Consider the following 128,013-nt stretch of genomic DNA (forward strand, 5'->3'; position numbering starts at 1 on the left):
TCTCTAACCCGACTCAGACGGCGGACTAATCGAGTACACCCGATCTTTCATTTGTATGACTACAAATGCTGCTTCCACTGGGAGCAATGAACGGTCAAAGGAATCAGGTATATATTTCAGAACATGACGGGAAAGACACGTTTAAATAAAATTGAAATTCAATATCATTATGAGAGAGAGAGAGAAGAGAAATGTATACTTCCTAGCTACACCTTCAATATAAAGAGAAATGTCTACGTTCTAGCTACACCTTCAAGATTAAGAGAAATGTCTACTTCCTAGTTACACCTTCAAGATCAAGAGAAATGTCTACTTCCTAGTTACACCTTCAATATAAAGAGAAATGTCTACGTTCTAGCTACACCTTCAAGATTAAGAGAAATGTCTACTTCCTAGTTACACCTTCAAGATCAAGAGAAATGTATACTTCCTAGCTACACCTTCAATATAAAGAGAAATGTCTACGTTCTAGCTACACCTTCAAGATTAAGAGAAATGTCTACTTCCTAGTTACACCTTCAAGATCAAGAGAAATGTCTACTTCCTAGCTACACCTTCAAGATCAAGAGAAGTGTATACTTCCTAGCTACACCTTCAATATAAAGAGAAATGTCTACTTCCTAGCTACACCTTCAAGATCAAGAGAAATGTCTACTTCCTAGTTACACCTTCAATATAAAGAGAAATGTCTACGTCCTAGTTACACCTTCAAGATCAAGAGAAGTGTATACTTCCTAGCTACACCTTCAAGATCAAGAGAAGTGTATACTTCCTAGCTACACCTTCAAGATAAAGAGAAATGTCTACTTCCTAGCTACACCTTCAATATAAAGAGAAATGTCTACTTCCTAGCTACACCTTCAAGATCAAGAGAAGTGTATACTTCCTAGCTACACCTTCAAGATAAAGAGAAATGTCTACTTCCTAGCTACACCTTCAAGATCAAGAGAAGTGTATACTTCCTAGCTACACCTACAAGATAAAGAGAAATGTCTACTTCCTAGCTACACCTTCAAGATAAAGAGAAGTGTATACTTCCTAGCTACACCTTCAAGATAAAGAGAAATGTATACTTCCTCGCTACACCTTCAATATAAAGAGAAATGTCTACGTCCTAGCTACACCTTCAAGATAAAGAGAAATGTCTACGTCCTAGCTACACCTTCAAGATAAAGAGAAATGTCTACGTCCTAGCTACACCTTCAAGATAAAGAGAAATGTCTACGTCCTAGCTACACCTTCAAGATAAAGAGAAATGTCTACGTCCTAGCTACACCTTCAAGATAAAGAGAAATGTCTACGTCCTAGCTACACCTTCAAGATAAAGAGAAATGTCTACGTCCTAGCTACACCTTCAAGATAAAGAGAAATGTCTACGTCCTAGCTACACCTTCAAGATAAAGAAAAATGTCTACGTCCTAGCTACACCTTCAAGACAAAGAGAAATGTATACGTCCTAGCTACACCTTCAAGATAAAGAGAAATGTCTACGTCCTAGCTACACCTTCAAGATAAAGAGAAATGTCTACGTCCTAGCTACACCTTCAAGATAAAGAGAAATGTCTACGTCCTAGCTACACCTTCAAGATAAAGAGAAATGTCTACGTCCTAGCTACACCTTCAAGATAAAGAGAAATGTCTACGTCCTAGCTACACCTTCAAGATAAAGAGAAATGTCTACGTCCTAGTTACACCTTCAAGATCAAGAGAAATGTCTACGTCCTAGTTACACCTTCAAGATAAAGAGAAATGTATACTTCCTTACTACACCTTCAAGATAAAGAGAAATGTCTACGTCCTAGCTACACCTTCAAGATAAAGAGAAATGTATACTTCCTTACTACACCTTCAAGATAAAGAGAAGTGTATACGTCCTAGCTACACCTTCAAGATAAAGAGAAGTGTATACTTCCTAGCTACACCTTCAAGATCAAGAGAAATCATTAATTATCGTTTGTAGATACAACGTATTACAGCAAGAGCCTTCATTCATCTCCTCTCTGGATGATGAAGTTTGTAAGGCCTGAACAGGTTGGACAAGAACATCGTTTCTAGAAAATCGTTCACATTGTTGGTCCTTTATGAACACTGATATTTACACCCCAGACCACGAGGAATCATCGACTCATTTTAACATGTCAGTTCATCGAAAACATTGTATTTCATAGTAAAAGCATTATAGACATGGTTGTTCCATTGTTCCTTGAACGTGAACATCTCACAAGAGAAAGCAGTCTGGAGTACAACACAGTGTTCTCCGAAGCATATTTTCTTTTATTTTTGGCAAGCGGGCGACTATCATACTTGAGGGTAAACATATCTTTATTCCTAAGAGTTCAGATCACAAGCTCTAGAACATTCTGTGGACAGAAGAAGAGGAAGTATTTAAACTTGATGGTTACATTTTTGACACAGCAGGACCTTTTCTGAAAGTGATAATGTTGCGGCATTATGAATTGTCTCTCCTGGTGGGAGAAAGATGTCGTTGTTTGGGGATGTTTCGCCAGATTTTGAATAAGATGGTTTGACAACAAAGATGCCGTCTTATATAAAACCTGGACAGACTCAACATGGCAACCTACAATGTAACCTTGATCCAAAACTAAATACAGATGGGTAGTGGAGTTATTTCATGGACGATTCAAGCAATGGCTGTTTTTCAAATCACAGCTTGTGTCCAACTATTTCATTGATGTCATCGAGACACTCGTTAGAATAGTGACATCCTGTCTGTATGGACTCAAATATGTTTGAACACCAGAGCTAGACAAAAATGATAGGACACTGGCTGGCAAAATCAAACGCACCTTAGTGTTCACAACACCTCAGCCCAGAGTGTGAAAGATGAGCCAGATCTTACCAGAAAGGCCGAGTAACTATTTGTTAAACTCGATGCAACTGCGGATAATTGTGACTTTCTGAAGTTAGACATAGAATATCTTTTGACAATCTCCTGTGGCACATACCAAATATCTATGGTAGCTGGCTACATCCGTGAACACCTCAGTGATGATAGTGACTACGAGATCTGGATCTATCGGCACTCACGGGACATTGTACGATGTCAGATCGACTCGAGCAAACGTGCAGTACAATGTTTGGATCCAGCATGTCAGTTCCGACACTATTAATCCCATAAAGGATTAGTATTACCAGTGTCCTATTGGACAGATAAGCATGGGGTATGTGCCCACGTATTCAGTATCCTATACTATTTAGGATGCTTCATGCATTTGGAAAATTTAGTGGGGGTGATGTCCCACATTGAAATCAGATTTTGACATAGAGTGCATCGGAAGACCAACTTTTACAATGCCTTATTTTATTATATGTACCCAAAAAACAATGCCCTGGTATCAAAAAAACTGGACAGATATTTTTTCGTTTTTCTCTGATCTTATTTGAAAAATACTTTCAACATTAAATACATATTTTAAGTATTCAGAATAAAGGTAAAAATTATGAGATAGAAAATTTTCACTTGGACGAAACCAAGTAAACCAAGTAAAATGTAAACAAATTTCCATGTTGACAAGATACATACATGAATCGGTAGCAATATGTCAATTCTACTTTATTTCATGTGGTGTTCGTTTTGGCTACATAAACCGTTCACAACGCACAGCGCGCCAGTGACCATGGCGACCTATTTGGTACTGTGGGAATCACCGGGATTACCTGATATTTACCTTTATTTTAGCCCAGACTATTGCTTAAGGTCAGAGTAGCGGAAAACGACAATATTTCTTAATCAGGTAGCGTTCTTGTCAGAAAAAATGATACAGCAGTTGTAAGAACATTTATTATTTGTGGTTATCAGGGAACATGACGGCCATTTTGAAAGTGTAAATTTCACTTCAGTTGGTTGTTGGTGTCAGTCCCTATGTACTTATAAAACCAAGTGTAATCATTTTATTTCAGTTCACTTTGCAATATTTCAATGCAAAGCAGATTGTTTACGCTCGTTTCTCTTTCAAAAATTACATAGCAATATCGTCAATCAATTTTAATCATTTTGTTTTAATTACGAATGGACTGCAATAGTTCGACGAATTTTTGACCTTCAGAAACAAATTTCGCTCTATGTAAAAAGAACATGTTACTAAAGCATTTTCCCCAATAACCGTACATTTGTTTTCCATTTTTAACTCCAAAAGGACGCCATATTCTTGCGTATGTGCATGCTGGGACTTAAATGCCTATCTGTAAACATAGGGCTACAGAGGCTACCAATGCACATACAAGCTATCGTATTTGCTTCTTAGGCCATATCCAAACCTGACCTTTATGATTACTTGTTCTAAATACAAAATTCTGAGAATTCCTAAAATATCGTATGTCACCCAGACTTGTAAGAATTAAAAACTTCTCCACCTTTGAATGTACTGGTCGTGTAAAATCGTTTTGACCGTTAACTTAAACATTATGTGTTCTTGTAACTTAAACCACATTCATGTAGGACGTCGATGACCTATACTCTAGATATTGCGGCTGGTGACTATGCTTTTTTGTAAACTTTTATCAATATAATGTTTAGAAGAGATATGCATGTGCACGTGTGTACCCCACTACCGAATCATTGTCTATTTTCCCTTGTCTGCACACTCCCAAGACAAAGTAAATTTGTCCCAGACCAATCACACAATACATGTGACCATTAACTTACTGGTGGTTTGTTCCAAAATAGTATGTTATGTTTGTCACAAATAAAAAAAAAGACGTTGTATCGCAGATCGGACCTGCGTACACATGAACATTATAAGACTTTCTGTCATTTTGTTCTGGACCAAAATGTTTCTGAATATCTTGAAAATCAGAATTATTTGTTGGGATAATAAGCGCATTTTACGAGCCATGTCAATACATCTACCACATGTACACCGAAACACAAATGTAGTTTCTCTTCTGTAGGAACGTATCGATGACTAGCTATCAAGGAGACACCGACTGTTGTCAGGGGAAACACCTGTAGTAATTAGTGTTCATTTACATGTTATTTAATCAAAACATTGGTAGAATCTTCACATACAATACATTTAGCAGATTCCAGGTAAACTAGCATGGTTTGAAGGATGCCTGACTAAACAAGGACACCATTTCTGAAGAGCACTTGTGCGGATGATAGGGGATGGCTAAACGTCAAATTCACGATAACGTTATAGATAGGTTATCGATTTTGTTCGGTTCACTGATACATTTGATAAATTCTAACGGAAAATACGTCCCCGTTTTCCAAACTTCTCCCACGGGAACTGGAAATCAACCTGGCTCCCTGCCATACACCGGTGGGACTGTCTATGTGTTTGTAGTGCTTAGCAGGACGAGGTTGACCCGGTGCTCACACGCGTTCATTCCGACACCATGACTATAAGCCTACACTCGGGGTGTTAGTTTTGTGCTAATTACATTAAACATTCATCCATGTCCATAACGAGCGAGCTTCTTCATTAAACCTGCGTGGGTGAGTCTTTGACAATGATCCTGTCTCAGTCTGACTTAGCCTAGATCTTTCACTCGTATGTCAGTTAATATGGTACTTAATTAACGCGTGTTGATAGGTATCGGCTGTAAGGTACGAGTTATTTCCCTTACTATACTGTATTCTGGTATATCACGGAAAGTTATAATAATTTTGATTTTTCAACTATTTATGGGTTTGAGATTGGATTTTATAGTGACCTTCATTCTACGAAAGGGATTGATACAAATCAAAATGTACATAACGATCTCAAATAAATGGATACCGTGACAACTTATTTTGATTTTATTAAACAATAGGAATGTTCTTTTTATTGCTTTAAAACAACACTTCCGGTTTCAACGGGTCGATCACTTTTACTACGTCTTTGATTACGTAATAATAAGTATCCGATACGGGGTAAAATACTGAAAAGCCTGTTCAAGTGTTTTTTCTCTGTCGCGGCCGATCTGATAGTGATAATGAAATATGTAATTAAACAAATGAAATATGCCCTAGGTGGTTTTTGTGATATTAATTCATGTATACTATTGTATTCATCGAAAATTAGTGGATAATTTTCTTCCCGATGAAATTCAATAACCGTTGGTAACAAACAAATAAAGAAGGCGTTGGTGTTAAATAAAGTTTTCACTGAGCTAGCTGTGGTACATTGCGTTGTTTTTTTTAGTTATGGTGTATTCTAAAAAAAAATATTTTCAATTTATCTTGAGCAAATTAGTTCTAAACTTTTTTTCTTTCTTTCTAATTTTACTTCAGTGTTTTCAGATTTTTTTTCTCTAAAATTTGTCCCAATTGTTTGGCAACACATAATGAAAGTCCCGAGACACAGCTTTGAATAATTGAGACATATTTAGTTCCGGTAAAGTAGTTATTCCGTTCTCGGATAGACTTTGCATACAGTGTCATTATACTGGGTTATTTGCAGTGTCGCCAAGCTTAAAATATCGGACAGTATGTATTATTCAGCTCCGCTGTAGTCCCACGTAAGGCCATCTGCGGAGGCTTCTGTTGAAACTCAGCCTTCAATGATTAACTTTCAATATATTGGGGTTTTGTATTGTAAACAATCTACTGTAATCTACTTTCTAAACCACGAGAAGTAACTACAGACATTCCATGGCGTGTAATATAGAAATGTCCCTATAGCCTTGTACGTCCTACAATCTTGGGTTAAGGTCCTGTCAACTTTAATATTTCATTGGACTCTTATTGTGTCCCGAATCTTCGGTAAACATGTAAGATCAGTATTGTATCCCGGATGTTTGATCATTATTGTATCCCGAATGTATGATCACTATTGTATCACGGATGTATGATCACTATTGTATCCCGGATGTATGATCACTTTTGTATCCCGGATGTTTGATCAGTATTGTATCCCGGATGTATGATCAGTATTGTATCCCGGATGTATGATCATTATTGTATCCAGGATGTATGATCACTTTTGTATCCCGGATGTTTGTTCAGTATTGTATCCCGGATGTATGATCATTATTGTATCCCGGATGTATGATCATTATTGTATCCCGGATGTATGATCATTATTGTATCCCGGATGTATGATCAGTATTGTATCCCGGATGTATGATCATTATTGTATCCCGGATGTATGATCATTATTGTATCCCGGATGTATGATCAGTATTGTATCCCGGATGTATGATCATTATTGTATCCCGGATGTATGATCATTATTGTATCCCGGATGTATGATCATTATTGTATCCCGGATGTATGATCATTATTGTATCCCGGATGTATGATAACTATTGTATCCCGGATGTATGATCACTATTGTATCCCGGATGTGTGATCACTATAGTATCCCGGATGTGTGATCACTATAGTATCCCGGATGTATGTTTACCAGTGTTCCCCGGATGTATGCTTGGTATAATTTCACGTGCGAACACTCCTACTGAACACAAATATAATCTAAAGATAAGTAAATCATCAAACCTTTTCAGAGAGACATAAACCAATGATCTCGTAATCCTGTTTTCTAGCCTGGTCGTGAAACTAGGTCCTGGACTTGTGCACTTGCAATGTTTAACCTTGAATAAATATCTAATGTAAACGTCAGCTATTTAAAATGAACTATTAATCAAATGTTAGAAAATTTCAGTGATTGTTACTTGTTCATTGAACATTGCTGACATTTAATGAACACAAGTACAGTTGAATTCCACATCGAATGTCGAATTTATATTAAAAAGTGACGTGATCTGATATGTGTTCATTTGCTTTGTTCCGTGTCTATTGTATTCCATGTAATAATTCAGCACCCCACGATATATTGCGTATTGATCAATACTTTTCCTCTGAGCTTTCCAAGGTGTGAACTGAATTTTTCATTAATTGTAAATATACACGATGCCATAGTCTCACAAGAACGCTTAAGCAATTCTTATGATATAAATAAATATTCAACACATTTCCTCAAGGACTACACACCAAGTGCATGATGATAATAATGATATGTGCTTGTTAGATCAATATAAACAGATAAAGCTGCTATGTAGGAGCTAGTTTTGTCTGCCCCGACAACACATATTTATAAACAAGTGCTTATATGTCTTAGTAACAAATGAATTGTGCCCACCCTTTCGTTTACAGGTCTCAGTAACAAATGAATTGTGCCCACCCTTTCGTTTACAGGTCTCAGTAACAAACGAATTGTGCCTGCCCTTTCGTTTACAGGTCTCAGTAACAAACGAATTGTACCGACCCTTTCGTTTACAGGTCTCAGTAACAAACGAATTGTGCCCATCCTTTCCTCAAATAACATTTTATTACCTATCGCTTCAAGATCATTATTGAAACACATTTTTTGTCAGATCCAATAAAAGCTAAAGGAACATTATGAACAACGATGGCTACAAGCGAATCGTGATTTTACAGGAATTTAAAGATCGTCGTAAACAAAGATTGTTACAAACATGCCTCGGCTTCCTCAACAAGAATGTAAACATCATTATGAAACAACGTTGGGTACAAATGAAACATACCTGCTTCAATAGAAATTGGAAGACAGTTGTGAACAACGATGGCTACAAACGAGCCTGCTTCAACAACAATGTGAATATTGTATCTTCACTCACTCACCGATTAACACAGATTTATATTGAGCATTATCTTCGCCTTCAGAAGTCAACGCCCTATACACGTAGATCCTTCACCCTCCCTTTGAGAGTTAGAATTATTGCTCCGAATGTCGACGTCATCGGGCGTTTTTTGAAACGCAGATGGTTTATCCGTCTGTGCTGCAGATATACAAAGCCGCATAAATGAAACCGACTGACTCTTTGATACAAGGACAAATAGAACCAAAACACACAGATCCACGAGGGGATGAAGGAAGACAAATGTTCTGGACAGACAAGGAAGGGTAAACGTCTTCTGCTTCACCGACACTGTAGCAGATTCATTGACAGCTTCAATTTTCGAGTCATTCGTCTCTCGGAACTGATTTCAAGGGTTATATATGATAATTCTACTAGAAAACATTTTACCAAATGACACATCAGCTTTGAATATATTTAAACGTTTAAAATATTGAAAGCGAGGAAAATCACTGGTATACCACTTGTATTTATGTCAAATCCTGGTTATATTGCATCTTCTGAAAGAAAAAAGTGGTTGGTGACAACGGAACAAAGTGGCGAACAGACACACTTACTAAAATATAGAGTCAGCCATAAAAACAGAGGTTATTTATTCTTTATCCTAGCATGAGATTCCTATGTCACAAAGGAATTGATCAAACCATATTTAGAAAGGTCCTGTTAACGCAGAAGCTCCAATTCTGGACAATCAACGTTATACTACCTTTAAAAAAAAGTTTAAGGGAAGCTACAAACAGTAATGTCATTCACTACGGTGAAAAGTACAAACTCTGTCCGCACAAAAACACCTCCTACATAATGATAGACTATAAAACTTCATATGAGTATCAGAACCATCGGGTTTGCATTAAGAACCATTCGGACATAAACGTTGCGGAAATTTCAGCATTTTTTTTCTTCTATAGAATACAAAAAACTTTTCACATTCTCAGAACTAGACGCGACCTCCAGAAAGTATGATACTGGATCAAAGCAGTTCCATACAACTATAATGATATGCATTTACTCTAAAACAACAGAGAATATCAACACACAATGTAATACCAAAGCCGTAACTCTAACGATCACACGTCGTAGACAACGTCTCCGAACATGGATCACATTATGTCAAATAACCTAATTTGTTCGGCCCGAGTAAAAATAGAAATAAATTTCTTTAAATTAAAAATCCAGAACACTTTTCCTGTCAGGGGTGTGGCATTTACGCAAAGTTGACAACTTTCGCTGTATAAGAAAAAAGATATCAGTAGTAGTATCCTACTGATAGGAGAGATAGCTAGCGGCACGGTTAACTTTTAACTTAATACAATCCTTCGATACGAAGACGCTTCTTCACTTGGAACATCTGGTCTTAATCTCCTTGTATTAAATATTTGCCCTCCTTTTGATCCATATTGAGTTACATGTTTGTTTATAGGTTGATATTATCTTGTTTTAAATGACCCAGTCATCTTGATACCTTGTCTTTATGTGACCTCATCCAAACAGGTTAAAGGAACTGGTTCCCTTATCAGGTTTACACGGATTGTTTGCCTTATTCCGAGAACAACTTGTGTTGACCAGTTTAGAGTTTTGTGGATACATTCATATATTAATACCAATGGATTATATAAAATACACAAGGTATCAGCACTTTTCAAAACAAATTAAGAGCTAGAATGTAGTAGAGAGTTGGGTACAGTTGACAGTAGAAACAGTTGAAAGTTAGATACAGATGAAACATAGATACAATAGAGATACAGTTCTGAGGAAGATATAGTTGAGAGTTATATATAGTTGAGAGTTAGATACAGTAGAGAGTTAGATGCAGTTCAGAGTAAGATATAGTTGAGAGTTATGTATAGTTGAGAGTTAGATACGGTTCAAATAAGATACAGTAGATACTTAGATACACAGAGTTAGATAAAGTTGAGATTTAGATACAGTTGAGAGTTATAGTTGAGAGTTAGATACAGTTGAGAGTAAGATACAGTTGAGAGTTAGATACAGTAAAGAGTTAGATACAGTTGAGAGTAAGATACAGTAGAGAGTTAGATACAGTCGAGAGTAGAAACAGTAGAAAGTACGGAAAATGTACTATAGAGAGTTAGATACAATTGAGAATTAGATAACAATACACCGGCTTGACGGCAATTCTACATCACAAAATAATACCTAAGCCTGACGGCAATTCTACATTACAAAACAATACACCGGCTTGACGGCAATTCTACATCACAAAATAATACCTAAGCCTGACGGCAATTCTACATTACAAAACAATGCCAAGCTTGACGGCAATTCTACATAACAAAACAATACCCGGGCTTGACAGCAATTTTACATAACAAAACAATACCCAAGCTTGACAGCAATTCTTCATGACAAAACAATACCAAAGCTTGACGGCAATTCTACATAAAAAAACAATACACCGGCTTGAAGGCAATTCTACATAACAAAACAATACCTCAGCTTGACGGCAATTCTATATAACAAAACAATACCCGGGCTTGACGGCAATTCTACATAACAAAACAATCCTCAAATTTGACGGCAATTCTACATGACAAAACAATACCTAAGCTTGACGGCAATTCTACATAACAAAACAATGCCAAGCTTGACGGCAATTCTACATAACAAAACAATACCCAGGCTTGACGGCAATTTTACATTACAAAACAATACCTAAGCTTGACGGCAATTCTACATAACAAAACAATACCTTAGCCTGACGGCAATTCTACATAACAAAACAATACCCAAGCTTGACGGCAATTCAACATAGCAAAACAATGCCAAGCTTGACGGCAATTCTACATAATAAAACAATGCCAAGCTTGACGGCAATTCTACATAACAAAACAATATCCGGGGTTGACGGCAATTCTTTATGACAAAACAATACCCAAGCTTGACGACAATTCTACATAACAAAACAATACCCAAGCTTGACGGCAATTCTACATTACAAAACAATACCCAAGCTTGACGGCAATTCTACATAATAAAACAATGCCAAGCTTGACGGCAATTCTACATAACAAAACAATATCCGGGGTTGACGGCAATTCTTTATGACAAAACAATACCCAAGCTTGACGGCAATTCTACATGACAAAACAATACCAAAGCTTGACGGCAATTCTACATAACAAAACAATATCAAAGCTTGACAGCAATTCTACATAACAAAACTATACCCAAGCTTGACGTCAATTCAACATAACAAAACAATACCTAAGCTTGACGGCAATTCTACATAACAAAACAAAACCAATCTTGACAGCAATTCTTCATAACAAAACAAAACCAAGCTTGACGGCAATTCTACATAACAAAACAAAACCAATCTTGACAGCAATTCTTCATAACAAAACAAAACCAATCTTGACAGAAATTCTTCATAACAAAACAATACCTAAGCTTGACAGCAATTCTACATAACAAAACAATACCCAAGCTTGACAGAAATTCTACATAACAAAACAATACCCAAACTTCACGGCAATTCTACATAACAAAACAATACCTAAGCTTGACGGCAATTCTACATTACAAAACAATACCCAAGCTTGACAGAAATTCTACATAACAAAACAATACCCAAACTTCACGGCAATTCTACATAAACTAAAACAATAAAAGATTGACAGCAATACGACTTAACAAAACAATATCAAAGCTTGACGTCAATTCAACATAGCGAAATAATGCCAAGCTTGACGGCAATTCTACATAACAAAACAATACCTAAGCTTGACGGCAATTCTACATAACAAAACAATACCTAAGCTTGACGGCAATTCTACATAACAAAACAATACCTAAGTTTGACGGCAATTCTACATTACAAAACAATACCAAGCTTGACGGCAATTCTACATAACAAAACAATACCTAAGCATGACGGCAATTCTACATAACAAAATAATACCCAAACTTCACGGCAATTTTACATAAACTAAAACAATAAAAGATTGACAGCAATACGACTTAACAAAACAATATCAAAGCTTGACGTCAATTCAACATAGCAAAACAATACCCAAGCTTGACGGTTATTTTACATGACAAAACAATACCCAAACTTGACGGTTATTCTACATAACAAAACAATACTCATGTTTGACGGCAATTCTACATTCTTGTTTGACTTTCTCGCAGACTGATTTTTACTTTTCCTACATACACCACCAAGGGATGTAGTTTTAAAATCAAAGCTAAAAGTTAATATACATATTTTGCCCTTTGACTTTTATCTTGTTTCACTTAAAAAGGAACGATTGCTTCAGAGAGTTTATATTTGATTGTTGTCAGTGTCATTGTTACTGGTATTTTAGTATCTAATATCTTATCCAGACCCGGACACTGACCTGTCTCTTAGTACAGCAAATCAGATCAGGACTCGAATATGTTCTTTCGCAGGGAATACAAGACCATGACAAATGTTTTATATCTAGCTTGGAGTATTGTCGATGAACGACAAGTGTTTCCAATGAAGGGTTTTTAATATACGATTTACTGCGCTGTAAAACGTTCATTAGACGTCGCGAATTTCAGGTTTCAGAGGGTTGGACATTGTGACGTCCCTGAAATAACATACCCCGGTGACTACATTAAAAAACAAGGCGTGAACTGCCTTCAACTGTACCACACGTTATTGCGCAACTGATTGACTGATATGAATATGCAGATGACAATAGCCTTTATCTAAAATATAATCTGAATATAATTCTGGGTTAAATGTAGTTCCAATATTTATTCCATTTTTACCCATTTGACATGAAATTTGATTTTACTGTCCCAGCTTTACTCTATATGATGTACTTCTGAATCTTGTACTATTCTTTATTGTATCAGTGAGGGCCCTGCTGGATAAGGAGACTTGTATATGGCTTTATATATGTACATGTACCATTTTATTAAGATATGAATTTCAAACTCTTCTCCACTGTGTACCTCTCTACAATTGAAATACGAAAATGACTGTTTCTTTAATGAAACGGAATGGTATAAACAAAGCATCACTCAAAAATCAAAAAACTTTTTTGCATCCAATAGTATGTGTTCAAATTGTTTCACTTTCACGTTCACATAAAGAGCAGAATAGATTTACAAATCAGTTGTAACAAGTGTTGATTTACCCTGTGCAGAAACGATTGTAATTTTGTATTTAGTGTTAATTTACCCTGTGCAGAAACGATTGTAATTTTGAATTTAGTGTTAATTTACCCTGTGCTGAAACGATTGTAATTTTGTATTTAGTGTTGATTTACCCTGTGCTGAAACGATTGTAATTTTGTATTTAGTGTTGATTTACCCTGTGCTGAAACGATTGTAATTTTGTATTTAGTGTTAATTTACCCTGTGCTGAAACGATTGTAATTTTGTATTTAGTGTTAATTTACCCTGTGCTGAAACGATTGTAATTTTGTATTTAGTGTTAATTTACCCTGTGCTGAAACGATTGTAATTTTGTATTTAGTGTTGATTTACCCTGTGCTGAAACGATTGTAATTTTGTATTTAGTGTTGATTTACCCTGTGCTGAAACGATTGTAATTTTGTATTTAGTGTTGATTTACCCTGTGCTAAAACGATTATAATTTTGAATTCAGTGTTGATTTACCCTGTGCTGAAACGATTGTAATTTTGTATGTAGTGTTGCATTTTTGTTTACAATGTAATAAATTTGATTTCACTTATCACTACTAAAATCAAGCGTTTGTTTCCTTTTATCTCCCAGTCGCAATACATGTAGTTTCATTTTTACACGATACAATATTAAAAAAAAACTTAGTGCCTCTTTTAAACTGAAAGAATATACGTATAAAGATATTGTATTACTACACTGGACAAGTCATATTGAGAAATATATCTCCCTTTAATAAAAGACTGCAGTATAAATTTCTTGACTTGAATACTATCTAACTCTTGTATATACTTTGTTGTATTTCTAACTAAATCTAACCTAAAACTAACCTACTTTAACAATTGACTTTTTGTACCACTCTTGATAGATAACAGACTTTATTTCAATCTTAAATATTGTGTTATACCAGATGGGCGTATTTTAAAAAAGTATTCTTTTACCATACTTTAAAAAAACGTCCCTCCAAAATTCATTTTTACATTTTGTTTTACATGTTGTAATATAAAATCACTAATAAAATTGACAAGCTTATAAAGATCAGCAAAGGTTTTATGCCGTTCAGTATTAAATAAAAACAATCTTCTTAACCATGTTAATTTCAGGGAATAAAAACAGATAAGATGTGAACCATATTAAGTCCCCCTTCAGAATGTTAATTAGTTACAATATCTCTTTATTTTATCTACAATAGCTACCAGCTGAGAAAACTTCAGTGTTCACTTTTTTTAATGAAAATTTCATTCGGTAAGGTAATGATGTAAAAATTTGATTAAATTTTGAAAATAAAACAGACATTATGACATTATTAAAACAGATTATATAACATGTATTAAAACAGATTATATAACATGTATTAAAACAGATTATATAACATGTATTAAAACAGATTATATAACATGTATTAAAACAGATTACATAACATGTATTAAAACAGATTATATAACATGTATTAAAACAGATTATATAACATGTATTAAAACAGATTATATAACATGTATTAAAACAGATTATATAACATGTATTAAAACAGATTATATAACATGTATTAACAGACTATATATCATGTATTAAAACAGATTATATAACATGTATTAACAGACTATATATCATGTATTAAAACAGATTATATAACATGTATTAAAACAGATTACATAACATGTATTAAAACAGATTATATAACATGTATTAAAACAGATTATATAACATGTATTAAAACAGATTATATAACATGTATTAACAGACTATATATCATGTATTAAAACAGATTATATAACATGTATTAACAGACTATATATCATGTATTAAAACAGATTATATAACATGTATTAAAACAGATTACATAACATGTATTAACAGACTATATATCATGTATTAAAACAGATTATATAACATGTATTAACAGACTATATATCATGTATTAAAACAGATTATATAACATGTATTAACAGACTATATATCATGTATTAAAACAGATTATATAACATGTATTAACAGACTATATATCATGTATTAAAACAGATTATATAACATGTATTAACAGACTATATATCATGTATTAAAACAGATTATATAACATGTATTAACAGACTATATAACATGTATTAAAACAGATTACATAACATGTATTAAAACAGATTATATAACATGTATTAAAACAGATTATATAACATGTATTAAAACAGATTATATAACATGTATTAACAGACTATATAACATGTATTAAAACAGATTATATAACATGTATTAAAACAGATTATATAACATGTATTAACAGACTATATATCATGTATTAAAACAGATTATATAACATGTATTAAAACAGATTATATAACATGTATTAAAACAGATTATATAACATGTATTAAAACAGATTATATAACATGTATTAAAACAGATTATATAACATGTATTAAAACAGATTCTACCACAATACCCTGTGTTATTCAACTCTCAGACCATCAGTTAATCATTACAACCGTTGATTAACAATCTGTTTATACCACACGTGGTATAAACTCTGTACGCATTTCGATTGGCTAACACGGTGAACTTTGACCCAAGCTGCAATTGTTATTGACGTCATCAATAATCTAATGACGTCACATCACCGGGTCCCGGACGTCACCGGTACACTTTATTTGCATACGCGAAATTATACTTGGCCACGTTTCCCTTTGATTCAAGCCGATATTATTGTGGTAGAAACAGGTCACACGACTCGAAATTGTTGGATATGGAATTTATTTCACACTCGTAAGTTATTTTTTAAAAGTTGCAAAAAATACTCGCTAAAGCTCGTGTCTTTTGTAACTTTTAAAAAATAACTTACTCGTGTGAAATAAATTCCATATCCAACAACCACTCGTTGTGTAACCTCTATTTATATAACATGTATTAACAGACTATATATCATGTATTCTTCCTATGGGATTAAGGGTCCTTATTTTCCGAGATTACAAGATATATTTTAGCTGACCTGGTTTTTTCATCAAAGTTTAATCTTGGAATAAGATGCAAGTCGACTTTGTGAACGATACCAACTTAAGAGAATTGTCTCATTTTAAATCCCATTCAGTTTTTTTTCCTGAAATCTACGTTCCATAAGCTCCATCGTTGCTTCTTTCAAAGATATTTTAGAACCACATAGACTAGAGAGGGGTCGTGAGCCAAATATGATAATCATCAATATGGATGCATTGAATTCAATATAATTACGGTTTCTAATTCTTATTGCTAGAACTGTAAATATATGGAAAATAGGGTCACCTTGACGACAACCTCATACGAATTTGAAGGAAGAAGAGAGCTAACTTCCTTGATTAACAGCAGAATTTGCATTTTGATTTTGCTTCTACCACAATACCCTGCGTTATTCCACTCTCAAGCCTTGTATAAATGTGCCGACTGCTGGATAAATATATGTTATATACCACTAGTGGTATATGACCTTCCGGTCTTTTGATTGGTCAAGAATTCGAACTTTGACCCAAGCTGCAATTGTTAATGTCGTCATTAATAATCGAATGACGTCACATCACCGGCTCCCGGGCGTCACCGGTACACTTTATTTGCATACGTGAAATTATACTTGGCCACGTTTCCCTTGATTCAAGCCGATATTATATATATATGGTAGAAGCAGGTCACACGACTCGTGATATTTGGATATGGAATTTATTTCACACTCGTAAGTTATTTTTTATAACTGTTAAAATATAACTTACTCGTGCGAAATAAATTCCATATCCAACAATCACTCGTTGTGTAACCTCTATTCGTTTTTGCCAGTGAAATATAGAAATTTATCAAACTAATAAAACTTATATTTTCACTGCAGCGATGAGCAGTGAAAATATAAGATTTTGCAGTGAAAATATAAGTTTTCCGTTTATGACCAATCAGAGCGGACCTTTGTATTCACCTCGTTGAAACTTGCCGATTTTCCAATCGAAGCGGAAATAGATAAATTGGTTATTTTGCTGTATTTCTGAAATTTTCAGACTAGTTTTTGACAAAATACTCACTTGACGTTAGCTATTCATGCACAGATTCTCCTATAACAGCAGAAAACGCGGCGTTGATCAGTCCTTTCAAAATGGCGCTGTCAAGTTGACGTGGAGTAACGTCACAAAGAGATGACGTCATTACTGATTCCCGCACTTTTTGACACTATTAATTTTCGATGCTATTAATTTTGTTTTTAAGTTTATGAAATGCAATAAAAAGAAAATTGAATGGTTTCCCGTTAAATATAACACATCTTTCACTCGTATGACAGAATATTTCGATATTTTTCACTCGTGTTTCGCACTCGTGAAAATATCGATATTCTGTCATACTCGTGAAATATATGTTTTATCCTGCAACTGCCACCGCATTGTCGGAATACACCCACCGTATATATTTTTGCTGTATACGGCAGTGACGGAAAACAGCTGTATTTTGGAATCCTAGCACGTGCGTCAGTTCGACTGACCTACTTCAAAGTGAAACTACGTTTAAAAGGCGAACATATTTCTGTCATTTTTGACACCGTTTCACTTAAAAATGATTATTTTTGATGATTATTTTTATGACTGTTGCAGGATAAATAGAATACATGGTCAGTGTCTTAAAATATAAGCTGTATTTTTGGCTCGGGACAGAAAGACAAAAGTGGCTCGCCAAGGCTCGCCACTTTTGTCTTTCTTTACCCTCGCCAAAATACAGCTTATATTTTAAGACACTGACCATGTATTCTCTATATATTAAACGGGAAACCATTCAATATCCTCTATATATGACACTTTTGTTAGGATATCCTGGATCGTTTTTCATCGATTGTGACGTCATAATATGACAATGACGTGACGCCATGAAGTGTAAATGGCGAAAAAAATGTCTGTCTCCGTTTAATAAAGTCCTCTACGTTTTGACTTTAAATCCGACCAAGCGTAGGTTTTCAAGTTATGTTATAAAACATACATGTATCTTTATGTTGTTTTTCTTATGAGCTTATATAAAACTCGTCTCGTTTTTTTTAATTTAACTCCCCAAGGCTCGCCAAAAAAATAAAATTCTTTGACTTGTCAAGTGTGAAATGTAAACTCATTCAAGATCCTTCAATTCTGAAGATTCTCCTTCAGTACAACATAAAGATTTCTCCTTCAGTACAACATAAAGATTTCCTCATCGCTTCCATTCCGGTTAGCAAGATTTGTCAACGCAGAGCATCTTTGTTACTGGTGCATATTTTTGCGCGGAGACCAGACATTTAGTCCTTTCGTGAGGCGTTTTAACTGTACTCTGTAACGGACATCAATAAACAAACGTCAACCGTCATAGGAATGACAATCTGTTGCTAACCCATAAAACAAAGACTGATAGATGTTACAACACAAAAACTTTACTTTGATTTTTAAAGTTTTTTATTTGTATTTTTCATAGTTTTAAAGATTCAAATATAATTTACATCAAAGTTAGACAAAGTTAAATTGATACAATAATATTCATTATCTTTGAACATGCAAAAGAATTAAAATGAGTTGACAGATACAGCAGACCTGAGTGTTGTGTAATATGAAAAACAACCCCGAATAAAGCCTTGGGACATTTCTATTATAGAAATTCTGCGATACAAATCTCGTTTGTTAAAGATAGGCTTTATCGATTTGTTTTCTATAACGAAATTAATGTATTTCAGTAAACTTACGATATAATCGAAATATTGATGTTTTAAATTTTTGACAAATTTAAATCACTATTTCTATTTTGTTTGTAGTAACTTCACATCAGAAGCATTGTTTTTTACCTACTGCTATCTTAAGTTGTTTGTAAGAAACGTAAAAGTGTTGAGTCAAATTGCTGAGAAATAAATAATGGAAATCCATATTGTCAAGAAATTTCCAGTGATCTTTTGAAAGTCTGGGGAAATATCAATTGTCTTATATACAATTCATGCATTCATATTTACCGAGGGGCAAAAGTCGTTCATTGACGTTATCAATGACATCAAATCTTACTTTCCAATTCACGTATGTTTGATATCATTATGATTATATTAATATGTGGAATGACAATATTTTAGTTCTGTATAAAATGTGACAGGGTTTCTTTTACTTATGAAAAGACGTGTATAAAAATATTACTCCATAATTTAGGTATAATAATTTAGGCAAAACAGCAATAGTTAAATAGTCTAGGTGAGTTACACATGAACTAGAGATGCTGATACATTGTCAATCAAACAAGATCATCTGAGCGAATTAAAGATTGTGAGAGTTGTTTCCCTTTTGAGAAAGAAATATAAATAAACACTTATCGTGAAGTTATCTTTGAAAAAGACACACTGTACGGTAACCATTTATTTTCAACTTTAAGCAGATATTTATTCCATTCGGACGGAAAGACAGATACACACTGTAACTTGCAACACTATTCTGTCTCCACTAGAGAGTTCAGAGATCACCATGTCGAATGACTAGATACGTAAATTTTGTAAAAATAAATTTGTGGCAATATTTCAACCTAACATGCAATCAATTATTTTCTTAAGAAATAATTTAAATGTGCAAACTACTTAAATTAAACTACAAACTCTTATTTCGGTGTTTTGTTTTATAATTAGATATACGTTATCATTTAACCAAGTGAAGTTCTGTTATACTCCCAGCGATGGAATGACTCTTTTACCACCGCCCACAAGGACATATATTTACGTGTAAGATTTATAACACTGCAGGTAGGATTTACTATAACACACGTACAGACTAGCATCAATTTTGTTACAACAATTTAACAAAATTTGTAAAAAGCAGAAACATTCGAAAGAATAAAACTTTTAAGAAGAAAGACATATTCTCGAAAAAGTACATTTAAAAGTCTTATCGATAAAATTAATTGAAGATATAAATAAACATAGGTAATAACAATTATCGACGTTAATAATATTTGCGATAAAGCAGAACCTCGTTAGTCCGTCTATTTCCGAATTAATCAATTATGCGGAACAACTTTCTGAACTTCGAAACAAAAATGAAGGAATTTACAACGTATAACGTTCAGTCAAAGGAATTACCGAATAGTCAAAAACCGAATTAAAAGGATTAACGAGGTTCCAATGATCAAATCTGTTTTTAACATCTTAAACTATGGATTTGGCACACAAATAAATGAGTCAATCACTGTTTGTGCGAGTATTGAGCAGGATAGGCTAAAGACAATGTTGTTGTTTTGACTAGATTATATAACAAGTATAGTATAATGAAACGTTGCGCATGCGCCCGATACTGATTTCCCGTTCCGAAAACCAGGCCGAAAACCAGACGAAAACCAGACCATGAAGGGAAAAGATATGGATGTCACCTTATGTCTGTACTCAAGTTCCTTCATTATCTTACAGGATAATAATTCAATTCACGATCTTATTGATGGTTTTGACTTAAATAATCGTTTTCTTGCTCTAAGTCTATAAGTGTATAACAAGAATGAAGAAATATAAGAAAATAAGTGTCAAATTACATTAAGTAAAAACAAAATCCTACTGAAATCCTATCCATAATGACTAGAAATAGACAGAACAATATAGACTAGATAAAGATAAACTTATAAATAAATATAGAAGTCGGTTTAACATGTAAGTATTAATATAATGATAAAACACAATACCTCTGTATCAATAGTAAGTAAATAATTATAAAAAAAACAGAAACTGGAAGTACACTATCTGTATTTCCATATTATCACATTTAAATAAAGTCCATGAAACATATTCACAGCACTGTAGGGTAACATCATTTCTCAATCAACCTTTTAGTCAATGAAGATTTGTGAGCTATTGTGATGCTTATTTGAGACGTTGGCCGCCATGTTTAAACAATGTCTCGATGCAGTCTCGTGACTTAAGACGAGAACTGTAGCACTGTGGTCAGTGGAGATGATGGTTGGAGGCCCAAGTAACTTTAAAATAAAATAAGAAACCTATGTCACCGTAAAAGACTGACAATGGCTACACATTGGTCACTGATGACGAATCCCTGTTAATTAAAATGAGCAATTCATAGTAAGGCATTTGTTTGTAACAATCTTTCCTTTCTCACGTGATTGACCATGTGGTATGATGGAAATGCTCACACTTATTCACCGTCCTCGTCTGCAAATCAACAATCTATATATAGGCTAGCCCGTGCATTAGTGTATGACACCCCCACATTCAAGTCTGAAAATGTTCTGTGTATATTACAACATCCTTTTGTCTAAAGTAGAATCACTTTCTGTAGAATACAGATCACGGCATCATTTTCTCCATTCAGCAAATGTTCTGTAAGGATAAAATGTCGCAATTTGGATGTCGTCTCGCACATTCTGGTCCACTTTGGGGTATATCGTTATAGTCGGTTGCTAAGTAGCAACGGGCTAGGATGATCATTTAGCCGATGATATTAGTGAGCTGCCGTACGTTTGACCATTACACGTCGGTAGAGCAAAGGGATTAACAGCGGAGAATGGCGACGCGACGATACTGCTCATTCCTGAAAATACACAAAAAACATAGTCCACTATACGTAATGCCTTTAAAGGACGTAAACATGATTAGGTCTTCCACAAACAACAAAAGGTATACGGCAAACACGTGACATACAAATCGACCTACAAATAATCACAGGATCAGCCAATATGTTCTTGCAGTAACATTAAGCGTCTTTTGGCAATTAATGTTGGAAACTATAATGGAATATATCTACTGTAGATTGGGGTTCCGCGCTCCGAGTATTTTCTTAATATTTTCTCTATCTCTTCGAAGAGAATGTTCATTCGTTTTTTTGTTTGTTCAAAAATACAAAATTCCCAATCTGCAGTTAAATATTTACTTTTCGTGTTTTTGTGGTATATTTAAGGAAATTATTTTTTTTGTTCTATGAATTACAAAGATACTAACACTGAGAATGGGGTGCGCCCACCCACTAGCTAGTCCTGATGGAATGGATCCCGCAGCGGGTGGACTTTCGCCCGTACCCGGAGGCCGCACAACAGGGTTGAAGGCGCTTTTCTGTTTCACTGCAGAGATCATATTGGCTGGTGAAAAAGAGAATATCCCTGGCGCACTTCCACCTTGATAACCGGAAGAGGGCACAGGAGGGGGCAGGGAGGGTGAATGTGAGGGGCCCACTGCAGAAAACAAAATGATACAGAGTAAAATTAGGAGGATGCCAACCAAGACCAAAAAAGTTTCTTAATAGAATATGATCCATCAACTCCTAGATCAGGCCAAATCTTAATGACGGATTTAGGGGCAATATCTAAAGGAAAACTCCGCATCAGAACAAACCAAAGGCACGAAGTAGGCTATTATACAAAGACATCATATGTTTAAAGTATATAGAGCCGTGAAAAATACTAAGGTTTAACTCCTAAATAGATATAGGTCTCTAGGAATGAATTCACTAAAGTTAATTACGAGACAGATATTTCTATTTACTTAGATTAATTCGCAGATAAATGTAGGTTTCTAAAACATATTTGCTTCGGAGTAAGTTTTAGGCGATCCTGTGCAGCATTCTAAGCTTTATATGAACTACATTGCATGGACACTAGCCAAAACGATCAAAGTTCAGTTTGAACTAAGGCATTTATTTCAGTTAAAATCACTGGTCACAAAGTAATAGAGATCCCTTAAAGTTGCATAGCGATATTCATGATTAGATATTCATTTTAATATCACACCAATCAGTCTTTTTTCATGCGTTTTGCTGGCTTACTTCAACGTGTATAATTATCTGTTTATTTTTCTATTAGAATTAACGAGGCGGTGAATATTAGATATTATACTCTAACTAAAAGAATATTAATTGATATGTTGATAACTGAGAAATAATCTGGTAATAATGATTAGAAACAAATATAGAAATACAATCAATAATTATATCTATTATAACAAGACTTATTCTTGGCAACGGTTTCAGGCTTAAGGAAGAACGGACAACTACGTTAGATAGAACATGTTTTAAACAGTAAAGGCATGATTAAAGATATGGCTAATTGAATAACACATCGAGATTTTCTATCCTGTTTACAGACCGGATGGGTACAATCAAACAGGATAATAGATTGTATTTAATCCGACACCAATTATATTATACACCAGCGTGCATAGCTACATTTGTGTGAGGGTTTAGTCCGTGTTGACATGTCTGGAATACATCACGTTCCTCCCTTAAGACTGGACTCCACAAGACATTTGTTTGTAGGCTAATAAAATATCTAGTCCACTGGGGACTCTGGGTAATGTGTCTCGATCTCTTCACAAAAGACAACAAATTTGTATGCGGAAGACACCGATAGAGCCTCAACCTAATAATACAACGTTATTTTGTTTGAACAGATCATGTTGTTTATAAATTGAAAGAGGAAATTACAAGTAAAACTGTTTTTGGTTAGTTAGTTAGACAATTGGGTTCAGATGAGGCGCGTTTCTTTGCACAACAATTTCTTTCAGAAGAGAGACGGACATGGGGAGGAAAATCCTGTTGTTAACAGCTATAGCATCTGGCTTGCATTCCCTAGTATTTGAATATGGAAATCCAGCTCATTCACAGGAACAAAACCAAATGTAATATCCATAATATTCTGTGGTGATTAATCTTTTCACAAAAAATAATCTTTCTAGCAGATAATTGTTCAGGATTTGAAATCATTAATATCCGAGGGCACAAAAATGTCCACCAACAACCACACATTTACAGGAATAGCTCTCCTTAACTCTTTCTCTTACAAGAAACATTGTTTCAAGTTGTTATTGACACTTTCCTACTGTGTATTCTTTCTTCAAAAACATATATTTGAAAAACAAGTGTGTGGAAATTATGTTGATATCTTTTTCAGATGTAAAAATGTTTTCTCACGCATTGTTTTAATGAAACAAACATGCGTCCTACAACTATGTTCATTTCTTTGTAATTATGTTTAGGACCTCAATTTAGAATGTTAGACTGAAAGCTAAACGCGACACAACACAACTTCGGTTAAAATATGAAACTTGTACATCAGAGATCAGTAGAGACACTGCTTCCTTAAAAAATCAGTGAATGTTTCTGCAGGGTGAGGTAAAATCTATAAAAAGGTAACGGTTAACGGTCAAAGACAGAAAATGCTTACCCATATTTCCCAGACTTCCGCCATGGTAGCCATTCATGGCCGTTGAGCTATAACTGCTTCCGTTGCTATGGGGCGTGGAGCCATTTGAACCATATCCCCTGGGGGAAACGCTTGAAGCTTGGCCTCTTGTGTAACCTGGAGATATCGGAATACACATGAGTTCTGCATAATTTGAAATATCAAAATTGTGAGCCATGGAATATGATTTATTAGGAAAAGTGTGTCTCGTTTAATTTTTGAACAAAATGTATCTGTATTATTATAGGGCTGCATTCCAGTTATTGTTATCAGCTATTTTTGAATTTGTTTCCTGTTGAGTTGAGTTTGACCTTCTACTTCAACTTAACGTTAAATATAAGTATTGTGAGAAACCATGTTTGAAGTAATTTTGAATAAGGCGCAATGTACTTGTGAAGCTGTGGTTAGTGGATGTATCAGTTAAATATATTAAACTGAATGCTTACCTTCTTCCCATTGGCCATTGGTATCTTGTACACTGACCGCTAGCTGACCGGCGTATGAATTAAAACTGGACATAGGTGAGCCATTGTTCATGGCAGGGGATCGGGGAGGTGGAAGAGAAAGTTGATTATGATTTCTTGGCATACTGTACAATGCCTCGGCTAAATCTGCTGCTCGCTTCAGAATTATTTCCTGTGAAACAAAATAATAATTTAAGTTTGAATTAAATGTGGCTTTCAGTGAAGTTAATGATTTGATTACCATGATACGAAGACTTGTAAATAATCTATTTAGACGTTCTTTAACTTCCAATCGAGAAATATGAACAAATACAATGTTCACAAACTACCGCTAACGTTCATATAGACGTACACCAAAACTTTTTAATGTTTTCCGTAAGACTGAGTTTAAACAGATCAGCACAATGAGGAATCATTAGCGCATCCACAATAACTACCGTAAACATTCGACATTAACCTGTAATTAATGTAATTTAGCGGAATGCTTACTACCCACTCCCCCCAAAAACAAACAAACAAACAAAAACAAAACAAAATAAAAACCAAACCGAACAAAAAACAAACAAAAGGTGTTTTCTGAGGTTACATTTTCCTTCAAGCCGATGTTGAAAGTCATTTCACGCAATGATTTCCCGTTTTTAATGTCTATGTAATAAACTATTTTAAAACAATAGCAAATTCCTTTCTAATATAACATCATCATCGGTATGTTTTTTTTAATTATTAATTCATGTTTAAAACAATGTTTATCCTAATTTGTGTTACAGTCTATCCTCAAGAAAAACGCATGGTGTGTTTACCCTCATAAACATATTTAGTTGTTTTTTTGAAGTGTTAACCAAATTCCCTTAGTCTACATATTTACTATAATTAATATAATGCCTGCTTTCAACATATGTCGTGAACATTTCAAGACGCGAGAGAGGTGAGCATTCGCTATGTCAGCGACTGCGCGCTTTGTATATATATACAAGTAATTTGTTGCTCAGTAGAGAGTTCTGATGTCTTAATTATGCGTAATCTCTATTTACTATCGGTTTCTTCAGGACGGAAAACTGTTATAATAGGCATTGCTTTTATGACATGTCATTTGTAACAACGTCAAAAATGAGGAAATTAGCTGATCCAATAGTCCTTCAGGACATTAACTGATTCAATAACCCTCCTATTACTAGAGCTTTACTCTGTAATCTATTGCTCCTTTAAATTTAAAATTTAAAAACAAATTATTGTGATGACATTATTGTTTTTTTTTACAAATAAATTACTTTAAATTCAGACTAAATAATTACTTATACATTATAAATTCTTACCGGCAATTTTCTGTTTTAATCTGTAAGAGTGTCGGCTATTTCTAACTTTTTCTTATAACGACGCCTTGAAGTTGTATTATTCTCCGTGAAAATGGAAGCTCTGTGTTTTAGCCAAGAAGAATTTGCTCATTTTTTGTCTGCTATATAGTGATGTGGCGTATGCATTGTGTTTAAACATAAAACCACTGTAACAATTAAACACAATATAAAGGTAAAGCACATTTATTTTATTAACATTACAATTTCCCCTCCAAACCCGGCATCCATGATCATCATATGTCTTGTAATATATAACAGAAAACCAAATATGAAAAGAATAATTACAATAAAACGAAAACTGACACCCACAACCTAATAAAAATGGAATGTGATTGTCACACAAAAGGATGTAAAGGTAATAAGATAATAAATAAGAAACAACAATACCTTAGGAAGTCTCTCAGGATCACCAGGATGTCGCGGGACCAGCTTCATCAATCTTTGAAAGCCATAATCTATGGTAGGATCAGCTAATGCTAGAACAAACGAAAGTGTGCGTTAATTTAAAAATGACGTCCAACGTCCATTCATTTTAATAGTTTCAAAAGAAAATTACAGTTTATAATAACTTTTTGAAGTAAGAGTTCTAACATGGCAAATTCAAAAAGGAAATCAAGTTATTTCAGTTTCTTTTTTAAAAACAAATTGGTTGTCTAAAATAGAGTTCGCAACCATATGATTTACAAACACAGATTTGAAGATTGTTTCAAGCACCAATTTTGCATATCAGAATTTTTCAGATTTGAAATGATGTTATTTAGACAAGATCTATTTCATTTATCGGTGAGTAAAATTGGAATGAGTTACGATTTAGATACATTAGTCAAGTCAGAGCATTCGACGTATGAAGTTATCTTAAATACATTGCGTTTTCAACACTTGCCCATCAAATATTTCTATACATAAATGATGTGTTTCCCTCAGTTAGATGACATTTGGGGCCTCTTTACCATGCGGTACCTAATTTTCAGAAAGGTTCCTCTTCTTACAGGTTACGCATAAGAAGAACAAACTTGAACCAACCCCCTTCCACCAATCCCAATCTAAAACCGCGCACGACATCCAATCACATGGGATCAATTGGTAGTGATTTGAGACACAAACATACATGTTAACAAAATAATCTTATCTAGAGATTTGTTTCATCTTTAAAAAATATGCTCTGAATTTGACTGCTGCATGTAAATGTATTTTAGCAAAGACTTTAAATACCACGAAAAATGTTTCTTCACATGAATGTGTCACATGTCCACTGATGGAAAACATTTAAAACACGTGTTTTGTCAGTCTGTCAATCCTGGTATGCCCCCCCCCCCCCCCCCCCCCCCCCCACACACACACACACACATACACACACGCACACACACAACACACACACAAAATCAACTAAAACTAGCCATAGTTTATTTGATGAAGAGGAACAGAGGACATTGAGAGTATGTATTGGGCCATCTCTAAAATAAATCTATAGTTATGGTCCGTATCAGATTGTCGACCGACAAGAGAGTAACTCTTCAATGTCTGTAGACCACTGTTGGAGTAACGTGTCGGGATGTGTCACATAACCCATATAACAAAAGTGTTGACAGTAGATGCCTCCGTTTGATAACTAAAATAAATAGTTCTTGATAATAACTCCATATCGAACAGGGAGGATAATCAATAACAAGTTTACAGCACCTTAATCGCCTCATAAACATACGTCATCATTTAAATAGTTCATCCTTTTCATTCTCTAAGATTCCTTCCATAACCGGATAGATCGATATTATAAATAGACAAGATTCTAATCTCATTTTTCATCTCATCTGTCATAAACCTTGGGAACAAATGATGCTTCAATCATGCAATAAAAATCATACTCGATCACAAATATGTTTCATTTTCGCCTGAAAGATAATTACGGCTTTTAGCACCTTGCGTTGGTCCGAGATGAATGTTATATTGATATTCATCAACACAGTAACACGACAATATATTATCAGGATTCACGCGCATATCAGTCCGCCGTATAATTAAAGAGAGGGAAGTAATTTGCCCCATAGTCGGTGGTGTCTCGTTGCGAGATGCAGAGTTTTATTGAAGTAATGAAAGCTCCTGGAACCTTTGAGCTTGTTCGTCAGGCGTTAATACTGCAAGTTCTGCCATTACCGCTGTAGGAATTAGAAAATCATCGTTCGCCACTGACATTCGTGCTAATATCATGTCGCGATGTAGCCATTCATTGAACGTTTGGACGAGCCAGTTCTCTCATTGCCCACGTCAGTGTGATGGATAGAGCTTTGCAGCATCGAAAGATACAGATGTCATAGAAATATAGTCGATTGTTCTCTATTTGACAGCGAATTAATAAGCCCATATGTCACATAGAAACATGTAAAATGCGATAGCCAATCAAATCATGGGATTGAATTCAGCCCTGAATGTGTCACTGACATTTTGACCTATTCTTTTCAGCAATTAGAAATTGCATAACATGGTAGTATTAAAACAGGAAGACAGTGGTGTTACGTTTCTAGCGCCGCATCAAATTTATGTTATCATTTCTGGGAAATGTATTCTTCTGTGGTTTTTAATCACTAATGTTAATTGCATAATGTGAAATAAACTTTTTGGGGATAGTATCGTGACGCATACTGAAAAAACAGTCTGAATTATAACCGTGAAATTGGATGATTTATAACGTAACATATCCGTTATGTCTTCAACGACTCGTTCTATGCCGAGCAAAACAGCCAAATAGTTATTGAAGTGTAGTTCTTTACATTTTAAAAGCCCATTCCATGAATCTGATTTATTGCTTAGGACAGAACATTTTAATGTTTATATGTGTTGTGCCCTAGTTTGTTGAAGTCGTGTTAATGGTGACACACAATAGGAAAGGATGCCGTGTCAGTCTAATTATGGTAAAATTGACAAATAAAACAAAATGATTGATTAAATACATTGATTGATTGGTTAGTTGATTATGTGTGCGAGTAGTTCACTTTTAACAGCTCGTCGTAAAAGAGAATACTAGCGTTTAAAAAACCCAGATAAACTAATTAGTACCGTTGAAGAGAATAGAAATTGGATTGTCTAAGACAAATACAGAAACTATTACTCTGTTCCAAGTCCTTTATACTTAACCTCCGGCACCGTAGTAAAAAAGCCTGATTACTAAATAGACTTGCCATTTTGTAGGTACATTTTAGGTGCGGTAGATATATTGTGCACCTGATGGGTAGGTAATAAAGAGTAGACATTTTACTTACTTGTGTAGACAAAACGGCCCGGCGCACCTTTGCAGAACTGTTTAGATTTGTAGGACAGAGTGACCTCCACGACCCCGGGGATGTGTCTAGGGGGTGTCTGTACTCGGATGGCGTGTGACGTTATCAGCTGCAACAGAAAACATTATGTTACGTTCATAACGTCAGGAAATGTCATAAAGGGTCTGAAACAAAACATTGAAATATTAAACCCTGTGCTGGTTTGTAACACATAAATAGAGTGACCTGTGGCGATTACAAATCAATGGTATCAGCGATAAGTTTAGTATTGAAAATACTCAAGCTTATCGATTTATACGAATTAAAGATTACAAGGATATGATTTAATTACTAGCCGCACTATACTGCTCGGCTAGAGAGAAGTATTTAGCTTGGCTGATTTAAGGTAAGACTAGTAGTCAGAAGTCCCAAGTTCGATCCCCAGCGGAGGTATTGAAATAAATCAAATTTATCGTGCTCCCTGCTACATGATAAAGTTTCGGTTCCTGATAATAAACATAACCTTTGGAAATTTTCTGATAGCTATTAGTAAATAGAATCTAACGTGAGTTTATTTATATGGATATAAATAAAAGTATACGTGAAAAAAAACCGGTATATTTGAAAATAAGTCACATCTCGGATATGTTGGTTGCAATAAAAGTACAAAAAAATTGTACAAAAGACATTTTTAAACATGATTAAGATATATGCATTCTGCAGTATATACTGAATAATGAATACAACTGTACAATACAGAGGGAAATAGGCACACACTAAAGTGTATTCGAGGAGGTTCACTAAACCTATCACATAATTTAGTCAACTTTGGAGAATAGTTTGATCAGAACCAGAGTCACTATGGATATTAAATATACATTCCAATCCCGTCATACAATGTGGGATGATCTACATAGAACACACATCTAACAGAGATATTCATATGGGGATAATTCTGACATATAACAGTACTGATGAATCCCTTGCAACTATTAAATACACGTAATGCACGTGCTTTATTGAACGTAGACTTACTCTATACCACACAGTCATAATCGGTAAGAGAAGATTAAGTCTGAACACGGATTCCCGGTGGACAGAGATATGGGAGTATAAGCATGTTTGTCACACGTTTCCACTGTTAAACCTATAAATATTCCGACGTGTAGATTAAAATACTTTTGGAAGCGTGATGCACTGACAACGTCGATACATATCTCCCAGTTAACAGGAATACATACCAAACCCAGTCAGGCAATTGAAATAGTAATTAGAATGTATTTCGGTAGTAGACCGCCACGCTTTCTCTAAATGTTTTGCAATTAGATGTGTTATTTATGAGTCCGACCTTCACTCCAGGGTACGAGGAGGATGTTTTTATATAATTGGAAGACAACCAAATGTCAGAAGCCATTTATAGATGAAGCATATTAAGACAGTTTTGCAAGATATGTTATCATTAGAATCCACTGAAATGATACTACTGTGGGTTTGGCCCTCTTTAACCGATATGTGCTTTGATGACATCATCCGGAGATTAACTATACGATCTGGGGTGACAATGTCAATCTTGGTTACGGAATATATCAAACAATCACCAATGAAAAAGTACTTAAATCGCTTGTTGTTGTAAATCACGATATTCTTTCGAGTATTTTAATTTATTCTTTAATTGAGATTTTAATTAATACCTTATATTTAAAATAAATTTTTTTTATTGTAGATTTGATCATGTTACATATGCACGATTCAATATCAAACAAAATTATATCTTGATAATACACAATAATTAGCTCGTTTAGAGACGAAGTTGTGATTTGTCAGGAAATTAAGCGTTTCGTTCTTGCTCACAAGTGGTATATTAGAGTATGTTTCTGACCTTCTTATTAAGTGATTCCCATCTTATTGATAAATGTATAACTCAATGTATACCAATGCTTCACTATAATGTGAAATAGACATGCAGAAAATGGCACCAGAAAATTATAAACTTAGTTCTAAATTAAGGGGAAATGGTATTGTTGAGTTGTGACACATCCCTGGCCTTCATTCTCACTTAATTATCAGCACCGGTTGTGTGGACAGGCTAGGTACGGCGTTTTATAAATCATTCATAGAATATGTCGATCACTTGTACGCCCTATACCGCCCCACACAGACGCAGCATAGTAAACAATAGCACGTGCGCGTGTTCCATTTCAGTAAATTCATCGACTGTATTTGCATACGAAATGACATCCTTTTAAATAGTCTGTCTCTTATTAAAAGGTATGGAAAATACTTCTGAACCGGACTTGGAAACGCAAGCTTACAAATTATTTTCGGAAATAAGGATCACAATTAGTTTCCTCTATTAATGTTTGCACTTGTTTCTGTAGCTGTACTGAAAATAGTGAATTATTAACGGATCGTAGGACAGGCAAAGAAACTCCACTTTATAGTAGGATCGCCCTTGCTTTTCAATACCAGGTCCTGCTATTGAAATGAAAGGGGCGTAAAAAGCCGATATCTACAAAGAGTGGATGGTAAATATAACAATTCAAAGGACAGGCCACGTGTACTATATTTTCGTTTCCGGTTCATTTCAATATACTCGGAAGGAGGTTATGAATTCCATCAATATTGAAAACAGAAATCTATTCAGGAGACGACGCAACAGGTGAAAATGTAGGTATTTGTATTAAAATCATGGCCATATAAATAGCTAAATGAAAAGTGACATCGATCATATTTGATTTAACTCAGTAAAAAGAAATACAAGCTAAATGCGTGGAAGAAACAAGTCTTGGTTTTCTGACAGTACGTGGTAAACAACCCTTCAGAAAAGAAAAACATAAAAGATATTGGCTTGGCCTCAGCAACACCGTCACCACTCACGACCGTTGTGAGTCTATTATACCAGTTTGCATGCCGGATTATGCCTTTGATAGCGTTCGATCCTAGGCTAAGCTAGTCTCCTTTTGTTGCGCATCAAAAATTAATTTTCTCTTCCATTACTGGATTTGAATGTTTGAGTTACCAGTAATAGATTTGCCGGCTTTCGTCTAATGGGTGAATTTCATTGTTTATCGCCAATCCTTCTGTATAAAAGGACTGCTTAGATCCGAGACTAAATAGGCTGGAAAATCAGAAATTAGATCTCTATGCGGTGGTATGGTTTGTATTTCCATTACAATTAAATCTAGCCAACATTTCAAAGGCCCCTTAATCATCGACCCAAACACAGGTAAATTAGAATGTTACGTTATATGAATTTTCTAATTAATAATGTTTAATACGGAATCATGTAAAACTGTATTGACACTTTATATCTTTTATTCATTGGAGTTTGACTTTAAATTTAAATTGTATTTAAAACTGATATTGAGTATCATTTCATCTTAAATATATAGGGGGAAATATTAGAAAGAAATTGGCCATCAGCTTATTTAAGACAAGAAAACAGCTCACCTCACTCCAAACAAGCATGGTTCCAAAAACCACCTGAAGGCCGTCGAAAAAGTTGTCTCCTATGATGATGACGGTTGTCCCCCCTGTTGTCCAGCCTTCACTGGGACATATAGCTTTGATACAGGGTGTCGCTGTAAGCAGAATACAAATATTGATAACTGTTTGCTTAAGAGGACATAGTAGTGAGTCAGACATTTCAATTGGTTACTCAGTCTAAACGTGAGATCTGTTAAAATTAAGAAAGTGAGTGTAAGAAAGCTACAAAGTTAAAGATAATAATGCAAAGAAAACGTAACTTAAAAAATGAAAAAAATAAATAAAGAATAAATAAAGGAAGCAATCAATGTAAAAAAAGAGACAATCATTTAGAAAATTCTATTCTATTAAATTTAAAATAAGCTGCATAATACAGTTTATATATTGATCATGACATGTTCGGTATTCACCATATAGCATATGTATTTAATTCTGTTTGGTAAGGATGATTTATAATCAACCAATCAAAATATGTAAAACATTACTTACTAAGAATGGCTGTGTCCCGGGGATACTTAGAGAATCTGCCATATGAGTCTGCCAGAAACCAAGCATCTATGAAGAATGGGGGAATTCTTTGTTAAGTTAAGATGAAAGTAGGTAGTTTTTAACGAACCATTTAGTATTCTGAACTCCATAACGATGCATTTCATAGAAAACTTATCACATTATCACTAAATTGTTAGCGTACATTAACGTATTACATATCTATAAACAGCGCTTTTCCCCAAACCCAATTCAAGAAAAAACAATCTTCTATGTAATTATCACAAATTCTTTGTTGAACCTAACTAAATAATATAGTTATGGAGTAACATCAATAAGAAAATCAAATTGAACCAAAAACCACAGAAAAGCTTAAAAAGCAAGATGAACAAGCACAAAGAAATGGTATCTTTTATGTATCATTAGCCCATGGCCACTATTTAATCACGATCGTTATGTCCATTTCAAACAACTTTATCGAACTGTCATGTTTGAAAACTTACAAATTAGTGACAAATTAGTGTTTGGGCTCGGACAAAAATAACGGAGACGCCGAATAATCTGGCATGCGGATAACATTGTTCAAAGGACCGACCTCGGAATTAGAGATGTTGTCAGATGTAGACTTCCTTCGTCCGCATTGATCGTAGTCTTTATATCTGATTAATATTTTTGTGTAGAATCTCGATACTTTAAAATTCGTCTCCTTACATTTTGCAACAATTTATCATGTTTTGATTGCATTCGGCATGTTGATGTTAAGAAAATGAAGTATGGATAAAGAATATTGCTTAGATAATTTTAGACTACTTGGGTCAATTATTGCTTAGATAATTTTAGACTTCTTAGGTCAATTATCAGTATCTCAATCACGTGATCATATGAATATATAATTTCAATCACATAATTATCAACAAACGTTCAATTTTCTGAATAGTTACTGATATATGACAATACTTCTAGGTCACAAACACAATGATTTATTGATTATTGATAATACTAGTCCTTATATACGGGGATTATTATAAAAACAACGCCGAACATCACCTTTAAATACTTATTTAGGTACAGATAATTATATGTGGAATAATGTATATAATTGATTTATGCAGTTATTACGTCCTTCTTGGAACAGGAAGCTAGGAAGGTAACATATCTTATATCTTAAATAAGATATTTTTATACTTATCATTTTAAAAAGGTTCGGGTACTCGCTTGTCTACTACCCACAGGAAATGCCTTTCGCGCCACAGATGTTTGGGTCGGGCAAAGCCAGATGGGCTGGTACAATCAAATACCAGACAGCTGGCCAACAACAGTCACTCAAACGCTTTCCTTTGTCATTCTAATTAAAGTTATAATCTTCCATCAGTGAATGATTGTCTTTAGGTAATCTGACCCCTGTGAGAGGTGACAATCGACAGTGGATGAAAATGAAATCGGCTCTCATCAAACGTTCAATAGATTTCTTGCATAAAGATTCCAACAAGAGCGGCGGTTAGAGAGGACGAGGGCTTTAATTAATTCAAATCAAGAGGAACACTAACAGCGGGATGGACACCCTAAAATAGTACTTCTATATGGGCTACACTATATAGAAAGTATGCCGACTTTGTCAAAGAAAAACGTTTGTTGTGAACATGACACTAAATGGATATGCACGCTTCCAAATTTAAAATTAAATAATGGCAATGGGCTTATAAATAAAGGTATACCTTTTATGAGTTTGTATGGTTTATTCAAACGTTTACCACAACAAATTACTGAAAATAATGAAAGCAACGTAGAAATAAGAAATGAAAAAAAATTTATAAATATAACATAACTAACTAGTTACTAAACGAGAAAACAAAAGACAATAGCTAGGGACATAAGTCAGTGACCAAGTTCGACAGAGTACCTCGTGTTGTTCTCCCCTCCAACAGTTTATTAAATAAGAGAATTTATAATTCGAATTCATAGTCCTGCTAGTTATTTTTGTTCTTATATTTGCAAGAACAATTGGACGATAAAACGTATTTTATCTCGAATACTTGGAAGACAACATTCTTGAGACTGTCGAATTGAGAAACACTGACTTATATTAGGGTATACATCTAGTATCGTACCTCCTTCTGTTGGATCTAACCGCCTAGCTCGACGGCCGTGTTTAGAGTTGTTGTGTACGAACATATTATCCGAAATAGCCAGAAGTGGACCCTCAACTGACATCGTGGAGCAAACGGCCACCTGAAATAAAGTACAGCGTATTTGATAATGACAAACGGTCTCCTCCCATAAACGGCAACATATAGGCTAAATTTACGTATCACAGTTGACCTGTTATCATTTACGTATCATAGTTGACCTGCTATCATTTACGTATCACAGTTGAATTGTTATCATTTACGTATCATAGTTGACCTGTTATCATTTACGTATCACAGTTGAATTGTTATCATTTATGTATAACTTTGGACTTGTTATCATTTATGTATAACTTTGGACTTGTTATCATTTATGTATAACTTTGGACTTGTTATCATTTGATTTGTGTCACAATTGATGCTATCATTTAAATGTCACAGTTGAGTGGTTATCATTTAGAAATCGCATCGATTAAGAATAATTAGTCCATCTTGGAAAAACATTGTACGATATATCTCATGATTGCAATAATATTCATTAACTTTTCTTTACTTATTAGCAATATGTATGCCTATAGTAACTACTTAGTCCGGGTATATGGATCAACTCAATCTAATTCATGGCTGTGATCGTCAGTTGATTTAATATGATGTTTTAGTTTCTTTCTTGGTGAATGATGTTTTATCTTTATCATAAGTAATTAGAAACTAACCTTATGTTTTGTATGTCTGTATGTGACAGCAATTGAAACTTTCTACATTTTCCCTAACTAGCTAGTTCTGATTTATGAACGATAGACCTCTATTTTTTATTATTACTATTTTTCATTTTTTCCCCTTAACAAACAGCAAGTACTACATTTTCCTTATCGGTGAACTAAATGACGTCCATCCTATGATCAAATAATGACGTTTATCGTAATGTAAACTTCATTCTTTATGTAATACATTTGATGACGTTATTCTTTGGTTAACAATATAACCTGTTTTTTTTCTTTAGCTAGGTTTTTTCATTAGATGATGGTGTCTTTCGTTTTTTAATCGAAATTTAAAACATCCAATCCTGCAAAATTGTAACACTCTCATAATGAGAATAGCATCTTTAAGCAGTTAATCATTCTGGTAGTTAAAAGTCTTTTAAAATAGTTAATGTGTTTCTGTACACGGCTACGATAGCTGTTTCCGTGTCGTGTACACAAATAGTGCCGGAGATCGTCCTGTATCAGAGCTTTGTGTTCCCTTTGGGACTTTAATAAACTTGCCGTTGTTTGTTGGGTAAACCTCGACCATCTCATTAACGCTAAACGCTATTGTGCTAATGCCCCGATGAAGCTGTTTATTTGTTTGCTTGCTACCATTTAGATCGTTCCCCGTACCCTAGACATTTAAATACAAACGATGCAATTATTCCCGACAAACTACGAAAGAGTCCCCAAGCGTCACCTCTAATGAAAAGCCGTTAGCATCCATCTTTACCAAGCTGGGATGGTATCTGATATGGCCCGCACAGGTCTACAGTCAAGCTGTATGGTTTAACAGTCTACAGTCAAGCTGTATGGTTTAACAGTCTACAGTCAAGCTGTATGGTTTAACAGAATCATAATATCTATAAATAAGACTGAACGTTTAGGTATGACGTAAAACTTGACTATTTTTTTAATAATTATGATTACTGCTTAGTGTATATCTATTCTAAATATAAATCAGATTCATATCCGTATTAATATGATAATTGTGTTGTGTTTGTCTAATGTAAAACTATTATCAACCAAATTACCAAGATGTAAACAAGACGTTATCATTTTAGACAAAACTACGGTAAAATATGAAGAAATATTAAAACATGCAAGGATAAGACGATAATGATCGGTAAGGTAAAGCGTCATCTCATTTAACGTAACGAAAACACTCGTCATGTAAATTAGCTGCATGAGAGTGGAGGTAGTAACAACAACAGCCATACAAATTAGGTCATATCTCTCAAAGAGATATACATGCCTTAGTTACCTTGATTATATCTAATACCAAAACAGTCATCAAGTAATTCACTTCATGAAATTTGTAGAAATCTGAACCATCTCATTTCAAATGTTAATACATTTTTAAGACCCTTTCTACAATAGGAGTTATTTTTAGCCATTCAGGTTGAAACATACACTCTCTTTTAATGATTTTCTAAAAGGTTTAATACCATCTCGACTCCAGTTTGGTTATCTTTTTCGTAACGTTAGAATTTATAACCAGGAAGTATATTTCCAGAAAAGATATAGAAGTAACTTGTTGTAAATTTTAGAAGATTAACTACCTGAAAATTTAATTTGATTTATAACGTAATTGTTATGATAACTTTGGTGTGTGAAACAGCATGTTTTCTGCTTTCGGTTATGCTGCCATATTTATAACATTCGGTGTAATTTCTGTCGTGATACATAGAGCATAATCGATATATTTAGATTACTAAAAAAAATTAAGTTCCATTGGCATTTTGTGGCTGTCCAATTGAAATTTTCATCTTTTTATTTAATTATTTCAATTAAATTACAGACAAGTCTATAACTCTATAAGTTTATGTTATGTATATGATATACCGGGCGAATATAGTCTAGTTTTTTTTTATAATTTCATTATGTCATAACAGAGTTTACTGATATGACATCACACAGGTTATCCACATTATTGGTTTATTGTATCACATTTCAAAATTTAAATATGATCTTTTTAATACATTCCAAAATGGAAGGAATGTATGTACCTCATGTTTTCTACCAACATGTTCACAAATAAATGTTCTTTCCACTCTCCCGCCAAAAAAACACTCAAATTACCGGTTTCGTAAGAAATACGAGAGAACATATCAATATATTTATCCCTAAAAACTATTTATCCTCGGATCACTCCAGTCTACATTAATGATATATTCTAGAATACCCGTATATAGCCTTTACTCCAGTCTACATTAATGATAGACTCTAGAATACCCGTATATAGCCTTTACTCCAGTCTACATTAATGATATATTCTGTAATACCCGTATATAGCCTTTACTCCAGTCTACATTAATGATATATTCTAGAATACCCGTATATAGCCTTTACTCCAGTCTACATTAATGATAGACTCTAGAATACCCGTATATAGCCTTTACTCCAGTCTACATTAATGATAGACTCTAGAATACCCGTATATAGCCTTTACTCCAGTCTACATTAATGATAGACTCTAGAATACCCGTATATAGCCTTTACTCCAGTCTACATTAATGATAGACTCTAGAATACCCGTATATAGCCTTTACTCCAGTCTACATTAATGATAGACTCTAGAATACCCGGTATATAGCCTTTACTCCAGTCTACATTAATGATAGACTCTAGAATACCCGTATATGGCCTTTACTCCAGTCTACATTAATGATAGACTCTAGAATACCCGTATATGGCCTTTACTCCAGTCTACATTAATGATAGACTCTAGAATACCCGTATATAGCCTTTACTCCAGTCTACATTAATGATAGACTCTAGAATACCCGTATATGGCCTTTACTCCAGTCTACATTAATGATATATTCTAGAATACCCGTATATAGCCTTTACCCCAGTCTACATTAATGATAGACTCTAGAATACCCGTATATAGCCTTTACTCCAGTCTACATTAATGATAGACTCTAGAATACCCGTATATGGCCTTTACTCCAGTCTACATTAATGATAGACTCTAGAATACCCGTATATAGCCTTTACTCCAGTCTACATTAATGATAGACTCTAGAATACCCGTATATGGCCTTTACTCCAGTCTACATTAATGATAGACTCTAGAACACCCGTATATGGCCTTTACTCCAGTCTACATTAATGATAGACTCTAGAATACCCGTATATGGCCTTTACTCCAGTCTACATTAATGATAGACTCTAGAATACCCGTATATAGCCTTTACTCCAGTCTACATTAATGATAGACTCTAGAATACCCGTATATAGCCTTTACTCCAGTCTACATTAATGATAGACTATAGCCTTTACTCCAGTCTACATTAATGATAGACTCTAGAATACCCGTATATAGCCTTTACTCTAGTCTACATTAATGATAGACTATAGCCTTTACTCCAGTCTACATTAATGATAGACTCTAGAATACCCGTATATAGCCTTTACTCAAGTCTACATTAATGATAGACTCTAGAATACCCGTATATAGCCTTTACTCCAGTCTACATTAATGATAGACTCTAGAATACCCGTATATAGCCTTTACTCCAGTCTACATTAATGATAGACTCTAGAATACCCGTATATAGCCTTTACTCCAGTCTACATTAATGATATATTCTAGAATACCCGTATATAGCCTTTACTCCAGTCTACATTAATGATAGACTCTAGAATACCCGTATATGGCCTTTACTCCAGTCTACATTAATGATAGACTATAGCCTTTACTCAAGTCTACATTAATGATAGACTCTAGAATACCCGTATATGGCCTTTACTCCAGTCTACATTAATGATAGACTCTAGAATACCCGTATATAGCCTTTACTCCAGTCTACATTAATGATAGACTCTAGAATACCCGTATATAGCCTTTACTCCAGTCTACATTAATGATATACTCTAGAATACCCGTATATAGCCTTTACTCCAGTCTACATTAATGATAGACTCTAGAATACCCGTATATGGCCTTTACTCCAGTCTACATTAATGATAGACTCTAGAATACCCGTATATGGCCTTTACTCCAGTCTACATTAATGATAGACTCTAGAATACCCGTATATAGCCTTTACTCCAGTCTACATTAATGATAGACTCTAGAATACCCGTATATAGCCTTTACTCCAGTCTACATTAATGATAGACTCTAGAATACCCGTATATAGCCTTTACTCCAGTCTACATTAATGATAGACTCTATAATACCCGTATATAGCCTTTACTCCAGTCTACATTAATGATATATTCTATAATACCCGTATATAGCCTTTACTCCAGTCTACATTAATGATAGACTCTAGAATACCCGTATATAGCCTTTACTCCAGTCTACATTAATGATAGACTCTAGAATACCCGTATATAGCCTTTACTCCAGTCTACATTAATGATAGACTCTAGAATACCCGTATATAGCCTTTACTCCAGTCTACATTAATGATATATTCTAGAATACCCGTATATAGCCTTTACCCCAGTCTACATTAATGATAGACTCTAGAATACCCGTATATAGCCTTTACTCCAGTCTACATTAATGATAGACTCTAGAATACCCGTATATGGCCTTTACTCCAGTCTACATTAATGATAGACTCTAGAATACCCGTATATAGCCTTTACTCCAGTCTACGTTAATGATAGACTCTAGAATACCCGTATATAGCCTTTACTCCCACCGTCAGATTAGTAATGATTAGCTTTTGTAATCCAAGCATAAACATAATTAATATAAACAAAAATGTGATGACTGTTATTTTCTAGATCCATATATACTTAAAAGTCATTATATTGGAAGATGACTTTTAGTTAATTACTATCAGAGATCATTTACATATCACCATAGCAACACAGCATCGGATTATACGGATATTGACGATATTTGCATGACTTTTTGTTTCTTTACATCAGTGAGTGTGCATATATGTCAAGATATTTTTAATATACATTTGGTTTGCTGACTATTTCGGTTGGGAATACGCCACGAGGGAATAGGTCGGCCATCACAGGACATTATAATCGTCTGCCTTCGCTTCACATCGCGCGCGTGCGGTATTAATAACATTCTACTCAACGTAATCCCCAAAATCTTGTCATTTCTCCCTAATGGAACAACCATGGACATTAATCCGAATCTCTACTGCCTCGTCGTATCAACGTCCTACAGTCAGGCAGAAACTATCGCACGCACATAATCATGTCAGAAGTATGTTTGTTTATAGTAAGCCATTTTCATTTTACAAAATGCAGCGGAAGTGAAAGGGTTACTGATCAAAGGCCAGTGAGGCTCTGACCCCAACAGGTCAGCGTTTATTGGGGGTATCTCCGCCATTGATGGCCCTTTATCCCTACGCCGTACGTCAAAATCAATGAGAAAATGGGGACAATAAGGGGAATTTCAACAGAACTAAACCTCTTGAAATATTAGTTATTCTGCTCTGACCTAATAATTTTTTTTCATCATTTTATTTTTTAGATAAATAAACATCCAAAACTATTGTAAACAATATACAGATATGTTTACACTAATAGGATTAGGGGAAAGCACAATGTAAATATCAACTCACCTGGAATCGTCGCATGTCCCGAGGATTACCAGCATTTTTTAGACAATTTTGATTGCACTTCATAAAAAACTTTAGGAAAAATCTGAAAAATAAAAACATCATCACAGAATAAAATATTGTACAATGTGTATACATGATAATTAAACTGTCACGAATTATCAGTATATAGTTATAAGGAACTGCAGGGCTGGTATGTACGTACAACTAAGTATTATTTTGATATGAAAGTTTATTCTCCTATAAGTATTGTAGGGAACGTTTCATTATTCTTGATAAAGAAATTGATCGTTTTGTAAGGTTGTATTCTCAATAGAACTCATTCCCTATGCTATGTCGGAATATGTAGCTTTTATTTCATTTTATTAGTTGTGAGTAATAGCCACAATACAGAGTTTATTTCAATTTTGATTTATTTCGTTTTGGCACATACATTATATATGACCCATCACATCTATTATTTCCTAAATATACACGGACTAAATCCACGCCAAGTCGTAATAAAGGTCTATGTGTGAATAATCATCATAAAAATGGAATAATTACCCCGTAGTACAACTGATTTTTACATACGGTATGGTCTAATATTTAAGCATAAATTAATCAAAATCAATTATATTCTGAGGTAATTTTTTGCAGTTTAATGAGAGTCGGTAACGATATAGAACCAATATAAAACCCATTGATACATTAAGTCAGGTTTTTATATTGAGATATCAATTTTTAATTCCTGTCGTTTGAGCACGCGGGTTAGTAGATATGATATCGACCTACCAATGTCATTTCTCTTCCAATTCGATTGCCAGTAATTCTACGATTTTATTGTAGCGATACCCATCCGCTGTCCCGACCGTCGGCTGGGTGTGAAATGTGTGAGATTTTATCTAAATTAATGAATATTACATAGGTCTTTCTCCATATTGGAATTTGACATCTGCGCTTGGCAATCTATGGAATTTTATATTTGAGCTATGCATGACACTTTCATGCCAGATACTGCAGACTATCATTAATACATCACGTGGCTTGTTATGACGCCGTCATAGTACTCAAGTACTCACCACCGTCAGCACACAACAACAACAGACATTACTAAACATCCGACTGTTTTAATAAGACACTCAACAACAACATACATTCAAAACACCCGACTGTTTTAATAAAACACTCAACAACAACAGACATTACTAAACACCCGACTGTTTTAATAAGACACTCAACAACAGATATTCTAAACACTCGACTGTTTTAATAAAACACACAACAACAACAGACATTACTAAACACCCGACTGTTTTAACATAACACACAACAACAGACATTACTAAACACCCGACTGTTTTAACATAACACACAACAACAACAGACATTACTAAACACCCGACTGTTTTAATAAGACACACAACAACAACAGATATTACTAAACACCCGACTGTTTTAATAAGACACACAACAACATATATTACTAAACACTCGACTGTTTTAATAAGACACTCAACAACAACAGACATTACTAAACACCCGACTGTTTTAATAAAACACACAACAACAACAGATATTACTAAACACCCGACTGTTTTAATAAAACACACAACAACAACAGATATTACTAAACACCCGACTATTTTAATAAAACACACAACAACAACAGATATTACTAAACACCCGACTGTTTTAATAAGACCCACAACAACAGATATTACTAAACACCCAACTGTTTTAATAAGACACACAACAACAGATATTGCTAAACACCCAACTGTTTTAATAAAACACACAACAACAACAGACATTACTAAACACCCGACTGTTTTAATAAAACACACAATAACAGACATTCTAAACACCCGCATTCTAAACACCCGACTGTTTTAATAAAACACACAACACACAACCCATAAGACGGCTCCACCTTTATATATCTATAGTATGCCTGGTCTAATAACAACTAGGGAACTAGACATGATCGGTTATTACGAAAACAGAGTAACATTATTTATAATTATGTTACGTTATTCCATTGTTTATCGACCGAGTCAACAGATTCCCATACAAGAAGAGGAAACTGGTGAGATAATTTGTGTATTGTCGATATTCAAAATATAAGTTTGTATAACTAATAATGTTGATAAAATTTGACTTTATGTTAAATGATGTGCAACATATAAATCAATATTGATTCATTTTAACTGATAGCAAAGAAGAAACCTATTACAAAGTTTTGATCACTACTTAGTTTACAAGTTCTTTTTCATTCCTGTGAAATACTTAGTAAACGTACGAGGAATTCATTACCTTCGAAATTAACATTTATAATTACTTATATCAAGATAGCTTTACTAGTTTAACATATTATCGGAATATCTCTCAGCATACATATGTTTCGGTGAAAAGAGTATGTTGGGCTTGAAGAATTAAAAAAAAATATATATCAGAAGACTACACATGAAATTGTAAAATGCAAACTTGGTATGAAAACTGGTTTCCAATAGTTATATTTTGGTGACTAATAGATCGTATTTAATTTATAATCGCTACGCACGTGTGTCCTAATGTTGAATAGTATCTGACGTTTATTTAGATGTATCGCTATATAAAGGAGGAGAGGAAATAAGCTACTGAAACGTTTAATTTGTGGATTACGTACACGTGATTTGTGGATTACATATACGTGATTTGTGGATTACATATACGTGATTTGTGGATTACATATACGTGATTTGTGGATTACATATACACGTGATTTGTGGATTACATATACACGTGATTTGTGGATTACATATACACGTGATTTGTGGATTACATATACGCGATTTGTGGTTACATACATGTTATTTGTGGATTACATACTTGTGATTTATGAATAACATACATGTAATTTGTGGATTACAAACCCGTGATTTGTGGATTACAAACCCGTGATTTGTGGATTATATACTTGTAAATAAAAATGCGAGAGAACCTAAAGTCTTGGTTGCCAACAAAGGTTATGAATTGATAATACCCCTGCTGATATGAAAACTGAGCAACCTGGAGATGTTGTCCTATCCTGAATCGTATACGAGGTAATAAATTTGGGAATCAATTGATTTTTATTTCATTGTTGTTAATGGAACAAGTGTCATGTTGCGTATAGCAAAATAACATAGGAATATTTTTTTTTCAAAATCAAAAAGCCATCTGCTATAACATAATCTGTTTTCGACCATTCTTTCTTATTCATATTGTGGTTAAACCATTGATGTTGAATTCGATTATTTTGCATATTTCCATTTGCCGTTTCCTACTAAAACTAACTTATAAGTAAGGATTTGTCATGGTTATGACTTGATCGGAATGTAAATCCCCGTCGATCCTAATGCAAGATTTCAGTTAAATCACTTTCAATATCAAATTAACCCATAAAAGATCAGAGCCAGATACGTACCCTATATAATATAAATATAACATCGTTAGAAGGCAAAATTTTAATAACACAAATGACAAAGATGTTTGTATTTTGACAGTAAATGCCCCCGTGCTCTATCCGACAGTAACCTTAGACAAATGGTAGTGTTTATGGCCATCCAATATGGCCGACGATCCATTAGCAGGACGACTGATAAAATCCAAACAATATGAAACAGACGATTTATTTTCCAAAGGCAAAGAATGTCAACGTCTGCCTGCACTGAAAATGTGATTCTCTTCTGGAAGGGACTCTTAACAAATGAATTAAAATCTAACACATGAATGTCCTGCAACTAGAAACCACTCGCTCATATCTAGATAAAATAATGATACAGATTCAGGCTAGCTCTTTCAACAAATGAATTAAAACCTAACTACAAAAGTCCCGTATTCATTGGAGGTCCCGTCAACCATTCTGATAGACAGATACAATTATACGGCGTTATTGGGCTATAATAGAAGCCATGCGCTAACGGAAATATTTGATTATGGGTAAATTTACCTGTAGTTTGTCTGCATTGATTTTCTATACTGTAATAACCTTCTCCATCAACACAGTGAAAGGAGAGGTGAATATAAAAACAGGATCAGAATCCGGTCGGTGAGAAAACGGAAACATCGAACATTAACAATCAACTAATGATATTTTGTTGAAGTAATTCCGGAAATAGATCGGATGGCATCGTTCGTTTATTAAATTAGTTGTGGAATCGATTGTCGGCAATAAGAGGAAGTGTATTGGCGGGTACGTCGCTCAATGAGTGTCTGAGGGATGTATCGCTTATAAATACAAAACGTGACTCAAAATTAGACAACCAGCAATTAGTAGCATACTTTTAAGAAATTGAGAAGTCGTGTCAATTTTACGCGAGATGAAACAGTAAATGGTGAAATATTTTATATAAGTTTTTATGAATAGGTTCTCAAATGAGTATATTTTTATCATGAAAACGCTAACTACGCCATCCATGTAAAATATTACATTATGATACAAAACATTGCGCTCCCCATTGAAAATTAATATATAACACATAAAAATCTATATGTATGCAAATAAGTTCCAATTTTAATCCTTTCCATTTGATTATTAACAAGCCTCGAGCTTAGAAAGTCCTCATTCATATTTACTTATGTTGTAATAAATGTTTCTTATGTTGATACAAAATGAACAATAATATTAATCACATTTACAAATAACCCTAGCATAGTGAAGGATACCAATTCTACATACACAGGTTTAGCATATATTAAATGGATACATAACAAGGTGTATGCAATAACACTTCAATATTTAGATGTTTATTTCAGATATATTAATATATGTATGTGGAATAAACCTGTATTATGTATTATGATGAAATGCTACGAAATGCTAAATAAATTTTCTTATTTAGAAACAACAAAAGATAAGGAAGAGAAAACGAATATCGGATAAAAATGTGTTGAGCTCTAAGGCTCAATTGGCGATATGATCAAAGATGTACGGACTACATTTGTCATCATGAAAATAAGATACAGCGAGCAGAAGTCAAGTATTTGACTAAACCGAAGCAGGTCTTCATTATCCGGAACGTCACGTATCGATTTCACGCTAGGCAATCAGCTTCGTTTGATATGCTACACTCCGGCATCGGTTGATTGGCTCAATGATGTAAATTCCTTAAATGAATAATTTCACCCTAGGGGATTGATTACATCACCCAGTAGTGGATAGAGGGGTCAAGTCTATTAACTCCAGTCTTCAATAGATTCTAATGTAGTCAAATGGCAGAAAATTTCACACCTAAACAATTAGCCCCCAAATTGAGTTTGTGCTTGGGCCATTGATCTAAGAACGCCAACTGGCTGACCAGCCAAATGATCTATTGCGAATTATGATGATTCTTCTGAATATCAGCGTACACTGGTCAAAGGGTGTAATTGTCACAGAGTCACATTTCATTGGATCAATACCAAACTGAATATATTTGGAAAAAAACAATAGCATAATAGTATGATCGATTTATATTGTCACGAGTCATCATGTTCAAATTTAATAGCACATAGGAAACAAAAAAGTGCATTTGAAACATATAAATTATGTTAGAGTGTTGAGTTTTATATAAAGTATGTTAACGTGTTGTGTTATTTATAAATTATGTTAGAGTGTTGAGTTTTATATAAAGTATGTTAATGTGTTGTGTTATATATAAATCATGTTAAAGTGTTGAGTTTTATATAAATCATGTTAACGTGTTGTGTTATATATAAATCATGTTAAAGTGTTGAGTTTTATATAAAGTATTTTAATGTGTTGCGTTATAAATAAATTATGTTAAAGTGTTGTGTTATATATAAAGTATTTTAATGTGTTGCGTTATAAATAAATTATGTTAAAGTGTTGAGTTTTATATAAATCATGTTAACGTGTTGTGTTATATATAAATCATGTTAAAGTGTTGAGTTATATATAAATCATGTTAACGTGTTGTGTAATATATGAATTACTTAAAAGTGTTGTACTATATAAAACATATGTTGAAGTGTTATTAACACTATAGCGTGACAAAACGGGCGATACAGACTGTTGGATATCACCCACTTATTAATGTTTCAGTAACACTACTCCAAACATTTTTGAAAAATAACAGAAATTAAGTGTTTGACACACAAACACAAACAACTACTATCGTGTCGATTTCGGTCATAAATGCCAAAATCACGAATAATCTCGAAATCAGCGAGAATCTGATGACACGCGTTACGTAGCTAATGTCGGGGAAACAAGGGCTACTTGTAGACACTAACTCTGGCCTCCCGAGTAGGTTATCATTGACGCTAGGAAAATAAGTAAATTAAGTAACTAACTGCTAATGATGGCGTTCGCAGCTGGTGTAACAAGTGTGTAGAGCTGAGAGTTTGTTTGGACTATTTCCACCATCACAACAATTGGTCGAGTGTTTATATCCTCTGAGAGCTATCCGTCATGGTTACCGCCAACGAAAGGTGTTAGGGTGAATCGCGGAACAAATGTTTTCATTTACCATTAGGCCTATTGAATGGAGGAACTCCCTGAAGGGAACAACGCTATGGGTTGTGTATGATGGAATACCTAAACAAACATATCATTTTCGCTAATCTGCAACTCCTCTTTGTGCAAGCGTCAGGGTGATACAGATCCGTTTATGTAACAATGCATTATCCCACATGTCATGGTCTCCTGGGACGTTTGTAATAGCAGATTTGTCGAGTTTTAAATAAAAATTAATGCATTGATCAGTTAGGTAGTACACGGTTGACAAGATGAAAATACCAATACCAAGGATGTAGCTACATAGTAAGCTAATCAGGGGATACGTATTGGAATGGATGTCTACTTCATTATTTACTTTGTTTTATTGTGAAAATATACTTTTATTTTAAGAATAATCTAATCAGAATTACAAAAATCTTATATACCATTTTATTTTGCCAAGCTGAACTTTTGATAATATTCATTTACTTTGTTTTGCAAATCCAGTCAGATTCCCCAGATGAATTTCTTATACAATTTTAAACGTATACGTTTATACCAGTCTATATCCTCATTTCCGTTTTAATCGAAAGTTTTAACCCAGCATACCTGACGAATAAACATTAATAAAGCAGAAACGCCATCATTTAACTGTGAAGAGTATTTAATTACCTGACTGACGTATGGTTTTTGTTAGGTGCAGACTCCTATCAACCAGAGTTGTCACACGAAGCTACTAAAAAATAGTGAAGCTATCATGAACCTAGCCACTAGCTTTTATTTGAATTATTTCATATAAAATAGAGTCTGTTATTTTCCTGAAGTAGGTATGTGTTTTTATGTATATTTTTCTCGCATTGTGATAAAATAGTTACGCTAACTCGAACAAATATCTCAGTAAAGCAATATTCACTTCTTTTGTTCCATAATAAATATTCTCTAGTTTTTGTTTTTCTATTTATCTGATTCATCAATTTTAACATACTATACTCATATGTTATTCGTTCTCCCTATATTAAATATATCCCAGTAAAGAGGGCTTATTCATTTACTCTTTAAATCAGATAAAATTGTGTTCATACCTTATTTTTCTAATAACCGTGATGATTTTAAATCTAAGATCCTATCTACATGAGACAAATCAGTTTTCATTTGTATGGCCTACGCACCAGTAAAACTATTTTCTGTATGACCTACACATCAGTCTAGCTTTTTCTGTGTGACCTACACAACAGTATAACTTCTAATGCAAAACCTACACAACAGTATAACTTCTTATGTACAACCTACACAACAGTATAACTTCTTATGTAAAACCTACACACCAGTCTATCTTCAAACATAAAACCTACACATCAGTAAAACTTCTAATGTATAACCTACACACCGGCCTATCTTCATATGTCCTATGCACAACCTATATATCAGTTTATCTTCAAACATAAAACCTACACATTAGTCTAGTATCTTATGTATAACCTACACATCAGTCTAGCTTCCTAGTTCGGTGCGAACATTTCACATTATTAGCCAACTTTACACCGATAACATAGTCCAGCTTCCTATATGTATAACGTAGGTCCAGAACAGCACATCAGTCTAAATTCCTATGTATAACCTCGGTACGATCTGTTCACATTGTTAGTCAACCCCAAGATCAGTTGCGACACAACGTTTTCTCCCATTACATATTACTTCTTTCAAACCTGGTTCTAAATATTGTCGTTTATCAGAAGCTGACGAAAAGCAAAATTGGCAGCTAGTTTAGGAATGATTTTCTGCCCCTTGCGAGCGTACATCATGGCTTGGACTCCCCTGGGAGGCTAGCAATGTCACGCACAGAGTTGGATGAGAATACTGAATGTCTCGGGTAATTGTCCTCTTCGCGTTTCGATGCCTTTGGGAATTTTGTTCCTAATTAGTCATACGCTTCATTCAGGAGATGCAAGTTGCTCATTCTTACGAGTGTGAGCGCTTCTTCAGGTTGTTCTTTCAACTAGAATTAGCCGTGCTATGAAAACAAGCCTCCGAACGGTAGTGTGATAAAGTATTATTCCAACAGTGGTGAGCAGAAGCTTGTCAATACCCTTCTCGTTTAAGTAGTGCAGAAGTTACTGGCTGGTACGACCTTCTAGTGGACAAGTCAATTGATACAATTATACATTACAAAAACGTTATTCTGACTTACACAAAATGAACATCCTTTTGCTAATTTACTTCCGCTGGAAGGCTGTATAAAGGCAGGATTTTGAAATATAGATTTAATTAATAAAACATAAGGAAACTCCAAGAATTATGTTTGTTTGTTGATTGACAGATAATTGATATACTGTACATTATTAACAGTGTATCCTTGTATTGTTATCATACTGAAAACATCTATCAATAGATCACTTATTTACGTATGCCATGATATCCAATTTAAAATGAAAATCCCGGGAAATTCCGGATTCCTGTAATACTCTTTGTCATTTTCTACAAACATGACAGGATACGTTTTGGTTAAAACATCATTGTTTCTTCATATCATTGAATTAAGAATACATTAACAAAATACATGTGGTATAGCGAGGTATATACTTCATTTCAAAAGAAAGATTATCAAACTAATACAAGTAATGTCACAATACCATAAACCGAGGTACGATATGAGTAATAATTATATCTAAAATCAAACCACCTGTTCATTGATGCTTTTGTTTTTATTGACATGACACGCTGTCTAACCTGAATATTAACTCACTTGAAAATACTCATATTTATTTAGTTGTCTTACCCAACAACATATATTTTCAGTAAACTATGAAAAAAAACCTGTTTATTAACGGTCTTTCTGACGCTGGTCTGAAGCTTATAGAGCATTAGTTGGATGCTCAAACAACACAATTGTAAACACAATGTTAGTCCGGGCAGACGATGAGTACATCTAGCACAGAACTGAATGTTGCTCCTCCCATTCCGTAATCGAGTTACGGCCCCACTATGCATTTGCCTTTGTCCTCCACTCTCGTATCGTCGATGATCAAGAGACAAGTACACTTAATTCAAATTCACTCAACTTAATCACTATTCCTGCTCGGAGTGTATAAGAGGAATACGGAGGAGCGAGAGAGCCAATGAGATGTTCGTTTACAATAATTCGTGTTTAAATTCTGATGATAGGTTTTATCACATAGCAACCTTTGTTATCATTGTCATAACAAAAACAATATACAAATATTGTTTAGGACACACATTTCAGAGAACATTAAGGATCAGCGAGTCACTGTAGGGTCCAATCATTGAACTATTGCACGATACCTTCATGACGTCATCAACTTCAAATTCGTTGTGACGTCAAGAATAAGAACGGGTTGGAGCCGAAATGTATGTATTTAATCTCATGTCAGAATGACAAAGTATCTCGCGGAATTCATAGTGATAAACATGTGTTGTCGTACATAGCAGCTTGCTAAAATAAGTGGAAGTTAGGGAATTATTCTTCAAATTTTAATGATTGGGGGGAATTTATCTAATATAGGTCAATTGGGATAAAAAAAAAAGGAACATTCTGAGGTCATTCGTCAGAAAAAATAATTTTGTGATTTCTAAACACTACTGGCAAGGATTGCAGTGAGAGCATATTACGATATGCTCGCGGAGGTCGCTCGTCAGAAAAATAATTTTGTGATTTCAAAACACTACTAGCAAGGATTGCAGTGAGAGCATACTACGAGATGCTCGCGGAGGTCATTCGTCAGAAAACATAACTTTGTGATTTCTAAACACTACTGGCAAGAATTGCAGTGAGAGCGTTCTCCGAGATGCTCGCGGATCTGTCTGGTGTTCCGTAGTAGTGTATGAACCAGGAGAGGAGAGACGACCACGGGATCGGAGGCCAGGCAAACGACGACTTAATGCTTTGATAGCATGTAATTTATTGGTACAATGCGCTAAAGTCGCGTGCAGATATTATCATCTATATCCGGCAAGAATAGCTTATCGGTATCCCGAATAGCAACCGATCCTTACTTCAGGCTTTCTCCAGTTTTCCCACACGATCTGTCCAGGCAGACGACTACGACGTATCGTTCAGGTTATGCTTATATCTAATGTTTTGGCCGACTAGATTATCCCCTTGGAAACGTTGTAATAATTCCTCCATAACGCGTGCTCAGACCACGTCCAACTTCCGGAGTTATTTTCAAGTTCTCTATCGTCTGATTTATCGTCTCCTCATAAGAAAATTAACAAAACCCAACTGCTCTGTAATACTGTTTAATCAAAATAGTTAAATTCATTCATCATTGTAACAACTCACTCATATCGGATATTAAAGCCGTTTTCGTTTCCTTATAAACGTCGTTAGCTCAGTTATGTAGATCAGTTAAGCTGTTCTTAAATTAATATAAAGACAACGCTGATAATTAATTGTTCATATATTACTTTAAAACAATGCTGGCCATTTTTTATATCGATATTAAGATAAAGCTGATAATAACTGTTCTATAAATAACCACAGATTATTTTATGTTAAATCTGCCCATTGATTACAACGCTACAGATCAGGAATAATAAGTAACTGTTTGCTCAATAAATGCTCCATCTTTCTAATCAGATAATCTTAAAAGACCACGTTTATTTTTTTTAATAATGATTCATGTAATGAATCCTTTAGTATACTACAAAGAAATTTAACTACAGGAGTGTGGAGAAACTTTTCTGTAAACGTCAGTTTAAATAACCATATGTTATGGTTGTCATATGATAAATCACACGATCGCTATACGTACTAATACAGTTCTATTGTAATGCATTGACTACTGGGGACCCCAGAGACGTAAAATTCACCCTCATCTATGACCCCTGGGTCTATTTTTTTTGTCGCTGACAGACCTCTATTGTCTTGTCACAGAAAAGAAAGCTGATTCAATTTGTCCCTGATCGGTAAACGCGTAACCCCTGTAACAGAGTAAGTTTCGTATTATCCACAGTGGCTCTTTCTGTCTTCCTCCAGATACACACGTCGTTCCCAATTCTGAAGTGATATGTCTTTTAACAGCACAAGCATAAAATTTAATACCTGCAGAACTGAATTCCTTTATACCAAATAAATTGCCGGTCTCGTGGGGGCTATCTTCTCCTATTTTCACTATCTACAACCTTATTGTTTTTCCTCTACAAATAGAAGCGACGAAAACTTTTCGAGTGAAAAATGGCTGTCATTATGATTTCAATCATGTGCTTCATCAGATCGTATGTTCTTGGGCGCCCATCTGCAGACGGGGAAACTGCACTATAAAATGCGATCTCGTGGTGGAAAAAACTCCAATTGGCACCAGAACCGGCATGACATCAGCACCCTAATCGTAGCTTTAATCGCATTAGTAGGCTGAATGATAGGAGTGATGAATGAGGGTGACCAGTGGAGAATGATCGCCATCAGGATCTCCGCGCCGTGGTCCTTGGCCGAGTGTTGGGAGGTGTAAACACCTTTGACACTTCGCCTTCACTAGGTTATACCCCGACTTTCCATCGCCCAGCTCGCAAACACACACTTAGCCGTGATCCGCTCACAGTACTTTGAAATGTAATTTGGATTCCAAATCGATGAAAAATGTATAGAAACATTCATTTATCTTTTTATATCCATTTTCACCTTTTCTATTGTCAAATAAAAATCATATAATTAGCTTTGTTTCTGTCTCCCACCTTCTGTTACTTTTAGCGTTTATCATATCGAAAAAAAGTGATCTAGATACGAGTTAAGTGTAGACACAAACCATTAACTCATTGTTTTTTAACGAGTTTATTCAAAGCAATTGTATGAATTGTGGCATCCAGTCATTCGCGAACTAGCTCTTTACGTGTTATGCTCTGAACAAACTTTAGATAACACAAATACTAAACCGAAAATTTGTTACTAAATCATACCAAATTGATTGATACATGCGCTCAAAAGATAAAAACCTAAAGACTTCCACCATTCCGATAAATACGTATATATAACTAAAAGCCAATTCCAAGATGGGGATACCAATGATTTATCATGTTGATTTAAAAGAAAAAAAATCTGCCGAAGTAGAATGTTAGGAAGAAATAAGACACGTATGGGCGACAAAGAACGCAATAACTTTAGACAGTGTTCCTATATCGTGACGCATGCGGTCTAATGGATTTTATTGGATTATGAACCATCAAGAACCATCATGTTGTATACTTCAATTTTATACCAATTTAATAGCCTCAACTCAACACATTCTAATAGGCTACACCATTGTATCTAATCTCCTTTTATACTGATTTTTTTTAATTGCAATGTTTAGTAATGTCAATTCCACTCCAATACCATCCCCTGATTTTGTGAGAGTATAAATATCTGAGATAATATAGTATGAATACTTAGTTCCCGAGATTAAGTATGGATACTTAGTTCCCGAGATAAAGTATGGACACTTAGTTCCCGAGATAAAGTATGGATACTTAGTTCCCGAGATTAAGTATGGATACTTAGTTCCCGAGATAAAGTATGGACACTTAGTTCCCGAGATAAAGTATGGATACTTAGTTCCCGACATAAAGTATGGACACTTAGTTCCCGAGATAAAGTATGCATACTTAGTTCCCGAGATAAAGTATGCATACTTGGTTCCCGAGATAAAGTATGCATACTTAGTTCTCGAGATAAAGTATGCATACTTAGTTCCCGAGATAAAGTATGCATACTTAGTTCCGGAGATAAAGTATGGATACTTAGTTCCCGAGATAAAGTATGCATACTTAGTTCCCGAGATAAAGTATGCATACTTAGTTCCCGAGATAAAGTATGCATACTTAGTTCCCGAGATAAAGTATGCATACTTAGTTCCCGAGATAAAGTATGGATACTTAGTTCCCGAGATAAAGTATGCATACTTAGTTCCCGAGATAAAGTATGGATACTTAGTTCCCGAGATAAAGTATGCATACTTAGTTCCCGAGATTAAGTATGCATACTTAGTTCCCGAGATTAAGTATGCATACTTAGTTCCCGACATAAAGTATGGATACTTAGTTCCCGAGATAAAGTATGCATTCTTAGTTCCCGAGATAAAGTATGCATACTTAGTTCCCGAGATAAAGTATGCATACTTAGTTCCCGAGATAAAGTATGCATACTTAGTTCCCGAGATAAAGTATGGATACTTAGTTCCCGAGATAAAGTATGCATACTTAGTTCCCGAGATAAAGTATGCATACTTAGTTCCCGAGATTAAGTATGGATACTTAGTTCCCGAGATAAAGTATGCATTCTTAGTTCCCGAGATAAAGTATGCATACTTAGTTCCCGAGATAAAGTATGCATACTTAGTTCCCGAGATAAAGTATGCATACTTAGTTCCCGAGATAAAGTATGCATACTTAGTTCCCGAGATAAAGTATGCATACTTAGTTCCCGAGATAAAGTATGGATACTTAGTTCCCGAGTAAAGTATGGATATTTAGTTCCCAACATAAAGTATGGATACTTAGTTCCCGAGATAAAGTATGAATACTTAGTTTCCGAGATAAAGTATGGGTACTTAGTTCCCGAGATAAAGTATGGGTACTTAGTTCCCGAGATAAAGTATGGACACTTAGTTCCCGAGATAAAGTATGGATACTTAGTTCCCGACATAAAGTATGGACACTTAGTTCCCGAGATAAAGTATGCATACTTAGTTCCCGAGATAAAGTATGCATACTTAGTTCCCGAGATAAAGTATGCATACTTAGTTCTCGAGATAAAGTATGGATACTTAGTTCCCGAGATAAAGTATGCATACTTAGTTCCCGAGATAAAGTATGGATACTTAGTTCCCGAGATAAAGTATGCATACTTAGTTCCCGAGATTAAGTATGGATACTTAGTTCCCGACATAAAGTATGGATACTTAGTTCCCGAGATAAAGTATGCATTCTTAGTTCCCGAGATAAAGTATGCATACTTAGTTCCCGAGATAAAGTATGCATACTTAGTTCCCAAGATAAAGTATGCATACTTAGTTCCCGAGATAAAGTATGGATACTTAGTTCCCGAGATAAAGTATGGATACTTAGTTCCCGAGATAAAGTATGGATACTTAGTTCCCGAGTAAAGTATGGATATTTAGTTCCCAACATAAAGTATGGATACTTAGTTCCCGAGATAAAGTATGAATACTTAGTTCCCGAGATAAAGTATGGGTACTTAGTTCCCGAGATAAAGTATGGACACTTAGTTCCCGAGATAAAGTATGGATACTTAGTTCCCGAGATAAAGTATGGATACTTAGTTCCCGAGATAAAGTATGGATACTTAGTTCCCGAGATAACCTATGGACACTTAGTTCCCGAGATAAAGTATGGATACTTAGTTCCCGAGATAAAGTATGGATACTTAGTTCCCGAGATAAAGTATGGACACTTAGTTCCCGAGATAAAGTATGGATACTTAGTTCCCGAGATAAAGTATGGATACTTAGTTCCCGAGATAAAGTATGCATACTTAGTTCCCGAGATAAAGCATGCATACTTAGTTCCCGAGATAAAGTATGGATACTTAGTTCCCGAGATAAAGTATGGATACTTAGTTCCCGAGATAAAGTATGGATACTTAGTTCCCGAGATAAAGTATGGATACTTAGTTCCCGAGATAAAGTATGGACACTTAGTTCCCGAGATAAAGTATGCATACTTAGTTCCCGAGATAAAGGATGCATACTTAGTTCCCGAGATAAAGTATGGATACTTAGTTCCCGAGATAAAGTATGCATACTTAGTTCCCGAGATTAAGTATGGATACTTAGTTCCCGACATAAAGTATGGATACTTAGTTCCCGAGATAAAGTATGCATTCTTAGTTCCCGAGATAAAGTATGCATACTTAGTTCCCGAGATAAAGTATGCATACTTAGTTCCCAAGATAAAGTATGCATACTTAGTTCCCGAGATAAAGTATGGATACTTAGTTCCCGAGATAAAGTATGGATACTTAGTTCCCGAGATCAAGTATGGATACTTAGTTCCCGAGTAAAGTATGGATATTTAGTTCCCAACATAAAGTATGGATACTTAGTTCCCGAGATAAAGTATGAATACTTAGTTCCCGAGATAAAGTATGGGTACTTAGTTCCCGAGATAAAGTATGGACACTTAGTTCCCGAGATAAAGTATGGATACTTAGTTCCCGAGATAAAGTATGGATACTTAGTTCCCGAGATAAAGTATGGATACTTAGTTCCCGAGATAAAGTATGGATACTTAGTTCCCGAGATAACCTATGGACACTTAGTTCCCGAGATAAAGTATGGATACTTAGTTCCCGAGATAAAGTATGGATACTTAGTTCCCGAGATAAAGTATGGACACTTAGTTCCCGAGATAAAGTATGGATACTTAGTTCCCGAGATAAAGTATGGATACTTAGTTCCCGAGATAAAGTATGCATACTTAGTTCCCGAGATAAAGCACGCATACTTAGTTCCCGAGATAAAGTATGGATACTTAGTTCCCGAGATAAAGTATGGATACTTAGTTCCCGAGATAAAGTATGGATACTTAGTTCCCGAGATAAAGTATGGATACTTAGTTCCCGAGATAAAGTATGGATACTTAGTTCCCGAGATAAAGTATGGATATTTAGTTCCCGACATAAAGTATGGATACTTAGTTCCCGAGATAAAGTATGCATACTTAGTTCCCGAGATAAAGTATGGACACTTAGTTCCCGAGATAAAGTATGCATACTTAGTTCCCGAGATAAAGTATGCATACTTAGTTCCCGAGATAAAGTATGGATACTTAGTTCCCGAGATAAAGTATGGATACTTAGTTCCCGAGATAAAGTATGGATATTTAGTTCCCGACATAAAGTATGGATACTTAGTTCCCGAGATAAAGTATGCATACTTAGTTCCCGAGATAAAGTATGGACACTTAGTTCCCGAGATAAAGTATGCATACTTAGTTCCCGAGAAAAAGTATGGATACTTAGTTCCCGAGATAAAGTATGAATACTTAGTTCCCGAGATAAAGTATGGATACTTAGTTCCCGAGATAAAGTATGAATACTTAGTTCCCGAGATAAAGTACGGATACTTAGTTCCCGAGATAAAGTATGTATACTTAGCTCCCGAGATAAAGTATGCTTAGTTGGTTTCCAAGATAAAGTCTACATGGACACTAAGACAAAGTCTACATATGTATATGCACACAGTTCCAGAGATAAAGTCTACATTTAAGCATTGAATGGCCTCTGTCCAGTTGGCATTCATATTGACTATGAATGCCAACTGAAAGCCGTTCAATTCTTATATTTACCATCTGCGATTTTTTATTTTTTCATGCGATTTTTGTTTTGAAATTTTCAAATTCAAATTTCCCGCGCTTACCAGTAGCAGGGATCACTTCCTGTTGGCAGTTCATAGGCTGGTGAACTCGCAACTGAATTGGTAGGGTTATATAGTGGCAGTGCCATACAATGGTAAATATATGTATATGCATAGTTTCCGAGATACTAGATTTCTCTTATATTTTAGTGATAGATCTTTAATCTTTTACACCATACTGTAAGTGTATCACGACTTTTCCTGCTTCCCCTGTATAGCACCTTCCCTGTATATCCTTGGAGATCTCCAATCGGTCTCTACTGCACACCATCAGACTGAATTATCCGCCAGATAGGTCCCCGTGGAACGCCTGATCCATTGTGGACTGTTCTCTAGTAAACCCCTGAGGACCCACCACTATATGCTATCAGCCCTCAGATCCCACTATCGATGGCCACATGGGTCTCCGTGGTAACACTGATCCCCAAAGTTCGCCCCCAAGGATATAACGTTTGGTGTGTATAGTTTTGTGATATTGTTATTTTATTAACTTCTTAATTAGGGCGATGCTCTGTAAACTACGCTAGAACAGCTGGAAGGGTAGACGGGGCGGCGACTGGTCCCTACGTTGCCTCCATACCCTGCGCCCTTTTAACGACGTATTGGTTCTTTGATGAAGAATAACACGCTATCTCATGAATTCGTCTCTTCATAAATTACATTTAATTGTTAGGTTTCTGTTACTTTCCAGCTATGTTAACTGTTAATTGCATTGTCCAATTTCTTGGTAATTCACCGATAGAAAATTATTTATTCATAATTAATGACCAAATTTACTGAAATGGCACAGCTTTGAATTTTTGTATAGACCAAACTAGTTATATAATATTCATATTAACTTCTATCCTTTTATGTTGAGGTAAAGAAAACAAATTAAAAAAATACACTGTTCCTTTCATTTCTGTTTAAATGGGATTTTTTCCAAAGAACAGAATCATCTAGTCATTTCTTATTCCTTTTGAGGCGGTCTTTTTCGCCGGATCGATGCTATAATTATCTGCCAAATGTATAAATTTTTAACATCCTGCTAGGAAAACACGATTCCCCAATTACAAGACATTTGTCACACTAGCCTACCGGATCAAAGAGTTGGTTAATGACTATATTGTAACACTCTTCCTATCAGTATCTTGTTATGTAACAATAAAGCTAGCAGTTCGAATATAAACATATTCATCCTACACCCTCTATAATCAACATGATATATTTGTATAGAGTTTTGACCGGTCTTTTCCCCTAATATGAAAACATTTTTAACAGATGATAAATTAATTAAAACCTTATTCTACATCTTAGATATCATTATGGTAATATTTAACTTACCTAATCGTTTTGTCTCGCTTACTATCATGATACAGCTTTCAAACGTTTAACAAACGCAGTGTAGGTAAAATATAGATTTGAATGAAAATAGACAAAACAAAAAATTAACATATGACAGAATTTTGAATTAGATTACAAACGGAATCTTCATTTAAGCCTATGGTCATCAACTGTGAAAGTAGCGGAAATCTGCAGAAAAGTTCGGCCGTTAAGCGAGTTTTACGAGCTTCAAGACAATAAAAACACCACCGAATTTATTCCTCTTATGCCTAGCAATTGGATTTCGCTCCATGGGCATTTGTAAGAAACAGACGTCGTAGGCAAAATGTACACCCCACAAGGGACATAATGTCCAAGCAAGTTTAAATATTGTACCTAATAAGATAATAGTCTTCCCTTGAACGAGATGGGAAGGCAGGTTGATGAATATTCACGAATTTCATTCCATCTGGGACTACAAGTTAAGCTAATCCAGAATTGGAATTACTTGCTGGAGTGTGTATGCCTTTCTCTAGATGTGTATTGTTGCGCTAACGATGAGCTCACGAGGGAAATTAAGCCTCGCCTAATCGACGGCCAGCTTACTAAGTCTTAGTGAAGGAGAGATAGGCTATGTATTTGTTAAATTTCTCCCTAGAGGGTAACCATAACCTCAGTCGGGTAGCCAACACTCGACATTTAACACAACATAACGCTCATGAACGCGTTACACAGCAAAAATAGCATCACCCAATTGTTTAGAAAACGGGCCTACAACACTCCGGAGGCCTCTGACAAAACAGTGATTACAGATACCTGCCGGATCATCAGGGCAACACCTGAAGGCATGCAATGTTTGGGGGTAAACTTATCACCAATAGCCTGTCAGGCTGTCAGTTATACGCCTGTTACCAACAACAAGTTTACACGAAGAAAGTCACAAGTTGATGGATCTGAATCACACATCATAATACTATTAATAATATTTAATTTAGTGCAGGTAGTATATATATATTATAGTTTATTTTTATCCCAAATATGTCAACAAAATCTACCAAAATTCATCAAAAATGTATATTTCGTAAAATAAATTTTGAAAAATAATACAAGGAAGTCTATTCGGAAACATTTATTTCAAAATAAGAATAACAGGGTAGCGATGTATATATATATCGGATAATGTATCGCACTAGAGTACAATTGCATTTCTTTTTCTGGTGATAGTATCATTATCCTTTATTCGATTTCATAATCTAATTCGTCTAGGTATCTATGAATCCTTTGGATACCATATATATCTATGTATGTATCTAGATCATTAACAGGAATCAATAATATAGTATCACGGTAGTGGCAACACATTTAAGATACATACAGATGTAGTAGAGACAAACCCCAACAATACCAATATTCCTTACATAAGCTTACCTCACGTGCTCTGTAGTTTTCTTTAATACTCTGCTATACTACCAAATTATGAAACATTCGTAATTTATTGTCTAACGGTTACAATAGATGAGCTTTTGAATTGATGGAGTCAAGATATGAATTTTGTAGGAGTTTCGTACTCCACTAGTCTAGCGTCACATGTTAACGGTTTGTCGTGCGGCATGCTATCCCATGACACTCTTCCTCTTTCCATGGCATCTCATCGATTTTTTCTCTCCGTATGAATAAAAGATGATGAAATATATAAATAATTTGTGCCTATCCATTTAGTAACCGCTGCGACTAAAGGTCCGATCCCGAATGGTTCCATTGGGAAAAAAAAGTCCACTGGGGAAACAGATTCCCGACCATCCTAACAATGGACGATGGTAAATGCATAAGTTGTATACTTCTTATGAGCCTATCGTAAAAGGAAATTTGGAAGAAAAACAGAACAGGGCCATTTGAATATAATATGTAGTCAATAGGCAATGTATTATAGCCGATAGCATTTGTTTAGGATATCATCTTATAACACGTGCCAATCGATAATATCATAAGCTACTTTATAGATATAAAATAAAAATGTCTGATTTATGCTCTGACAGAAGAAGCTAAACTTGATTAACTGATGAGGTAAATTGACATAAGGGATTAAAATGTCAATTGTAAACAAGGACAAACACAAATTCAACACGAATGTAAAGTTATAGAAAACGAAGAGACCAGAAAGTCAAACAAGATGAAGCCACTCATATTCTTGTTGATGTGGAGATGAACGTGTGTCATCAATACATCGGTAATTACACAATGATCTGACGCAAAAGAAAAATACTGTACTGAAAAGCCAGTGTGTTTTAATAACCATATTGCTTTATCGATCGGTGTTTTGTTTTAGTCTGAGCCTAGCTTTCACAGTCAGTTTATGTCACAGTAATTGTGGATATGTCTCCGCCTATATAAAACGCTATGTTTTATGCTAAAGCGTGCTTGGCCTTAATGACACAAAGCTATCAACATTTCAGCACAGTTTCTGGAGCCGACCCTATACACGTCACTAATTCGAATTTGACAATGATGAAAATCTCGTACTGCTATTTCCATCTGCTCGTTCGGAACGCATTATATATCATTAAGTTAGAATACTAAATACGTCCTAATACACATACATTGTATAAGAAATGTTACATTTATCACCAAAGTTATATCAATACTTTGCTTTAGTGACGAAAAGGAGTTAAATGCTGCAATCAGACAATGGTGACATTGAAATTCACATTTTTATATTTTGATATATTTTAAAAATAAAATCAACAACTAATATTTCTTTATTGTTTGCACGATAACAGATAATTAAATCTCATTTTTAAATAATCTTCATTTCTAATAATACACAGCTATTAATTGTCCATGCATCTCAAAAAACTTATATTGGTATAAAACTCGAATATCTTTTTTTATTGTATTAATTTATCAAAAATTACAAACTATCGAATGCATTGAGTTTTTCAATTAGATGCATAAAGCATCAATTTCTGTATCCGTATGACATGATATTCTATGGAATGGTATGCTTTAGTAAATCAGACACCAACAACATAGCCCTTGCCAGTTGCGCCGCTAGTTTCCACTCAGACCAAGAGCCACTCCAACTCGGCGAGACCTCATCAGCACTATTGTGAAGAGCACCCAAGAAGAATGAAGAGTCATTATTCACATCACTAGTAGCCTGGCCTTCCAACAAAACTGCCTAATATGTCTTAGAACCCAATTTATTATAGAATTTCCTTTAGCACACTTCTTGTCATATTCACAGTCGTTGTCGGTCTAAGATTAAAGCCACCGCCGGAGCGAGGACTGCGATAGACGAGCATGACCAAGAGCGACACTGGTGACAGAGGAATTACCCGCTATCATTCTTGAGTTAAACTGGACAATATAATTATCTGTTGATACAAGTGAAACAGGAAAGTGGCATTAGACAGAGGACAAACTGGAAACAGTTGATGGAATTACCGTCAAATGACTCTACTGAGCCTGGCACTGTATTCTTATCTAGTCTGGGAGGCTGGTTAGACTTCATTCAAGAACCTCTCTAGAAACGACACCACGCGTTAAAAACCTATTTGAACATTAGTTCTAAAATTCAAATAGAACATTTACTGACAAGGATCGACCAGACTATAAATACCGATAGAACAATGCCTACTGTTTAAATAATGCCTCGTTCCAATCCAAAATTCCACAGCATTGATCAAGATTTGTCTAAATATAATTTGCAGCAGGAATGCTGAGATAACCCCTACACTGGTGATAGGAGCCATGAATGTAGTTTACTGTAAATCGAATTAGTCGATTGCCATTAAAGATGTGGTCATTACTCTCTACATACCCTAATACGGAGACCAAAACGAGGACAATTTCACAATCGTATCAATGGCTCTGCTCGCTACAACATCCTTCGTAAGAGATCGCAACCTCGGACTGATTTCTAGTCGTATCTCGGTATAGTTATAATGAAATATTTCCTACGTAGGAAAACATACGTTAGAAAAGTAAATTTGACTTTTCTCCTTTACCAGTCTACGAGTAAGGGCACAAACAATAACGATTAGGGTAATAGAGGAAAAACCAACAAAACTTCATAACTGTCAACCATTCGGCCAAATTCCTAGAATAACATACTTAGTCCCCCTCAGACACATAAATCTGGCCTGCAAAAACGTCGGTGGATGAAGCTTTACGAGTTTTGTGAGTAAATAAAAACCAATCACAATATTAAAAATGCATGAAAGGCCAGTTTTCTGGATATGTGATCGCCAAATTCCGACAGGCCATTATTAGATTTGGGTCAAGAGAAAGGTGTATACTGACGAGTATTCGTGCCTTTTTATATGTACGAAGGAATATTTAGAGCCCGTTCATGTCTTAATAGATAGAGAAAAAATACATTGATGTATATACAAAGACAACTTTATCTCCGACGGGTAAGATTTAATATAATTTTTCATCACATGGGGGATGATTGAGGTCGCCATGTGTACTGCGACGGTCCTGGGTCACAGAGACTAGACATGACTTTACTCCGAAGTGATAACACACATGAAATATTCAGTATTACAGTTTTATTACATATTATGACTCGACGGGACAAAGGTGCAGCCTACCTCTTTGCGTACATTTTCCCCCGTGATTCATCAATTTCCTTGTTGTGTGTTCATTCGTGATTCAGTGTAATTATTATAAAGCTTGTTTACGCGTGTCATCATTTTCACGATTCGACATTTTGATCGCGATGTTAAAATCGTGATAATTTAACAGACGAAACCCATTTTAAATCAAAGTATTTGTTCCAAAGAAATAATTATTTTCCCCATGGTAATATCAAAATATTCCTACAATATTAATATCACCAATTCACTATGATGTGATTTTTTTTTTTTTTTTTTATATATATATATATAAATTTCAATTTGATTGCATTTTAGGAAATTCTTTAGAAAAAAGGTTTGACAATTTTGGAAACAGACATTGATTCCATAATAACTATTAGAATTTGAAATTATTGAGAGAAAAGAAGTTTTATAACGTTAATTGTAGTAACAAACGTTTAAGATGTATCATCATTAGAACTAGCCGTCCTTTGAAATAAGTTTGGTGTCTATCTTTATATATATATATGTGGCCTACTTCATGATTTATGATTTCGGGGATTGGTTATTGAATACGGATTATACATTTGATTGACAGATGGCTTCCCTATCAAATATATAATAAGTGTGTTTCACAATCATAGACGAATTACAATGAAATATATTTTGTTTATTTTTTCCGCAGAAATGATCACCGTTAATACCGGTTTTACTGAACATTGGCGATGACCAGCTGTCGTTCACAATGATTCTATTCCCTATTTATCCATCCATTGGCTTTTCCGTGCCTAAGCCTATATCATTCTCAAAACAACTCATTCATTAACAAAATTACAAGACTGTAGAGGATAGAACAGGTGGCCCCTTCGGGAATATCGGATCAACTGTATATCTACCAGAGCATACTCGATATCATCAGGACTGGGATAGACATCGCTCTCCGTGATATGAAAGATTCAGCGCTAATTCAAATCAAACTTGATTCACTTTCCGTGGAAATAATGGGACCACGGCCAGACCAGCACTGAGTGACATTGTTTATTAAAATCATAATTTCGATTCGTATTTGATTTCTATGGCGCGCATCGGCATTAACTGGGAAATATAGGGAGATTCGAAACAGTTATCATTCACGCGCGACATAGAAGTCCCTAATGTATTAAACTATAGGCAGAGTACTCATTATATCTATATAGAGATTATTTAGAAGAATATGTACTATGTCTCATGATTTAATTGCTTTCATCGAGTCGAGAAAAATAATGATTTTATTTGAATGTGTATGATTTTTCAAACTGGGTACACTGAACCTGTGGATTTTAAACTTTCTTTACCTTTGTTTCTGATTTTAATGGGAAAGATATATAAATTAAAGGGTATATCTGACTCTGGTTTATTACTATAGGGACTCACTAATTATTAGATATTCATGACGTACTCACACTTTTTGTCTATAAAACAAACACTATTCAATCTAGTAGTATTATTTCTTCTGTCTAATTAAATAATTCATTGAACTGTGTATTTTTGTACCAGAACTTGGTTTAAGTACTAGAAAGCGGGTTAATACTGTTGTTGTTGTTGTTGTTATTGATGATGATGATGATGATGATGATGATGATTCCATAAAACCTAGGAACTATCGAAATGGAAGCTTCGTTTGTTTGTTCATACCATCCCCTAAATTGAAAAGACAATTTGTTCACTGCAAGCCTGTCATGGATGACAGTCACGTCACTTAGTGATGAAATATTTATCGTGTTGACAAACTGAACATAGCTCGTATCATTATTGTGATCGGAGTTAAGAGGTCATTAAAATCACCTGGGTGAAACACGCCTTCTGAAACTCAATACCAATATTAGTAGGCCTACACCACGACTAGCTGTAACATGATGCTAGTCATGCTCTCTACCTGAAGCGCCACTGCTACGGTGGCTAGGAGGAATAAAGTTGCCAATATCTTCATTAATAATGTATTTAATTTTCAGGTCTATGAAACATAGTAGTCGGCATCACGAACGGTACAAACAAAGGACATAACAACAACTTGAATCGCTTATAGGATACACGCCAATACTCCAGTACAGTGGGAAAACGGAAATAGGGAATTTACATTTTAAATTGGCTATTTTCAACACTATTGAAGGCAACACTGGTAAAAGATATTTTTCTAAAATAAAAAATGGGAAATAGAGTTGACATGATTTCATGAAAACATGTTGAAATCAAATAGCATAACCTTAATTTATGACTCATCTCTACAAAGCATAAAAATATACCGGGATATCACATAAAAAGATATGTCTATAGTAAGCAGTGCAAGAAAGTCACAACAATGATGATATTGACCTAGTAAAATTATTAGGCATAAGATACTAAGAAACGAAGAAGTTGTATATTACCAACAAAGACATAATATGATTTTAAAAAATCGAAAACAAATAGTATTAATATTTTACATTGATATATGAAATGTATAATATTGTTTCAATAATACAGGATTTGTGTAAGAATCTTGGGATGGTTAAGAACCCCTCTCTACCCCTCCACGTGTCGATACGTCGTGTGGTAGTTTTATTTACAGTTATAACACACCTGTTCAACACGCACCTGTTTTATGAGAGATACCTGTCATTTACAGTTGACATAATCACAAGCGTTTTGTGGCCTCCCCATATCTCTACATAAATACACACCTGTTTGTTTACTTCTATTCCCCATGCTCTCACTCGCCCTATCATAATCAGAAATAATTTACGGCCCTAGGTGATTATCCCTGCGACAGACTCTGCTTTTGGGAGTTGAAACGTGTAGTTTTCAAATAGAGTCGTTTCTTTCAATTAACTCTGCATTCAGAAATCGTCTATCGGGCGACTATCAACAATCCCGAGAGAGCTGGGATTACTGAAGGGTTTCCGAAACATCCCTATTCCCAGTAGAACTCTTATTTTCATTGTAGCGTGACAAACTCCCGCGTTTTAAGTGGAATTATTTTCTCCCATAAGGATTGAAACAAAGTGAAGACCATTTAATTTTCTGTCGTTCATACAACTAGGTATGAAGCGAAGCCCCACCTTTACGAGTGAATATATACGATCTGTGCTGTCAGGAACACAACCCGAACGGCCCACTGGGAGCCAGGCTGATCTCGTGATGCTAGAGCTGAAGAAAGCCTTTGATCAATCGGTTTTGTCTCACTGTTGTAGCTCCAATCATTCGAAAATAAAAACAATAATTACAAACTCGAAAGGTTATAGCCTTGCTCGCCCGTCGATTCTCGGGAGTACGCTTTATTTATAGACCCATGTCTTCCAAAGAACAATAGGCTTTTGTCAAGTTTATGAGGAACTAATTTCATTATTTTTTCGAATAGTGTGATCAATGAGGGAGATTTTATCAACGTTAATTAGTGTTTCCAATCAACAGCAAATGGCTTTAAGTTAGAAATTTGCTTTTGAAATCAAAAGAGAGAAACCACAAGCGGCAATCAACCTGACAAGTAACGCCTAGTTGTAACATCCGCCCTCCTTACTGACATCACACGTATGATAGGCTCGTCTTTTGTTTTGGTTTTCTTTTGTTTGTCTATACTTCTAATTTATATTTTTATTATGCATTTAAATATATATATGTATTAATCCTTTTCTAAACATTTGTATTAACACATGCTTTTAAATTGTATTTTTTTCAAGTGTGCAAAAATCCATAATATAAGCCCTGAGTGTTAAGCAATTTATATAGGGACAGCACTACCATACATTCCTACTGTCACTAAATAGCGTTGATACGATTTGAAAAATGAAAAGAAAATATTCATTATGTAAAGAGATTATTTTTCGTCTGTTGAAATAATTGTTAACAATTGTGAATAATTACTAAGCAGGTTATTTCAACTTATATTATCTTGCTTGTCTTGATGGAAGCACGCGAGGAGTCTCACTGTGGGAGGAAAATTGAACGTGTAACCGCTGTGACATCCGGCCACCAGTCAATTGTAAACTAATTATTATATTCATATGCCAGCAATTCGGATGAAAAGCGGAGAAAAAGAAATCACCAGTGTGAATTGATTTAGAACGGGTTTTAATTAAATTATAAACTAAAATTTGTGATTAAAAAACACGGAAAAAGTTGTCTGTTGCATATCGGATGTTATAAAATTACTATATATTTTACTGCTAGTTAACGATATCAAAATGTGGGATGTCAATTAAAAATAAAAATGTGAGATATCTATTAAACAGTAAAAACGTGAGATGCCTATTAAACAGTAAAAAGGTGGGATTTCGATTAAACAGTAAACTGATGGGATGTATATTAAACAGTAAAAAGGTGGGGTGTCTATTAACTAAGTTAAAAGGTGGGATGACTATTAAACAGTAAGAATTTGGGATGACTATTTAACAGTAAGAATTTGGGATGACTATTAAAAAGTAAGAATTTGGGATCTCTATTTAACAGTAAGAATTTGGGATCTCTAATTAACAGTAAGAATTTGGGATGACTATTTAACAGTAAGAATTTGGGATGACTATTAAACAGTAAGAATTTGGGATGACTATTAAACAGTAAGAATTTGGGATGACTATTTAACAGTAAGAATTTGGGATGACTATTTAACAGTAAGAATTTGGGATCTCTATTTAACAGTAAGAATTTGGGATCTCTGTTTAACAGTAAGAATTTGGGATTTCTATTAAACAGTAAAAAAAATGGGATGTCTATCATTAAAACAGTAAAAAGTTGGGATGTCTATTAAACAGTAAAAAAAATGGGATATCTGATAATAGTGAAAATTTGGGATTTCCATTAAACAGTTAAAATGTGGAACATCTATTAAACACTAAGTGATTACTGTATCTTGTCTGACATAGTGAACTTATTGTAGCCATTGTTTTGTTTGATTCAGTGTAAACGAGCTATGGGGGATGTATTAACGTGTGGGAATATCGACCTCGTGGAGTACGTAAGACCCGGGCCACATTCCACCAATAACAAGGCAGTTTAATTGCATGTTTTGTTACAAACAGTATTGATTTTTTATATACATGTAGTTACCTAAGGACAAAAATCGAAGGTCGATTACTAATCAATTGTGTGGTGAAATCCGTGTTATACAAATGTACTACAGACATATTTGTGTTTACATATATAATCTTTACATTGTAGTTGTTATACATATTGGAATGAAATAAAGATGCACATTTATTACCGAGATAATATTTACTTATGGTCTTTAACTGGTGCTATTCAATGTATTAAATGTAGATCTGAAACACGATCACTAGTATGAAATAGTACATTTTTGTACAATGTAGTTATCTATATTACTTTCACTCTGTCATATGTATATGAAGAAATGTATAATTATTTTAATGCTACTATATGTTGGATGTAAAACATAGTTTTGTCCATTTAATTGTTTCCGCTGGGATTGAATGCAATGAAATACGTCATAAATAAATACCTATTTATTGAATATATTGAATTTTATATGCAAAAATCCCTACCGGTATAGATTCTATTATAAACGTAACCACTTATATTATAAAGCATACAGTCTATTCCAGTTAGATAGAACTATTAAATTCATAACTTCCTGTTCATATTAAATAGAGATAGTTCGTTACCTAATCCTCCTAATTATTAAGATGTATATAATGTATAACTTCCTATATTGTATTTTGGTATATTGTATTCTGGTATATTGTATTTTAGTATGGTATATTTTGTATGTTGTATTTTGGTATATTGTAGTTTGATATATTGTATTTTGGTATATTGTAGTTTGATAAATTGTATTTTAGTAAAGTGCATTCTGGTATATTGTATTTTAGTATGGTATATTTTGTATGGTGTATTTTGGTATATTGTAGTTTGATATATTGTATTTTGGTATGTTGTATTTTGGTACTTCGGTCTATTGTATTTTGGTATATTTTATTTTGGTACAATGTATTTTGGTATGGTGTATTTTGGTATATTGTAGTTTGGTATAGTGTATTATGGTATATTGTAGTTTGGTACAGTGTATTTTGGTAAAGTGCATTTTGGTATATTGTACATGTAGTTTGGTATGTTGTATTTTGGTACTTCGGTATATTGCATTTTGGTATAGTGTATTATGGTATATTTTATTTTGGTACATTGTATTTTGGCACAGTGTATTTTGGTATATTGTAGATTGGTATATCCTGTACAAGTCTCGTCATTACGTCTCATCAAACTTGCATGTTTCCTTGGAACTAAGATCAATATGAGATTCAGATACTTAAAGACAATAATAAAAATTCAAATTTGGATTTTCCCTCCTGTTAATCTCCAAGTTAATATGAACATAACATCGGTCTTATAAACAACACTTTTTGCAATTAAGTTTTTTTTTTCAGTGAAGGACACTTGTCAAACTTTCGCTGAATTGAACTTTGTCGGTTATATCAACATCTCGTCTAATACCGTACAAAATAAGGTTTTTTTTTTGTTTTAATATGTTGTGTTCATGGACACGTAACTGATGTCATTTTGCTCAGCCTTGTATATTTAAAGGGATTTACTTTATAACTCGAATGTCAACATAACATGTTAAGATAGATAATGCACTGGGTACACGATAGTTTTACTGGTTGGAACTGTCACCAGAATACCCATTCTTCATCGCTATCTTTTAACACGGGGAATGGAAATACGATGTGTTAAATACAAACTTACGATAACCCCAGAGATATATACGGCGTTCTCTCCATCAACCATAAACAAAGGATTAAAATAAAGCAGAAGATAAGGAGAAATGGTTGCCATGCCACCCCGTGCTCTGTGACAGCGTTAACGCTTTGTCAATTTACTAATAGACTCATTACATCAGCTTGAATCAAGCTTGTTGCTTACACAAAGCGGTTTTTATAGAGGAATACAGATTCCTTTTGTCTGAAGTATGGTGGTGATGCTTCAGATTCGATCTCGTGTGTTATTGAGTACAAGAGGTCGAGATGAAATCAGCTAAAAGCTGTGTTGAGATTGTGGTGACAGAAATTATTATGTCGGTACACGGTGATGGATACTAAGATAAATATTGAAATAATAGCATTAGGTTTACTGTTTAGTAAAATATTTCGATATTTATCTTGTGACTAAAATGACGATGTGTTGTTAATGCATGATGAAACCAGGTGATAATAATACAATTATATTCGTCCTTCCTTGGCCTTACTCCGTCCCCTCGTCAGCCAGAGATGGGTATCCAGTGTCTGGATTATCAGTAAAAACAAGATGATATATTTATCTGATGGTCAGTACTCAATGGTAGAAAAACGGATTCACTAATAAAATTAACATAGACACTTTCTGTTTGTAGATTTCCCTTAATCTGCAGTTATATTTGTGGTTTTGTTATTAAGTGGTGTTCATTGTAAAACAACAACAAAACAAACTTTAAAACAATTGCTTATATTATAGATTGTAATATGACGTGAAAATTATATATTTCGTGCCCGTGGCGTGATTTTAACTATTTATTATGAACGCGTTTCTAAGCTTTCACCAACACATTGTAAGTGTAATGAATCTGATAAGAAAGTGTGCCTTGAATTTCGCAATAATTTACACTTGTCTAATACCGGTCGGATGGTGATAAGACGTCTCGATAAGGATGATGACCATAAAGATCTTATATTCATGACAGTTGGGTCTATGACTTTGTGATTAACGTGATAGAGAGAGGGGATCCTGGTCTGGGTCGATCCTAAACATGCGCGTGATAAACACAAATATTGCATGATCATAAAAATAGAACCTCCGTTAACGTATGACCCTGGGACATGACATCATTGAACATTGCTGGGGTTTTTTTCTTTCCTTTTTTTTCTGTTGTACCAGTGCTGTTTATCACTGTATCAATCTACATACAGGGAATAACATAGACAAGGAAATGTGTAACTGTTGATTTGGATAGTGTCCAGTTGTAGGATAATGAACTACGGACAATTTTGAAAAGATGAAAAATCCAGTGTCATCGATATATAAATAAATAGAATAAATAAATTACTTGGAATGTTATTGTTACAATATCTAGCCTACTCTGTCAGTGTAACTAGACCTTGTGATCAGCGTATACATAGTGAAAAAATTCCTATCAAAGAATGAAAAAATATGAGAATTATTGATTTTACACTTGATATGAAAAACGGAAATAGTAATTAATCAGCGTGCTTTCCGTTAGGAATCAGTCTAATTATTCCGTTATTTTTTCGTTCAAGGGTCGACTGGCTGTGGGAAGACAGGACGCCATCAGTCACACAAACGACCATGAGGTGCCCTGTTCACTTTAATTAACCGTGTCAGGCTAATATGCAAGCATCGAAACATTAAAACCAGCTCGACACAGACGATGCAGGGGGTCACAATGGCTAAAGACCCGGACCAGCTGTCAACCGGGTAGGCCTATCGTACCGATGTCTGTTCGTCATGATAGAAAGTTCAAGTATATATTATTATTAACTGTAGTATTTGGGTAGAAAATGTCAATATGTGTTTCTGCTATTTCTGTAGGAATGGGGCAGAAAACACCATGAATATTTCTGTAGGTTTTGTGTATAGAATAGTGTATATTTTTCTAAGATTTGGGTAAAGAATACCGGTATCATATTTCTGGAAGATTTGGTATAAAACGCCGGGGTAAATTCCTGCAGAATTCAGGTATAAAATAACACTATTTATTTCTGAAGGAATGGTAAATATATTATCAGTATAAATTTATCCCAAACCGTTTTTAGAAAATCGACAGAATATCAATTAATTCGAACAATTGGGGCGGGGTGAGATAGGATGTACCAACTGCACATGTCACCAAATTACTAAGTCTCGTGCTGTGGAGTTTAAGAAGACGATAGGAAACTGCGCTATAAATAACCTTTTAGGCAAATTGAGGACCTTCATGCACGTGCGGAGGTTAAAAAGTCACAACAGACGTATAATTATCAATTGGTCTAATTAAACGCTAGCATATAATCATCACCATTTGCTGGTGCCACAATGACACACTGATTTCTAACGCCCAAAACAAGGAATGCTCTCTCATTCCGGAATAGTGTCGTCTGGACAGCTAAAATTATCAGAAACAGCATGTGACATGGTACGGAAGACACCGGCACATGTGGAACAGGCTTCTCTTATTGAAGTTTACTTTTAAACAGTGATTAGACTGTTTAATTGAAATATGACTTCAAAAGTCATTTTCTTGTGACGGAAACGCCAAACAAACCACCGAATGAATGAAAGAATGAATGAACGAAATAAAAGAATGAATGAATGAATGAATGAATGAATGAATGAATGACAAAACATGTGCCTTCGATTATCTTTTCCTGTATGCATATCAAGCATATGTATGTAACGATTACATGTTGTTCAATAATTTATTGAAAAACGATATACCCAGGATACATTATGCATATTAACATATTTCTGTCTGAATTTATTTCCCGTTGTCGGTAACATTTCCATCCTTTTCACACGAACTTTTTTCATGTGAGGCGTATTTTCGTAAATGATATACTATCCCTTGTTGAGTCAGGCAGACTGGAATCTGATCAATACTTCCAACAGTTCCAGTCAAACAAGCATAATGGCCCGGCTCCATTACTACACGTTTGGCCATTTTGATCCGAGAATAAAAGTATATGTCCACTTTGTCCCCGGCAGGAGACTCCCTGATTAACTGTTATCGATCCTTACTCAAAGATACATACATTATATATATACCAGACATATCTTTTCATCACGTGATCTATATTCATATCAAACATACCTATGTGCAGTAAACAAACAAAATGTTTATTTATGCATATGATAATCTATCCATCCTGACGACCCCCACCCCCACCAAGAGATGTAGACCGAAATGTTTTCATGAATACATACACAAATCCATATCGTAAAAAGTAATGATTATTCCTGGATGCATTAGAACAAAACGATATCATAAAAAAGCTTAATATACAATATGATAAAGATGTTTTACGATAGGTGATTTATTTACGACATTGTTAAACTCTCAATAGGTATAAGATACTTAGGGAATGTTGTGAAATTAAACAACCATTGCATTGTTTTTAATGTTGATGAAAAATAAAAGAAACATTCTACTGAAATAAATAAGTTTTAAAGATACGGTTGCTTGTTTTTATTTGTACTTAGTGTATCCTTCAGGTAGTGAAGCATTGTGATGGTATATTTATCTTTCTATCTATAAGTGAGGTTGTATTTATCCTTCTACTAGTATATCCTTCAGGTAGTGAAGCATTGTGATGGTATATTTATCTTTCTATCTATAAGTGAGGTTGTATTTATCCTTCTACTAGTATATCCTTCAGGTATTGAAGCATTGTGATGGTATATTTTCTATTTATTTACATACAGTATTTTGTTGTTAATTTGAAATCTATTTTTTCTTTGGTATCCTACAATATAAATACAATTTGTAATCGAGTTATATGTGGTTTGAAGCTTAAACAATAAACATTTACTTGATTTCCAATTATTTCCAAAACTTCACGAAGCTTTTATTTATTTATTTATTTTTCATTATTATTATTATTTATTTTTTTTATATGAGGGCTGTTATTTATATGCAGTTCATAATACTATAATTCACCTTAAGTCAGTGTTAGTCACGGGAGAAAACCCTTTGGATTATTCCTTACACTTGTATGTGGAGTTGATTCTAATAGCAAAATAAATTAAAACCGAATATAAGTTAGACTGAGAGCCTACCTGTCTATGATGACGGGGTCTGAAGGAGTTTCATTTCTGTTTCCACAACTCTTCTTATCACAGCAGCGACTGAAACACAAACAGAGAGTTAGTAAATAAGGGAGATAACCGAAAGCTATCGTGGTGATTACACCGGTTCCCGGTCTTAGTATCCCAACTTTCCGCTAGGACCGCGCTAACTAGTATTGTATCACTAGTTTAGTTCCCAAGGGAGGCAAATTTCAAATAGAGATAATAATTATATATCAAATTTGATAATCAGGGATGTATAACACAAATAAGATATTACCCTTTTTAATTGTTTAAGCGAATGACAAATAGCGGTTAAATGAATATTAATGTATTTGTTAGTTCAAACGACTTTAATATTCAATTCTGCCAAAGGTTAAAAAAAAATCAGAGAAACCCCAAGTGTATCATTGCGTATGGGTAGCAGGAGAAAATAGTCACGGATAATTGTTCATATAATATAGCGCGTAGTTTTAATTTCACAGCCACTTGTATACACTACTGCAGTTGTTTGCACTGGAATCCCGAACATTGCAGAAACAAACGCTTAATTGGAAGTCCCTGTTATGGCAAATATGTTCATGCCAATCATGTAGTATGTTAATCAAATTCATCTACAGAAATTAATTTATTATTCTTTTTTTCAATAAACAGAGAGAAAAAAGGTCTTTTGAAGGAAAGTTTCAAGTGTCAACTCAGGTTTATCATTTAAAGTTAATCTTAGATATTTTTAAATGTATATCTAAAAATGCAATTGTGAACGTAACGCACTTGTGGGATCTAACCTCATCGATAGAGAGTGACCTTGGTTCTATTTTAAAATGTTTCTGATGTGTATAGCACTTTAAGATGCCTTGCTCCTCAGCATCTTTTTAATTTTACATGTAAACGTGGAAACAAATAGCAGCGACAGTGGCAGTATTAATAACTTTTTATTAAAAATTATATGTCATTTTCGTTGTGTATTTCTCGTTTAACAGACGAATTTCCAATGCAATGTGTGTAAATAAGTATAGATACAGAGGCTTCCCAGTCCACACAGAGAAGTCCCGGGGGGGGTGTTCAGACCTCACCAACTTATCGGATACCCCATCGCAGATAGAGTAACTCAAAAGGTGTAACGAAATGTTAAGAGATTTGATCAACAACCCCTCCCCGTCCCCCACCTCACCCCCTACGACTTTCCCAGCTGGGAGACGCGTGTCCAGCACTGCGGAGGTATTATGATATAGTGAGAACTGTAGGACTACCGGTAGGTGGCAGTGTCTTACAGCAGGTGCGACATGTCAGAAGGCTGGATCACTCATACTAATTATAACCTTATTTCAAGTATATATATATATACTACATGTAATTATGCGTTCATAGTGATTATCAGCAAGCTCGTTACAGTGCTTGTAATTTTAACACAATTTATGCATGTGTCTAGGTACTAATTAAAACAGTAGCTTTGCTTACAAAGAACAATTGATTCTCGAAGATAATTAACTAATTAGCGGGACGTAAATAGTTTATTTTTTTCTAACTCGTCGTTCTTGGTCGGGTCTATTATAAACTTAGCTTGCGTGATCCGATCTGGACTACCTAGCATGATCCAATGTTGTCCATTAAAGGTGCCTTTAAGTCGTTAACCTCGTAGGTATTTTAGTCACCTTAACCATTTCTCTGTAAGCTCGCTCATGCAAATCTTTCCTTCTGTGCTTTGTTTAAACTCATCCTGATGTATTCCAGGCTAAATTATTGTAAATGAGGATGCTACTTCCGCGAGCTACTTAAAACCAGTGATCACAACAGATCAAAGTAAATGGGTAAAAAAAAACTGGATATAAATAATGGGCGCACAAAAAAATGAACAAAATAGATAATTACGTTTTTACCCATCTAAGTTATTTCATTTATAATTAATATTGACACAAGTACACAACTCTTTCCAATGTTCGAAAACAATACCTAATTGTTCCCAAATGAACAATAATAAAATCAATTTCGCACGAATGTGTCTTTATTTGTTTAAAAATTGAAGTTGATTTCCTATTAAATCAGAGTAGCCAAATTACTATAGATAGTTCAATATAACATCACACAACGTCATGCGATTTGTTTTATTATGTGATCCCTGTGGGTACGACCACCCGTTTACGGTTAGTTGGGTGGGATTCACCTTAATGAACAACCCCTAATTAATTAATCGCCTTCTAACAATTATAAAAGTTAGTTAATGCCGGTATGCTTACAGGTTCGCTGATTTAGTATAAATAATTACAAACTGATCAGATTTATCGCTTAGACAGCCAACCCTATGAATTGACCCCTTGGGAGGCAGGGCGCTCTGTTGCCTCGCCCTGACATTGTGTACTCATATCATACCTACTGATACCAATCTATATATGGCAATAGAACTCACATCAAAAGATATAAATTGTTATCACCATACGAGTAGATATTGCTCATAGAATATTCATTTTGTACGACTCGGGGGAAATTCGTAGTGTTGAATATGTTTTTGTAAGCGGTGTATGTATTGTGTTTGTAAAGTGCTGATTTCTACGGTAAACAATTGACACTTCTACCCGTAAATAATCAGAGAAGAACAGTTTTCGTAATTGATACAATACATTTAAGATTTAAGAATCTTTATCATTTAAAGATAAAAACTGTAAAAAAATATATATATATAAAAGAATAAGCTTGGAGTAAAAGGATATATATATACTTTTGTATTAAATAATTTAAAGAAATAAGCTTCGAATGCAGAATGTCTAACTTATCGGGATAAACATGATTCCTTCACCAATAGTTACCTAACAATGGTGTTAGGATGTTTAACCCATTTGGTCACCTAACCACTATAACAACTACAAAAGTTACCGAGAGAAAGTTCCGATTTACCCTCTATTGAACCGATATGAGCCATGCGAACCAGGAAAATATTCAGCTGAACTCTCAACTGTCTATTTAGCACTGTCCTAATACAGATCTGTTACTATTGTTCCCTGTTGTAGCTGGTGACTACTTACCTACACATCACCTCGTGTGTAAGAAGCACCCGACACATTTCCGGGTTTTTATCTTGACCTTCATAAACGATTGCCTGAAAGAATAAAGGAATAAACATTATACAGAATAGATGAAAAAAAGACAGAAAGAAATCCTAATATGGAACGCATGAACGAAAAAAGAAACATTAAACGGAATGCATGAATACAAAAAGGGATAAACATTTTACGGAATGCATGAATGAAACGGAGACATTATACAGGATGCATGCAATCGGAGAAATACAGCAGGTTGAAGTGTATCATTGTTTATTGCTACACGGCCCACAGGACGATGGACATCTTGGTGTACATCCAAAAAAGTCATTACAAACATAAATACAGTGATATCATGGAAGTTTCCGGTGGAAAGCTTTGAGATAATGTTGTAATCTTTCTTCCGTTTTATCCTGAATAACCCACAAAAGTTTTCTATCTAAACACATTTGGGAGTGCGTCCATAAAGACAACTCTCGTAGTGTGTAGGCTTATAATATTTACGTAATTATTCAGCATGTGCAAAAGTGTAGTCTGTGTCGATTGATTGATTAATTAATTAATTTATCCACGACCCATCAACAGATTTATTCATCTGTAAAACTTAGACATGGGCCCTTATATAATACACTACAGATGAAATGGAAAAGTTTTATTGAGTCAAAAAACCAATCCAGACAAGCGTTAGAATTGTATATGCAGGTAGTCCCGCGGGGAGAATTAATTATAGATCACGTACAGATCCCGGTGGTGTCAAGTCAGTATGTCATTTCAGCTGACAGGTGTGTAGTATAATTAAAATTATCGTAAGCATCTCCACTAACGATACCGTTATCAGCATACCTTAACATGTTTATTTCATAGGCATTTGAAGCTGAACGGTTTTACAGCTGGTTTCAAGGTAAAACAATTCTAAAAAATATATCTGAGATCAAACAAGGTCTTACAGACGTGTTCTATTATAAAATCGTTTTCATCAAAACAGAACAATTATAAAAATGATTATTTCCTGCCATATTGATTTTAATATGTTTATTTTCTGTTACGTTAACTCAAAACAGCATCCACACTTTTATACAACAGTTTATTTATGTTATGTATCCTCGACAGAGAACTGTTTTGTATATGTGCTGGGAAGTTTGTTAGTTGGAGATTGGTGTTATTTATAATACCAAGGTTAGCCCTGCAGCATCAACAAAGATCGGGTAGGTGATGACATTTATTTACAGTAGACTTAAAAAGATCACACTAGTTAACGGCATCCTCTCGTGATAAATTCAGTAAAATCAGGATAGTGATTATAAAACTGAATTTGACAGGTGCTTCGTCCTTCTAGGATTCGGCGGTGATACTACGGGTCAAAGTATGGAGATCATGAAGGTATTTTAGGAAAATTAGAATGAATTTAAATAAATGTTTGTGTTTAGGATGGGCACTGTCCGTCATATTAAATGATTGGATAAAGCTGGGACATCAATTACGTATGGATATGTTTATAATTATTGACAAGATTCCACAGGGTGTCCACTATGTCATTATACAAACATAGTGTTCTGTTAACTCAAATACCACTATCCACACTATAAACTTACATTATAGGTAAATAATTATGTACATCAAGAAATCTTGATCCTAATCTATAAATTAATATTTTATCAGTTTTATATATATGCATTAAAATGTTTACCATTAAATACACAAATCCAACACAGAAAACAGAATGTAAAAATGTCGAGGAAAGAACTATGAACTTCAATCCTTAGCGATTATAGCAATATAATTCAATTTAGTGTTTAAGGCTGCCGATACCAATATGTAGTTTGCAGTGCTTTAAGGATGGCGACCCCGCAGTGTATTCGATGGGTACTTTTGAATACCTTCTCCCCATCGTGTCTCTCCTCGCGTTCCCAATATGTTAGCCATAAAATATTTATACTACACAATGACGGCACAGGCATGGCTAATGAATAACGGACAATATTGAGCAAGTGAGCTGTAATAAGCAGTACAATGAGACTGGGATTAATTGATTCAGTTTTCAGTCCCCCTACAACGTGGCCGTGTCTATAGAACCCTCCCGCCTGCACTACCTAGCAGCATTTCCCAGTAAATTAGATCCAACGTTTTAGGCGGCCTGCTTCAGATCGGCTCTGCGTCGAGACATTTTTCTATGTGACACGCGCACGGAACGTGCCATAGACAGCATCACACAATTGCGCGAGAATTTCATTTACATTAGTAACCAATCTTTAAGCTTTGATGCCATATGTTCCGGAAAAATAGCATGGGGAACTAAAAGCAAAAACCGACAGTGTGTGACATTCCAGAAATCCGGATTTCAGGTCATTATTCATTATATTGTGTGCATGCATACTCGTCTCTCGGAAGCGTACCGATCAATTTTGTGTCCGGAGCAAACGGATTTCATTGCAGTTTAATTCAAATTATAACTAATAGTGTAGTTTTAGAAATATAAACACAGGAAATGTATGGAATTAAGTGATTTTCCGAGAGAGAAAACAAGTTACTGCTTTTCCGGAAATCAGGTGACGACAAACTCATAATTTCAATAGAGCTGAATTGTATTAGCAAAGAAAATCGATTTAGACGATGAAAAATTGAGTTATAACAATTGCATGATACAGTCTGTATTGTAAAAGCATTACGTCTATTCAACTGAGGAAATAGTCCGATTACAAATTAAACTAAAATGAATAGCCATGAATAGGGAATTCCATCAACTTCACAAACCGATGCTGGTGACTTTTAACGTCGGAAACAGAGGTCGGGTAAAATATATCCGGAACTACTATTATAATAAAAACATACAAATTGATTGTATTGTGAAATGTTATACTTCCTTTGTACAATTTTTTCGTTAATGTATATTACCAATAACACGTTCTATCACGGAATGATACGATACAATGTAAACAGACAATATATCACAAGGCTACCTGTCAGCTCCCTCAAGAGATGAGTTTGAGCCGAGTATCCTCTATAATATCAACAATGCGACACACGCCACCGTACTTCGTTCCGTCTTCACGCCAGAACTTTTCTCTTGTAATTTATAAGCAAATGCTGATTTAAACAAACGGTTTTGTCTCGCGTAGTTTGTTTTCTGTTACATGATAATAGATAAATCAATGTGTTAATTAGTTTTAGCTGACTTCTGACATTTTCGTGGAATAGTTTTATGGGCAGCTTTTGTTCTGCATTGAACGCAGTGTTTGTTTACGGTATGTTTGCTGTCTTTTCCCTTAATGACTTTCAATAGCCCTATGTATTTGCAGAAGATATTTCTAAGCTTTATTTCAGCCATTCCTTTCTTTTTGAAAAGGATACAAGCATTTTATCTACACCTATTTTTAAGATATTTAATTTTTTTTATTTTACCTTTATTTTATTTACATTTTCACTTTCTGTTTTGATGTGATATTTTCGATTTCATAAAATGGCTTACCCCCTTTGTGACGGAGTCAATGAGGCGGATATAAAGGTCCTGCTCCTGCCGAACTCCTGTAAAATAAAGGGGAAAATAAACATTAAAACCAACACCGGGTGTTCCGGATCGTTAATGCCTATACACCAACAGCTGTTAACGGGGCTATGTAAAAACAATCAGCAACCAATCTCGTTAGTCGAGAGACGACTTGTGAGGTATCGAGTAATTCTTGTCAGCAGAGCTAGTACCATCTACACAAACACTCGTCTCGTCTGTTTACATACAAAGCATTCCCAGAAATCTCCGTCATAATTCCAAGAATATTAGCAATTGTGTAGGTAATAATTTGACATAGCGTATTTTGTATAATTGACACACAAAAGCTCACAAAATAACAATATGACTGCGTGTTTCTGTGTGAAAAAAGGACTATAATAAAAATGTTTTCACTTTATTTTCATGTAGCTTTACTATGAATATTGTAACAACCACGATGCATTTTGAAATGTTTACATTTAGAAAAAGTAATGTGGACATGTCATTTTAAAAACAAGTGTTGACTTTTTCAATTGACAGTAACTAGTTTTGATTCCGCAAACAACTCATGCATATTGGAGACGAAATATCAAGCAATAATTCCAAGATTAAATCATCTCAGTAACCATGTGTGGTCATATCAGAAAATTAATCAAATATCACTCTAGCAAATTCATTTAAGCGGAAATAGGTTACTTAATTGTTTCCCTCTTTAGTTCTATCAGAAAGGACAGAGGGGTTATCGAGGCATGGACTGTTAGTGAATGATAGAAAGTAGAAATGTATCACCAGTCGATCACACATGTTAACGAGAGTGACTTTCATACGGACGAATACAGACATACCAACTGATTGTTTATTTCATTAATGGCGATTGTTTTTTGTTAGTAAAAAAAAAATCCCGATACAATCACTACTAATGTGCTGGAGGTACTGGGTGACGATGGTTATGTCAATATTTACATACGATATTTGATCTGGCTATCGAACAATGTAATGCTCAACAGGTCAACCAAACCGTTATCGCAATGTATAATAAAGTTTCGAGAAAAAAACTGACGGGAAAAATGGACATAATTTGTGATTTGATACCCCCTGATTACTGATTTTATATAAGGGTTCACTAAAGTATGATCCATGTATCAACGGAAAAAATACAAGCTGTATTGTCATACCGGGTAAGTCATGTTGATAGGACATGAGTTGAATTTTAATACATTTTCGTGCCGAATATTTTATTTTATTTTCAATCAGGAGAAGCTGGTAAATAGAATGAAGTAGATATACTAATATTTGTTTTAAATGTTTATTGACATGACACATTCTTCAACAGTGGGATATGGTTCATAGTCTATCAGTGAAAACCGGAACGAAATATTTGATATGTTACATTGTATTTAAAACAAATGGTGACCGTATTAGCGAGACATTTGCAAAATTAAAAAAAAAAAATTAAAATGATAACACCACAAAATATGACTAAATTATGTGAAATTGATAGCTAGCATGCAGTTTGTCCAGTAAATAATTAAACACAAACTCCTACAAAAGTGTCGGCCTAACGCATATTGTTTATAATGTCTGGTTTGTTTACGAGTCCCTGGAGGAAGCCTACAGGTGACAAAGGATTCCCGGGGACTACTGAATAATTGGCCCCAGTGGTCCCGACTCAAATACACACAGGCGTGTATTTAATATTACGTACCAACTAATCGTCATTAGATTAATGACGAAGATCTGAAGGTCGTGTGTAATGTTTATTTCGACTAATATATATTCCCCTTCTGTATTGGTCCCGTAAATTCTACTGTCTATGTAAACATAATACATTCATAAATACTAAATAATTGGACCATATATTTGCTAAAAATATAGAATCACTGATCTTCGAGTATCTAAATAAAGGCGAACTGCTGTCACTAACATTCGGTAAAATATTGGTAACTTACATATATGAATAATACAAACTTTTTTTTTTAAATATCGTCATTTTGAATAATAATATTTAATACATAATCAGAAAGGAATATAATACAAAAATATAACGTTTTAGCAATGCCCGCCAACATACATTGAATTGTACAACAGAAATTCGAGAAATGATACATATGTAACTTACCATTGGCAAAGAGAAGTTGTAGCCTATAGTGTATTCCATTGTTTGTCTTTGGACCCTCGGGTTCCTGAAATAGCAATCACAATGTCTTCAGAAACACTCACTTTTTCCAGATAAGCAAATCTACACCAGTCTATGCAAAACTTGCGATTTTCATCCGTCAAAAAAATAACAAAAAAAACAATCAAACAATTTAACACTTAATTCCACAGAATAAACAGTCTGGGTCGGCTATACCGTGAATATAGAGACATAGGAAATACTCGTTCGTTTTATATTATATGTTTTTTCTGTCTGCTTTCGCTGTGTGCTTCCCATGTTTTCAGTATAATGCCGTTTATGAATATTTCATTCCAAGTGCTCGACCTAACAAGCCATTTTGCGTTTTAACGAGAATCACAGATTGACTTCACAGGGACGCCATATGTCGTAAATAAAAACAGAATGTCATAAAACAGAGTAAAGCAACTCAAAATACAGATATATTATCTAAAAACATATAATTCTCAAATGATCCACTTCATCAAAAAATGTGTTTACTGATACGCAGGTACTCTACGGTTTCATTTACTTCCTCAAAAAGTGGGAAAAAAAATAGGAAAATGATATTGACCTGTAAACTTACTTGTTCTTTCTCAACAAAATCTATGAAAGCTGTTCTTTCTACTTCGATAGGCTGGCCTTGCCTATCATACAAAGCTAAAACAAAATGGAAGAAATTGCTTTTCCGTAGATTGCTTGGGGGTTGTTTCTCAAAGTGTGCTCGTCCGAACCCAACACTGCAACGTAAAGAAAACACCCAATGGAATTTCGGACATAACAGTTACACATAGAAAGAAGGTACCAAGGGACAAAAGCACAGCTTCTCATCCTGGATAGTGAGAATGATAAGCGTCCGATCGTCGGCCAGCCTTGTCAGTAAAACATTGGCGGATTGAATCCCATATGAGACGCAGAACTTGACCGGAGATGGAAACGACAGACACCAGTTTAAAACAGTGTGAAAATTGAGATAAAATTAAATGAGCGCGGTCCAAAGTTGGGATTAAAAAACACGAAAAATGAAATAAAAATATCACAAATTAAGTTGTTTTGTTTGATTAAATAAATATCTACCTTCCCCCACCCTGATCGACGACCGTGGGCTGCATCCAGTTCCTAATTGGGGCAGGTTGTCCTGTCGACTGCTGCAGCGGTTCCTCCTTCATATGTGTTGATGCTGTTGGCGGTAGTATTCTCGGTGGGTTGGTTTCTGGCGCCCCGAACATGTAAGAACTCCCTCAGTAAACACTAGACTCACAACTCATGTCAATGGCGATCCTCACACACTATATAATCACACGACACTCTGGTACATAATACTTCTCAAAGAATATATATATATGTATATATATTTCTTTTCTATATATATTTTTTTCGAATATTTTTTTTCAAAAATCACAGTGTAAAATTGTTGTTTGTATTAAAGGAATGCGGGTCAGAGATCGAATATGGAGTTATAACCGGTATCATTTACTCTGGATGCGCTCTCCACAGCTTCTGCTGACAACTCTCACGGGTACCCGTTTTGTTGAATTCATGTGTACAGTGTAACTCTCCAGTCCCTGAGGAAGAGAATATATCCCTCGGGAAAGTCTTTTGCTCCGAAGATGTCACCCGAACAGCCAATCAAATGCCGTAATACAGACATCGATAGCGAACCGCCCGCCTCCCGACCAACGGGACTCGAATCATGGGATTCCCCAGTCCAATCAAATGGCTCAGCGGGTCAACGCTAATATCTTCCAACACATGCTCCCATCATCTACTCTCGCCGCTGGAGGAATTACTGTGCTATCGATCCCAGCGCTGTGCGGCGATCAGAAGATACCAACGTTTTGAAAAATGAATTTCTCTTGATAATTTCTCTCTAACGTCTGCGTCTAGATCTACGTTTTTAATTCTCGTCTGTTTAAGTGATATTTTTCAAGGCGAGATTTGAATACTTTTGTGAATTTCTCGAGCGGTTGAAGTGACAGAAGGTCGACTAAGTATCATAACAATAGCACGTGGAATCACGGCATGTCAAAATACGACAGACCACGCCCCTCGGAGCGCCAGCATCGCTTAGAGGAGACCTATCTCCCTGATACTGCTGGTATACTGTTTTTTTTATTTAGATTAGAATCTATGATATGGCGAAACATACGATTATGTTAACTTACGTATGGTACAAAACTAATATTGGAAATGATCATTACGTATCGATTTTGTGCCGAAATACTTTTATAAACAATTCATGAATATGGCCGATTATTACGGGAATAGGATTACAATAATTTATTTTGATTTAAAATAAAAATATTTGATTAATAGTTGTTTTCTTTCCTGTTCGAAAATACGCATGACAATGCTTTTACTCAGTGTTACAGTATCGTGGTATGAATAGAGAACGAGGGGACTTCCAGTAACTTAATACTTTATTGGAACGTAATACTATTATGTTGATCACATAGAATATATAAAGTAAAGGTACCGTTATTTCATATTTTTTATTGAAGTTTGCACTGCATTATTATACTGATTATACCAGGAACATACATAGATCCCTGATTATACTTGATAATTAGGGAAAAAATATGCATTATATTATTTTTACTGATAACTACAAGACGCTGTTTAAATGTAAGTATATCTATTTACAATTACAAGTAAATGTTAATTAAACTACGATATCCTGTATCATCTAACGAAAATCTCCGATTATAACACCTCCTTCAGGTTTATTGTCACTTGTTTGTAAACAAAGGATATCGGGATCACATTAACTCTTAACTTTTACCGGAACAGGTGTGTAATTAACGGACCGGAAAATTATCCGGAATTACTCGAAAATGCTAAACGTCACATTGTGGTGTATGAATTATTGATTGAGCTGGAGTGTTTGCTTTGTCGTGCTATCACGTGACATTGTTTGACCCTTTTATGTGACGAGTACGTGAAGCGGTGGTGGTATTAATACCTGGCCCCCCACACAATACCCTGTACCGTTACACCGCCTAGAACCCGTTAGCACGTTACAAACATCTGTGAGACATGTTTCTTTTGTGCTTTTTGACCAATTAGGTCAAATGACCATTGGTCAAATCACTGACCAAATGGTCAACATTTCTTTTCTTTGTGACAACGAGAGACTCTTCTACAGCCATACATCTTTTATTGTGGTACAGAGAGGTAGGACGGTATCATTATGAAGCTATGTCCTCTTACCCTCCCCTAGGTAAATCTAACTGGGTATAACTAATCACCGGTAAAAAACAGTTCAATAACTTCTGAGTACAAATTCAAATTCAAATTCATTTTATTCTCTTTTCACATATTGACATGACGTATAGAGAGAAAAACATATGTACAATATAATATATACAATTAAAGTAGTGTTCGTATTTGATAGTAAGAGTAAGAATGTATACTTACACGTATGTGTGTGTGTGTGTTTTCTTTTTTTTCCAGATAAATGTAACTATCAGCCAGATATAGAAATGGATTTTCTAGTTCCGGAAAACTCTAATAACTAAGAAATCATTTTAAAGAATCCTATATACATATTTTAGTACAGCCACGTGATTGGGGATATGCTGGTAGGTACTTTATTACATATTTTAGTACAGCCACGTGATTGGGGATATGCTGGTAGGTACTTTATTACATATTTTAGTACAGCCACGTGATTGGGGATATGCTGGTAGGTACTTTATTACATATTTTAGTACAGCCACGTGATTGGGGATATGCTGGTAGGTACTTTATTACATATTTTAGTACAGCCACGTGATTGGGGATATGCTGGTAGGTACTTTATTACATATTTTAGTACAGCCACGTGATTGGGGATATGCTGGTAGGTACTTTATTACATATTTTAGTACAGCCACGTGATTGGGGATATGCTGGTAGGTACTTTATTACATATTTTAGTACAGCCACGTGATTGGGGATATGCTGGTAGGTACTTTATTACATATTTTAGTACAGCCACGTGATTGGGGATATGCTGGTACTTTAGTATCTATAATCAAACCTATGATGTGTTGGTCGGGTGGCACACTTACCTTCATCTAGGCGGCCGTGGTTCGATTCTCCTATCGGACGTGAAAAGGTATGGTGATCGCCTTTGCGCGTGAGTTTTCCCGGGTACTCCGGGTTCCCCCCTCAATAAGATCCCTCGTACGCTTCCAACAATGGTGAATGAATAAAGCTGTTTTACTTTTTATGTATCATTCAAGTCCCGCAAAAATGTTTGATATTACTAACCTCTTTTTTCAATTCCCAATTTTTCATTCCTTATTCTATCCGAATAAAACCTCTCATTCTATCCGAATAAACCTCAGAGAATGTTTATGAAAAGTGTTCCTCTGTCATAAAACGGTGTAAAAACTTTAATGAAAGAAAAATATGGGAAATACAATACATTTAGTGAAATGGTTTTTACTTAAAAAAAAAACACATTAAAAAGATAAAAAATAAAAATATAATAGGAATCAGTGTTTATAATGTAGATATTCCCGTGGGAAATTCATACTGTAGAACCAGAAACGGTAACGGAAACCAGTTTTTGTTTCCCTGTTGACCGATTTAGATTTGAAATTAATATAAAATGATGATAAATAGAAGTTGAAAATAAAATCAAAAATAAATGAATCAATAAATAGATAAACAAAATATAATTTATTGTTGTGTGTCAGAGGAATATAACCAAGGTAACCGCGTTGAAAAGTTATGTCTTTATGTAATGTTTCATTTTAGCCAATAAAACACGTTTTAATCAAAACAAACGTTATTATCGTCAAAATACCACGGTTTTTAGATGATAATGTTTAAAGCATTAAAATGATACACATAGCTCGTGTTTCTAAACCCCTCGTTCCCTAACCCTCGTGTACCCCACGTGTTAGATCATATGTCTATAACGAACGGATATTCTCTACCAATACACATACCTCTGTACGGCATTCAATCATACACCTCCAATTGTTATTGACAGAAACATTGGCAAAATTAAATTGGTGCGGACAAATAAATTTTGTTGCGAATCTGATCGATATAATATATATAATTTAAAAGAAAACATGTCGTAATTTGTAACTTGTGCAGACTATCAAGGGAGTGATTAGGTGGAATACTATTTTTCATAATCATCCTTTCCATTTTTTCCTGTGCTCAATATTTGGTAACATATGGTAGTTATCAAATGTAAGACGAGATCACTTTCTTCACGTGAAAAATAAATGAAATATCGACAACTGGCATGATAGAATATCCAACGAAATACAAGTATTTACCATAGTAACGGTATAGTGTATGACATTGAAAGTATTATGTAACGATGCTTTGGATTGGTCCAAATGGTTATCCGCATATAGTAGAACTCGTTATCTGAAAGTCAGTGGGTCATGACAAAAACTCGAGATATCCGGATATTCGAGATAACCGAGTCTATTTGTTATATATAGTTTTTACTGTCGGAACTAGATTTTAGTTAGGCAGAGTCTTCGAGTTATCAGAGTTCAAGAGAACGAAGCTAAATTGTTACAACAAGCGCCATCGGTCCAAACGACAGCTACCATAATGTGATATTGATGTGTTTAGAGGATTCTAATCACAACCCTTAAAATACTACGACGATATTTGAAAATATTTCCTTAATATTTCAAATGTAAAATCAAGTTACCTTTGTCCTCAACCAAATACTTATTACATCTCGCCCAACATGACCTCAATATAACAAGACTTATCATTGTACATGTATAAACTTTAGGAGACCCTAAGCAAATGATGGTCAATAGACCTATATGTATACCCTCCTCTCGAGGTCCTCAATACAACTATCATTGTGTACCCTCCCATCGAGGTCCTTAATACAACTATCAGTGTTAACCCTCCCCTCGAGGTCCTCAATACAACTATCAGTGTGTACCCTCCCCTCGAGGTCCTCAATACAACTATCAGTGTTAACCCTCCCCTCGAGGTCCTCAATACAACTATCAGTGTGTACCCTCCCCTCGAGGTCCTCAATACAACTATCAGTGTGTACCCTCCCCTCGAGGTCCTCAATACAACTATCATTGTGTACCTTCCCCTCGAGGTCCTAAATACAACTATCAGTGTGTACCCTCCCCTCAAGGTCCTCAATACAACTATCAATGTATACCCTCCCCTCGAGGTCCTCAATACAACTATCAATGTGTACCCTCCCCTCGAGGTCCTCAATACAACTATCAGTGTGTACCCTCCTCTCGAGGTCCTCAATACAACTATCAGTGTGTACCCTCCTCTCGGGGTCCTCAATACAACTATCATTGTGTACCGTCCCCTCGAGGTCCTCAATACAACTATCATTGTGTACCTTCCCCTCGAGGTCCTCAATACAACTATCATTGTGTACCTTCTCATCGTTTCTTCAATACAACTATCAATGTGTACCCTCCCCTCGAGGTCCTCAATACAACTATCATTGTGTACCCTCCCCTCGAGGTCCTCAATACAACTATCATTGTTTACCTTCCCCTCGAGGTCCTCAATACAACTATCATTGTGTACCTTCTCATCGTTTCTTCAATACAACTATCAATGTGTACCCTCCCCTCGAGGTCCTCAATACAACTATCATTGTGTACCCTCCCCTCGAGGTCCTCAATACAACTATCATTGTTTACCTTCCCCTCGAGGTCCTCAATACAATTATCATTGTGTACCTTCTCATCGTTTCTTCAATACAACTATCATTGTGTACCCTCCCCTCGAGGTCCTCAATACAACTATCAGTGTGTACCCTCCTCTCGGGGTCCTCAATACAACTATCAGTGTGTACCTTCCCCTCGAGGTCCTCAATACAACTATCAGTGTGTACCCTCCTCTCGGGGTCCTCAATACAACTATCAATGTGTACCCTCCCCTCGAGGTCCTCAATACAACTATCATTGTGTACCCTCCCCTCGAGGTCCTCAATACAACTATCATTGTGTACCCTCCCCTCGAGGTCCTCAATACAACTATCATTGTTTACCTTCCCCTCGAGGTCCTCAATACAACTATCATTGTGTACCTTCTCATCGTTTCTTCAATACAACTATCAATGTGTACCCTCCCCTCGAGGTCCTCAATACAACTATCATTGTGTACCCTCCCCTCGAGGTCCTCAATACAACTATCATTGTGTACCCTCCCCTCGAGGTCCTCAATACAACTATCAGTGTGTACCCTCCCCTCGAGGTCCTCAATACAACTATCATTGTGTACCTTCCCCTCGAGGTCCTAAATACAACTATCAGTGTGTACCCTCCCCTCAAGGTCCTCAATACAACTATCAATGTATACCCTCCCCTCGAGGTCCTCAATACAACTATCAATGTGTACCCTCCCCTCGAGGTCCTCAATACAACTATCAGTGTGTACCCTCCTCTCGGGGTCCTCAATACAACTATCATTGTGTACCGTCCCCTCGAGGTCCTCAATACAACTATCATTGTGTACCGTCCCCTCGAGGTCCTCAATACAACTATCATTGTGTACCTTCCCCTCGAGGTCCTCAATACAACTATCATTGTGTACCTTCTCATCGTTTCCTCAATACAACTATCAATGTGTACCCTCCCCTCGAGGTCCTCAATACAACTATCATTGTGTACCCTAACCTCGAGGTCCTCAATACAACTATCAATGTATACCCTCCCCTCGAGGTCCTCAATACAACTCTCAATGTGTACCCTCCCCTCGAGGTCCTCAATGCAACTATCATTGTGTACCCTCCCCTCGAGGTCCTCAATACAACTATCATTGTGTACCCTCCCCTCGAGGTCCTCAATACAACTATCAATATGTACCCTCCCCTCGAGGTCCTCAATACAACTATCAATGTGTACCCTCCCCTCGAGGTCCTCAATACAACTATCATTGTGTACCCTCCCCTCGAGGTCCTCAATACAACTATCAATATGTACCATCCCCTCGAGGTCCTCAATACAACTATCAATGTGTACCCTCCCCTCGAGGTCCTCAATACAACTATCAGTGTGCACCCTCCCCTCGAGGTCCTCAATAAACTATCAGTGTGTACCCTCCCCTCGAGGTCCTCAATACAACTATCAGTGTGTACCCTCCTCTCGAGGTCCTTAATACAACTATCAATGTGTACCCTCCTCTCGAGGTCCTCAATACAACTATCAGTGTGTACCCTCCTCTCGAGGTCCTCAATACAACTATCAGTGTGTACCCTCCTCTCGAGGTCCTCACTACAAATATCAGTGTACCCTCCCCTCGAGGTCCTCAATACACCTATCAGTGTAAGAGGTTGTCACCTATCTTTTCGTGCCATCCCTCCAGAACCACAACTTGATTACAATATGTCCTTAAACTGCGAACCACAGAACCTTGAATAAATCAGAAAATGGGATCAAAGGAAGGCAGAAACTGTCAAAGTTGGTTATTTTCCTGAATAATAGGATCTCGAATTTTTACTCCCTTCTTAAGAAAATCTCACCAATCTACATCGATACAGATAGAATATGTACCGGGTATAATAATTGACCAATCTTTCACAGACGTGCCCATTCCAGGGGCAGTAGACCACACTTGCGATCCCCATAAAAAATATTTATTTACGTCAACTTTTTTACTGGAAACACAAAGGTGTTTACTACCCTTTCGATACTTTCATTATTACTTTTTGGACTTCTTATGCTTTCTTAATGACCCACCTTTACCTGTATCGATAGCGAGATAAAGGGGACGATAACTCTCACTGGGCTGCTACTTAACAAACACATCACCAAACAACTTAGTTGTTTAACCATATACTCAAAATGTCACCAGGAAAACAACTTAAAAAACAGACAAATAATCAATCAAATATTTAATATAACTCTATCAAAGAAAACGTTACAAATTGATTTTATTATATAAAACTAGGGAGTGCTGGGTATTTTATTTATTATATGTAAAATGTCAATGAAGTTTAATTTACTGCGCATGCGTGTCTTCTGTGCCAGCGTCACAGCTGCTGACAAAATCGCTGACTGGACTAACAGACAGTACCCAGCCGGAGGTGTCTGTGGTCCGCCGATAGGAGGGGGATTTAGACCGTGGAGGGGTTCATATTAGGCCGTGGTGAGGACAAATTTACAACCTAGACGACTGCCCAGATAAGATTACTAGGACCACAGTAAATGTCTGTCTTACTGTGTACGGTTTTGGTGTCACAGAGATTTGGTTTACAATGCTGACATAATTTTGATGGTTCCGGAACATATAACCATGACCACGTGACATGTTGGACGGTATGGGACAATGACGTCTCACTACAGAGATTGACCGCTCACCTCGACGTTAATGATATAGAGTAAATTAACGTGTTACCGGGGTATACATTGACCTCAGTCTGGGAGTCACTATTTATCTATCCACTTAAACAGCAACATTGAGACATATTCTACGGCAACATAAGACTAAATACCACTTGTAGAATGAAGGATGGTACAAAAGAGAAACAAGATATTAATTAGCATCTTAAAAACAAAATGAGAGTTAGATACTAAAGACTTGAAGTGAATATTATAGGAGGCGACCAAAAATACGAAATAAATCAAAAGAAAATCTTCATGGGGAGGTTGAAAAGACCCATAATTCAATATATATATTTTTTAATTATTTCTAACATCAACTTACTTAAATAAAAGAATCCAAGTCATATACTTGTATGCTGGATAAGAAACCTCTAAAGTTCAAGAGTGACCCGATAAAGGATTTTGTGGACAATGGATGAGTGACGTGTATTGAGTGACCCGATAAAGGATTTTGTGGACAATGGATGAGTGACGTGTATTGGAGGTGTAGCTAGAACGTGTCATACATTAGTTCTAATTAGTTTCTTTTAAGTAATTTAAAGATATATACCGCCAGCCCTATTGTGTACATCGTTTATGAACCTTAATTTGTAGTATATCCTAATGTAGCAACATACATCTTGCTCTTAGATCTCTAGATGTCTTCCTTCCTTTCTTTCTTCTTTGCTTTTCTTTCTTCATAAATTATTATAAGTATACTATACCGCTATCACAATCTTTGTAATGTATATTTGTGGAGAGGGCTTTTATAAGTTTTGTTGAAAATTGTGCCCAATCCAATTGTGTCTAAACAATAAAATACGCTCAAAAGTATCTGTTGGATACAACAGGGCCGGGTATTGGCTAACCCTTGTTCGTATTGAATTGTTACTTCTCCTATATACATGTTCATTTAAAAGTTTTTGCATTGAATTATGTCCTACCTGTACGTTTTAACTAATACATTCATTTCTAGTTTAAAGATTGTTTTTAAGTTTTTAAATTGTTCCATGTATACCCTATATAAATAAGCAAACCTATCAAAATATCGACTACTACCACACTCCATTCAGTATTTACAAAATTAAACATGTTAAACTCCAAGTCTGTCTTGTCTGAAATATTACACTGTAACGGCATACCTCCTACTAAGTCACAAATCCGTATTCCCTACGCCACATTCGTTTCGCGTTTCCGTGTAAATTGGACGTGTCATGGCACGTGCTCGAAGAACGGCCCAGTGAAACTACGTCACACATGTTCCTGGTCTCGTACTTGACATATCTATGTACATAATGACGTAATACATATCGAATGGAGTTAATGACACGGGTGTCAATGTTGTTTCTTTTTTAACGTCAAAACTAAACGAACTTCAAATCCTTGTTGAAATGTCAACGCAACTTTTCCCCCAAAATGGGTCTGGAAAAGAAACTTCTAAGGTATTCGTCATTATGCGAAGTAAGAATCTTGTAATTCATGCGTGACATTAATGCTGAGTACCGGTATAGCGTCAAATCTTACTCTTCCCCGGGGTCACCCCGTGTATATACGGTCTATGATTATCCTCCCCCGGGGTCACCCCGTGTATATACGGTCTATGATTATCCTCCCCTGGGGTCACCCCGTGTATATACGGGTCTATGATTATCCTCCCCCGGGGGTCACCCCATGTATATACGGTCTATGATTATCCTCCCCCGGGGTCACCCCATGTATATACGGTCTATGATTATCCTCCCCCGGGGTCACCCCGTGTATAAACGGTCTATGATTATCCTCCCCCGGGGTCACCCCGTGTATATACGGTCTATGATTATCCTCCCCTGGGGTCACCCCACGTATATACGGTCTGTGATTATCCTCCCCCGGGGTTACCCCACGCATATACGGTCTATGATTATCCTCCCCCGGGGTTACCCCACGCATATACGGTCTATGATTATCCTCTCCCGGGGTCACCCCATGTATATACGGTCTATGATTATCCTCCCCCCGGGGTCACCCCACGTATATACGGTCTATGATTATTCTCCCCCGGTGTTACCCCATGTATATACGGTCTATGATTATCCTCCCCCGGGGTTACCCCATGTATATACGGTCTATGATTATCCTCCCCCGGGGTTACCCCACGTATATACGGTCTATGATTATCCTCCCCCGGGGGTCAACGACGACAGAAGTTACCTTCTGTGGATATTCGGGTGTTGTAGTGGATTTCACATTCGCCTTTCACAAAAAGCAACCAGCGTTTGATTCCCGGACCGGAGTGACGTAGTAGGGTATACAACTTGTTCCACTACTATTCCAAACGAAATAAGGATAATTTGAAATGATTTACCCGTATTGGGGACGTAAAGAGGTACTTTCAAACTGATAACCGTAAAATCAAATATCACCTCCCTAAGCACTCTCAACACTGATACAGTTTTTATCGCAGTCGATTCATAAGTACACGGATTTTCACAGTTTAATATTTATACACCATACCAAAACCACATGAAATATACGAACTGATCGCACAGTTTTGCTCAGGTTACTGATTCGTGTTTGTGCGGACGATGTTTGCACGAGTACGATGTGCGGTTTTTGGTGGGTTGTACGTTTCTGTTCGTGCGTATGTGCGGACAATGCATGCACGATGTGCGGTTTTTCCTAACATTTTGGTATGTTGCAATTCTGTCTGTGGACGCAAGATCAATACACATTCGGACAGGACAGTGGTCAATCGGCCACACTAACACGTACGCTGGGGTTCCATTCGTATATAGTTACGAGAAAAGGTCAAACGGTGACCTATCGGTAGGGGGCCCTCATAGAACTAATCATGACTACATCAGTATGGTTATTTCCCCTCAGGTATTTAATTGGAAATATCCTCCCAGTGTAAACCACACAGAAATGAAAAAAAAATCATTAAAAGAAGTCTAGAATCATAACTGAAATCATACATGTATCTATCGCGAGAATTTGATGTATTGGGCTAAAACGATAATTGACAAGTATCAAATCATGTCCTTTCGAGAGAAAGAATGAAAATAAAGAAACGTACAATGCGTCTATTTGCACACGTAAATGTATTCTATGAAAATAAAAATGCCACCGCCGACTACTGAATCTTTCGATATCTATTGATTGTAAATATAAAAATGTGAAAATAATAATTGTTGAACGGCAATTTGAATGTCCCTATATGGACTGAACTGCGCTTATTGCGTTTACGTTGGTATAAACGTAATGACTACAGTAAATTTAAAAACGGGAAAGTTAAACCTTCAATACTATACACGGAAGGTAAACCTTCAATACTATTGTGTATCTCGACTTCTGATTTTAGAAATTGAGCTAATCCCTCAGATAAGCCAATAATGGATCGATGCCAAGTTGGGGATCAGCACCAAAAGCAGAGAATTTACGCGAAATCCTCCGGGAAATACATTGCATCTAACAACATTTACTCAGTTGAACGAAAAGTATAGGTCATAGCGACCTACCTTTTATGTAGTTGTGCAATTCTCTTAAGTGTGTATTTACATTCAGACTTATAGAAATATAGGAATTCACGTAAATGAAAGTACGCTCAAATGTCAATTACAGTACTGTAGGTATTGCGGTTGGACTGGGCAAGCATTAATGACCTTCATTATTGTGATTGTAACATCAAAGTAGGGATTGGATATGTAAGTGGTTCTTTGCTCAGTATTCTCAATTAAAAGAAAACAATAATAAGAACAAAAATCCAAAGAAAACTTTTGAAATTGCGAGTATTTTAATTAAGAAATTTAATTTTCATTTTAGTATTTTTAATCCACTAGGTTTGGAATTAATTAAAGACATGAAAAAGAATTTTAAAGTACGTATGATTCATTTCTAATACAATACTTCACAGTCATTAAATTAAATTAAAATTTCAAATGTACCTTTTGCGGTCAGTTAATAAAATAAAGACATCAAACAAAACCTCATCCGCATTATTTCCTTGATATATCCCCAAAGCATCTACAGACGATACTTCGCCGCCACACAAGAAAAATACTCATGATTTAAACAAAGAAAAAAACAATTATAGGTCGTGATTTCATTATTATCGAATAGAAAAAAGGATGTTTTGCATCTATTTACTGGGGATATCGTGATTACACGAATTCCCCAAAACCCTTAGCTACAGACGCTGTGCTGGCTCAGTTGGGAAGCCTGGCATGTCTAACAATTATCACGAACTCCCATTCGCTATCAACACAAGTATTTTATCATTGTAATAACACAAGGCCACAAAACAAGCTACTGCTGTAGTTGTAATTGAAATTCAACATTTTATTCTGTTCACATGTCTTCATTTTTCTTTTTTCTTTACCTTTTTTTTAATTTGAATTTTTCCGTATATCAAACATTAAAAAAATACATGTATAAATAAATAAATAGATAAATAAATAAATAAAACGGAATGCTTATTCTATTGTGTTCAGCTCGCTGATTCGCCAAAGAAAAAAATTAGCAGTTTTCGTTTGAGAAAGAGCCCTCTATCTTCAAATAATATACTCGCACTACGATGAATATCTGAATGGCTTTTGAACGGAGGTTATTGACAGATATAAACTAGAAATATTATTTTCCGAAATTCAAATATAAACCCCATTACAAATACCTTGGTGTCCTTTTTGCGAAAGAAAGAACATTATTAATCTGGTTAACTGTAATTTATGAAAACCGGATATTGTCGATATGAACGTACTGCACCATGATTTGTCAGACTTTTGTAACCTTAATATAATGCGAACAATTTTTTACTCAAAACGATATTATCAAACAATACCTTGTCTTTTACCCAGAAATGTTTAGACGCTCAAGGTCGAGCCGGAAGTGCTCATTTATAGCCATTTATGATTACATCAGAGGGTAGAATACAATTATTGGTGACGTATACATATTTAAGTAAGTTTAATCCTTGCCAAGAGACAATCCTCAATGAGATACCATTTTTCATATATCGCTGTTGCAGTTATACATGTATGTAATCTTTTGTCAGAAAACACTTTTAAAACAATTCTAATTTTTACATGTATTTTGTAATGAGAGCCAATGTAAAGAGGCCGCCTGCAATAAGGGATTACTCAATGTATTTCCATGAAGATAATTACTTAAGGCATGTTAGACTGAGTGAACAAATAAACACAGCAATCGTATGTCTCGCCTCTTACGCTTTATTGGAATAGAAAGTTTTATCCACACTCCAAAATATACTAAAATTTTTGTATCTGATATTTACAAAGCTTGTTCCAATTTGTCTACGTACTGATTTATAAGCTAATTAGGGAAGCAATACAGATCTTATAAAGGTTTCTCAAAATCTAAGGGTTAAACCATCAAAATATACCAACTTTTTTTTAATATTTAGGAATGATGGTTTAAGTACGATATTACTATAACGAATTTTTTACAATTTTTTACAATTGCAGTTATTAGAGACGATTTCCCTAAGAAAGATGGTTACCTAAGGAAACGTCGCGTAGCCCGTAGTACCGGGGCAGCACCCGCATGTAAAAAGCTTGCGAAAGATTGTTTTGTTCTGACCCGCGCGTGCGAGGGTGAATACACAGAAGACCTGTGTGAAGTGGTGCCGTCCAAAAGCAGAAAAGCGCTTAGCACTGTCAGCAACAAAGCACAGAATACGGAACAATCCGATGTTGGTGGTATTGTATCTTTAAAAGAAACTGTTATAATCCTACAAAGAGAAATTCACGAAATGAAGTGTGAGTACAATAAAGTCGTGAACAACCTCGAACAGAAAATTGACAAGTTATATAAAGAAAAGGACACAGCACAGAAAAGAAGGGAAAAAACACAAACAGAAACGCGACAACAGCTAAAACAAGTAACAGACAATAAGCATGAAAACAAAGCCCTACTTGAAACTGTGAACGAGCTCCAAAGAGAACAAACAGCAAACAAGGCGGAAATTGAGGCTCTGAAACTAGAAAATAAAAAAATCAGAAACGAACTTAATGAAATCAATGTAATTTACCAAGATTCATGTAAGAAAATTGAAGATGTCGAGAAGCAGGTAGTCACCGTGAAAAAGGACATGAAACAGATTGTTGAATCCGCTTCAGACTTCAAAAATATGGCGAGTCGGTACGACAATGACCAGTTAAACGGCGTCGCAAGTACTAAAAAGTCGCTCAAACTATTATCGGAACGCGTTGGTAACTACATCAAATGCTACGATTCCGACATGACCAAAACTCAAGATTCAATACAAACATGTGCATCTTCTGTAGAAGGGATAAAAAAACAACTAGACAAGTTGAGGAAAAAAGTTGATAAGAGCGAGTCTCAAGGTTCATGTAAATCAAAGTCTACTATTGATGATCGCGCAAAGCATACTGTAGAAACATACAACAGATTCAGTGTGCTAGACGCAGACACAGTTCCTCAGTCGAGAGGTATACAACGACATGACCCCGAAACACAAACGAACGCACCCCTCAGCCACAGGTGCGTGGATATACCAGAGACTCACACGAATGCGCCTATCCATTCGAACTCCGCAACAACGTCAGGCGCGAGTCCACCCAGTAGTACAGGAGTAGAAAACAACGACAGTAAGGTTTGTGGAGAGAAAGCCAGAGAAAGGGAAAGTCGATCGTACTCCACGGTTGCATCAAGTGCTATCCCTGTACATTTTCCCACTTCGGCTTGTCGAAGTAACACATCCGCTCCCCGTTGTGAAAAATCTGATTTTGTAAAAGAACAGTCAAACTTGGCAGACCGATTTGTTGGATACAAGGCTGTGTCGAGACAAAAAATAAGCCGGTTCTATATACATGGTATTAACAAGAGAATAGCGTCAGAATCAGCGATGAGGGATTTTCTTCATAAATCAGGTGTGCGCGTAACGCATATAAAGTATTTTCAGAACAGTTGGAAATCCACAGCCTCCGCCCAACTAAATATACAATCAGAGGACGTCGGAATCATATCGGCTGGTGGCTTCTGGCCTAGTGGAATCGGTATGAGAGAATGGGTTCCGAGACAAGTCTTTTACAACCAAATCAATGATGGTTGACTCAATTAACATGATGTGTTGGAACATAGAGGGCGTTATGGCCGGCTCTCCATATTTACTGGAATGTTTAGAAAAATATCATATAGATATTTGTGGTCTTTCAGAACACTGGGTGAGAGAATATAATTTATCTTTCTTCGACATGTTTAAACAGTATGGTTATACAGCTATAGTTAAACCGGTTCATGAAATTGACCCTTTCCGGTATAAATGTAACGTTAGAGGTGGTGTGGCAATTCTTTGTAAATCTAACAATTTTATTTTTTCGGAAATAGAGGTTGAAAGTTCAAGGATAGTTGGTGTGGAGATTCAAACTCCCAATAAGGAATATTTGTACTGTTTCGCAGTTTATATGCCAGCCTCATCAAGACCAATTGATGTTTTTATTGAGCATGTTGAAATTCTAGAGTCACTAGTTACAGTTTACTCAAAAAAGGGTAGGGTTTTTATAATTGGTGATCTGAATGTTAAAATCAGAGGGCACAGAAGTAATTTTGAAAAAAATGAAAGGTCAAGTGTATTCCAATCTTTTTTAGATAGAACTAATTTGTATTCTGCTAACGTTCAGTTAAATTGTAAAGGACCAGTGTACACCTTTTATCCTCAAACAGGACACTGTACTACCATTGATCATATCTTAATTCAGTCAAACGTTTTTGACTTGATAAATTACTGTGAAGTACTAGACGATGATCTTCATAATTTATCGGAACATCACCCTGTCATATGTTCCATATCCATACCAGTTTCTGCCCCTCATTCTGCGGGATCTGCATATGTAAAATATAATTGGAAAAAGGCAAAAACAATCAATGCCTTGAAATGTTATACAATATGTCTAGATGATAATTTAAGTTCAGTGATTATACCTGAAGGTATTATATCGAATAACGACATTGACGGATATTATTCTAACATAGTATTGTCAGTCAAGAAAGCTGCTGACTTAACATTACCTAAAAGTGAATACAAAAGTTATCTTAAACCGTATTGGAACGACGAAGTATCACAAATGCATAAGGTAATGACTAATAAAAGGAAACGTTGGATCTTAGAAGGTAGGCCAAGATCCGGAAGCGTCAGTTTTTTGGAGTATAAACAAAACAAAGCTATTTTTCGCAGAAATTTACGTACTGCCTTTCATACTTATATGTCAAATCAGTTTTCTGAAATTGATAAGTGTGGTGAGATAGACCAAACATTGTTTTGGCAATTGTATAAACGTAAAGTTAATAAACGACCACAATCACAAACTGAATTAAGGTACAATGGTAAAACCTTACGTGAGCCTGCTGACATTGTAGAGGCATGGGCGTTACATTTTGGTGCGATATTTCAAGATAAATCGGATGAATGTTTTGAAACAGGCTTTGAAAATGATATTAACACGCATATTGACAATATTGAGTCCAATGTTAAGTTTGAACAGGATAATTTCCTGAATGACGTCATTACGTCAGTAGAGATATCGACGTCATGCAAGAAACTCAGCACAAATAAAGCTGGAGGGCATGATGGTTTAGTTTATGAGCATTTTAAGTACGGAAGTAATAAACTATTCGAACATATGGCTGCGTTGTTCAATATGATAATAAAAAATGAATACATCCCAAAACAGTGGAAAAGGGGATTAATTGTTACGTTGCACAAAGGTCAAGGGAAAGTAAAAGATGATCCCAATAATTATAGAGGCATCACCCTACTGCCAGTCATGTTTAAGTTATTTGAAATGTCTATATCAAATAGAATCAGCCCAGTCATATGTTCTGATACGTTTCCCAATAAGCAGCAGTCTGCATACCAAAGTAATCTGTGTAGCCTATGCACATCTTTTAACTTACAAGAATGTATTAATTATAATTTAGAAAATGGATCAAATGTATATGTTGCATTTTTAGACAGCAACAAGGCGTTCGACACAGTGTGGCACGCAGGTCTTCTTTTTAAAATACATGAAATTGGACTGAGAGGCAAGATATGGGTTATTCTTAAAGAAATGTATACACATGTAGAAAGTTCAATCTTATTTAATGGCTTAACATCACCTTTGATCAAAATGGAGAGAGGGATTTTGCAAGGGGGATCTTTGTCTGCCAAACTGTACCTAATTTTCATAAACGAATTATTGAATGAAATGGAAAATTGTGGAAACGGCGCAGTTATTGCAGATTTAAAAGTTAACATCCCAACTCAGGCAGATGACATTTGCCTTGTTAGTACAAATTTTCAAAGCCTACAAAAAATGGTTAATATATGTGAAACCTATAGTAAGAAGTGGAGATTCACTTTCTCATCTACGAAAAGTAAAATTGTATTGTTTTCTGAAAAACGCATATCCCATAATATACAAAATGTCTACCTATACAAATTTGTACTGCCTGTAGTTGAAGAAATTAAACATGTCGGAATATTGTTAAACGGCAGAAGAAATTCAGTTGAAAGAACTACTAGAGCATGTTGTAAATTAAAAACTGGTGTTATGTCTCTTCTAAAATCTGGTGCTCATCCCAACGCACTTAACCCTCTCACTGTTGCTAAAATAGTCAAAATTAAAGTGTATCCTTCTGCACTTTTCGGATGTGAACTATGGTTACTCTCCAAAACTGAAGTATTATTATTAGAAAAGGCACAAAATTTTATTGTGAAAAGTATTCAAAGGTTTGAAAAGAGAACTAGGACAGACATGTGTGTATCATTGCTTGGCTGGACTAGTATTGAATCTTATATTAATATCAAGAAATTATTATTTCTGGGACGAATTTATAATATCGATAATAGTATGCTAGTACACAAGATATTTATTACTAGATTTTTTATGTTCATTGTAAACAACGAAAAACAACAGGGATTTATACCCGACATTATTTCTATTTTAAGAAAATATTCATTGTATGAGACTTTTGTTGACTATATAAAGCAAGGGTATTTTCCGGGGAAACTACAATGGAAAAAAAGTGTCTATGAAAATGTATATAGAGTAGAGGAAACTGCATGGTTAGAACGTATGCATAACCACAATGACTTTTTCAGATTTAAATTTATTCATTCTAAAATTAAACCACATTATTTATGGAAATTGGCTATTAAATATCCTCAGTATTATAAATCTATACACTGTATCATAAAATTATGTACAACATCTCGTATGTTGGACCATATGGCTTTATGCCACTACTGTGGTATTTTATACAACGATACTTTAATGCATATAATTCTACATTGTGAAAAGAATACTGCTATTCGTGATAAATTATGGTGTTTTTTATTTAATATGTTGGGTATTGATTTTATTGCGTACCTTCACAATTTATCAGATTTTGAACTAGTTAATGCTTTATTAGGAAGCAAGTTAGACTATGACATGTCTAACGAAGACAACGAATATGTAAGATTAGCAAATGTAAATTTTCTGAATGAAATGCTTAAAAATATAACCCAATTTGCTAACAATTGATGTTTCAATATAATTACTTGTGTGTGAAATAACTTTGTATATGTATATTCAGACTATTCTTGTTTATATGTTGATTGTATGATGTAATTATTCTATTTGTGAATCTTCATTTGTGGAGGAAATAAAGAGAATAATAATAATACAGTTTAAATACGTAATCCATTACCTGGTTGTACTTATGTTACATTTGATTTTATGTTTGACAGAATCCCCTATATCGTTTACATTAACTCATTCCCTAATAAAGAAAAAAGCCCAGACAAGATGAAAATTCGGGATGCTGATACAATATAATTACGATCCTTTAAATATAAATATGCTTGATCACATTACACTCTTATAACCACTGGAATGGCCTATGCCCAATATTGTAGTACACAATCTGGTCGTTAATTTTGCTTAATTTCCATCAATTGTAAATAAACACATCACACATTAAAGTTGGGCCAATATAAATGATAGTAAAACAAGGATAAAATCGCTTCAGAAGATTTATTTATCATTTGGGAGTAGTTCAGTAAATACTCGCACGTGCTTACCACATTGTTAAAAAATCGCCCCCATAGGACCATCATAGTCAAGTATCAACAAAAACTTGGTCAAATATCACTTGAAATATGTTAAATTTGAATTTGAGACAAATTAGATAAAAGTGGTTCTAATCTTAGATTTACAAGCGCCTTATAGATTGGATGTGCACATCAAAAACGTTTTAATCCTAAACGCATTCAGCTACAATGTTCTTGTAAACTGCAAACCTTTCATTGAATTGGTAATAATCAGAAACACGACCATAACTAGCTTATGTTAGTAGTTTTTATTTATCAGTGTAGACTTCCGAATGACAGTAAAACCATCGCTACACAGCGAATAAGGAAATAATTGGTAAGCTCATTTGCTGCTCTTCGGCATCCCTCGAGAGTACTTCCGAACGGCACCGACCGGTATCACCACATCGTTGACATTGAGAGTGGAGGGAGGGGGAAGCAAGCTCCGACTCATCAGCGAAGTTATTTTCTAACAATTAGGTTTCCCTGTCCCACCGGACAGATTCGTCTTGCTGGGAACGACCCCCCGTAAAGTCATAATGGTGACCAATATTGGGTTAAGTATTGTATCGGACACCTTGGATGCCGGCGGAAACACTCTCAAGCAATATTCGCACGATCTGTTCCAGTTTTATTTAATTTCAACTGTGATATGTCAGAGGACTTGCAAATATGAATCCGTATGAGAAGGTAATGCGGATGTCATTTTTGTAAGGTGATTGTGTCAGGTTCACTCAGCGTCTCAGAAAATAAAAAAAAAATGGAATGGGAACGGGTTCTCAGCGAGCAAAATTAATCAAACGTGACACCAATCGTAAGTTAAGGAAACTGAACGGAACAAAACATCCCTGATCTGAAATTAAGAGATAAAAGAAAAGAACATCAAAATACGTTATATGTTACAGAATTTTTAAGAAATCGGACGAAAAACTATTTAGAAGACATGAGACCTTCCTTGTTTTCAGGAGGAGCGATTCGGTATAGATGTGAACGGCAGTTTCTATGTCACACGTAACTGAACATGCCTACTGCATTCACTGTACTTGTCATCCGGGATGGAAAAAAAGTTCAGTTGAGTCCACTCCCTTTAATGCATGACAGTGGGTCTACGAATGAGGATATATTTCTTCTCTTTGAACTGTAAAAGGGGCGATCAGTGGGGCATGATCGGGAATTCGGACATGGCTTCCCGAAGATTTAGATGGACTCTTTTAACGATATGAGCTGATAACCTACGATAGTCTCAGTCCGGTTCAGCTACATAGTCTGTTTTCACAGTCTTCGTCCCAAGACAAACACAATTACAACACGAGGCCTGCTTATCCACATGACAGAAGACAAAAAATCTCCAAAGGAAGCAGGGACGACGAGACAACGCTAAATACAAGTGAGAAGGGCGGCATTATGATTCTACAATTTGGTATCTTGTTTTCACTTCGGTACGGTAGTTTTTTATTCATGTATTATTGATGTTGCTTTGGCACATTTTAATTTTTTGTTGCTCGGCGTCTTTCAGAGAGATGCAAAACGAAATTATGAAATCGAAAATATATTAAAAGCTCGGACAGGGGAAGAGGCCAAACTGCGTTCGTAACTCAAAAGCCCCAGTCTCTAGACAGGTGCTTTGGCCATACATTTATCTGTCCTCCATATTTCCAGCCCTATTCAGATACAAAAGGATAATCAAGAACCGTTATGCTTATCTGTTTTATGAGTTTGATACAATACGAATAGGCTATGCAAGCAGAAAATCAGCTTCATGCAAGCATCAAAGAATGTCTGGACCACTCCCTTTAACGTGTTATCTCACTGAACTATCCCTGTCATGTTATTACGTCAGTATGAAATGCCTGGTATCAAAAATGTGTCTGAGAAACAGTAACAAGCATTCATTAATTTGCTCGTTCGTTCGTTCGTTCGTTCAATCGGTCATTCATTCATTTATTTTCATTTATACAAACATATAAAATAAATGAAACACATCATTAATGACAATGGTAATCTTGTTGTATCAGGACATACTATTCCAGATTTTCTTCTCGGCGCCAAACGTGTATCCGTCAGTGAAACTGGATGTACTTCCTCAAAGTTCCCAGGTCAGGGTTATGCTTTTAAAAAAACACACTGTTGGTGCACAAAGGTAAGAGATTTTTACGCTACTTATGCTTCTTGAGTTAAATCCGTCAGCTATAAAGTGTAGATACTCGGTCGACAGTTATGTGCCACGGATTCTCGGGAAGATGGTTGGCTCCGTATGTCTTACCAATTACAGACCTTCACGAATGACAGTTACTGGTGTTACCCAGGCAGGCCTCAGGCATTACACACGCGCAATGATCAAATTCGGAGGTCATTGTTCTGCGGTCTGTACACTCCAAAGTTTCACGACTACATGCAAGATAACCTTCCAAGTAACAGATATTACATGTACAAAACGTCTTTTTTTTTAAATATGGGGTTACTGATCTGCCAATGGTTTTATTCAAGACTTAACATTTTTAGTACCGAGCGGGAACACTATGGACAGGCTTTTTGGAATTTTATCAGGGCAGAAAACCGAGACCTTGTTATAGATAGGTATACACATAGTGACTAGATAGGTATACATATATTGACTAGATAGGTATACACATATTAACTAGATAGGTATACATATGTTGACTAGATAGGTATACATATATTGACTAAATAGGTATACATATATTGACTAGATAGGTATACATATATTGACTAGATAGGTACACATATATTAACTAGATAGGCAGTCACGCTAGTATCCGCCTTCGGCCCACGTTTGCCGAAGGGTTCATTGTGGTTTCTCCAGCTACTAAAACATTATTCTTATTGTATTTTATTGTATTTCCAGTACTTCTTATATATATTATGTGATTGTATTTGTAATTTTTTGTGTTTTGATAAAGGGGCGGATTGCCTCGAAAATTTAACAAACCTTATTGTTTACACTGTTTGAATTACTTCTTTGCCCCATATAATCATTACAAGTAATTCGTATCCTCCATACATTTATGTGAGGATCCAGTGTTATCTGGATTATACTGTTCATATTACTTCTTTGACCCTTATATTAACTAGATAGGTATACATATATTGACTAGATAGGTACACATATATTGACTAGATAGGTATACATATATTGACTAGATAGGTATACATATATTGACTAGATATGGGGCAAAGAAGTAATTCAAACAGTGTAAACAATAAGGTTTGTTAAATTTTCGAGGCAATCCGCCCCTTTATCAAAACACAAAAAATTACAAATACAATCACATAATATATATAAGAAGTACTGGAAATACAATAAAATACAATAAGAATAATGTTTTAGTAGCTGGAGAAACCACAATGAACCCTTCGGCAAACGTGGGCCGAAGGCGGATACTAGCGTGACTGCATCATGTTCAAACACTAGAACGCTATGCGACCAACGGCAGAGATATTTTGAATTCGCCCGCACGTGAAAGTATATCGAAATACTGCTCGTGGACGACATTGCATTGATATCAGATTTCAGAATAAAAATGTTGCATTATCGTCTCTACAATGATTGATTAAATATCGTGTACAAAGTCTGAAAAACTTTTGAAAAATATGTTTTAGATAATTAGAATTATAGGGAGTGGTGTGAAAAAAACTACTACGAATATTTGTCAAGACTGAGAATATAAGAAATACGAATGCCGAAGTGTCCCTACAGGACGCTACGGGAAACAGACGGTTCGGGCCAAATCGGACCAAGATGCTGTTGCATGATGGCGGGAGATGGGTATACATATATTGAACAGATAGGTACACATATATTCACGAATGACGTTCCGGAACACCTAGTCTTGTGTTAAATTTCTGCAACTCAAGAGTCATCAAGCCCAAACATCGACTGGAAAACTATTGGATATTTACCTTACCTATGGCTCAAAAGTAGTTAATTAATGTACACTAGGACGCATCTATAGGATGAATTTTGATTTGCATATATGATGCAAAGATATTTGTATTGTGCTTCTAACTGCATCTCCACAGATGTATATGAATATAAGATTATCCACTGTAGACTGTGACGCATCTATGATCAATAGTCCTGATGCAAACATATTTGTAATATGTTTCTAACAGTATCTTCTCATATGAGGATGAAATTGAGGTTATCCTAAATTGTAACAGTAAGTAATGACGAGTTTTATGGTTAACAACAAGATGGGGGGTATCCTATTTCCTTATACAGTATGAAGTTAGCCGTGTTTGATGCTCATTGGTCCGGTACCTGGAGTTTCCCTTGCCAACACCCTAGTTCACATCTTTAAGACGCGACATATTCTGGATCTGACCAAGGCCTTGTCACTACCCTAGTTCACATTTTGTAAGACGCGACATATTCTGGATCTGACCAAGGCCTTGTCACCACCCTAGTTCACATTTTGTAAGACGCGACATATTCTGGATCTGACCAAGGCCTTGTCACTACCCTAGTTCACATTTTGTAAGACGCGACATATTCTGGATCTGACCAAGGCCTTGTCACTACCCTAGTTCACATTTTGTAAGACGCGACATATTCTAGATCTGACCAAGGCCTTGTCACTACCCTAGTTCACATTTTGTAAGACGCGACATATTCTGGATCTGACAGAGGACTTGAGGTCAGGTGCCTGGTAATTCCCTTGTCACTACCCTAGTTCACATTTTGTAAGACGCGACATATTCTAGATCTGACCAAGGCCTTGTCACTACCCTAGTTCACATTTTGTAAGACGCGACATATTCTGGATCTGACAGAGGACTTGAGGTCAGGTGCCTGGTAATTCCCTTGTCACCACCCTAGTTCACATTTTGTAAGATGTGACATATTCTGGATCTGACAGAGGACTTGAGGTCAGGTGCCTGGTAGTTCCCTTGTCACTACCCTAGTTCACATTTTGTAAGATGCGACATATTCTGGATCTGACAGAGGACTTGAGGTCAGGTGCCTGGTAGTTCCCTTGTCACCACCCTAGTTCACATTTTGTAAGATGCGACACATCCTGGATCTGACCGAGGACTTGAGGTTCTATATTGTTTATAGTTTACCTTTGTTTTATGGATTCTAAGATTCTAAGTTACATATCTCATAATACGTTTACATGTCGATATTCTCTGCTTTTATTCAACTTAACGAAATGCTGTAATTTCACCAAATGATAAATATCCAGTCGAACAGTTTACGATGAGAGATGCCAGAGGCTTGTCTTTCATCTTTTCCTCGAACTGATCAGTTTAACTGCCGTTTGATTAGCATGTTGCATTTACTTTTGCACTTTCCAACTAAAACAATCTGATTCCTCACCTTTCGTGTTCTGCGAACTATTATTGTTCCAAGTCTGATCTGATATAGAAAATAATCTTTTGATTCTTAAAATGGAATGTGTTCTGATCTACTTCCTGTTTTTTTCCGTTCCAATAGCGTGTGCATTTATCTAAACAATAGTATGAAAACCAGAAATTCTAAGAGGCATTGTTATCTTAACCATAATTATAACTTAATATTTAGCAGTTGATAGCTATCAACTGGAGAGAAGGCGGCCAACTACATATAGTATGAAATATATCTAAATGCATTATATTCCAAAATGAATATGAACATATCGTCTGATTTTTACCTAGAAATCAATCAATTGGTTTTGAAATATGTTCTCAATGACACGTTTTCCAGTAACAATGCTTAGGCCAATCACATTCAGTTGTATATTAAGACCAGCGCGTGACTCAGTGTGGTCATTACCTTAAATACGTTATCATTTATGAAGTAAAATCACACAGGGTGCTGCATTAGTTGGTGAGCAGGCGATTAGACGAGCACCCTCCCTTTGATAGTCCCCGAATACATCCCACTTTATATCCCCCACATAGACTTATCTCAGTAGACAAGTAATCACTTCATTATTCCAATATTACGGCACCAGAGCAGAAATGCATACTCCCAAAGTTCAGGAGAAATAGATTTTTGCTAGATTTCGCCCCTATCAAAGTTGATAAATTTCCCTTGTCAATGAATTTGAAGAATTTACACGAGCTTTCACCGTTATTAAAATCAGGATAGAATTGCCTAGGTATTTAAATTAAATAATGCATTTTCTTGTCGCTAGTTTTTACAGGTATATAAGACGATAAACGCAGACAATATGATTGTTGTTATGATTGTTTTAGTACAAGCACGGTGTTGTAAGCGTGGAGGATACATGACCAGGTAAACAACATTGTATCTTGTTTTTTGTACCATCAAAATATTCATTAAGATTGGATATGCTCTATTTCAACTAGTATAACTGACAGTGAATTTCGTTTATAAACGGTGTTTAGTCGGTACGCTTCATTGATTGACATTGTAATGATGTATATTAATACAGACATACATGTATTTTATTTTAATGATTAAGAGGCAATATTTATGTACAGTACCAGTACTAAAAGTTACAGAACTATTTGATGATATAAACTGAGCCGATGTTGACCTATTACATTGTTGTAATGATATTTGTATCGTCAGTCAAATGTATGTTCCTTACTTTATAGATATGGTTCTCTGACCATATTACCAAACTTATTTATTAATCGTGGTATCAGTGAAAATAACAACTGTTCACATTATTCAGTGAAAATAACAACTGTACAAATTATTCAATGAAAATAGCAACTGTACAAATTATCCTTCTTTTACGTTATTTGTATGAGCTCACTCAAAAGTCAATATAGATTAAATAATTGTGGTAGATGTCAATGTCACAGAATGTATAGTTTGAGTGTTGTATATACTGATTTTTAAGGTACGAAATATGATGTCGGATACATATTTACTATTACCGGTTATTAGCGAATAACCGTTTTGCATATATAGGTGAAGAAGTTTCTGACGTTAATGCCTGGCGATCTGGTATCGATATTGACGACGAAGAACATTTTGTATCGATATTGCCAATGTTAAACATTTTGTATCGTTATTGACGATGTAGAATGTTTTATATCGACTTTGAGTAGAGATTTGTATGTTGTGTATAAAGACAATGTGTTACTTTGACTCTAGTTTTAGTATGTTATGTATAAGGACAATGTGTTACGTTGAGTCTAGTTTAAGTATGTTATGTATAAGGACAATGTGTTACTTTGACTCTAGTTTTAGTATGTTATGTATAAGGACAATGTGTTACGTTGACTCTAGTTTTAGTATGTTATGTATAAGGACAATGTGTTACTTTGACTCTAGATTTAGTATGTTGTGTATAAGGACAATGTGTTACTTTCACTCTAGTTTTAGTATGTTATGTATAAGGACAATGTGTTACTTTGACTCTAGTTTTAGTGTGTTGTGTATAAGGACAATGTGTTACTTTGACTCTAGTTTTAGTATGTTATGTATAAGGACAATGTGTTACTTTGACTCTAGTTTTAGTATGTTATGTATAAGGACAATGTGTTACTTTGAGTCTAGTTTTAGTATGTTGTGTATAAGGACAATGTGTTACTTTGACTCTAGTTTTAGTATGTTATGTATAAGGACAATGTGTTACTTTGACTCTAGTTTTAGTATGTTATGTATAAGGACAATGTGTTACTTTGACTCTAGTTTTAGTATGTTGTGTATAAGGACAATGTGTTACTTTGACTCTAGTTTTAGTATGTTATGTATAAGGACAATGTGTCACTTTCACTCTAGTTTTAGTATGTTGTGTATAAGGACAATGTGTTACTTTGAGTCTAGTTTTAGTATGTTATGTATAAGGACAATGTGTTACTTTGACTCTAGTTTTAGTATGCTGTGTATAAGGACAATGTGTTACTTTGAGTCTAGTTTTAGTATGTTATGTATAAGGACAATGTGTTACTTTGACTCTAGTTTTAGTATGTTATGTATAAGGACAATGTGTTACTTTCACTCTAGTTTTAGTATGTTATGTATAAGGACAATGTGTTACTTTGAGTCTAGTTTTAGTATGTTATGTATAAGGACAATGTGTTACTTTGAGTCTAGTTTTAGTATGTTGTGTATAAGGACAATGTGTTACTTTGAAGTTTTAGTATGTAATGTATAAGGACAATGTGTTACTTTGACTCTAGTTTTAGTATGTTGTGTATAAGGACAATGTGTTACTTTGAGTCTAGTTTTAGTATGTTATGTATAAGGACAATGTGTTACTTTGAAGTTTTAGTATGTTGTGTATAAGGACAATGTGTTACTTTGAGTCTAGTTTTAGTATGTTGTGTATAAGGACAATGTGTTACTTTGAAGTTTTAGTATGTTATGTATAAGGACAATGTGTTACTTTGACTCTAGTTTTAGTATGTTGTGTATAAGGACAATGTGTTACTTTGAGTCTAGTTTTAGTATGTTATGTATAAGGACAATGTGTTACTTTGAAGTTTTAGTATGTTGTGTATAAGGACAATGTGTTACTTTGACTCTAGTTTTAGTATGTTATGTATAAGGACAATGTGTTACTTTGACTCTAGTTTTAGTATGTTATGTATAAGGACAATGTGTTACTTTGACTCTAGTTTTAGTATGTTATGTATAAGGACAATGTGTTACTTTGACTCTAGTTTTAGTATGTTATGTATCAGGACAATGTGTTACTTTGACTCTAGTTTTAGTATGTTGTGTATAAGGACAATGTGTTACTTTGAGTCTAGTTTTAGTATGTTATGTATAAGGACAATGTGTTACTTTCACTCAAGTTTTAGTATGTTGTGTATAAGGACAATGTGTTACTTTGAGTCTAGTTTTAGTATGTTATGTATAAGGACAATGTGTTACTTTGAGTCTAGTTTTAGTATGTTGTGTATAAGGACAATGTGTTACTTTGACTCTAGTTTTAGTATGTTGTGTATAAGGACAATGTGTTACTTTGAGTCTAGTTTTAGTATGTTATGTATCAGGACAATGTGTTACTTTGACTCTAGTTTTAGTATGTTGTGTATAAGGACAATGTGTTACTTTGAGTCTAGTTTTAGTATGTTGTGTATAAGGACAATGTGTTACTTTGACTCTAGTTTAAGTATGTTGTGTATAAGGACAATGTGTTACTTTGAGTCTAGTTTTAGTATGTTGTGTATAAGGACAATGTGTTACTTTGACCCTAGTTTTAGTATGTTGTGTATAAGGACAATGTGTTACTTTGACTCTAGCTTTAGTATGTTATGTATCAGGACTATGTGTTACTCTGAGTCTAGTTTTAGTATGTTATGTATAAGGACAATGTGTTACTTTGAGTCTAGTTTTAGTATGTTGTGTATAAGGACAATGTGTTACTTTGACTCTAGTTTAAGTATGTTGTGTATAAGGACAATGTGTTACTTTGAGTCTAGTTTTAGTATGTTGTGTATAAGGACAATGTGTTACTTTGAGTCTAGTTTTAGTATGTTATGTATAAGGACAATGTGTTACTTTGAGTCTAGTTTTAGTATGTTATGTATAAGGACAATGTGTTACTTTGAGTCTAGTTTTAGTATGTTATGTATAAGGACAATGTGTTACTTTGACTCTAGTTTTAGTATGTTGTGTATAAGGACAATGTGTTACTTTGACCCTAGTTTTAGTATGTTGTGTATAAGGACAATGTGTTACTTTGACTCTAGCTTTAGTATGTTATGTATAAGGACTATGTGTTACTCTGAGTCTAGTTTTAGTATGTTGTGTATAAGGACAATGTGTTACTTTGACTCTAGTTTTAGTATGTTGTGTATAAGGACAATGTGTTACTTTGAGTCTAGTTTTAGTATGTTGTGTATAAGGACAATGTGTCACTTTGACTCTAGTTTTAGTATGTTGTGTATAAGGACAATGTGTTACTTTGAGTCTAGTTTTAGTATGTTATGTATAAGGACAATGTGTTACTTTGACTCTAGTTTTAGTATGTTGTGTATAAGGACAATGTGTTACTTTGAGTCTAGTTTTAGTATGTTGTGTATAAGGACAATGTGTTACTTTGAGTCTAGTTTTAGTATGTTATGTATAAGGACAATGTGTTACTTTGACTCTAGTTTTAGTATGTTGTGTATAAGGACAATGTGTTACTTTGACTCTAGTTTTAGTATGTTGTGTATAAGGACTATGTGTTACTTTGACTCTAGTTTTAGTGTGTTGTGTATAAGGACAATGTGTTACTTTGAGTCTAGTTTTAGTATGTTATGTATAAGGACAATGTGTTACTTTGAGTCTAGTTTTAGTATGTTGTGTATAAGGACAATGTGTTACTTTGAGTCTAGTTTTAGTATGTTGTGTATAAGGACTATGTGTTACTTTGACTCTAGTTTTAGTATGTTATGTATAAGGACAATGTGTTACTTTGAGTCTAGTTTTAGTATGTTCTGTTTAAGGACAATGTGTTACTTTGACTCTAGTTTTAGTATGTTATGTATAAGGACAATGTGTTACTTTGACTCTAGTTTTAGTATGTTATGTATAAGGACAATGTGTTACTTTGAGTCTAGTTTTAGTATGTTATGTATAAGGACAATGTGTTACTTTGAGTCTAGTTTTAGTATGTTGTGTATAAGGACAATGTGTTACTTTCACTCTAGTTTTAGTATGTTGTGTATAAGGACAATGTGTTACTTTGAAGTTTTAGTGTGTTATGTATAAGGACAATGTGTTACTTTGACTCTAGTTTTAGTATGTTGTGTATAAGGACAATGTGTTACTTTGACTCTAGTTTTAGTATGTTATGTATAAGGACAATGTGTTACTTTGACTCTAGTTTTAGTATGTTGTGTATAAGGACAATGTGTTACTTTGAGTCTAGTTTTAGTATGTTATGTATAAGGACAATGTGTTACTTTGACTCTAGTTTTAGTATGTTATGTATAAGGACAATGTATTACTTTGACACTAGTTTTAGTATATTGTGTATAAGGACAATGTGTTACTTTCACTCTAGTTTTAGTATGTTGTGTATAAGGACAATGCGTTACTTTGACTCTAGTTTTAGTAGTTGCGTATTGACTAATTCTCTACTTTTTTCTATGCTGTTGCTAATTCCAAACTTAAATGTACTTTTAAAAGTATTGAAAGTGCAATGAGATGTGTTTCTTCTTGTTCTTTTGCATTGATGTATGTAATATGTTAAGGCTTATCCTTCATAATTAACACGAATTATCAAATATTTAAAATTCTCGAAATTTTTTTTTTTTAAAATACATAGACCACTTCGTGGAATATGCATCATTTAGCAGTTGTCAATTACCCCATGAAGGACAAATGCAAGTCTTTCACATTATCTTTTTCAGTTTAAGATAGTCAAGCAAAAATATACACATAATCAATTGTTTAACAAAAATATACTCCATATCAATTATGAAACAAAATTCAAGCTTAAATATTGCAGACTCTTGTCTTTCGACAACTGTTCGTCTGTCGCCTTAAATTTCAATTTGCAATTTAGATATCTATCTAACAAATGAGACGATATCATAACAAGAAAAAAGACGTTTAATGAATTCCAAGATTTCTACGATCTGTTTTAACTGAAAGGAAACTATGAAATGAGCACCATCGTTTTGAAAGAAATAATGAATAATAGAAAAACAAAGACAAACGCAATTTCATTATCATTATCAAGACATTCTGTTTGTGAAATATTATCACACACAAATTGGATACGCTAAGAATAAAAACTAACAATTTGCGCTTCATTCTTACGAAAAATTCTAGCATTGTCTTTTTTAAAAGATTTATAAAGAATAGCATGTAATTAGAAAAATATTTCAAAATGTGAACAATAAAATATCAAAAGCAATACACGCATCTTGGCGAGTATGCCAGCTATGACAAAAATGTTACCTTATTCTTCCCGAGACACATTTAAAATCAAACAATAAAAGAAAAAGTGGCTCCGCTGATATAATTAAACCTACGTAATCAAATCTACAATTATTTTAACGATTTTCATTAGCGGCGGATGTAGAGGTCGTTTCTATTTGATCGTCTGAAATGCAAATCATGGTATATTATAATAGGAAAAAACGACAGGAGCATGCTCTTTCAGAACACTTCAGCAATAAATAAATAGTATCGGGGCACGTGTCTCGCCTTGAATAATCCACTTGGGGTGTTAATTTTAGTAAATTGTCTGTGATACTGATTGTCTAACCTTGATCTCCTCATCTCTAGACATGTAATTCTCCTTGGATCCGCACAGGTGCGAGCAGGTTCACGCTCCTCGTATCGGTTCAGGTGTGAGTATGGCCTTACCAACACTCATTTAAACTGCCTACAATCACAAAAGGATCTAAAATCAGATTTCCTCATCATTTTAGCTATATTGTTATATACTCCTATAGATGTGGACACACATTTATCGCCAATCTAAATTTGGGTGTTGTGAATAATTCCTTCCGCAGTAAGAAAATAAGAAATTACTCTGAGACGATACACTCATGTATATAAAAATGTTATAGAATAAGTCACTAGCTTATCCTTTATCGATTGGTGGACCTTCATTAACAGCTGTAAATGGAAAACAAAATGATGTCAACTTAGTAGATCCCCATTTGTACACATGGATTTAGTTGTGAATGTCTATTTCAATTTATAACGAAATAGTCCATTTTTTTTATTCATTTTTCATTGTACTGTATAAAATCCTAATTCCGATTGTAAAGGTATTTTCATTTACAATGTATATTCAGTTTTTTTGTAAAATGTATTGATGTTTAAGGATGAAACTTTTACTTTGTTTAGTTTATGATATCTTGCAATCCAACGAAGCATGAGTTAAATCCTGATATGGTAGTTGATATTCACAAATTTTGTTTCATTTCCTGCGCATGCTTGCTTGTAGTTATATGTTTTGATGTGGTGAAGGGTTAAGGTGAAATTTACAATGTCATAGACCCAGCAATCCCTTGTGGAATGTATCAATAGATAAACATACATGTATATTAATACATCGGCGCACATTCACATTTGAAATTTTCCGATATTTCCGAATTTCCACACTTTTGAAATATATCCTTGCCGATTGGTCAAAGAGGAAGGTAACACCTATACAATGCATCGAGCTCATTGCTAATACTTCTGTCTTATCCTCAATCTCTTTGGTAGCGATATATAATAGGAATTTAGGTATTCCAAATATCGATGTCTTTCTAGAACTGTTAAATCAAACTTATTAATTGTATGTCATTTTATCCTGTTTTAACTCAGACACCACGTGCATAGACTGGTAGACGATTGACATCGCAATAAAAGCATTTGTTCATTAAACAATTTCTAATAGAAGTAACTGACATCCACCTGAAATACTGTAGGTTCTTTTTCGTTTTTATTGATAACTGGAAACAATTAGCACATCATAATTGCGCTGAAGTTTTGGCATCAACTTGTGATTTGTTTACATAAAAACGCTTCGAATGAAAGGTAAAGAAACAAACATCAAAAAGACAACGAAAGGTATAGTTCAGCTGTCATACTTGTGTCATGTTATACTAAACTCGAAACAGAATCTGAACAGCGTTGCTACCACATCAGGTCAGAATGTTTATGGCAAATCAGCATTAAATCGATCTATGTCGGATCGTGGTTATATCTAATGGATCAATATGAAACAGCAGAGGCCCTGGTCTGGTTATATGTACAAATAAAATTATAATTTTTTTCCATAGTTAAGTGGTCACATGATATACTTTATGGAATAATTTTGATTAGCTTTTGGAATATTCTATCCAGTGTTTCACTTTTTAGAATCAGTATATTTGGTTGAAGTTAAACATCTTGTATTAGTTCAATATCTGACATTGGTTAAAGTTTAAACTCTCATTACACCTGTTTTTCTTTCACTACTAACTATTTGTTAAATTAATCATCACTTAACCCCTTGTCGTTACCACCACTGAAACTTCACTAAAAGCTACCAGATAAAATTTAACAACACTAAACCCATGTTTAATTTACAACTAACTATTTCTAAACGTCAATCATGATTTAAACCCCCTTGTCGTTAACACCACTAACATTTCACTACCAGCTGTTAGTTAAAAAAATTATCAGCACTAAACCCATTTCTAGTTCATCCTCAGTTGTTGGTTAACCTTTGACACCACTAGATCCCCTTATTGTTCACTAACGACTATTGATATATATTTTTTCATAAAAAAAACAACACAAACACGCAAATTAGTTCCCCTAACATGCATTGTTCCTGACGTGTTACAACCCGACTTATCCTCCGTCACTACATAAATGTATAGGGGGACATTCGGATTACAGCCCGACTTATCCTCCGTCACTACATAAATGTATAGGGGGACATTCGGATTACAACCCGACTTATCCTCCGTCACTACATAAATGTATAGGGGGACATTCGGATTACAACCCGACTTATCCTCCGTCACTACATAAATGTATAGGGGGACATTCGGAATACAACCCGACTTATCCTCCGTCACTACATAAATGTATAGGGGGACATTCGGAATACAACCCGACTTATCCTCCGTCACTACATAAATGTATAGGGGGACATTCGGATTACAACCCGACTTATCCTCCGTCACTACATAAATGTATAGGGGGACATTCAGATTACAACCCGATTTATCCTCCGTCACTACATAAATGTATAGGGGGACATTCGGATTGCAACCCGACTTATGCTCCGTCACTACATAAATGTATAGGGGGACATTCGGAATACAACCCGACTTATCCTCCGTCACTACATTAATGTATAGGGGGACATTCGGAATACAACCTGACTTATCCTCCGTCACTACATAAATGTATAGGGGGACATTGTGATTACAATCCGACTTATCTTCCGTCACTACATAAATGTATAGGGGGACATTCGGATTACAACCCGACTTATCCTCCGTCACTACATAAATGTATAGGGGGACATTCGGAATACAACCCGACTTATCCTCCGTCATTACATAAATGTATAGGGGGACATTCGGAATACAACCCGACTTATCCTCCGTCACTACATAAATGTATAGGGGGACATTCGGATTACAACCCGACTTATCCTCCGTCACTACATAAATGTATAGGGGGACATTCGGAATACAACCCGACTTATCCTCCGTCACTAGATAAATGTATAGGGGGACATTCGGATTACAACCCGACTTATCCTCCGTCACTACATAAATGTATAGGGGGACATTCGGATTACAACCCGACTTATCCTCCGTCACTACATAAATATACAGGGTGACATTCGGATTACTACCCGACTTATCCTCCGTCACTACATAAATGTACAGGGTGACATTCGGATTACTACCCGACTTATCCTCCGTCACTACATAAATGTATAGGGGGGGCATTCGGATTACAACCCGACTTATCCTCCGTCACTACATAAATGTATAGGGAACATTTGGATTACATTCTGGTTTGGATTTAATAAACACTCCCGGTTTGGTAATAATGACTTAACGACGAAAATACAATAGAAAAGGACCTGACTTGAAATTTGCCTAGCTGCACATAGCTCGATATGTCGGCGAGGGAATAGAAGACGCTTCCACTCTCGTAACACCTGATCTTTGTAATCTTTTTACTTTTCTATTGGTCTTCACGTAAGTTGATAAATTGTATGTATTTTTATCTCGTTTTATAAATTTGCAGTTAGAAGGACGATTTCGGTAACATATCGGAATTTTTCGTCCAGTTCGGTCAGTGCGCTAGTGTCATTAAGAAATTAGTCTGAAAATTATTTAAGAAACAGTATTAACATTAGATAATCCATAAGAAGTAGATCAGATGTAGCATGATATTATAAAACAGATGAAGCTGTTTTTTTGTTGTTTTTTTTTGTATTTTTTTTTTAATTCTAAACAAAAAGAAGAAAATTAAGTTTTAGAATGTTTTTTTCTTCAAATTTCACACTCAATCATAAATTTACTCTACAGTGAAATGTCGTGTCTTTCGCTAAAATTCTAACAAACACATGTTCATAAATATTTTACTTTTCTCATTGCAACAGGAACTATCATGTTTTTTTAATTTCTCAAACAATTTTACCGTGGTTGGAAATCTATCTCGGAATCACATTTCAATATTTCATAGAATGTGTTTTTACGAGTGCTCGGGTTTATCACAACGGAATAAAACTTTCGTTGCAAACTTTTGTCTAAAACTGACCTATTGGAGTTTAATTTATCACCGTGATAGCATTGATAAAACAATAGGAACCCGCTGTAATGAACATATGATATAGATATTATACTTTTTGCTGTCCTCCCTTGGGCGGACCTCTCCGAAAGATAGTACTGCTTGACTCAAATAATGGACATTAAAACGATGATGATAAAGACCCAAACTGTCCCATTGTTTGGCATATCGCTCTAAACGCCTTCACCAAATGTACGCCTAGTCAATTTCCCTGAAAACCTGTCCATTACATCCGAAGCGGTTTCAATTATAATTCTCTAAAACGCCAGATATCTATAAATTCATCAGATACCTTATGCATCTTTAGCAAGGGTGAGTTACAATTCTGAACCCATATTACGTTAGTGAAATTTGAAAATAGTCAGGTACGTCACTCGAGCTCAGATAGGATCCGTCAGGCCTTAGATTTCGTCTGTGGAGAACCACTCTCGTGTGTCCATGCTTTGGTGGATCTGTCAGACGGGGGAGCAGGCACTTGTGCAATCTGCAATTTTATGTCAAATTGAAAATTTAGGTCGAAAAATATACATTACGTAACTGTCGTTTAAATTTGTTGCATCTATGCATTTTAAAACTTTTTTCTTAAGTCATTCAAATAACAGTGTGGTTTAATCTATCAACTATGTGAGTGCTTTTTGTCATTAAATGGTGCAACCTAAAGACATACTCACAGCTAGCCATACCAATGAGGTAGATATATACATCACCTCAGAACATTCTCAATATGCCAGGAAACTACAGGGAGTGGCAAACGACAAAACTAAATGGCATTAGAAGTTCTTACAAAAGTACAACTAATCATGTCAATGTTTAAATGACGTAACGTTTATGCACACTTCAAATTACAATTTCCATCTTAACGACGCTATGGCATAAATCTATGACTTTTTTAATTTGTTTTATGTTGTTGTCAATTAAACATAGTTAAGAAACATATTTCATGTTTCTGCTGAACGAACTACAGTTACGGGAAATCCGATATGTAAATATATACAAAGCCGTCATTGTAACCAGAACAAATATGTACAAAATATAGATCCACACAGATATTCCTGAATTCCAAAGATAAAAAATCAACATCGACATATAACCTTGGTATGTTGGTGAGCGTGACAGTTACTAATGTTATTATCTTAATACATGTTTTACAAGAAGTCTTTGAACCTCATTCAAATTTAATCAACAGAGTAAGACCATATGATATGGAAACGTTTTTCAATGTCATTTCTGCCTCTGTGTGAAACTGTGTCATAATATAGATCCGAAGTGTGATAACTAATGTTAAAACATTCATTACAATGTCATTCTCACCTGCGTATGTAATTGCCATCATTGTGACGTATACTATAATATCGAAATGTGGTGACTACAGTGAAACACTTTATCACCATGCTGACTCTATCGTCATATCAGTCCGGCGTGTTACCGTATATCAGAATTTTGATAGACATTGACATATAACTGTCTGTCTGTCTCTGTCTGTGTCTATCTGTCTCTGTCTCTCTCTGTCTGTCAGTCTCTCTCTCATATATATATATATTGTTAGATAGTGTTAGTATTTTAATAGATTTACCTGATTATCGCTTGATGAGATAGTAGTGTATTGAGTCATTGACAGATATTGCCCTTTAATGAACTACAATGACTAGACCATGTTTTGTTCGGAAGGGAATGGATCTTCTATTTCATTAAGATAATCTCTTCGTTAATATGGGTAAAATATCAAATCATGATCAAGTGGGGGTCAACAAATTCAACATTAATAACCATCGAATAGGTCTACCTTAAAATTTATTGAGGGAACAATATTTTAAACATTAATGATTTACTGAAGGACAACGAATTCAACATTAATTTTGAGCATATATAGGTCTACCTTAAAATTTACTGAGGGACAACGAAGTCAACACTATTAAGTCTCGGATAGGTCTACCTTAAAATTTACTGAGGGAACAACATATTCAACATTAATGATTTACTGAAGGACAACGAATTCAACAGTAATGAGCATATGTAGGTCTACCTTAAAATTTACTGAGGGACAACGAATTCAACATTAATGAGTCTCGGATAGGCCTACCTTAATATTTACCAAGGGAAAACGAATTCAACATCAATGGACATCGAATACGTGTACCTTCAAATTGTACAAGATAGCGGGAATATGTACTTAGAGCTATTTTTGTGTATTCATAAATTTACAAAATTAATTAAGGGAGGAAAATACTAAGTTAAAATGTGTTGTTTGTTCAATTTAATTCGACACGAAGACAAGTCGATCATCAGATGAATGAGCACAAGGATGAAGAAGTGTTCCGAGACTTCTGTCCGAATTCCAGCCTCTCATATATGTTCAATGTTTTAATGCTGCACTTAAAATTGCGTCCTTTTTCAAGATTGGAGAGAGTCTCTATTGCCTAAGGGTTTCAGATGTTCTTCAAATTATTTTACCTTGACATTTGTTCCCACGTTTAAATATTTTATTCGGCGTATGTGATTATCTTTAGTGGTGAACTACATGAAATTCTGATATTTTTTTCGCCCTGGTCTGTTATTCTTATATTCCAGCAGGCCGTAAACCAGATCTTTTAGCTAATAAACTATACTAAGTACACTTTTCTAGAATATACTGGATAGGAAGCCTTATGGAATTAGTTCATGATTCGTAAATAGTGATAATATTATCTACCATTGTAATCGTACTTTACATCAGTATTGATGTTGTCGTTTAGTTGCCATGGTATTTACAAACCAATCAGTATTTTAAGATGATATCAGACAAGTCGTAGTCGTGTATTTTATTATTTATCATTTTAATTCAGCTATTAATTTTGTATAGCTTGACATGTTAATTCCCATATTTAATTATATATTATCTGTAACAGCAGTAGGTAACGTTTATACTCTACTTCCTGGAGATTTTTAAATTGTTCCTTGTTTAATATATATCACAAGAATGATGTATGTCAGCAGTGTGAATCGCAATTGATGTTTGTCGGAAACAGTGTCATGTGGGAAAGGTTACATTTTGGACGAAAACAATTAAATATTGTCTGTTTACTACATAACAAAATTACGATAAAAGTGAGGAAAATAATCGTCTTAAATTAACACTTTGTTCCAATATCTACCTTTTGTTTTAAGGGCTATGTGTAATACAGCAGATTCCTTTGTAAGAAATGTAAACAAAAGAAACAGTATTCTAATATATCCGCCGTAATAATGTATCCGTCGCTATGAATGCAATGAATTTAAAACAGTTTTCTGATTGGTCAGTGATTAAAATGTCAATTCATATATAAGGGAATAACGTTTTTATAATTTACCACAGTTGAAATTATTTCATCTGTTGTATTTGACAATTGTGATATTTTACTGGTAAACAATGGGATGAATTGTTTATTATGTTAATGTGTTATTTTACTGGTAAACAATGGGATGAATTGTTTAGTATGTTAATGTGTTATTTTACTGGTAAACAATGGGATGAATTGTTTAGTATGTTAATGTGATATTTTACTGGTAAACAATGGGATGAATTGTTTAGTATGTTAATGTGTTATTTTACTGGTAAACAATGGGATGAATTGTTTAGTTTGTTAATGTGTTAACTGTTTACGTGTTTATTTATTTCAATTTATTTCATGTATGTTTCCACTCCAGTATATCCAATTTAAATTAAGTTTGAAAATCCATTGTATGATTTCTATATTTGTTAATACACTAAAACTAATATTCCGAACATTCACATCATCTCGTATTTCAGTTAGTACTAGTATGTAGATGACTTTATAATACAATTAATCAATGATGACGTTGATCATATTTACCTGTAATCGCTGTCGATCTTTACAGGTAGAAGTATGGCGACGTTGACACTGATATCTACCGCATTATTTATTTGACAGAATCGTGTCATGTGCCTTGTTTGTCAATCGATCGATTTAAACTACCCGAAATCATGAATATTTAATTAGGATTTACGGTCTATGAACTGAAAATGAATTTCTACATGTTTAAATGCCCTTCTGTATCAATAATTGTCTATATCTGGAACGTTGAATTCGTGTCTGTGTTTGACAGGCAAGTAAAGTGTCAAGAGAACATGTTAGGATTGATATATGTCATAATCTGTAAAGCAGGTATAACTGGATAGGATTGTATTAAACGATATTAATCTACAATGGATTTTGCTATCGCATATGCTTTGAATTTTAACCTCAATAAAATAAATTGCACGTCAAGATAAAATTCATCATACTGATGTAACTTATGAGGATATATAAGCAGTGAAATATCAAATCAATCGATATATATTTAAGTTGACGTAATAACTGAAATTATTAATAATTTCCACTGGGATTTAAAAGCTGAGAACAACGATTCATTTTAGGGAAATAAATAAACATTATTGTACTTAAAGTTTAGTGTTAGAGGGAAGGGGAGGGGAAAAAATGAAAAGTCTTACTACAACTAATTCAGTTAATCTGTGAGCTGGAATATATTTTGGTAGGTTATTTTTGGAAAATACTAGCTTAAAAGTTAAAAAAATAAAATAAAAATCACGCAGAGGGATTGATGTGTACATTTGGCTATATTCCCACATAAATCAGATAGACATTTGTATTACTGATAATGTTACTGATATATAAGTCCTTACACGACGGATTGTTTGGTATTCATCATTTACCTATTTATATTGTTTTCCAGTTACCTCATTTCAATTATGTTTTGCTAGTGATTTATTTTTATCTATACTTTTTTTTAATTCTTTGAATTGAAAATCATACCCGTGTTAATTTTACCTAGTTGTATCAAGTTCAAATATTCAGCCATTACGAGTGTTTTGGTGAGAATATTAACGTTCTATATTTAATGATTGCCCTGCCCACATTATTTTTTCATTAGTTTGTATAAAAATCCACTACATTATTTAACAATTGGGAAAGATACTTTTAATTCTATTTCATCTTTTATAATCCTAGTATCTATTTTGCTTTCTGTTACATTTTGTAATGATTTTGTAATTTTGTTTTTATTGACATTATGATTGTTGTTATTAGATTAAGTTTTACATATAAAATTTATACATTTATATTATAAAAGAGTTGATATGTGCTTAATTTCTTTTTGAGCATATAATTCGACATCACAAATTACCAGCTGCGCTGAAATACTAATATCTTGCCTGTCACTAAATTCTTGATCTCTGGGTGGGAAGAGTTTTCCATACATTCACAGGCGGAGTCATGTTTCTCTGGTCTGTGCATGCGTTTACTGTCGCATAGGAAATGTCAAGTTAAAATTAGCGCTCCCATGTGATGACGAAGTGCGAGTTTCCCACGAAGAAAAAATATAAATATAGCATAAATCTGATAGGGACGGTATTAAAATTGACAGAACACATTTTTCCATATCACAAAACTTGTAATTTTTCAGCAATTTTGATGGTGAGTTTAATTGGTTAATTCCATGGTAAGTTTAATTGGTTAATTCCATGGTAAGTTTAATTGGTTAATTACATGGTAAGTTTAATTGGTCAATTCCATGGTAAGTTTAATTGGTTAATTACATGGTAAGTTTAATTGGTCAATTCCATGGTAAGTTTAATTGGTTAATTCCATGGTAAGTTTAATTGGTTAATTCCATGGTAAGTTTAATTGGTTAATTCTATGGTCACTTTAATTGGTTAATTCCATGGTAAGTTTAATTGGTTAATTCCATGGTAAGTTTAATTGTTTAATTCCATGGTAAGTTCAATTGTTTAATTCAATGGTCACTTTAATTGGTTGTTTAATTGGTCATACGATGTCATATTATTTATCGGTGAGGTAGAAAATAGCAAACATCATAAATATAGACTTGATCTTATATCATTAAACTGATTGATAAGCCAGAATCGTCATTTTGATTTTAAAAACAGTTTAATTCTACCAAACAACTCGATAATTTAATGACAAATATTTTTTATTACAGTAAATTTCTTTAAAGGATTTCTCATCTCTAATGTTATCAATATAAATCATTACGAATTTTGTTATTATTTTTGAAGCAAAAATTTATCTTTATACATCTTTTATTTCGTTATTATTTTGATTCCAATAAACCTTTTTTTTTTATTATATATATAAATACAAACTGACAAACATTGTTCTTCAGAAGAAGATTGATCTATATATAGTGAAACAATAAGCCAACTTAGAATAAAACATTTTACATTTGTATATAATACATATTAATGTATTCAAAGATGCTCCGAATGGACGTCCATTTATTTCAACTACTGCAGACTTCGTACTTACCATGAAATTGACACTGTGTAGCTTAAAGATGAATGCTAATGACAGGACGCATTGATACGGCAAAATATAATACACTTTTCATTGAATCTAATACTAGGAGTGGGACGTCTTTTTCAGAAGTTTTCAAACACAGGGACATATTTCATATTAAACTGAATCGGATGTATCTTAATATGCGATGTTAAAGCTTATTTTTCATTTCTCTGTCCATTTATGATACTTTGTCACGTCTTATAAGACGTTGGCCGATATTAAGATAATTGATTTATGGTATTAAGATCACAGTACATAGCAGAATCCTTTATCAGACATTCATGTTCAAAAGGAATTTATTAATACGTAATTCTTTGATTCGAGACTTCCCAATAAACTACTGTGATGTATATGCGTGCATGAAGCATACAGAGGCATTTTTAATAACGAACGGCAATTGAAGCTGACACCATTTATTCTCAGTTGTATATTTCATTTCCCTAGAAATTCACAACATCGCCAATTTATGACTTTTCCTCAATACCAGCAATGTCGATTGACACAAGAGGAAATTCTTATGCAAAACTGTCAAAATCAATTATAGAAACGTGACAATTTATTGCCCAGCCCCCAGCTCCACGGAACGTGCGTTCCTTGGACGAAAAAGACGCTCGCGTC

General features: G+C 34.9%; 1 protein-coding gene across 6 annotated transcripts; it reads right to left on the reverse strand.

The window, feature by feature from the left end:
- Positions 1–19,136: 19,136 nt before the first annotated feature.
- LOC117339195 (transcription factor COE3-like) lies at positions 19,137–86,054 on the reverse strand. 6 transcript variants are annotated; one of them, XM_033900645.1, is made up of 16 exons: positions 85,573–86,053; positions 85,082–85,235; positions 84,460–84,523; positions 82,323–82,378; positions 78,842–78,915; positions 75,816–75,884; positions 42,358–42,439; positions 36,045–36,165; positions 33,940–34,005; positions 33,415–33,545; positions 29,968–30,094; positions 27,101–27,189; positions 25,344–25,533; positions 24,880–25,014; positions 22,664–22,893; positions 22,142–22,256 (listed from the first exon to the last, which is right to left on the reverse strand). In XM_033900645.1, the coding sequence occupies exons 1-16, from the start codon at positions 85,722–85,724 to the stop codon at positions 22,251–22,253; spliced, it is 1,746 nt and encodes a 581-aa protein (XP_033756536.1). In that variant the 5' UTR covers positions 85,725–86,053; the 3' UTR covers positions 22,142–22,250. The 6 variants fall into 6 exon arrangements, with proteins under 6 accessions (XP_033756540.1, XP_033756541.1, XP_033756536.1 ...); XM_033900644.1 differs by having other exon boundaries at positions 85,070–85,235; XM_033900649.1 differs by lacking the exon at positions 22,664–22,893 and having other exon boundaries at positions 19,137–22,256; positions 85,070–85,235; positions 85,573–86,049.
- Between the last annotated feature and the right edge of the window lie 41,959 nt (positions 86,055–128,013).

This window comes from Pecten maximus, chromosome 12 (assembly GCF_902652985.1).
Source record: "Pecten maximus chromosome 12, xPecMax1.1, whole genome shotgun sequence".
NCBI lineage: Eukaryota > Metazoa > Mollusca > Bivalvia > Pectinida > Pectinidae > Pecten > Pecten maximus.

Excerpts from the sequence above, each read along its gene's own strand:
- LOC117339195 (XM_033900644.1), bottom strand. The coding sequence starts at position 85,724 with ATGTTCGGGGCGCCAGAAACCAACCCACCGAGAATACTACCGCCAACA. Across the intron at positions 36,166-42,357 it reads GGGACATGCGACGATTCCAG|GTGGCCGTTTGCTCCACGAT; the intron begins GTGAGTTGATAT and ends ACTTTATTTCAG. Across the intron at positions 33,546-33,939 it reads CCGGGACACAGCCATTCTTA|CGACACCCTGTATCAAAGCT; the intron begins GTAAGTAATGTT and ends TTCTGCTTACAG.